At 44.2% G+C, this 144179-nt stretch overlaps 2 protein-coding genes across 9 annotated transcripts; both read right to left on the reverse strand.

Annotated features, from left to right (window-relative positions):
- Positions 1 to 13932: 13932 nt before the first annotated feature.
- TUFM (Tu translation elongation factor, mitochondrial) lies at positions 13933 to 34001 on the reverse strand. 2 transcript variants are annotated; one of them, XM_077449598.1, is made up of 11 exons: positions 33888 to 34001; positions 32751 to 32788; positions 28872 to 29034; positions 26662 to 26828; positions 26467 to 26571; positions 23546 to 23710; positions 21298 to 21430; positions 19711 to 19815; positions 16970 to 17121; positions 16742 to 16861; positions 13933 to 14730 (listed from the first exon to the last, which is right to left on the reverse strand). In XM_077449598.1, exons 1-11 carry the CDS (start codon positions 33925 to 33927, stop codon positions 14563 to 14565), a joined length of 1356 nt encoding a protein of 451 aa, XP_077305724.1. In that variant the 5' UTR covers positions 33928 to 34001; the 3' UTR covers positions 13933 to 14562. The 2 variants fall into 2 exon arrangements, with proteins under 2 accessions (XP_077305724.1, XP_077305725.1); XM_077449599.1 differs by having other exon boundaries at positions 28872 to 29031; positions 33888 to 33995.
- Positions 34002 to 51784: 17783 nt separating this feature from the next.
- ATXN2L (ataxin 2 like) lies at positions 51785 to 90804 on the reverse strand. Of its 7 annotated transcripts, none has more exons than XM_077449600.1 (25): positions 90494 to 90804; positions 75227 to 75260; positions 74642 to 74698; positions 71738 to 71809; positions 70574 to 70724; positions 70341 to 70492; positions 69242 to 69333; positions 68950 to 69150; positions 68402 to 68580; positions 67707 to 67808; positions 67466 to 67630; positions 64130 to 64216; positions 63968 to 64032; positions 63429 to 63688; positions 63123 to 63189; positions 61945 to 62079; positions 60499 to 60568; positions 60207 to 60382; positions 59569 to 59698; positions 59273 to 59382; positions 55928 to 56026; positions 55444 to 55545; positions 55154 to 55363; positions 54876 to 55065; positions 51785 to 52470 (listed from the first exon to the last, which is right to left on the reverse strand). In XM_077449600.1, the coding sequence occupies exons 1-25, from the start codon at positions 90625 to 90627 to the stop codon at positions 52421 to 52423; spliced, it is 3090 nt and encodes a 1029-aa protein (XP_077305726.1). In that variant the 5' UTR covers positions 90628 to 90804; the 3' UTR covers positions 51785 to 52420. The 7 variants fall into 7 exon arrangements, with proteins under 7 accessions (XP_077305726.1, XP_077305727.1, XP_077305728.1 ...); XM_077449601.1 differs by having other exon boundaries at positions 70368 to 70492; positions 90494 to 90801; XM_077449602.1 differs by lacking the exon at positions 55928 to 56026 and having other exon boundaries at positions 90494 to 90802.
- Positions 90805 to 144179: the final 53375 nt, after the last annotated feature.

Consider the following 144179-nt stretch of genomic DNA (forward strand, 5'->3'; position numbering starts at 1 on the left):
GGGGCTGAAGAGCCTCAGGGTTAGCGAGCATTAACTAAAAGAATCCAGCAACTTTCTTGAAATCTTTGAAAGACCCCTTTACCTTCAGTCTAGGAGTTCTGAAAAGAGACCCTACAAAGTCAACTTGCGCCAAATGGCAGGTTTTTAGCAAGTTTTGAAGCCTACTAAAACCCTGCTTAAAGGAGGAGTTCATCTTTGGGAACATGTTACACCAGTGTTTAGGGAGGGAACATGGAACATGTTTCAGCTCCAGCAACCAGTTCGCCCGAGATCCCCTTTAGCCTGTTAGCAGGAGGGAGATCTTCTCCCCACACCCACTGTCACAATTCAAAAGCAGCATGGCCGTGGCTGCAACATTCATTCAGTTTCCTGTTTAATTAATCAACTACAACTACCATCATTGACTGTGGCTGACAGCTTGTGGTTTGTTCAGACTCAGCAACTTTCAAGCTGTAAGCTGCAGGGCTGATCTGTAGTAGCCAGACAATACTTTCCGGTAGAGATGCACCGAGAAAAATAATAATATATATATATATATATATATATATTTTTTTTTTTTTTTGAAACTTTGTGCCATTTTCAATGCTGCACGTAGAAATATATTGCTGTACAAAATAAAAACAAAAAACAGTTTTAATTATTAAATTTATGAAATAAAATAAAAAAAAATCAGCAGGGAAAGAATATATAAAAATGGAGGCGAATAAGGAGTTAAAGTGTTACTAAAACCAAAAACAGTAAAATCAGTCTCTAGATGCAGTAAAGCATGCTTGTTATACTAACTGTGAAACCTAAGTGGTTAATCTTCCACATTGTGTAAAACAGGGCTCGACAAACCCCGGGCGCCAGATCGCATTGGCGACTAGAATTTGTGATCTGGCGCCTGGGGCAGCACAGCGGGGGTATCCTGTCTCCTTCCACCCCCCCCCCTGGCGTGATCGTGTCGGGCCGCGCCGCCGCCGGCCGGTAATTGAGGCCGCGGCTTTGAGGCCTTCTGTGGTCCTATGTTTAGTTCTGTAATCTGGCGCCATCTAGTGGTGGCTGTTGGTATGACAGCCAGCGATGCTAATGAAGCTTTCACTGCCCACCCATCTCACCTTTACTTAGAATAAAAAAAAAAAAAATGTGTATGTGTGTATATATATATATATATATATATATATATATATATATATATATATATATATATATATATATGTGTTTAGGAGTTCTAACAACCTAGAGAATAAAATGGTGGTCGTTGCAATACTGTCTGTCACACCGTATTTGTGCAGCGGACTTACAAGCGCATTTTCGGGGAAAAAAGTCTTATTTTTTTAATTAAATATAACAGTAAAGTTGGCCCAATTTTTTTATATTGTGAAAAATAATGTTACACCGAATAAATTGATACCCAACATGTCACGCTTCAAAATTGCGTCCGCTCATGGAATGGCGACAAACTTTTAGCCTTTAAAATCTCCATAGGCGACGTTTAAAAAATTCTACAGGTTGCACGTTTTGGGTTACAGAGGAGGTCTAGGGCTAGAATTATTGCTCTCGCTCTACCGAACGCAGCGATACCTCATGTGTGGTTTGAACACCGCTTTCCTATGCGGGCGCTACTCACGTATGCGTTCGCTTCTGCACGCAAGCTTGGCAGGACAGGGCGCATTTAAAACATTTTTTTTTTCTTATTTTAACTTTTTATTTTTTCACGGTGCTTTTAAAAAAAAAAAATTGTCACTTTTATTCCTATTACAAGGAATGTAAAAATCCCTTGTAATTGAAAAAAACAGGACAGGTCCTCTTAAATATATGAGATCTGGGGTCAGAGAGACCTCAGATCTCAAATTTACACTAAAATGCAATAAAAAAAAAAAAAAATTGTCATTTGAAAAAAAAAAAAAAAATGTCCCTCTAAGAGCTATGGTCAATGACATGGAGACAGGTGGGGGGGCCGCGCTATCCTCCCCTCACTCGTCTCCATGTCAGGCCAGGGACAGGTCTGGATTGCCGTTACCGACCTGGCTCCTAACTTTTTTAGCTGGCTCCTAGATTCCAAGCAAATTTGTCAAGCCCTGGTGTAAAAAGATAGTTTGATCCTGTCTACTCTGATCCTCCCCTCCTTCCATTGTCCCCAATCCATCTCCTGCGAGTACAGAGCATTGGGGGTACTCTGCACATGCTCAGCTTGGTGTGTGTATAGCTAGAGTGTTTTTTTTTCTTTTCTTGGGAGGGTGCATGTAATCAGCACAGGGCCAATCAGAACGGTTCAGACAGAGGAGTCAGGGGTCATGCAGCCTCATATGACAGTCAGAGCAAAATTACATAGTAGGTGAGGTTGAAAAAAGACACAAGTCCAACATATGGGTGTGATTATATGTCAGTATTACATTGTATATCCCTGTATGTGGTGGTCATTCAGGTTCTTATCTAATAGTTTCTTGAAACTATCAATGCCCCCCGCTGAGACCACTGCCTGTGGAAGGGAATTCCACATCCTTGCCGCTCTTACAGTAAAGGATCCTCGCTACGTAGTTTAAGGTTAAACAGCTTTTGTTCTAATTTTAATGAGTGGCCACTAGTCTTGTTAAACTCCCTTTTGCGAAAAAAGTTTTATCCCTATTGTGGGGTCACCAGTACGGTATTTGTATATTGAAATCTTATCCCCTCTCAAGCGTCTCTTCTCCAGAGACAATAAGTTCATTGCTCGCAACCTTTCCTCATAACTAATATCCTGCAGCCCTTTTAAATTAAAACTCATCATACAAGTTATAACCAGACACTGATAGAAGTCACAAGACTGCTATATACTGCTGATGAAAAAAGGTATTTAGCAGTTTCAATTTACTAAAATAATTGCATTTCCATGTTCTGTTTACTGTGGGGAGACCAGATATAGTGAATGCAGGCTCCTGGGTTTAGCAACACTTTAAGGCTGATTAGTGGAAGTTATGGGTTAATAAAAGGGTTAAGCAGAGGAATATGCAAAACAAAAAAATATATTTTTTTTTACTTTATAGGTTGCTTTAACCCATTCATGCCCACGCCATAAAAGACAGCTACAGCACAGGCCTAAATTGCCAGAAGGGCGGCGTCCATGGCCGTCCTCCTGTGCACGAGCTGCCCATGCACGTCGTGATCAGCAAGTTTACGAGACTCGGCTGATCATGACCCCTTACCATGTGGATCAGCTTCAGTCACTGACAGCTGATGAGATGATGTAAACAGAGCCGGTATCCAATCATCTGCTTCTGTCAGAGGGACATCGGTCCCGAACAGAGAGCCACTGCCACCTTATCTGTGCCCACCATTGCCACCTATCAGCGCTGATCAATACGGCCAATCAGTGCACATCAAGGAGAAAAATTACCCGGTTTGCAAAATTTTATAAGAAACTATGAAAACTTTTTTTATTTTAAAGTTTGGTCTTTTTAGAAAAAAAATAAAAACCCCAGTAGTGATTAAAAAACGAAATAAATAATGTTGTATTAAAAAAAAAACAAATAGGATTTTTAAAACAGATAACCTGTAAAATCCTTTTCTTTGAAGTACATCCAGGACACAGAGCCATAGTAGTTACTATGTGGGTTATAGGCCACCTTTAGGTGACACACACTGGCACGCCCTAAATTAAAAAGTGCACTCCCTATATAACCCCTCCCACTGGTGGGAGTACCTCAGTTTTGTAGCAAAGCCATACACGTGTATACCAAAGAAGGGAAGGACCTCTGTGTCCCATGATGTACATCAAAGAAAAGGATTTTACAGGTAAGCTGTTATTTAAAAAAATAAAAAATAGGATTTTTTTTTTGTACTCACCGTAAAATCCTTTTCTCTGTAATTCACCAACTGACACAGCTCCTCTCTTAGCCATTGGGTTGTTACACCACCTTTAGGAGAAGACTAGGCATAACATGTTATGAAAAACACAGAACTTTTAGTTCCGCCCAAGGGGCGGTCCCTTAGGTAACAACCCTCCAGCCTGCCATGCAGCCTCAGTACATAAACAAGCAGTATAACGTAAAGAAAAATAGTGGCGGGTTGTCAGGTCACCTTGAGGCGAGGTGACAGATGCACACCGTAGGGATCAGGAGTAGGGTCTGCAAGTGAGGATGGACTTGGCTGCAATTGGCTCCAGGTAGCGACCCCCAGGGTCCCCCAGCTCACACCCACAGTAGGCAACAGGAGGATAGGGATGGTGAGGGACAAAGCCAAGGTCGGGGGTACAAGCAGACAAGAATAGTCGGGGACACGCCAAAAGGTCAGGATCACAGGCAAACAGGGATAGTCAAAAACACGCCAAAGTCGGTAACGGAAACCAGTAGAAGAGCACACGGCAGGAAACAGGAAGCTAACACACAAAGATATACACAATGGTTGATCAGCACTGATGGCCTGCAGTGCACAGGTTAATATAGGGCTCCCTGATAGGGCCTGGGGTGGAGCCATGCTTAGAGGAGAGGTTATAAAAACCACCAGGTGGAAGTGGCTGGCCTCTAGTCTGAAGACATGAGGGGAGGTAAGCAAACACAGGAAGATCACTGCATAACCATGACAGTACCCTCCCTCTTACGAGGCCTCCCCCGCCTGGGTCCAGGCTTAAAGGGAAACTCCAGGTGGAACCTCCTTAACAGACAGGGAGCAAAGACCTCAGATGCAGTGATCCAAGACCTCTCCTGAGAACCCAACCCTTTCCAAAGTACGAGGTACTGAAGAATGCCTTTACGGAGCCGGGATTTCAAAACTTGACTAACCTCGTATTTTAGATTATCCTCAGAGACCGAAACAGAGATAGGGAGAGGACGAGAGGACTTGAGGACTAAAGGCTTTTTAGGAATGGGTAAGGGCATGAGAAGATCAGGAGTCTGAGTAGGGTCCCCCACACCCTTAAAGATGAGCTGGACATCCATAACAGGACCACCAGACTGGGCAGAGGTCAGTGGATCCCTGAGGTCAGGTTGGTTAGAAAGTGACATGTCACAAGAGTCAAGCTGGATAGCTGCAACACAAACAGAATGCAGAAGAACCCTGAGAAAAAGATTGAAAACCCCTCCTGGCCGAATGAGGTATTCTATCCAAAGGATGGATTGAGCCTCTTAAACGGGTTTGAACGGACATAGTAGCAGTAGGGTGAGGCCAGGTCACCGAAGGTGCTGAACAAGAAGCAGGAAGCTCATTGGGCATGGGCTGGACTGGCATAACTGGTGCAGAGGTCGACTGAATAGTATTGTCAGGTGTAGCGACCATCTCAATCGCATCACAGGGTATAGCAACTGTGAAACTTGCAGACAAGTTAGCCTGGCTGTGCGTCCAAGGGAGATTAGGGACAGACAGAGGTAAATGGTTATGCGAACTGGAGTGAATGATCGACTCAGGTTCATAGGTGGACCCCTCATTCAGAGTACCACATGACCTAGAGAGTGCATCAGTCCGACTATTGCAGGACGCATCCCAGAGATTGCTATATACAGCGGGAAGAGCAGAAGATACTGGGATGGTGGTAACAGGAAGTTTCTCCTTTGGGGTACCCTTGAGTAGGCAGGAAGAAGAACAGGAGGAACCCCAAGCCAGGATCTGTCCAGCAGACCAGTCAACGTGTGGAGAATGGAGCCGTAACCAAGGAAGACCTAATATGATAGGAGATGAAGCCTTAGGTAAGACAAGGAAGGATATCCACTCCTGGTGGAGTTTCCCTACTGACATCTTAACAGGAAGAGTCTGAAAGCGGATAGGGCCCCCTGGGAGAACCGTGCCATCAATCGCCAAGACCACCAATGGCATTGTAAGGGGCAAAAGGGTAAGTCTCATGGAGGATGCAGTTTCCCAATCCATGAAATTGGCAGCGGCTCCGGAATCCAGATATGCTGAGACCGAATGAGAGGAAGCATCGACATGAAGCAACACAGAAAGAAGACGAGAAGGTGAAGGTGATATTTCAGGGTCTAATACTCCACCTTCCAGATGTATTAGCCCTGAGCGTTTTTCCGGACGAAGAGAAGAAGTGTCAAGGAAATGACCTTTGGCCCCACAATAGAGGCATAGGCCCAGAGTTCTGCGCCTAGCACGTTCTTCGGGAGATAATTTAGTCCAGCCCAACTGCATAGGTTCCTCAGCAGGCAGGGGGTGCTCCTCGGATCGAAGAGAAGGGACTGGGGGCTCAGGCTGCCTAAAGAAGTGCTGGCGTCTTTCTTCCAGGGCCCTCTCCTGAAAGCGAATATCGATCTGGTTACACAAGGTGATGACACTGTCCAGATGAGCAGGAAGGGATCTTCCTGCCAATTCATCCGTCACTATCAGAGAGGCCATGTAAAAAGGTTGCAACTAGGGCCTCATTATTCCAGCTCAATTCAGCTGTGAGGATACGGAACTGAAGAGCATACTGTCCCACAGACGCAGACTCTTGACGGAGACGTAAACGAGCGCTAGCCGCTGAGGAGACACGACTCGGTTCCTCGAAGATATTTTCCGAAAAAGTTTCAAGAAATCAGACAGGCTAGAAATCACTGGATTATTCAGTTCCCACAGAGGGGCAGCCCAAGCTAACGCCTCGCCGGACAGGAGGGATATGATATATGCGACTTTTGCCCGATCGGACAGGAAGTTTTGGGGCTGAAGCTCAAAATGAATTGTGCACTGGCTAAGGAACCCCTTGCAAGCCTTGGAGTCCCCAGAGAAAAGGACCGGAGCTGGTAGTTGTAATGAATGTGTGGCTGCGACTGATGCGATAGGTGCAGCAGCAGATAGCGGTTGCGGTTGTTGAACTAGGGGTCCTAATGAGGCCTGAGCCTGTTCAAAACGGGATGCCAAATCCTGAAGGAATTGCATCATCTGGGTCTGATGCGATTCTTGGGTCTCAAGTCTGCGAACTAAGCCCTGCAACGGATCGACTGCAGGAAGCGGCACGTCAGCCGGGTCCATGGCTGATCAAACTGTCAGGTCACCTTGAGGCAAGGTGACAGATGCACACCGTAGGGATCAGGAGTGCACTGCAAAGTTGTGGACCCTACGGCTGACTGCTGCAGACGGGGGTCAGATCCCACTGGGTTTAGAGCGTAAGATTCCCTGGGGCGCGGAGTCTAAGAGCCAGCAGGTGTTCACCAGCGCCTCTAGTGGTGAAGATGGACTTGGCTGCAACTGGCTCCAGGTCGTGACCCCCAGCTCACACCCACAGTAGGCAACAGGAGGATAGGGATGGTGAGGGACAAAGCCAAGGTCGGGGCCACAAGCAGACAAGAATAGTCAGGGACACGCCAAAAGGTCAGGATCACAGGCAAACAGGGATAGTCAAAAACACGCCAAAGTCGGTAACGGAAACCAGTAGAAGAGCACACGGCAGGAAACAGGAAGCTAACACACAAAGATATACACAATGTTTGATCAGCACTGATGGCCTGCAGTGCACAGGTTAATATAGGGCTCCCTGATAGGGCCTGGGGTGGAGCCATGCTTAGAGGAGAGGTTATAAAAACCACCAGGTGGAAGTGGCTGGCCTCTAGTCTGAACACATGAGGGGAGGTAAGCAAACACAGGAAGATCACTGCATAACCATGACACGGGTGCTGTGTCAGTTGGTGAATTACAGAGAAAATGATTTTCCGGCGAGTACAAAAAAATCCTATTTTCTCTTATATTCAACGACTGACACAGCTTCTCTCTTAGCAATTGGGACGTCCCCAAGCAGTGCCAAAACAAGGGGTAGGAAAACAGCATAAAAACTAAAACCACCATGGCATGTGGGAACTAGTATAAACTTACCCACAAAAACGACAGTGTGTGGGGGGGGAAAAAACACCACAACACAACAGAGGCACTAACCTCAACTGCACCAAAACTGCGGTAACAAATGTAACAGTACATTAACTTAAAAGGTACTGCGTTTTTACCCAGAAAAAAAAAAAAAACAGGACATTTTTTTTTATGTGCAATTGCAATCATACAGCCGCCTGCAAAACTTTGCGGCCAAAACAGGCATCAGCCGATGTACTGACATCTACCTTGTAGAATTTTGTAAAGGTGTGAACAGACAACCAAGTTTCCGCTTTACACACTTGAGCGACAAACGCTTGATGTCAGAAGGCCCAAGACATTCAGATTGCTCTTGTAGAGTGGGCTGTGACCGGAAAGGGGGGCACCCGCCCCTTCAAGGCTTAGGCCTGTACTACAATCTGTCTTATCCACCTGGAAATGGTGGCCGACGAAACCGCCATGCCTTTCTTCAGACCAGCCACCGAAACAAAACAAGGAGTCTGACTCCCAGAAGGCAGCCGTGGCAGACACATACAGTCTCAGAGCCCGAACCACGTCCAGGGAATGGAGGGCCACCTCCTTAGGCTGTGTCTAGGCTGTGTCGGCTTAGGACACAGAGATGGTAACACAATGTCTTCATTGATGTGAAACGCCAAAACCACCTTTGGCAGAAAAGAAGGTTACGAACGCAACACCGCCTTATCCTTGTGGATAACCAGGTAGGGTGACTTGCAGGACAAGGTCGCCAGTTCCGAAACCCTCCTAGCCGAGTTAATGGCCACTAGAAAGACCACTTTCTGGGAAAGAGTCAACAGAGGGATCTCTCCGATATTTGCAAATTACATTCTTTGCAGCGCCGATAATGCCAGATTTAGATCCCACGGGGGTAACGGTGGACGCACCGGAGGAACTACATGTCGCACCCCTTGGACAAAAGTGCTCACTAGAGAGTGAGATGCTAGGGGTTGCTATAAAAAAGACAGCCAAAGCTGACATTTGTCCTTTCATGGAGCTCAAAGCCAACTTCTGGTCTACTCCTTGCTGAAGAAACAGAAGGACCCTGGATATAGAAAAAAGGAGCATGGATGCCATCATTTCTCCTCACACACAGCGCCTAGAGGCGATTCAGTTCGCATTGTGCGCTATATAAGTATTTCATTCATTCATTCATTCATTCATTCACACAGAGATGTAGGCCTTCCAGGTACGAGGATATATCTTCCGCGAAGAAGATTTCCATGCCCTCAGCATAGTTGGAATCACCGAGTCCAAAAGATCCCGGTTCCTCAACACCTGGCTCTCCATAGCCATGCCGTTAAAACCAGCAATGGTAAAGCAGGATGGAGAATTGGACCTTGAGACAGAAGGTCTTCTCGTAACGGCAGTCACCAGGGAGTGTCTGCCACCAGGCGCACTAGGTCTGCGTACCAGGGACACCGAGGCCAATCTGGGGCAATCAGTATTACTGGGATCCCCTCGGCCACCACTCTGCGGAGCAGACGTGGTAACTGTTTCAGTGGAGGAAAGGCATAGATCAGCTGGTACTGATCCCACGGAGCCACCAGCATACGTCTGCCCACGGATCTCTTGTCCTGGACACGAATCTCTGCACCTTCCTATTGAGATGGGAGGCCAGAAGATCCATATCTGGTGTGCCCCACCGCAGGCACAGTAGCCTGAACACCTCCGAATCGAACGCCCATTCTCCTGGGTCCAGCATCTGGCGACTTAGATAGTCCGCCTGCCTGTTCTCCACTCCCGGGATGTAAATGGCCAATAGGGCCGGTACATGTCGCTCTGCCCACCGAAGTATGTGAGCAACCTCCCTCTAGTCATGTGGTGGTCTAGTCTAGTCGTGTGGCGGCCAAGCTTCTTGTTCCTCCTTGGTGATTGACGTATGCCACAGCCGTGGCGTTGTCTGACTGGATCCTGATCAGACACCCTCACAGTCTTATCGACAATGTGGAGAGGCATAGCCCGATTGCTCTCAGCTCCAGCACATTGATCGGCAACTTGGATTCCTCCACCAACCAGAGGCCTTTGGTCGACTGAACTTCCATTACTACACCCCAGCCTGATAGGCTGGCGTCCATTGTGATCACTGTCCATTTCAGAGGTAGGAACGACTTCCCGGATCGAAGTGCCGGGGACCTCAGCCACCAAAGCAGGGAATTCCTGACTACTGCTCACCTGAATCTGGAGATCATCTAGGTATCCCACGATCGCGATCCCGCATTGCCGAAGCAATGCCAAGACAGGAGCCAATACTTTGGTAAAGACTCGGGGGGCTGAAGCCAAACCAAAAGGGAGAGCCACAAACTGGTAGTGGGCTTCCCCGACTGCAAATCGCAGAAACTTCTGATGCTGGAGGCATATGGGTATGTGCAGGTACTCATCCTTGATGTCTAAGGATGCCAGGGAGTCCCCTTGATTGAGTGCAACTACTGAGCAAACTGATTCCATTCTGAACCTCTGTACTTTCACAAAGTAATTGAGGGCTGTTAGGTCCAAGATTGTAGTCCCCATAAAGGAAGGGGTAAGTCCAAACAGGTTTGAGTAGAACCCCTGGAAACGAGTCCGGAACAGGTACCATCACCCCACGACTCAACAGGTCCCTTATCGCCCCCAAAAGCTGCTCCTTGAGACTGACCAAAAAAAGTGCTCAGGCTTCAAGAAATTGGCCGCAGAGCATCCAATATAAAGGACAAAAACCCAGGGAAAATGGCCGCCAAGCTAGAGGAGAGCATGCTGCTCCTTGCCCTCACCTAAGATGGCCACCAAACACTATACCATGAGGGACAGTGATAAGAAAATGGTGGTGAATATCGCTGCAGCAATCGACAGGCACAGCCACCAGACACCCCCCAGGGAGAGAAACACACACATCGGGACACAGCCAGCCAGCGCAGTCCCCCCCAGGTGAGAGCCCCAGCATGACACACACACACTGCTCAGCAGCCTCATGCAGCATTCCCCACAAGGGGGGGTGGGAGGGAAGATAGGGACAGAAAGAGAAAAGAGGGAGGACAGGGACCCCCGAATCTACCTCCCCCACCGAGGCAGGGAGAGCTGTGCTTACCAGTCCTGAAGAGCTGGGAGACATTCCCTCACAAACCCACTCTCCGATCAGTACGGGGTGGCTGTTGGCCCGGCCCACTGTGACGCAGTCATCAGTAGCCCGATCATGTGTGTGCCCCGGAACATTAACGCTCACCGACCACCTCTGGAATTGAGGTACGTCATGGCTGACCGAGCGCGTAGCTCTGGTCTGCACACGCTCTCTAGCCAGGCTGGGTAGACTACAAGGATAAGGGTATCCAGTCTGTTACCCAGCTGGCTGTTGATAGCAATGACAGGATCTTTAGTCTTGCGCAAAAAACAAAGCTTCTACAGGAAGGAAAAATAAATAAAAAATGGACCGATGGGCCCGTAGGGTTCCTAGGTCCTTCTCTAGGCAAAATAAAACTGAGGCTGCATGGCAGGCAGGGGGGTTGTTACCTAAGGGACCACCCCTTGGGTGGAGCTAAAAGTTCTGCGTTTTTCATAACATGTTATGCCTAGGCTTCTCCTAAAGGTGGCGTAACAACCCAATGGCTAAGAGAGGAGCTGTGTCGGTGAATATAAGAGAAATCCTATTTTCTTATCGTACATCACTGGACACAAAGCAATAGTAGTTACTATGTGGGATGTCCCATAGCAATGCCAACCAAAGGGAGGGAGAGACGACAAAAGTAGGGCGACTAGAGGACTCATACTGCCGCCTGCATTACATAGCGCCCAAAGGAGATAGCCTCATGATCGATTACATATCTGGTAAATGAAGACTGAAGAGCAAGTTGTGGCCTTGCAGATCTGAGCCATGGAGGCTTGGTGATCCGCTGCCCAAGAAGCACTAATAGCCCTGGAGAAGTGCACTTTAATATGAAGGAGGAGGAATTTTCCTTTTTAAACTGTGAGCTTGAACAATCACTTGACAGATCCATTTAGAAATAGTAGATTTCAACGCTGCCCGTCCTCTTTTTAGGACCGTCCAGCAACAAATTAAATAGAAGAAGCGTTAGAGAATAGAAGAGAAGCGTTACAGGCAAGAACTCGTTTCTTCTGATACAAGGATTGCTCCAGTGCTCAGCACATCTTTACTCGTGACCAACACCTTAGACCCTGGCAAAAAAACGGAGGTACTCCCACCAGTGGGAGGGGTTATATAGGGAGTGCACGTTTTAATTCAGGGCTTACCAGTGCCCATCACCTGAAGGTGGCCTGTAAACCACATAGTAACTACTATGGCCCTGTGTCCCGTGATGTAGGATAAAAAAAAATAAAAAAAACTGCAGCTGGGCAATGTTGACAGCTCCAATTGCTGAAACTTTGTTTACACTTCAGCCATCAACAGAGGAACCCCACTAACAGCTGAATGAGTCAGTCATTGGTTGTTAAGAACACGGTGGCCCTGCTCCTTAAAGTGGTAACAAACCTAGTACTACAGGCAAGCCTATAAGGCTAACCCGTAGGTACTGTGAATATCTCCTAAACATACAAAGTTTAGGAGATATTCAGAGGGCATTCAGCTGACATCACCGTCTCATGCACTCTGAAGGTCCGGCTTACAGTGCCACACCTTCAGAGCCCGTACTAAAAAGATCGCTCCTGCACACATGTCCCCAGCCACTCATGTTGCTGGAGGCCTTGAACCTGGAAGGAAGATCGGGGAAGATGTCAACCATCTCAGCTGTGACATTGCGACACTGGAGGGTGGTGGGGGCCCCTGGGCTTGAGTCACTTTCGGGCCCTACCTTCTATACATTACCGTATAACACGCACCCCAAATTTAGGAAGGAATTAAGGGAAAAAAAAAATTACATTTAAACGCCCATCAATGCAGCCTTATCAGTGTCCATCTGCAGCCTTGTCCAGTGTCATTGCAGACTTGCCCCAGTGTCATTTGCAGCCTTGTCATTGCAGTCTTGAAGTTTAAAAATTGCGCCGCCGAGATACAGAGTCCCGTGTATCGCAGACCTGAGCAGAGCCGAGAGTAGCCAAGTGTGCTCGGCTCACAGTCACACCCAGCCCCTGTGTTATGTCCATCATAGGGCAGGACTGGGCGTGACTGGGAGTGGAGCCGAGCAGAGTATACTCGGCTATGCATCTCGGCACATTATGACATTGCCTTGCAGGGATTCTTTTGGTAATCACATGCAGTTTACTAATACTTTAAAAAACAATAATTGCTTTTCACATTTCAGCTGTCAGTGGAGGAATCCCGCTGACAGCTGAAAGAACGGAGCCTGAAGGTATTGGTTTCAGAATAAAAATGAATAGATGGCTGCACACCAAGGTAGTGATGAATCTTTTTATTGTAAAATCTGTAACATGAATAACACCATAGGAAAGCAAGTACAGGTAGACCTAGACCAAGGTAGTTCTGAATCTCTTTATTTTAAGGTAGGGTCTAGCTGTACCTGCTTTCTTGTCCTGTGGTGTTATTCATTTTACAATAAAGAGTTTCATCACTGCCTTGGTGTGCAGCCATCTATTCCTTTTGATCCCAGTTGCACAGCCGGAGAGCCGAGGCTAGCACCCCTTGGGGGGGGGGGGGGTCCATTCTCAAGCTTACCTGCTTCCATCACTCACCTGGAACGGCATTTTCTTCTCCCAAATTCAGGTTTCGGAACATTTGCACGAGTACCGATACTCGTGCATATGCTTAGTATTGGCACCAATACAGATATCAGTGCAACTCTACTTTTCCAAGCTCCCGCAGGAAAAAGTAATTAATGTACTTTTTTTCCCTGCAAATATGTGCATTTATAAAAAAAATTCTAAAAAAAGTGAACTTGGCCATTAAAGCTTCTTTAGCGTTACAACCAACGCCCCCTTTAGGATCTGTACTCAGTCCTCCTAGGTGAAGGCTGTTTTTAAATTTGAAGCTTTTCAACTGTTGAGTGGACTGGTCCCCTAACATCTGGGATACAAAGCCAATGACTAAGAGTAGCAAGAGAATGTTTTGATTCCGGGTATTTACCCGATTCCCCTTGTGAGATCAGGAAGAATCTTCTTTTCACTTGAGGCAAAACCAACCACAGCTACCCACTTGAGTCCAAATGCTCTTATCTGCAATTGTCTCATTGCTTTTTACAACTTATGAGTGTGATCAGTCCTTATTTAATATAATTACCAGCTTAATGACTGCAAAATTAATCATTACAACTCAAATAACAGTTTAATATAATTATAAAAGAAAAAGATGAAAAACAGACCATGGATTGCCTATATGGGACTTTTTTTCTTTTCTCTGAAAGCCAAGACATCAGTGTCTTCACTCCCTCTGTGCTGGGATCACCACTAACAGAACATAATTTATGACACAATGAATATGGCTGGGGTCACACAAGATATATACGGGGGGGGGGGGTTACGCTCCCAAAAAACAATGTACATGTGACACGAACAAAGCAATCAGTCAGAAATTCACGTTGCAGTATTCAGGTAATAATTATATGCACAGACAAACGCTCTCCTGTGACCCCAGCCTTAATCCTGATGTGTCTACATGACAAAATTCTTAATGACAAAACTGTTAAAGGGTAAAGCCATGTTTGTAAGAGCCTCCAATCAGATCAGACGTGTGATCCTGTAACTAGACAACCAGCAGGGGGCAGCACTTGCTTTATTGAGGATAGGGAGAATATTACACAGGATGGAAGGGAGATCAGGACTACAGAAGAGATAGAAGTGCTACAACAAGCCGATGTTTGTCTTACAGTCATTCGTAATCTCTTGTCTCCCCCCCAGCTCCCTCTGGGATAAGTTCATGTTTGGGGGAAGGGGTTATTACCACCCCTCCTCGTCTTCTTTTTTCATCTCTAGGATGTCTGTTACAATTCCAGTGCCGATAGTCTTGTTTCCGTCTCTCAAGGTAAACCGCTGACCCTTTTCCAAGACCATAGGCTGCCGGAGGGTCATTATTAGACCGGTGTCTTCACCTGGCATAACCAATTCCTGCAAGAGAGGAGAGAGTCATTACTCCAAGATCTGAAAACCAATAGGAGGAGTTGAGCGGGTGCAGACTTCACTGCACACACATAACTTGGGGTTAAATCTTTACAGCCTAATCACATCCAATGTCGTCTACCAACCTGGAACGTGTGTTGCATTAAAGTATTACTAAACCCAGGAGCCTGCATTCACTATATCTGGTCTCCCACAGTACACAGAACATGGAAATGCAATTATTTTAGCAAATATAAACTGCTAAATACCTTTTCTCATCAGCAGTATATAGCAGTTTTGTGACTTCTATCAGTCTGGTTAAAGCTTTTAGGAGGAGCTTCCATTCTCCCGATTGTCCTCCAAGGCTGCATGACCCCTGACCCTCTGTCTGGACAGTGCAGACTGGCCCTGTGCTAATCGCATGCACCCTCCCCAAAAATATAAATTAAAAAAAAACTCTTTAACACCACACACCAAACTGAGCATGTGCAGTTCTATTCTATAAGCAGATGGATTGGGGACAATGGAAGGAGAGGAAGTTTTGAGAAGACAGGATCAAACAGCCTTTTTACACACTACAGAGGATTAATCCCTTAGGTTCCACAGTGAGTATAACATGCATGCTTTCCTACATATACAGACTGATTTAAGGTTGCGGGTTTAGTAACACTTTAAGACTGTCCATTCAATTGTATAGGCTGCCAATGCACCAATATTTCCAAAGTGGTGAACAAAGCAGGTGCATTTCTTTAGTGCATTAGGGTGCCACGTTAATACACGTACAACTGCAAAGCATAGGTGTGACAGGGCCTTTCAAGTGTATCATATTTATTATGTTTTAGATTGAGTGGGAAGTTATGAAGCCATTGGGGTCTATTTACTAAAACTAGCAAGTGAAAAATGTGGTGCAGCTCTGCATAGAACCCAATCAGCTTCCAGGTTTTTTTTTGGCTAAAGCTTAAAGTGGTTGTAAAGTCAGAAGGCTAAAGTAAGAGTGTGTGCGTGTGTGCCCTAATACTCACCTGAGCCCATCTCGATCCAGCGATGTTGCATAAGAGCCTCCACTGTCCGGGGACTCTCACTCCTCCTTTTTACATAAGGACTTTAACCACTTGCCTACCGGGCACTTAAACCCCCTTCCTGCCCAGGCCAATTTTCAGGGCGGTCACTCTTTGAATGACAATTGCACAGTCATTCTGCACTGTACCTGAATTAAATTTTCACACAAATAAAGCTAAAAAAAAAAAAAAAAAAAAAAAAAAAAAAAAAGCACTGACAAGGCAGCACTGGTGGGCACCGACGAGGCAAAAGTGGCTGACACCAATACAGTGATCAGTGCTAAAAATGTGCACTGTCAATGTACTAATGACACTGGCTGGGAAGGGGTTAACATTAGGGGCCATTAAAGGATTAAGTGCGCCTAACCAGTGTTTTTGTATTTACTTCCAGGTGCTTTCACTAAGGGACGTGCTGGATTTTATTCCCTGCTTCGCAGAGAAACAAAATCCAGCACATCCCTGTTGACAGGACGAAGGTCTGCCTTGTTTCTATATGCAGAGCTCCGTCCTGTCTCTCTCCTCGCGAATTAGTGGGTGCCGGCGGACATCCATTGGCTGGCAACTGCTGATCACGGGCACCCCCTACCTGGAAGGGATGGATCATGTACTAGGTACATGATCCGACACAGAAGAGCCACTTTGCCGCTGTATATAATGGTGTTATGCAGTCGGCAAGTGGTTAATTGTGGACGCAGGCAAAAAACAAACATTGACTTCCAAACATATAAAAACATCCTGGAAGTCTAGGTTTTGTAAATCAGCAAAAGTACCAATTAGCTTTAGGGAGCACAAATGTGGGATCACAAACTTGTAAGGAGATCGTAGTAGACGTGATCTCCAGCAGTCTCATGTAATGCGTCTCGAAGTCTATGGATCCTGAACTGGGCTGTGCAGATCCTAGTGGTAGCAGAGCATAGGTGCCTCCAGCACTATATAAAAAAATAATGAAGCATCTCACACACCTTTCCTTGGGGTAGAGTGATTCTGACGGACATGTCCCAGGTCAGCGAGAACATGACGGGTAAGAAATTGCTGACGAAAGGCTTGTGACGTCCTCCTTCCTCTTTGCTGAGGATGTAAACCTAAAACAGAGACATTACTGTTGAAGCAACAGAGGACAGCACGATGCAGGCATTCAGATGCTGAAAATACAATGAGGGGTGAATATATTATGGAATTATGAAGTGTACCTGGGCCTGGACCTTCTGGTGAGGTTTGATTGATCCGGGCTTGCACATGATCATTCCACGTCTCACGTCATCTCTTTTTAGCCCTCTGACCAGAGCCCCAAGGTTGTCGCCGGCCTCTGCTCGGTCCAGGTTCTTGTGGAACATCTCAATACCTGCAAAAAATATTTTATTAACAAGGAACGACATTGGTCACATCATAAGCTATACCCTTACTAAAAAAACAAACAATGAACTGGTGATGCAGAATTTAGAGTAGAAGTAAAAATCTGGAGGTTATTTAACCACATCCTGTCCGGCCTATAGCAAAAAATGACAGCCAGGCCGTGGTTTGTCATGTGATGTCCTTCACAACATGCCGCTTGTGCACGCAGCGATCGGTGGCGAGATGCGTCGCTGGGACACACATCTCCAATCACGGTAAAAGAGCCTATAACGTAGTTTTATTTTAAATTCTGTTTATTAAGTTTTGCAATAACAAAAAAAAAAGAAAAAATGACAGCCTGATAACAGGCCACACACTACAAACATAACACAAAAGACCTCAGCACTGGGCTCCCTGTATAACCCCGAGACTGAAGACGTAGGCTCTTTACCATGTGATCAGCCATATCCAATCACAGCTGATCACAGTGTAAATAGGTGCCGGTGTTTAATCAGATTAGGCAACCCGTTGGAATTTGTAACGGAAGTGACGTTCCCTCACTGCCATCTTGCTACACCCCTCACTCCGCCACAGTAAGGATACACTGAGAAGGGGGCAAGCGGACACCTTGTTACACCCACCGGAGTTTTGCATTTCACACTTATTTTTAACAGTAAACAAAGTTTTTATGGTAAAATGCACAAGTTACAAATCCGTCAGACTGTTGACTTGTTGAATGTTGAATTATAAAAGCAGTGGCCTTCTGTCAGATTTGCACACCCCTGAGATCAGAAGGTTTGCCGTTGCTTTTAAAAAATCGAATCAGTCGGATTTGTAAATACTGCATTTCACTATATAAAAACTTTGTTTACTGTTAAAAAAAATAAAAAGTTAAATGCAAGACTCTGGTGGGTGTAACAAGATGTCCACTTCTCCGTGCATCTGTGGAGGAGTGCGCGGCGTAGCAACATAACGGCGACGTAAGGTCACTTCCGTTATTACAGGTCGCCTAATCTGATGAAACACCAGTTATATGCATTCCTCTAATCACACCGACAGTGCGTGATTAGAGAGCTGATAAGCGGCTTTCCTGAGGGGGGAGGTCTGTGCTGATAATCAGTGCAATAACATCATCGATACCCACCATTGCTGCCTATCAGTGCACATCAACATTTTCTGTCTTTTTTTCCCCATTTGTTTAGCAAAACAAACTCAGTGGTGATTAAATACAATCAAAAGAAAGCTCTGTCTTAAAAAAAAAAAAAAAAAAAAAGTAATAATATATAAATTATTATATATATATATATATATATATATATATATATATATATATATATATATATATATATATATATATATATATATATATATATATATATATATATATATATATATATATATATATATATATAATTATACTATTCTCTATATCTCAAAGTATAGAGGAGAGCCGCACCCAGCTATCAATCCAGTCCCAGCAAACAGGTCCTCCCACAGACCTTGTATATTTAATAAAAAAGTTAAATGAGGCTGCTGCACTTAAAAAAAATGTTGCTTTATTCCATCAAATCTTTGAAAGATTTGTGTGTGTATATAATATATTAGTGTAAAAAGTCCATAATCAATGAATCCGTGCTAATCCAGGTGTAAAAAAAAAAAATGAAAAAAGTGCTCCGGTGCAAACAAGGTGCTCCTCCCAATAGAAATGCATGGGCCTCTTACTAGATAAGAGATCTCGGGTAATAGAGATCAAACTGCATTTATGGTGTCTATCGGATAACTGACGCTCTCACCATCCAGATATCTTGTGATTCCATCAGAAAGGGAGTGGCTGCAGTGTCCCCAATGCTGCAATTGGATCTAGCAAGTACTCCACACAGAAATCCCTTTGCTGGCTCTCATGCATGTGATCATGAGTGGCCGACAGCAATCGCCAGGCGCACGTGCCCTCTGGCGGCTCTTAAAGGGAGATTTTATATAAGATCCTTTCCTTCCCAACGCCAAGCGCAAGGTTCACCTTTTTAAATATGTTTGCAAATAATCCCTGGTATCTTTCTGAGGTCCCACCAATTCATCTCTCCTCGTATGTATAGTATCCCATCTCCTTATGGAAATCTGCAGCTCTGCGTGCACATGTATTATAAAAAAGTGTACAATTCTTTAAAACTGTTCACTACTGGCTGGAAGCGATCACATTTCACATGTTCGGCACAGGGTTGTCTAGAGGGAAAGATTTAGGTCTATAGAATCTGTTGCAAGCAGCTATAAAAATCCTAGAATATTTTTTATTTTTTTTACCGCCGTCTAAAAAGCAGCCCAAAAAGCAACTCTATTCAGTTGAGCAGGAATAAGCAGAAGTAAAACAAACCTCTATCACAAAAAACATACGTGTCCTTTAAATGAGTCCTGGAATGAGAATGGCCTGGTGCAGGATGACCTCTATGGAGTCAGCACTCAAAAGTTGGTTGGGCAGATGGATGGTGCCTGAGAATGGCTCTGGCCAGCATCCCCTTAACCCCATCTCAGACAAACTGACCATTAATATCTGCCAGTGACACACACGCCTCACCCTAAACAAAGATAAAACTATGAGGATCACCTGTAACCACGGATTTAATGTGTCTGCTGCGGCCGACAAATTCACACTCATCTCCCTTCTTAATTGTACCCCGTTCCAGAGTTCCGGTCACCACGGTGCCTCGGCCTGCAATCCAAACACAAATTATGGACTAGGAGTTGAGAGGTATGAACATTACACCAAGCAGTATTTTTATTTTATTTATTTTTTTAAATCGAGGAGTCTCATTAAGTCAGCTACTTACTGTGCAAAATATATAAAAATGAACAACAACTGTGTTCAATGCACACCTTCCATGACCTCATAAATGGCTTTTGCAAAATAATCTAAAACTATTCCATGTGTAATTATTTTAAATGACCTGGCCTTAAAATTGCCTAAAGCTAAGAACTGATATTAAAGGATAAGTTCGACTTTGGTTCCATCAGTTTTTAAGGAGGAACATACAACATGTTGCAAATGCTGCAGCTGTTGGCTGACCTCCCCCTCTCTCTACCCCTTACCTGCGACGGCAGTACAGGAATTTGTTCTCCGTACTAGCTGTCACTTTTTTTTTTAAATCAGCACGGTCGTACAGGGCCCGCCCACATCATTAATTTACACAGCTCTATGAATATATGGAACTACAAGCCCCGACATACACTGTGGAGTGCAGTGTTAGTTTATCAATTTTCCTGTCAGATTTTATCTGGTGATCGCTGGTGCAATGCTTTACAGGCTAAATAAAATGCAAATTTTTGTACCTGCAAAAAAAATAAAATGTGCATTTAATATTTTTTTTTCTAAAAAGCGAACTTTAAATTCAGGACCAGGGACCTGTATCCTTATGAATCCCTCTGGACCATAGCCCAAGGCTGTGCGTGGGGCATCAGCTTCTCTTCACAATAAAAACTGAATTCCAACTATGGATATTTTCACATAGTTACATTGGTCCAGCTTGGATCAATGCAAATATGCATGTTCCATTCGTGGCCGATCCCTGTGAAAGCTGGAAATCATTGAAGTAGGCATTGCTACTACACTGAATGCCACTAGCTTCTGGGTCCTGTGCTGAGCACCTGTCCTGCTGAATAGTGAACACAGAAACCATCCCACTTTTTCAATCAATGCAAAGCATTCCTTGATTGGTGAAGGCGATTGGCAACATCACAAACCCCACCTTGTCTAATCAGAACGCTTTGCATTCGTTGAGAAAATGCAAAGTGTTCTCTGAATGGCAAGGGAAGCTATGGACAAATCGATGGAGTGACACAGTGATAGGTACTCATCAGAAGTGATAGAAGGCTTATCTTTTCCGGTTTCTCAGACCACAGAAATGAACGGGGCTGTTCCCAATGGGACCACGGGGGTGGGGTTGAGTCCCCCGCTCCCACAGCTTGTAAAATCAATCCATTAGCAAATTAGCCACTAGGATTGCTTTTACAAGAAAGCCAACCACCAAATACTCAAAAGTCCAGTAACATACCAACACGTCACTGGTCGGCAAGTGGTTACAAGGTCAGAGACTGATGTGGTTCTGTAAAGCCTGTAAACATGAGGAATGACTAATAGGAGCGCATTTGAAATTCTATCTGCAGAACAGATCCTGGCAGAGAAGAAGCCTTATACCTGGAATGGAATAGACAGACTCCACCGGCAGCAGGAAGGGTTTATCCAATTGTCGTGAAGGGATAGGAATGTAACTGTCCACGGCATCCAGGAGCTTCATAATAGAGTTCAGCCCAAGCTCTGGATTCTTGTTCTGTGGAATAAACACAAACCCGCTTTTTTATATGGAAAAAAAAATAAAAAATTTAAGATCAGTCTGTGCTTGGGCCCACTACATTATACTGGGGTAGGAGAAACAGACCCTCCATTAAGTTTTTATTGATACCCATTGGAAAGATTCATTCCTCAATCCTACCCGGTGACAGTTGTTAATGGGAGAGAAAGAAAGGGGGATGTTCTAAGTGTCAGTTATTCCCAGAGTAAGCGATAAGGGGAAATTCTCCAATTGAGGCACCTGTAGTCCTACAACTTCCTGTTGCATTCCTGGGATAGAAGGCGATGTCAAGAAAAATAACATGCTGGGTTTTAATCCTTAAAGGGGTTGTAAACCCTTCTGTTTTTTCACCTTAATGCATAGGCTGCAAAAACTGATACTGACTGGCCCCCCAGTCCCCCCCTTTTTACACACCTGAGCCCGTTCGTTCCCACGGCGGAGACACGCTCTTCCCCTCTGCCCATTGTCACGACTCTTGCTTGGACAGATTGATAGCAGTGCAGCCATTGGCTCCCACTTCTGTCAATCAAATCCAATGACACGAGTGACAGAGGACCAGGATGAGTCCGGCATCCTGTATCTATGCACACAAATGCTGGACTCGGGAGAGCGCCCGCAAGGTAACCCCCAGGGAGAGCGCTTCCCCCGGGGTTTTCCGATGCAGGGGAGGAGCCGATAGTGCCGCCAGGGGACCCCAGAAGAGGTGGATTAGGCTCACTTTGTGCAAAAGGAACTGCACAGTGTAAAAAATTCTTCTTTGTAAAGAGGGTTTACGACCCCTTTAACATCTCTTTCCAAAACCAAAAAAATATCTTTTGGTTATGCCCACACTTACCAAGAGGGTCTCCGATGGTGGCCCCCAGACTTTACTCAAGAGTCAGTGCAACAAGGCAGCAACTGTTATACGTTAAGAACTACTGACCCCTGGCAAGTCCTGATGGGGGGGGGGGGGGTGGGGGGCAAATATAAACCTGTTATGAGAGCAGCGGTCGGCAAACGCTGGGAGCTGCTTGGTTTTTCAAGCCTGCTGGTAACAGGGCAGAGGAAGGGTTCTACTGGTGTATACCAGGCTGTGTCTCTGGCCAACCTATAGCCATACATTAGTGAGTCTATGAAAATACCATAACCTACTAAAGAACAACCCAATATAAATTCTCCTGATGTTTGCAGGGATGCCACGTGTGTGTGTGTGTTAGTTTTTTTATGTACCCGTAGTACAGCCCAGAAAGAATGGCGGGCATTTTGCATTTTTTTTGTCCTACCCAAAAAACAGACACCAATTTAAACTTTTTTGAAATTGTACCCAAAATATGCTAACCGTGACCTTTGACCCCGACTAACAACAACAACAACCCTGGTAACCTTGATCATTTTTAATATTTTTTTTTATTCTTTGTTACTTACATTTATAATTTATTTATTTATTTTTTTACACACTTTGGTTTGTTTACAATGCCTCTCCTGCAAGAAGAGGAAGATGCAATGTATCTTTCTTTTCATTCAGAAAGGAAAGAAAAATACACAGGGCGGGTCCACAGCGACTTATCACTGTGATAGCCAATCAGAGTCTATCACAGCCATCAAGTGGCCCAGAACTGACAGACCCGGGTCCCAATCATTGGTGAGAGCCCAGTCTCTGCAGTGCAGCGTGCTCCAAGCACACAGGGGAGGTACGCATATATGCAGACCCACGTAAAAAAAAAGAAAAAAGCCCACTTCCGTGAAGCCGCATATATGTGTGCGGCTGGAGCAAAAAAGGTGTTATTCTGAAGAAAACCCAATCGCAGGAGAAACACGTCATCCGCTAATTTCTGACAAGAATTTTATTCAGAAATAGCTAGCTGCCTGGCTATCATGATGAGCCCCCGGCTTTAATACCTTCAGTCACTAACCCAGAATAAGTATCCAAGGGAAAAACTCCCAAATACTCCTACTTTCCTCATCTGCATAAGAGTCAGGCAGCAACTTTTTTCCAGAAGATCAGTGGTGCAGCCTCTATAGTTCTCATGCTAGATGTACTTTGGGACTAAATAATTAGATTCCCTCTAAGCCAAAAAATAAATAGCAAGCACACAGCATTTCTTAGATCTGTACCTCCAGAGCACACAGCGCAGAGCCAGTGATCACAGGCGTGTTCTCTCCATCATATCCGAATTCTGTCAGCAGCTCTCTGATCTCCAGCTCCACCAGATCCAGCATCTCCTTGTCATCGACAGCGTCTGCTTTGTTAATGTAAACCACGATGTGCTGCACCCCGATCTGCAAAGGGAGGGGAAAAAAAAAAAAAGCAACAGTCCACATTATGGATAGAATACTGACAATGATACAAAGGACTACAGATAGAACTTTGACTGATATACGATACAGATATCCTGATAGGCAACCCGACCGAGGCTCAACATACTCTTCTGCCTAAAGCAGCAGGATATTTTGTTTCCCTGGAAAGAGGTTGGCTTCTATTCAAGCAAAATATTGGAGGGCTGATCTTTACTCTGGACAGGCCACACACATGAAAAACCACACCTGAATGTAACTCTGCTGAGCTCCCATTCAGATGTTTTTGTTTTTTTTTTAATTTTATTCAGCCCTTAATTTCCACCATCCAGCATATACACCTAGCAACACATCAGTGATCTTTATCACACTTTGTGACTTGGTGGACATATTGACCTCATATCTAGCAGCTGTCTATCTGATCCATTACATCTCCACAGCCCCAACATCTAATCTTCGGCTCCATCTGGGGTAGCCTTTGCAGGATTGGTTGGAGTATTGTATGCCTTTGCGACATGCGACTTCCAATTTGGCAGACTATTCATATTGTTAATTCAGGACACACGTGCGCCCCCTAAATGGAAATGTGGTATCATGCACAGGAGAGCCACTTTGCTGCCATATAACGTCATTATGCAGTCAGCATCAGGATTTAACGTGCAGGGTGATCGTCAGCCCTAAAATGGAAAATCAGTAATCTTTAAGGCCATCATTCACACGGGTGCTGTATGAATAATAAGCCATTGAGTTGCGTCTTTACAGCTTTCCCAACAGCATGTCAATGCAACTCCCAGAGAGGATGGAGATTGGCGGTATTCTGCCTCTTCACAGACCTGGAAGGAGCAGGCAGCCGGTGAAATTAAAATTCCTGATCTGCATGCTTGTTCCAGGTCAATTATTTCTAGCACTGAGTCTAGAGGTCAAGCATGACATCCAGGAAACTGGCATTTTTCACAAGGAGGGGGGAGAGTCAATTGCATAACCAGTTTACTTGGTAATCCCCTAGCTAGTTTTACATTTTCCAAGATTACTATGGAAGCACTCCTCCTTTTGTAATCCCAGTTCAACTATGGAAATGCTCCTTCCTCTAAGGTTACAATAGAAGTGCTTTGCCCTCCGCGATCCCGAGGTTACCATGGTAGCGCCCCGAGGTCCCGTCGTTACCATGGTAGCGCCCCGAGGTCCCGTCGTTACCATGGTAGCGCCCCGAGGTCCCGTCGTTACCATGGTAGCGCCCCGAGGTCCCGTCGTTACCATGGTAGCGCCCCGAGGTCCCGTCGTTACCATGGTAGCGCCCCGAGGTCCCGTCGTTACCATGGTAGCGCCCCGAGGTCCCGTCGTTACCATGGTAGCGCCCCGAGGTCCCGTCGTTACCATGGTAGCGCCCCGAGGTCCCGTCGTTACCATGGTAGCGCCCCGAGGTCCCGTCGTTACCATGGTAGCGCTCCCCCCCCCCAGTTCCCGTTGTTACCATGATAGCGCTCCGCCCCCCCGGTCCCGCTGTTAGCATGGTAGCGCTCCGCCCCCCCCAGGTCCCGTTGTTACCATGGTAGCGCTCCCCCCCGAGGTCCCGTTGTTACCATGGTAGCGCTCCGCCCCGGGAGCCTATTACCATGGTAGTGTTACTCCCCCTGAGATTCCATGTTACTATGGAAGTATTCCTCCCGCTGGGATACCAGTGTTACCATGGAGGTGCTCCTCCCCCAAAAATCCTGCGTTAATCACTCTTCCCCTTGAGAAGCCTGTGTTACCATGGAAGTGTTCTCCGTCCCCCCACCACCACCCCCTTCTAAAGATAGTTTTCTAAGATACGTTAATAGTTTAGTTTATTCAGCAAGATATGGAGCTTAGTTATGTAGCATGAGGCTGTATATTCTGCAATATTTACATTTTTGGTAAACTCGTGCAATGAATCCAAGTTCTGCGAGCTGAGATAACATGCACTGCATTGATGTATTCACACAATTTCACAGTAACCATGAGATAAAACAAAGTTCAGGAATATTCCTTTATCCCATTGTTTTGCAAATCTATGTACACAAACTATACGATTTAATCAATTCTGATATTGCCGTTTTACTAACCTGACAGCTTATTATTCTAAACAGGAAGCTTTCATTTTGTTTGCAAATATTAAAGATTGTAACTACCAGCAAGAATAAGTCCTTACATTTAAAGAGCACCTCTCATTTCAGATCCATCATGGCAGCGCCTGTTAGCGGGCATCCACTCACCTGCTGCCGCCATGTCCCACACCTTGTAGTGTCACTGCCACATCACCAACCGTCCCATTAAAGTGAAGTCCACAGCGGGTCAGAGGAGGAGCCGCTGCGGGACAGAGATGACTCTTTAAAAATTATGATTTAAACCAAGCCTTTTTACTAGTGATTTAAATCGACTTGATTTAAGTCAAATCCAACCTATGGAGGCTCCACGATGCAGTGAGACCACCTCAGAAGTGCATAGTGGGACTAATATGTTTTCAGAAGTGCGATTTCTACTCTTGCGAGTTGATTACTTTTAACTAAAAAAGTGTTTTTAAAGTACTACACTTAGAAGGGATGTTCCCCTTCCTCCCCATCGTTGAAAGAGTAATCTTCTAGCGTGTATTGGAAAAGGCTGCTCTCAAGTCTTGAAAGCCTATTCAGATTGTTTTTTTTTTTATAGGTTTCCATACATGTTTTCTAGACTTTTTATAGGCATTTTAGGCACGTGCGCCTAAAGAGACAACCTGGTCTTACCTGTTTAGACAGCAACAAGTGTTCCCGTGTCTGTGGCATCTGTCCGTCTGTGGCTGCCACCACCAGGATACAGCCGTCCATCTGGGATGTCCCGGTAATCATATTCTGCACAAAAGGGAGGCCAACCTTTAGTGTATTAAACCACAGAAAATACTCAGGTCAAAGCTTAAAGTGAGATGAACACGAGAAACCCACCTTGACATAATCGGCGTGCCCTGGACAGTCCGTGTGCCCGTAGTGGCGGTTGGCTGTGGTGTACTCTACGTGCGAAGCGTTAATGGTGATACCGCGAGCCTTCTCTTCAGGTGCGTTGTCAATTTCTTCATACTTCTTAAACTTCGCCCCGCCTGCCTCGGCCAGGACTGAAATTAGACAACAAAATGAACATTAACTGGGTAAAGAAATGCCAGAAATATTGATGAATGCAAGCAAATTTATGCTGCATCTCTCAATTACCATAACACACTGCAACCAATAAGCATTTATCTCGGTCTGACCAAAGTGAGACCACAGGCTGCTGGGAGTTTCAGGGCTACGAGCACATCGAGTGTACTTTGTACAGTCTTACTAAAGGGAACCTGTGTTGACACAAATATGGGGGTAGGGGCTACCACAGCCAAACTCTAGTTGGAAATGCTAGGTGTCTGGCTGGCACACTGACTTCAGTGCTTTATGAGTCACTGACCCTGAACAAGCAAGGATAATTCAATTTAGGTCTGCATGGCTGTTTCAGGTCAGTAGCTCAGGAAATCAACAGATTGACATGAAAGCTCACCATACATGTACAATCTCCTTTAGAGATGCCAACAATTATGTAGCGGTCTATGTGATTGGATATATTAGGTTAAGTCTTAATATTACATAGTCTTGGTAAATCTAAAGTTGACTGTATGGCCTGACTTGGGGGTAACCATACACGAATCGAATCTCGGCCAGTTCAGCAGGTACCGGTTGAGACTCGAACCATGTATGGGCAGGCTGAATGTACCAAGTTGATCGATCAACTAGGGTACAATCAGCATGCCGAGTTTTACCTGGGATTATCACTAGTGGCTGCTAGCAATAATCACTGTCTTCTCCCCCCCACCAGGAGAAGACAATGGCCTGGCAGAAGGGATTCCCGCATCAACACTATGTTGATTTGGGGGGGGGGGGGGGGGGGGGATTTAGAGCCCGTGGTTGCAGGAAATAAATTTACTCCGTTTATGGCCTAAAGCCCCATACACACTGAGATTTTCTGCTGATTTTTGTTTTCAGATTTACCAAAACCATGTAGTGCAAGGGCCTGCCTGATTGCATACAAATTGAAAATTCTAAGGTTTGACCTCATATTATATGGTTGTGGTAAATCTGAAATGAAAAAATTCAGCAGAAACTCTGATTGCGTGTATGGGGCTTAAGACTAACTTTAGGCTGGCCATACATTATACAATTTTCTTCTATAAAACTTTCCTTTAGATTTACCAAAACCTTATAATATGAGGTCACACCTAAACACTTTCAATTTTGTATGCAATCAGGCAGGTCCTTGTACTAGTTGAAGGTAAATCTTAAGGAAATTGAACAAGAAAATTGTATAATGTATGGCCAGCTTTACACTACACAATCTGACTGTACAATCTCCCAAAAGATGACTGGATACAGATTGATTGGGTAGTCTATTAGGTCCTTATTTTACATCTGATTGGTCAGACTGTAACATGCATGATGAGCCTTAGACCTACCATCAACTATGTAGTGCAAGAACTTACCTGATTTAATACTTATGGTATGGATTGTTTAGGTTTGCCCACTTATTGCATAGTCTTGGTAAAGCAGATTGTAAATAATTTGTACAGATTGTATAGTCAGTTTTAGCAAAACTGTCACCAAACACCCCACCTGCTTACCAACATGACGAGCCCCTGCTATAATGAAGAAGGAACATATGCAAAGGCTGTGTGATCACGTAAACCGCCAAACAAAACAAAAAAAATGGGTACTGGATTTTTTTTTTTTTTTTTTTTTATTAAAAACCAATTATGGCACACAAGTTATATTTCCTTACAATGTCCTTTATGTACCGTGTGTTCACATATAAAATCAATGCATTGATTTTATAAGTTGTAGTACCACTTTTCAGCCTTTAGGTGGTGATAGATTACCATTTCAGGTTTTCACGTGTTCAAAACAACCTTCACTGAAGGACAATGGTTGCTCAGGGAAGCTTCTATGTATTTTATAAGTTGTAGTACCACTTTTCAGCCACCCGAGGTGGTGATAGATGACCGTTTCAAGCTTTCATGTATATATATGTTCAATGCAACCTCCAACGAAGGACAACGGTTGCTCAGGGAAGCGGACAGTTACACTTTCATACACAAAGCCCAGTGTTAGTGCAAATCAGGCAGATCCTCAGCACTTACTTTTGGTAATAGCTGCAGTGAGGGTGGTCTTGCCGTGGTCTACGTGCCCGATGGTGCCGATATTGACATGTGGTTTATCCCGGGTGTAGGTCTTTTTGGCCTCTGTGGCGTAATTCCTGTACAGCAGAGGGCAGAAGCGGGCTGCGGGGCTGGGCCATGTCTGCTAAGGGTGGGGGAAGAGAAATGACACTCACTAATGCTTAGAAGGTATAAAAAGGATAAACACAGGGAGCTTGAGGATAGAAATGTGATCTTACACCCACCCCACAATCCTTTCCATTACTTTAACCACGTTGTCTCCTAAAGATTTACCCCCCTCTTCCTGGCCAGGCCATTTATTGTGATGCGGCACGGCATTATTTTAACTGACAATTGTGCGGTCGTGCGACATTGTACCCAAACAAAATTGATGTCCTTTTTTTCCCCCTCACAAATAGATTTTTTCTAATTCTGTCTTTTGGTGGTATTTGATCACCTCTGCGGGTTTTTATTTTTGGCACTATAAACAAAAGACAAATTTTGAAAAAAAAAAAAAAGACATAAAACATCCAATGAAAAGATAGAAGAAAAAAAATATATAATTTCTTCATCAATTTTAGGTCAATATGTATTCTGCTACATATTTATGGTAAATAAAATTCCCAATAAGTGTATATTGATTGGTTTGCTCAAAAGTCACACCGTCTACAAACTATGGAATATTTTTATTTCTTTTTTTACTAGTAAATAGCTGTGATGATCAACAGGCACCGGAGGACATCGATCCCACCCCCACCGTATAAGTTATATGGTTGCCAAGTGGTTAATGCCGACGTTTAACATGCTTAAAATGTGCCTTCTCTGTTTGCTCCCTCCTCATCAACATTCTAAAGCCCCATACACACCATCAGATTTTCTGCTGATTTTTTTCCTTCAGATTTACCAAAACCATATAATATGAAATCAAACCTTAGGAGTTTCAATGTGTATATCAGGCAGGCCCTTCTACTACGTGGTTTTGGTAAATCTGAAGACAAAAATCAGCAGAAAATCTGATAGTGTGTATGGGGGCTTAAAGCGGAAGTTCACACAAAAATTGAACCTCTGCTTTTCAGAACCCCCCCCCCCCTCCGGTGTCACATTTGGCACCTTTCAGGGGGCAGGGGGGGTACAGATACCATTATTTGCACCCACTCCTGGGAATAGACTCCCACGGGAGTCACGCCCCATTCCCCCCCCCCGGTGTCCTGGGCAACACAGAGGTCCTAGGAGATAGCGGGGACCAGTTAGGACGTGCAGCGCGACTCGCAGCAGTAGGGAACCGGAGAGTGAAGCTCCAACGTTTCACTTCCCGATTCCCTCACCGAGGATGGCGGCGGCAGCAGCTGCCGAGAGACTGATCGGCTTCCGACATCGCTGGACCCTGGGACAGGTAAGTGTCCATTAATTAAAAGTCAGCAGCTGCAGTATTTGTAGCTGCTGACTTTTAATTTTTTTTTTTTATTGCAGACCTTATTTTAGATCCAGCGATACCATCACTGGGTCTCTCTGCTTCTTTATGCAATGCAGGCAAATCACGGCTGGTGGGAGGGACCAGCAGGATGCTGTACATAGCTTCCTGAATACATCACAGCACTCTACCTCAGTACTCCTCGGGTCATGATGCAAGCAATGAGCACTGGGGAGTAAAGAGCTATCTCAGTGATGGTGAACCTTGGCACTCCAGGTGTTTTGACACAACATTTCTCATGGTACTCAACTACGCTTGCAGTGTAGTTGAGCATCATGGTAAATGTAGTTCCAAAACACCTGGAGTGCCAAAGTTCACCATCACTGAGCTAGATGATGCTCGACATCCTCTAGCCAGGAAATTAGGACAGTTCTGACTTGCTGCAGTTGCTGTGCAAGACTGAAGGGGGGGGTATTTATGTGTTTCCCGCAACTCCATATTTTACCCAAAAAAATTACGTACAGTGGAACCTTGGTTAACCACTTAAGGACCAGGCCTCTTTTTCAGACTTGGTGTTTACATGTTTAAAACTGTTTTTTTTGCTAGAAAATGACTTAGAACCCCCAAACATTTTATATTGTTTTTTTTTCTAACACCCTAGAGAATAAAATGGCGGTCATTGAAATACTTTTTTTCATACCGTATTTGCGCAGCGGTCTTACAAGCGCACTTTTTTTGGAAAAAATTAACTTTTTTGAATAAAAAAAATAAAACAGTAAAATTAGCTCCATTTTTTTTATATTGTGAAAGATAATGGTACGCCGAGTAAATTGATACCCAACATGTCACGCTTCAAAATTGCGCCCGCTCGTGGATTGGCGTCAAACTTTTAGCCTCAAAAATCTCCATAAGCGACATTTAAAAAATTCTACAGGTTGCATTTTTTGCGTTACAGAGGAGGTCTAGGACTAGAATTATTGCTCTTGCTCTACCGATCGCGGCGATACCTCACATGTGTGTTTTGACCACCGTTTTCATAGGCGGGCGCTACTCACGTATGCGCTCGCTTCTGTGCGCAAGCTCGTCGTGACGGGGTGTTTTTAAAAAACTTTTTTTTTTTCTTATTTATTTTTACACTGTTTTAAAAAAATAAAAATAAAATGGATCACTTTTATTCCTATTACAAGGAATGTAAACATCCCTTGTAATAGAAAAAAAGCATGATAAGTCCTCTTAAATATGAGATCTGGGGTCAAAAAGTCCTCAGATCTCATATTTGCATAAATGCAAAAAAAAAAAAAAAAAATATAACATTTAAAAAAATATATACCTTTAAGAGGTATGGGCGGAAGTGACGTTTTGACGTCGCTTCCGCCCTCCTATGGTATAGAGACGAGTGGGGGCCCTCTTAGCCTCACTTGTCTCTATACCCAGCTAGAGGACCCGATCGCCTCCGCCGCTACCGACGGCTCCGGTAAGCGGCGGAAGGTGCGGGAGGGGGGGGGGGTGGCATCTCTCCCGCCGCCGATAGCGGTGATCTCACGGCGAATCCGCCGCGGAGACCACCGTTATCGTACAGCCGACCGCTGCCTGAAGAGATGGATATCTCGGTTGTGGCAGCAGCTGCTGCCGTTACCGAGATATCCCTCTTCAAAAATAGGACGTACATCTGCGTGCGGCGGTCGGCAAGTGGTTAACGAGCGTTTTGAAAGACTAAATTTTTTTTTTTTTTTTTATTCTGACTCGGTTTTCAAGTGTTGTATCGCAAAACAAGCAGAATTCAAGCTAATCTGGTGTGCAGTGCCACATTTGACCAGAGGTGAGGGGGGCACCGGTGACACTAGGAACGGTTCGGAAATACTCAGAATCACTCAGAAATACTCAGTTCGAGTCTTTCTGAGCCTCTCAGAGTTCAGCTGAGCTGTCTGAGTATTTCCGAGGCTCTCTGGCCACATGCAGTATTGCATGAAATAGAAGTCAATGCAGAAAGAATTATCTTTGTTTCCACTGAATTCTATGGGGAAACTCGCTTTGATATGCAAGTGCTTTGAACGGATTATGCTCGAAATCCAAAAATTCCACTGTATAATATTGCTTGTTTGTACAAAAAAAATTATTTTAGTGTACTTTTATGTTAGATAATATACATTTGATAAATTGCTGCGCCATAAAAAATATGCAACTACCGCTATTTTCTTCTCCAGGGACTTTGCTTTCAGAAAATATATAACTATTGGGGGGGGGGGTTACAGTAATTTCAAGCAAAAAAATACATGTGCAAAAACTGCCCCAGTAGACAAGTGGTTGAATGAAAACACTGGGGACCCTTCCCCCCTCCAGTAGACAAGACAATCCCTCGGTCAGACATGCCAAGCAAACAGTCACACCGGTCCTGGTGACATATTACTACTCCCATCTTTCAGAAATAAGAGGATCCATGAAGTACTTACCGCAATGCGCAGGCTGTGAGCCGGGACCCTGCTGAGCACTGCAATACACAAAGAACAGATTGATCAGTCCGGGGATGTCTGGGACTCGCTCACTTCCAATTCTTCTACCTGCACTGCTGCCAGGTTGCGGTTCCCCTGCTCTGTCCTGATATATCAGCCGGTGGGTAAAAGAGCAGGAGAATTGCTACCCAGCACCATGGAAGTGTCTACTGGCAGCAGTGCTGATACCTCTACAGGAGAGCAAGAATGGAAATATTCAACTTCATCATTTACAAGAGGCTACTACAGGGATGAGGGCCGGAGGATATAGGTGCAGGGAGGGTACAGGGGAGAGGAAGGTATAGGTGGTACAGGACCAAGAAGGAGGGGTATAGGGGAGGTACAGGGTGGAGAAAGGTATGGAGGGGGGTATAGGATGGGGAAGGGGGTGCAGGACAAAGGACAGGGAGGTTATGGGAGAAGGTATCTGGAGGGGTACAGGGTGGAGGAGGAGGGGGATATACACTGGAAAGGGGGTGGGGGAGGTATTTGGTGTGCTCCGGGTACAAACATGACAGCGTGGTGCGAGGTCACTGTATGGAGGGTGGTGAGAGTATATGGGAGGGGGGGGGGGTTACACAGGGTGGAGGTGGTATTGGGGGGGCGCTACACAGGGTGGCGGTGGTATTTGGGGGGGGATACGCGGGTTGGAGGAGGTATTTGGGGGGGGATACGCAGGGTGGAGGTATTTGGGGGGGATACACAAGGTGGAGAGGGGTACACACACACACGACAGGAGGTGAGGTCACTGTAGGGTTGTCACCTCCTTGTATCCCCGAACACAGATGAATTATACAGATTTTGGGGGTACTTTAGTGCAGATAAGGCACTGGATTTAATTGGCACCTTCCTCAGCCCCAGGAGCTGTATAATGAATCTGTGGTGGGGTATGGAGGGATGAGGTGACAACATGACGTCACAGGGTCAGTAGGGGTGACAGTGTCTCGCTATGAGGTTCTTGAAGTGACCTTCCCCATAGATGACCTTCCCTGTATACAGGGAGCCCCCCGGAGGTGACACCCCTCCGCCATCCCAACTCCCTAGTCTGGGGCCACTCGAGGACCACCCTCCCCCCGGCCCTCTCCCGCCTCCCCTCACCGGCAGAACGGCATGCAGAGAACACCACGCGTCCCACCATCTTGCAGGAGTACGGAAGTGACAACCCGGAACAGGAAATAAATAGCGACCTCTACAGGCTGCCACCTCCAAGATGGCGGGCGTGATGGGCGTGTCACGGGAAGCGGACTGACCGGAGAGCTGAATGTCCCGCCGTCTTCCTGTGGCTCCGCCCACCGATAGACCCCATTCAGGGGTGTGTGTGGGGTAGGGGACCCCTCCTGTCCTCTAAGAAAAGAAGCCTGGAGCCTGTCAGTGCTGAACATGCTGGGTTTCTGGCTGCCATGCTGATCCTCTGGCTTCAGATCTGAATGTCTGACCTCCTCCACAAGAGTTTTCTCACACTTCCATGAGACTTGTTCCATTTACTGGAAATGCTGAAGCCAGACGTGTCAGTGTGACAGCCAGAAAGCTAGCATCTTCAGAAGGGTCCCAATGTTCACATTTCTGGATCTGGTGGTTCTCCATCTCAGACTTTGAAACACTGAAGAGATTTTCTGCCCGGAGCTGTGCGGTGAGGTGTCTGGGGCCCATTCTTCCAGCTCAGCCACTGCAAACAACTCTTTGTTTTTATATATATTTATATATATATATATATATGTATATATATATATATATATATATATATATATATGCACAGTGGGGACGGAAAGTATTCAGACCCCCTACATTTTTCACTCTTTGTTATATTGCAGCCATTTGCTAAAATCATTTAAAGCGGTTCTTCACCCTAAAGGGGAAGTTCCGCTAGTATTATCCCTCCCCCCCTCCGGTGCCACAATCGGCACCTTTCGGGGGGGAGGGGGGTGCAGTTACCTGGATAATCCAGGTAACTGCACCCACTTCCGGCCAGACCGCCACATGGCTCCGCCCCCCCCCCCCCCCGTTGTGTTCTGGGAAACACACAGTTCCCAGAGACACAGCGGGGAACCAGCGCAGCGCGACTCGCGCATGCGCAGTAGGGAACCGGGCAGTGAAGCCCTCTTGCTTCACTTCCCGATTCCCTGACAGAGGATGGCGGCGGTGGCTGCAGCGAGACGAGCGATCGCTCGTCATCTGCCGCCGACATCGCTGGACCCTGGGACAGGTAAGTGTGATATTATTAAAAGTCAGCAGCTGCAATATTAGTAGCTGCTGGCTTTTAAATTTTTTTTTTTTTGTGCAGCTCCTCTTTAAGTTCAGTTTTTTCCTCGTGAATGTACATACAGCACCGCATACTGACAGAAAAACACAGAATTGTTGACATTTTTGCAGATTTATTAACCACTTTGCGCCCGCTCTATAGCCAAAAGGCGGCTACAGAGCGGATGCTAACTGTCGGGAGACTGTCCCTGGACGTCCTCCTGTTTACTTCCCCAATGCATACCGCCACGGGCGCGCATCGGGGAAGTTCTGTGTTGGCTGTGTCACAGATCGTGCTAAATGGCCAATCACAGTGGCCATTTAGCACTCGATCGGCGTGTCCAATGAGCGGTGATCTCATATGTAAACATATGAGATCATCTCTCATCGCCGGCTCCCCTCCTCACACAGAGACAGCGTGTGAGGAGGGAGAGCTTCTGTGCTGCAGCGTCAGTGACAGTGAGTGTACACACACAGTAAAACACACACACACACACACATGCCCACCTGTCCCCAGTGCCACCTGTCCGTGCCATGTGTCCCCAGTGCCACCCATCAATGCCACCTGTCTCCAGTGTCATCTGTCCCCAGTACCACCTGTCCCCAATGCCACCTATCTGTGCCACCTGTCCCCAGTGCCACCTGTCAGTGTCACGTGTCATCAGTGCCACATATTGGTGCCATCTGTCATCAGTGCCACATATTAGTTCCATCTGTCATCGGTGTCAAGTGTCATCAGTGCCACGTATTAGTGCCATCTGTCATCAGTGTGACATCAGTGTCACGTGCCATCTGTCATCAGTGCCACATCGGTGTCACGTGTCATTGTCCTGGTGCTCCAGGGCCTTCAAAAGTGTAATAGTTAGTCAACAAGTTAGATGTGTAATGCTATGTTATGCTCCTAGAACATGTGATGGCGCTCCCTGCATGTTGGGTCTCTCTAAGTGGCCAGGCTGTGAAAAAGTCCCACACATGTGGTATTGTAATTCTCAGGAGGTGTAGCATAATGTATTTTGGGGAATTATTTGTGGTATACACATGCCATGTGAGAGAAATAACCTATTACAATGACAATTTTGTGGGGAAAAAAATAAAAAACAAAAAAAATCTTCATTTTGCAAAAAATTGTGGGAAAAAATGACAACATCAAAAACCTCACTATGCATCTTACTAAATACCTTGGAATGTCTACTTTCCAAAAAGGGGTCATTTGGGGGGTATTTGTACTTTACTGGCTTGTTCGGGTCACAAGAAATGAGATAGGCCACCAGTACATCAGATGTGATCAATTTTGTGCGATTCGCACCACAGATTGTAGACTCTCTAACTTTCACAAAGACCAAATAATATCCACTAATTTGTGTTATTTTTACTAAAGATATGTAGCAGTATAAATTATGGACAAACTTTATGAAGAAAAATTCATAATTTGCATAATTTTATCTTTTTATATTTTTTTTCAAAATTTTCGGTCTTTTTTCATTTATAGCGCAAAAAATAAAAAACCTAGAGGTGATCAAATACCACCAAAAGAAAGCTCTATTTGTGGGGAAAAAAAGGACAAAAAAATCATTTGGGTACAGTGTTGCATGACTGAGTAATTGTTATTCAAACTGTGAGAGCACCAAAAGCTGAAAATTGGTCTGGGCAGGAGGGGTGTTTAAGTGCCCAGTGGTCAAGTGGTTAAAAAAGAAAAACTGAAATATCACATGGTCCTAAGTATTCAGACCCTTTGCTGTGACACTCATATATGTCCTCTTGTCTCCCTCCCACGTGGAAGTCCTGTGTCTTCATCCAACCCAATCCAATTCTGTCTCTGTCCCACCCAGGAGGATAACCAGTTTCTCTATCCCACCTAAGAGAACATCCTCTATCTCCCTCCCACCCAGGAGGACATATTCTGACTTCATCTGACGACTTCTGACTTCATCCGACCCAGGAGGACCTTCAGTGTCTCTCTTCCACCCAGGACTATGTCCCTCTGTCTCTGTGCCACCCAGAAGGGACTCCTGTGTTTCCATTCTACACAGGACTGCCTTACCTCCATCCCACCAGCCTGGAGAAAGTCCTCTGTCTACATCCCTCCCATGCTTGTGATTTTTATAAAATTCAGCTTATTCAAATTAAATTACCACATTGATTTAAAGTAAAAAAAAAAAAAAGAACCACCCCCCTCCCCCCGCTAGCGGCCGAGAAAGGGTTAAAACCACCCGCAATATGCCGCAATAGCAGCGTTTTGCCACTGAAAATGCTGTGCTGCCCAATTGATTTCAATGGGGAGCAGCGGTGGAGGAGCGGTAAACACACCGCTCCAAAGAAGCTGCTGGCAGGAGCTTTCCTGACGTCCTGCCAGCGCAATGCTCCAGTGTGAAAGCCCTCTGGCTTTTACACTGGAATGAATGGAGCAGCAGTTTGAGGGCGGATTGTAGGTGGTATTTCTAACGCTATAGCACCTGCAAAATGCCCTCAGTGTGAAAGGGGTCTTAAAATAATCACATTTTGTTGCTTAGCAGCCTGAAAGGAAGACAGACGCAGTTTTTGTTTTATCCAGCTGTATTTACTCAGTGCAACTTATAACATCCATGTGAAAGATAGAACACCAACATGTCAGGGGAAAAAAAAATGAATATAATTCAAAAACAGAATTACTGAGTTGAAAAGGATCACTCCCCCTTCCTCCTCCTAAAAATGACTTGTAAACTCATTCAGGTGTAGCTAATCACCTTCTCAATAGCACATAAAGCCATTTGACTGTCAACTGTGATCATTTTGATTAGCTCAGCATAAAAAAGAGCTTTCCTGGAGCATTTCAGTCCCTGAGTGCAACTGAAGCAAACAATCAACTATAGGTGGCAAGGCCCTGTCAAACCATCTCTGGGATAAAGTTGTGGAGGCATGTTTCTTTTCTTACTTGTCTACCAATAAATTGATTTTAAATATGCATTCTCCAATATTGCCTTTAAAATCCAACCAATTCTTCTCCGTACAAATTCTACAATTTATATGAATGTTGCACTGGAGTGACCTTATTGCTATTTGACACTAATAAGTAGTTGGGATTACTGCCTAATCTGTGCCTCAACTCCGCTCTTCATGCCTGAATCGCACTGAATACCTCCTGCATCGTGCCGCTATTTGATCCATGGCTCGGCTTACCTCCCGCTGTCATCTGTGCTGAGCGGCCCCGCTCTGCCGCTTCTTCTTTTGAGTTACCTGCCTGCCCCTGTCTCCGAGTGGAGGGCGGACCGTGAGTGGCGCACGCGGAGTCTTTGTGCAGTGTCCAGGAGGAGAGGACACCTGGAGGATCTTGAATCTGGATGTCCCGGACTGGAGCGGTGAGTGTGCTGGAGGTAACTTGCTGAGGCACCGCTGCTGTGTATGGGACACTCTGGCTGAGTAGCGTTGATGGCTCCAGATGTGATTCTGAGAAGGAGGAGGAGGATTTGTGGAAAGACCTAAGTGTTTAAGAGGACTTCTTATGAAGTGACACCCCCCCCCCCCCCCCCTTCACATTGTCTACTAGGTTTTACATGCAAAGAATCTATTTATTTATTTATTTTTCTCTCCCTTTCTCCCCCCTGCGCTTCCAGTTGGGAGGTTATATTGTTGTTTCCCTAGTTGTAATAAGCGCAGTGTAGTATACACCAGATTCGTTGGGGCTGCGTATAAAGGAGGTTAAGCCTTTTGCTTGGCGTTTTATTGAGACTGTTCTGTGGGTACGCGTGAGGGTCCCTTTCTTGATAGTTTTAGACACCTGCATTGCAAAGAAAGGAAAAAGAGAAAACTTTTTTTTGTTCTTTATTATTATTTTTTTTTGTGGTTTGAGTTTTTTTTTTTTCCTTTTTTCTCTTTATTTATTTTTTTTTTCCTCCCCTTTCCTCTCTCCCCCTACTGATACTGTGTAAACAGCTAAAGGGAGGGAAGGGGAAGAGGGGGAAAGAGGGAAGGGAAGGGGTGGTCCATTGGCGACTTAAAGGGAGAGATTTAACCTGTTATCTAAGCTGGCTATGTCCAGGAAAAGACCTCCCGAAGAGCAACCACCACTAGAAGGGTCTCAAGTCACCCGCTCTGCTAAGGATAAATCCAATCAAATGGCTCTAGCTGCGGCCACAAAACTGGAGCGATACGCTCACCCGGGGTCTGTGTCACCTGTTAAATTGGGTGTCCAGCAATCAACTTTACAGAATAAAGACTCTAAAAATTCTTCTGCAGATAGAAAGAGCCAAGGGCATTCCTCTTCTAACCCCCCTACCCCATTGGTTGCTAAACTTGGTGGTAGTAAGGGATCGGGGGGAGGTAAAACTGCAATGGCCATAATAAATTTGGAAGCAACTACTACGTCAGCAAGTACCTATACATCTACACCTGCTATGTTGGAGGGAGAGCCTACATTAAGAGATATATTGAATGCGATTAAGGAATGTAAAGACTCGATATCTAGCTTTAATAGCCAGTTAAGATCTATTAAGGAAGAACTATTATCTATGAGACAAGAATTGAACAGGACTTTATTAAGGACCTCCGATCTTGAGGAACGCGTAGGTGTGATTGAGGATGAGTTGAGTCCTGGGAAACACGAAATTGAATCGCTTAAAAATATAATCAACACGCAAGTTGCTAAACTGGACGAGGTGGAGAATAGGAACTGTAGAAATAACATTAGGGTGATAGGCCTCCCTCAGCATAGTGAGGGTACCAATTTGTCAGGTTTTCTGGAGGGATGGTTTCGAGAGCTTTTTGAAGATACTGTACTTAGCCCCTTATTTGCAATAGAACGTGCACATCGAACCCCTGCAAAAGTTTGCCACGTGGGGGACCATCCCAGGCCTATACTGATTAGAATTATTAATTATTGCGATAAAGTGGCTTTATTGCGAGAGACTAAGGAGATAGGCGATATTAGGTTTAAGGCATTTAAGGCGTTTAACGCAGAGCTGAATTTATTTCAGTTAAGCGTAGCTTGATAAAGTATAAGATAGGGTATGCCCTCCTCTATCCAGCTCGCCTGAGGGTGATAGCACTTGGTAGGACTTTTTTTTTTTAATACACCAAAGGGAGGCAGCCCAATGGCTAGAAGAAAACCAAAAAGAGTTATAAATCTATATAATCGGGTTGTTTTGCTGATTTAAATATGTGAGTGTGTATAAATTGCTGTGTGTAGGGTGGGGTTGGGGTAGGATATATAATATATTTACACGATTATTTCACGTATAAAAGGAGTGGGGGGGTGGAACAGCAAAGGATGGAGTGTAAAAGAATGCACGAGAGTGTGTGTGTGTTGGGGTGCAGTTGCGCTCCTCGTTTTGGGTTTGGTTTGTGCTTGGAGCACTAAGAATGAAAAGGATAAGTAAGTGGTGGGAGGGTTGCAAGAAGGTCACGAGTGTACCCCTAGGGGGAAGCCCTGTTGGGCAAATTGGGAGGAATAGGGGGGGGATTGTAGCTTTAGGAGTTAAGAAGGTTAGGGTGGGAAGGGATGAAAACGATGAAGTAACACAAGTATACACAAGAATAAGGATTCACTTTTTAGGAGGAGACAGGAGGAGATACCATATATGTGGTGGTAAGAATTTAAGTCACGGATGTGGGAATTGCACGTTTGTAAATTTAAGGAAAAGGGAGATTTTTTTTTTGCCTTTCTTTTTTCCTTTTTATTTTTCTCTTCTTAATTTGCCCGACTTATAGGTTGCTAAGAGGAGATGCAGGCCAAAAAAATGAGTGTAATATCATGGAATGTGCGGGGTTTGGGAGATCCGACCAAGAGAGCTGTGGTATTATCAGCATTAGACGGCAAAGGGCCCGGATTGCTATGTCTGCAAGAGACAGATCTGACCGGCGAGATGGTCCCACTCCTCCATGGCCAGAAATTCCAAACTCAATTTCATTCTGTATTCTCATCATATTCAAGAGGGGTGAGCATTTTGATTGATAGGGAGGTCTTATTTTCCTGTTATAATAGCTGCATAGACACAAAGGGTCGTTATATCTTTCTACATTGCTTAATCAAAAATAATCCATATGCGATAGCAAATATATATGTTCCACCTCCATTTAAGCTGGAGATCCTACATAAGTTAATATAATTTATAATAGATAAACATGATATCCCAGTCATAGCAGTAGGGGATTTTAATGAATTTTGAAACAAATCCTTAGACAGATTCCCAACAGCAAACACCTCAGCAGCTGGGGACAAGACGAGGCTATCTCGCTTCCTACATGAAGTGGGCCTATGCGACTCGTGGCGTACTCAGTACCCGCTGGAAAGACAGTACTCCTGCCTCTCAACTTCTTTTTCTACTCTACCTAGACTGGATATGGCCCTGGTTAATAGTCAAGCCTTGGCTTTGGTTGATATTGTAGAATATGGACCGAGGGGGGTATCAGACCACTCCCCTCTAATGCTGACTCTTATCGTAAGGAAAAAGCAGCAGCTTGGGAAATGAAAAATTGATCCCTCATGGCTAGAGATGTTAAATGATCCTGAGCGATTAATATTTGAACTGAAAGAGTTTATTCACATCAATGCTGGCACGGCATCGGTGGGAGTGGTCTGGGACTCTTTAAAAGCTTTTTTAAGAGGGCTCTTTATTCAGCAAATCACTAGAAATATAGCTGGGACGAAGAATTGGGAGGAGGAAGCTAGGAGGACAGTGTTGGCTGCAGAACAGCAGTACATTATTAATCCAATTCCATCCACACAGAAGGTATGGTTAGAAAAGCAGCAAGAGTATAAGATGACTATAAGGAGAAAGCCAAGGCATTTGATAGCCTTGAGTGGGAGTACTTGTTTGCGGTTCTCGCAAGATTTGGGTTTGGACCAAAGTTTATCAACTGGATAAAATAGCTTTATACTAACCCAAGAGTGAAAATAAAAATCAATGAGTACTCCAACGTGTTCCATTTGGAACGAGGTACAAGACAGGGATGCCCCCTCTCCCCCCTGCTCTTTGTCCTAGCGATAGAACCATTGGCCATCTCTATTAGGGCTAACCCCGATATACAGGGATTTAGGAGGGGTCAGGAGGAGGAAAAGATTGCATTGTTTACTGATGACATTTTGCTTTTCTTAGGAGATGTCCAAACCTCGCTAAAAGCGGTGATGGGAATGATTCGAGAAATTGGCCAGATGTCTGGATTGACTATCAATTGGGATCAATCTGCAATACTTCCGTTAGATACCAGGACTACCCATATATCGCAGGATATCTCTAATTTAAAGGTGGTGGAGAAATTTAAGTACTTGGGGGTTTGGATTGCAAGAGACGTAAATCTATACTTGGAAGATAACTTAGCTCCTATCCTGCTGAAGCTAAAACATAAGGTGGATATTTGGAGCCGCCTCCCCCTGTCGATGGCGGGATGCTGCAACTTGGTTAAGATGGTATGGCTGCCCCAAATTTTATATTTTCTCCACAACTCATCGATATGGATAGGTTTGAGGTGCTTTAGTAGAATAGAATCTCTGTTTAGAGTTTTAATATGGAGAAAGGGGCCGCTTAGGATTAGCTTGCGGATGCTGCAGTTGCCGCTGGAGGAAGGGGGGATGGCGGGTCCATATCCCAGACTTTACTACTTGGCGGCTCAACTGCAGCATTTAGCAGGGGGAGGAGTATTAAACGAGGGTATGCCTCGTCACAGTTTGATGATGTTAGGATGCCCACACAATACACTTATTGAGCCCCTTGAAGCAAACTTGTTCGCCATACGCTGTCCAACGATAAATCAGATTGTTAAACTTTGGAAAACAGCTAAGGCCATATTAGGATACCAGGGGTTATCTGTATTGGCCCCCTTATGGGACAATAGAAATCTAGTTGAGTTAGCCAAAGTTTAAAGATGTAGGGAATGGGTGAACCAAGGGATAAACCAACTAACTCAAATATTTCAAGGTACAGACATTAAATCATTCGTTAATTTAAAACTGGAATTTTCATTGTCGAATCGTTCGTTCTACAAATATCTCCAGGTTAAACATGCAATCCAGACACAATTTGGGTCTCAAAAGCTGCAGTGGACCCAGATCCCTGTTCTCTCACAAATTATGTCCCTTGGCTCGCTCAAGGGATTGATCTCTCATTTGTATGCCAGATTCGGGGATAAAATGCTAGATCGAGAAGGCCTGTCTAAAAATGGAAAAAAATGGGAGAGCGACGTGGGCCCACTGTCTAACTCCGACTGGGATCGGATAATTGAACAGGGAACTAGTGTTTCAATTTCCCCTTCGCAGAAAGCTTCCCATCTTTTCTTTTTCTATCGGGTATATCATACCCCTAAGAAAATGTTTAAACTGGGCTGGAGAGATAATGACCAGTGTCCTAGATGTGGTTTAGCTGGAAACTTTATCCATATGCTTTGGAAGTGTCCAAAACTATTTAGATACTGGACGCAGGTTATAGATCAGATTAACAGAATCTTTAACTTAACATTCGAAGCAACGGTTAAGACTTGCCTCTTGACTGTACCCGAGGGATGCATAATTCCTAAACACACTATTGAACCAGTTATAAGATGTCTCTTTCAAGCAAGAAAGCTAATTGCCCAACAATGGCAGTCACACTCAGGCCCACTAGTGGAAACTTGGCTAGCAAGTATAAAAACAACAATTTGCAATGAGAGGGTCTTTTTTATGAAACAGGGCAACAACAAGAAGTTTATGAGGATATGGGGATCTTGCTTGTGGATGTTGGGGATTCCCCCATAAGCAGGAGGGCTGGACTAGTTTCTTTTACAGATAATAGATTCTCCCCCTTTGTGTCTTTTTTCTTTCTTGTTTTTGTTCTGTGATGGTCTGGTTTTCCTTTCTCCTATGATTCTTTTTCCCGGGTCCTCCCCACGATCCTCCTGATAACCAGCGAATAAGATTGGTAGAGAGCTGGGGAGGGGCGAGAGGAAAAGTAGGTTTGAACTAGCTGTATGATACGATGCTATAGGGATGGTGGGGGGGTTAGGTAAGGAGAAAGGGGAGGAAAATAATAATATAGGTATTAGGTGTCAGGGCACTAGGAATAGCTAATGCGATTATCTTGGGAACGCTAAAGGGTGTTGAGGTTTCCATCTGTTATTTACTTCCCTTTGTAAATTGTACAAATCTTTTATGTGACCATAAGACATTTTTGTATAAATTAATAAAAATTACGGAATCAAAAATGCCACGATGATGTGGAATCGAGAAGAGACACAAATGAGCTGCAAGGTGAATTAAGTCCCTTGTACAAGGTCGCTGATGTGGCAAAAGAAAAAAAAAAAGTTTTTTTAAATAAATAAAAACTAAGGGAAGCCAGCTGGATTCCCCCTTGCACATTGTGAATGGTCCCGTAGCCTTCTGGGATTTATGCCATGTCTCAGAAGGCTGCAGGGCAAAGGGAGAGTGGTGAACTTCCGCTTGGATCTCCTAAGCCAAGTGTCAAACATAAGGCCAGCGAACCAAATCCAGCCTGCCAGGCCATTTCATGTAGCCCTCACACCCAGAGCTTTTTTCAGCCAGAACTACGTTCCGCCACTTCTGGCTCTCGCAATCCACTCGCCACCATCACTCGTAAGCACAGACATCTTGTGTCTTTACAAGGACAGCTCAGCGATTCCGGTAGAATCCTGTCTGTCTGCCTGCCGTACACCAGGGACAAGGGAAATAGATGCAACGTGGGATGGGGCATCAGATGGTAAGCTGAACTGTGATGCCCATCTGTGCCCGGGTGCACTGATGGCGATCAAAGATCTCCCTGCAAGTGAGAGAGGCAGAGCTGCCTACACTGGCAGGAAGTACTAAAGCTGGGCAGATGAGATGCAAGGAAGGTTTTTTATTTGGGGGGGGGGGGTTTGGGAGAAGATGTGCAGAGGTGGGGAATGGGGGACAGTGGTGCTTAAAGCGGAGGTCCACCCTAAAGTGGACCTTCCGCTCATCGGAACCCTCCCCCCCTCCGGCGCCACAATTGGCACCTTTCAGGGGGGAGGGGGGTGCAGATACCTGTACAGTACAGGTATCTGCACCCCACTTCCGGGATAGCTCTCTGCGGAAAGGGACGTAGATTACGCCCCTTTCCGCAAGTGCCCCGCTGCCTGCTGGGAAACACACAAATCCCAGAGGCAGCGGGGACCGTCCTTATTGCACAGCGCGACTCGCGCATGCGCAGTAGGGAACCGGGAAATGAAGCCGAAAGGCTCCATTTCCTGATTCCCATACCCAAGATGGCGGCGGCAGCACTCGAGAGACGATCTAGAGATCGGCTTCGGGTGCTGACATCGCGGGCGCGCTGGACAGGTAAGTGTCACTATTTTAAAAGTCAGCAGCTGCAGTATTTGTAGCTGCTGGCTTTAAAAAAAAAAAAAAAAAAACGCGGAGTCCCGGTGGACTCCCGCTTTAGGTCAGAACAGTCAGAGGGTGGAAGTGAGGTGTGAACTCTAAACCCTGTACTCTGTATGTAGCATACTCCTCAACCCTACACTCTCTACACAGGACATCCCCGCACTCTGAACATAAAACACCGCTGGTATTTGACATTTCAAGAGTTAGTGCAACTTGACCACACCCACCGTTCGATGCAGTTCGGCGGCAGGGGGCAGGGGGGGTGTTTGGGCTGCTGCCCATATTCTTTAAAGGAAAGTCGTGGTTAAATTTATCATTACAAGAGATACAACTAACTGGCCCTTTGAGAACAACCATCCTGCTGATGCGGTCTGCAGTAAAATCAACTGACACGTCTGGCCTAGGCAAAGCAAGTGGAAATGGGAGCAGGTACCTATCAAAACCAGGTACCCACTCCCCCACAAAACAAACAAAAATAAATGTTTTTCAATTTTTTTTTTTTTACAAATATGTGAAATGTGTGGCGTGCATTTATATTCAGTCAGTACTTTGTAGAACCGCCTTTCGCTGTAATTACAGCTGTAAGTCTTTTTGGGGATGTCTCTACCAGCTTTGCACATCTAGAGAGGGACGCTTTTGCCCGTTTTTCTTTGCAAAAAAAAAAAAGCTTAAGCTCTGTCAGATTGGATGGAGTGTCTGAACAGCAATTTTCAAGTCTTGCCACAGATTCTCAATTGGATTTAGGTCTGGACTTTGACTAACACATGAATATGCTTTGATGTAAACCATTCCATTGCAGCTCTGGCTGTATATTTAAGGCCGTTGAAATTGAGGGCAGAGGTTCACCTTCCAGCAGCACAAGTCTTTTGCAGACTCTTAACAGGTTTTCTTCTAAGATTGCCCTCTATTTGGCTCCATTCATCTTCCCATCAACTCTGACCAGCTTCCTTGTCTCTGCTAAAGAAAAGCATCCCCACAACATAATGCTGACACCACCATGTTTCACAGTGGGAATGGTAGGTTCAGGGTAAAATGATGTAAAGTGTTAGCTTTCCGCCACACATAGCGTTTTGCTTTTAAGCCAACAAAGTTCAATTTTGCTCCCATCTGACCAAAACACGTTCTTCCACATTTGCTGTGTCCCCCCACATGGCTTCTCATAAACTGCAAATTGAACTTCTCATGGCTTTCTTCTTGCCACTCTTCCATAAAGGCCAGATGATAGAGCTAGAGAAATGGTAGAGCTGGATAGAATAAAGCTAGAGATAGATAATAATAGAGATACAGAGAGCGATGATAGAGCCAGAGAGCATAAAGCTAGAGAGATAACCATTAGAAATGATAGAGCCAGAGAGATAATCAATAATAGAAATGATAAAGCCAGAGGGGATAAAGCTAGAGGAAGACATAATAGATCATGATGATAGAGCTACAGAGAGATGATAGAGCCGAGGATAAAGCTAGAGAGAGATAAAAATAATAATAAAAATGATAGAGCCAGAGAGATGATAATAGATAACCCAGAGAGATGATAATAGATAACCCAGAGAGATGATAAATAATAGATGAGCCAGAGAGAAATAGCGAGAGAGATGATACAGCTAGAGATGATAGAGCCATAGAGATGATAAAGATAGAAGTAGAGATAGAATATTATATTGATATATATAAAATCTATACATCTAATGTGAAATGAAATTATCTTGAGGAAATAACATGGTGTGGGTGGATTTCTGCCAGTCACAGTCTTCCAGTCTGTGTCTTATAACAGGGAAGTGAAGCCACCATTAATCTACATGCAATATCCCACCCCCATTGTGTTTAGCAGGTGAGTGGGCCCTCATTTAGCACTGTGTATACACCCAAATGTAGTCACATGGGCTGCTCAGATTCGAGAGGAAATGCTCAGCATAGAAACTCAAAGAAAACTGAAAATGTGCAGAGCTGCCACCACAGCTGCTAAATCCCTAGCTGAATTGGGAACTTGGACAGAAGGTGGAGGTAGAGAGCAGTAGGAAAAGAATCTCATAGTGACCGAGTATAAACAGCATGTGATATACCATTTGATTTGATTTTTTTTATGATGTGGGGTTTTAGTGACACTTTGGGGCTCCGTTTACACCGACATGGGATCCGACTTGAGACCCCAAGTTACATGACATGTCAAACTGTGCTGCCATATGAGAGCCATCTTAATGCTACACAAGCTTATATCACTATAGGAAAGGTTCCTGGACTACTTGGTCTGACTCGGGTGCAATTTCAGCCTTTGTACAAGCTCCTAAAGAGCACCCGAGTCAGATGGAAATTGCAGGGTAAAGTCATACAAGTTTGTTGTCACAGAAGTGTAAACCAAGCCTTACTCCCACACAGGCACAGAAGTTCCATCACCCCGACACAGTGCCAGAATGTATACGGAGCTGCATATGCACAGCTCAGTGTACATCCTTCATAAAGACTGCAAACAAGCAGGTAGGTTATTTTATTGCCAATTATCAATGTCTCTTCTGCAATAAACAGTAGGGCTGAAACAACTAAACGATTAAAATCTAAAACTAATAGGAGTATAAAATTAATCGATTAACGACCAGTAAAAACCTATTCCATAATGGGGTAAAAAAAAAAGTAAAAAAAAAAAAAAGCCCTTTATAGTACAAGAGCAAGTCTCTACTGTAAATATATTATTTGTTTGTATACTTGATGTTTTTTTGCTATACATTGCTCCGTATGAATATTTTATATATTACATTCCCCCCCCCCCCTCCTTTCTAGGAGGAATTACCTTCAATGCCATTAACACTCCAGCAGTCTATTTTGAGTCACCCTCCATCCAATTTTAAGTGAGTATTATCAAACTTGATATAAAATGAATTTGTTTGTTTTTTCTCCTGGCTGTTTGTAACTGCAGCAGGATCTCTATAATATAGTGGCTTTGATTTATTTTTATTTTATATACTTAAAATTCTAGTCTGATTTTTTTCTAGCCTCTGCTCGTACCTAGGCGTTTCTTCCCTCCGGGACCCGTGTTGATCTGAGGGTTGGTGGTTGGGCGCCATTGGGTGATTTTGCTTACGGGGTAAGCGCCCTTTGTGCGATGTCCCACTTCTGCTGCATTTACCTATTAAAGTGTAATTTAGTAATGTTCATTATTGTCTCACTATGTGTATTTTTTTTTTCTTCCACTTTATGCATATGCAGTTTATCCTGTTATACAGTTGATGGCTCGCACATGCCCCTGAGGAAGCATTTCAGCGAAACATGTCAGGCTAATGTGCAGCAATATGTGTTCCATAATTGTATGAGCTTTTTCAGACCACCATACCTGTGAACCACTGCAACTATTTAGTGTACAACTGCTTTTTTACCTTGAAATTTAATAAAACAATTTATTGTTTATCTTCAATTCACATCATTGGTATGCCCGCCACAAAAAAAACCCCCGCTGATCGCCGCCATTACTAGTTAAAAATAAAAATAAAATAAATATGAAATAAAACGATCACTCATCTTGTAGCGGCTATAGCTTTTGCGCAAACCAATCGATAAACGCTTATTGCAATTTTTTTTTTTTTTTTTTAACCAAAAACATGTAGAATATGTATCGGCCTAAATTGAGGAACTTTTTTTATATATATTTTTGGGGGATATAGCAAAAAAATTGTTATTTCAAAATGATCACTTTGTTTATAACGCAAAAAACAGTAGAGATGATCAAATACCAACAAAAATAACGCTCTATTTGTGTGTGTGTGTGTGTGGGGGGGTCAATTTTGTTTGGGAGCCACATCACACAACTACGCAATTGTCAGTTAAAGTGACGCAGTGCCAAATCGCAAAAAGCGATCTGGTCAGGAAGGGGCTAAATCCCAAAATTTGATCAGAGTCTGATATTTACCAAATTAACCCTTTAATAGTATATATCCTCTAATATATACAGTAGCTGTCTGTTCTCAGAATGGATTAGAAATTTTGCTCCCTAACCATATAGTTGGTTATATTTACCACTGCATAGAGAGACTTTAGTTAAAATGTAAAAAGAAACAATTTATTCTAAACTATACACCACACTTTAAGGCTATTAACCAATTAATCAAGAGGGGGGCGTTTGAGACTTTAAATGAGGAAGAAAAAAAAAAAAAAAAAAAAAAAAAAGTGTACCTCCAGCCAGGTTCAAGTACATAAGGGAATGAGGGACTTTACCTCCACAAGTCAATTGCCTCATTTAGATTTTTTTTTTTAATTTTTTTATTTGTAACACTAGTAAAAAAAAATATTTTCATATATACATACATGCACACATGGTATAAACATCATGGATACATATATGTCAGCTTGGCAGCGCATAAGAGATAGTAAACATTGATGAAAGTAATACAAGGTATTTCATATTGGCAGGCATTGGTACACCATATGCAAAAGAGCTGCTATAAGTACACATTATTAGTTACATAGTACTCAAATTTTGAATGAATGAATGATGTATATATGGGCCAATGAATGAGTAATGAGCCAGACTTGACTGATCACCCCATGGAAACGCAATGGGTTTCATGGCTATATGCCATTCATCAGGAGATGGGTACAGAAGTAAACTGTAAATGCAAATAGATGTAAATATGTACTACCCTTTTTAAAAAGGGAGGGAATAAAAAAGATCTATACTCCGGTCAGCTAGAGCACTATGCTTGGCTAGCATCAAGGAAGATGGAACCCCAAATGGTTGTCTGTTCTGGAGCTGAGGCAAGGAACCCCACCCAAGAAAATCTCCAAATAGCATGCCTGATTGCCACAACACATTCCACATGTGTGAGGATGATTACAAGTGTGATGTTCTGGCAAAAAATTCCCTGGACGCACACGCAAGTTTTGCACATTTTTTTTTCAGCCCTCTCCCTTTTGACTCATGCAACATAGCCACTTACTATTGTATATTTTTATACATACACGACACTCATTAAAATATATACATCTTTTTTCTCTCTTCTCAAACACTTGTGTTTTTCACCTTTCATACAAGTTTTTCCGGAACACCACACTTGTAATTATCCCCACATATGTGGAACGTGTTGTGGCAATCAGGCATGCTATGTGGAGCTCCTTGCCTCAGCTCCAGAACAGACAACCATTTGGGGTTCCATTCTCCTTGATGCTAGCCAAGCATAGTGCTCTAGCAGACCTGCGTATAGATTTCCTCTCTCTCCCCCCCCCCCCCATATGAGGCATTTTCTCCCTTTAAAAGGGGTAGAACATATTTACTAATACTGTACCTCCATTTACAGTTAACTTCTGTACCCAACTCCTGATGAATGGCATATAGCCATGAAACGCGTCGCATTTCCATGGGGTGCTCAGTCAAGTCTGGCTCATTACCCATTCATTGGCCCATATATACATCTTTTGTTCATTCAAAATTTGAGTACTATGTAACTATTAATGTGTACTTATCTTATAGCAGCTCTTTTGCATATGGTGCACCAATGCTTGCCAATATGAATTACCTTGTATTACATTCATCAATGTTTACTATCTCTTATGCACTGCCAAGCTGACATATGTATCCTTTATATGAAAATACTTTTTTTTTTTTACTTGTGTTACAAATAAAAAAGTTTACTAAATACTCTACCTCCACAATTGCATCATGTAAAGTCCCACATTCCCTTCTTATGTACATTAACCAATTAATCAAAAAACAATAAAAATCGGCCAACTAATAGATTATGAAAATAGTCGTTCGTTGAAGCCCAAAATTATATATTTATTTATATATATATATATATATATATATATATATATATATATATATATATTTATTAAGGACGCTCCACTTTAAATGCAAATACCTAAATTTGAACTGGCATCTGCCTCTTTGAATTTGCTATATTTAAAGCTCAGGGCTGGAGAGACAGAAGCAGCACAAAGCCAATCATTTGTGTGAACACAGAACATGCCGATAATCGGTGTCAGAGATAAGTGCATCAGTCTCCTGCTGCTCCCTTAACCATCCAGTCACAGGCTGGGGGAGCAGCAAGACCTCCAATTATAACTCAACATCCGCAGGGAATAATCAGGTCTTCATCCCTGCCAGACAAGGTGGTGCTGCGTGGCAGGGTTGTGTTAATCGCAGGACTGGAGGGGCAAAAAACATTTTTGGACACACTAGTAGAAAGCAGTATAGTACATGAGTACAATCTTCCACCTGCTAATCAGAATACAATTCCTCAATGATACTCCAGGAAGCTCTGCAGGTCATGCAACACAAACCGTGCCAAGCACCAGCTTCTTTCAGTGATGCCATGCAGCAGCCTGCTCAGTGCACCAAATTACAAAGGCCGTCACCTCAAGAATGTGGGATAGCTACAATTACACAACTCAAGTCATATTGGATATTAAAGCCAATCCCTTTACAGTTTTCACCAAAGAAAAAAAAAAAAAAATATTCCACGATTTCGGCTTTAGTTTAAAACTTTATTTTTTGTTTTTGGCTTTTTTAGTTTTTTTTGAAGTTTTTTTTGTTTTTTTTTTTTTTAAATAGTTTATTCAATAAAAAGTAAAAGTAGTCCATCACTCTGTTCAAGTTAAAGATGGAAAAGGTTTATGGAGGGAGAAGGGATGGGAGATGAAAGTGGACTCTGCCTTGAAAACTGCCCAAATCTATTTATAAATAAAAATAAAATCTCGGTTTTTGTTCCAGTCTGAGAGGGGGGGCTGGCTCCTCCCCTGCAGAGCAGACCGAAAAAAAATAATATATATAATAAAAGCACACATTCTCCTTTTATGGTGTCGGTAAGGGGACACCCTGCCTCCAGCTGTTAGCTCCACCCCCAAGAGAGTCTTCCACATGGCTGCACGGCTCCCTTGTGTCTCGGATAACCCTGGCAGGGCGTGAGTGAAAGGTCCCATGATGCTGCGCCCGTGGAAGCCCTCAGATCCATTGGCTCAGGAAGTCTGCGCGGGGGCCCAGCGGAGGTCCCCGGATTCTGCCTCAGCCAGTTTTTCCTGGACGGTGTGGACAGGGGAAAGGCCAGAGGCAGGACTGGCTGCGGGTTATGACTGTGTGGAGGTTGGAATCACAGCTCTGGAATAAAGCTCAATTGCCGGGTGGGTGGAATGGGAGCTGCTGGGACGGATGGGACTGAACTGAAAAGAAGAAAGAAAAGTAGTGTTAGAAATAAAAAAATAAAACCACACATTAACAACGTAACCAGTTGCCACCCAAGCCAATTCTGGCATTTCACTCCTACATTTAAAAATCAGCATTTGCTAGAATAGAACCACCCCAGAAACCCTAGGGAATAAAATAGTGGTAGTTACAATTTTTTTGTGTTACAGTATTTGCACAGCAAATTTTTCAAATGTGATTTGAAAATTTTCAAAGCTTTTACAGGTTGCCAGTTTAGTGCTAGAATTATTGCTCACTCCAACGTTCACAGCCATACCTCACGTGTGGTTTGAACGCCATTTACATATGCAGGCTAAACCTACACGATTCCCATTACAAGGAATGTAAACATCCCTTCGAATAGGGCAGGATCAAAAAAAGAAATAATGATTATATACATACACACACACACACACACACACTTTCCAACTAAGAAAAGCCAGTGTTAGCATCTGTCAGGACTGAGAAGGCCAGGGATCATCCGATACACACCCAGTTCTACGGTAATGGCCTGCCAGATTCATTTACCTGATCGAACAGGCAAGCCCAGAAAAGCACTTGAAGGCAGCAGGAGGGGACCATCCCCTCCCACCACCTGGAAAAGCCATCAAGTGGCTAATACAGCTGCTATAATGGCTTTTACATTGTAGGGAATCACCGGCTGGAGAAAAAGAAAAATCTGGATGCCTGTAGCTGCAGGCTTTATCCAGGTATCTCCACTTCAAGTCCCTGATGTCAACCCAGGGGAAGGGGGTTAAAGGATTCACATCTGGAACATGTTGCACATTCCAGCATCAGCAGCCTCTCCCCTCCAATCCTTTCTCTCGGACAGCAGGCAGGGATCCTGTTCACTGGGGGGGTCACAATTTGAAAAAAGTACTGAGCATACAATTCCTGTAAATGAATGCTTACATCAGCCATTGTGGCTGAGGGTATGTCGTTTTCAATGAACTGCAAGGGCACTGGTGGGCAGTCTACTGATCTTCCAGCTCTCAGGTAACTGCCTGCATTTAAGGTACAAGCAGACAGCTATACTGAGCCTAAGAACTGCAGGTCTTTGGAAGGTAATATATTATATATATATATATATATATATATATATATATATATATATATATATATATATATATATATATATATATATATATATATATATATATAGTGCTGGTTCAGCAGAGACCGTCTGAAATTCAAACTAGGTATGGGCAGGCCGATTATACCAAAGTTGATCCAGCAATAGACTTGGGTACAAACAGCCTGTCAGATTTTTCATGCAATTGACAGCAACTATAGCCTCCATTAAAAATTACTGTGTTCTCCCAAACTACATAGCTCCAATCGAGAAAGGGATTACCTGACAAACACTGTGCTGATTGGGGGGGGGGGGGGGGAATCCATCCAGGGGAGCCATTGTTGACTCGGCATGGGGAGCCGTCCCGGTTGGGAGAATATAGTAATTTATTGCTAGAGGGTATAGCTGCTGTCAATTGCATTAAAAATCCCATATGCTGGTTGTACACAAATCGATCATTGGTGTCCATGGTTACAAGGGGGAAAAAAAAAAAAAATTATATAAACAGATTACCCCATCTTTATACTGGGAGTCCTCAGCTTGGAATCTTTAAAATAATGTCACTTCACCCAATCAAGGAAAAGTGACAACCTCTTGAAAGAGCCACCAAATCCCACTTTCACTCACACCCCCCACCCCACATAGCAGCAGGAGCCCAAAATACATGGCATCATTCAGACCCGGCAATTAACTGCTCAGGCCTCAGCACTGCTCCGGGTCGGGGGGGGGGGGGGGCGTGAAGGCAAATAGAAGAGTGAAAGGTAGTCCTTAAAGTGGATAAACCCATGGGTTTAAAAAGTAAAAAAAAAAAAAAAAATTAAAAAAAAAGCAAGCCCGGAATGCTAACTGCACATTGGCTGTGCTCTCAGCCAAACCATCCAATGGCTGGTGTCATAACGAATCACATGTGCAGCACCATAGCAGTTGAAGATTAAACCGAGGCAAAGATGGCAGCTTCCTTGGCTGAAAACGATAGGGGGAGTTTACTGCCACTTTAAAACACTGGTCCCCATTAAAAAAAAAAAAAAAAAAAAAAAAAAAGTGTCAGGGAGTTCTAGATCCAAGTTTGGGGGCTCACTGCATCCACACAAGCAGCTTTGGGCACATTTATTGCTAAACCCTATATAGGCTAATTGATTTACCTGCCACAGGATGTATTCTGTATAGAGTAATATTTTAATTTGACTTAATATTTTACATTGTGAGTTTCCTTCTAAGCTAAAGTGAAGAACAGTTTATTTAGAAGAAAAAATAAAATTAAGCACTGCTTGACGAGACCCTAAAGGAATGCGTCTCATAAATGGAACTCACCTTGATGATGTGATATATAGGTGTATGGGGAAGGTGTGGACACACCCGTCTGTGGGACGCCGCCCTGTGGGGGAGCAGCGTGCGTCTGTGAGGGGTGTAGGAGCATGACCTGATGAGGGCCTCCAGGGTGTTGTGGGTGAGGGGCACCAGGGTGAGGAGGGGCTCCAGTTATTCCAGACTGTACGTGAGCCTTGGAGAAGACAAAATAAATATATATAAATCAAGTTTAAAGCCAATACGGAAAAAATTAATTAGTCTTATAACAGGAAGAAGCTTACCTGTGCCACATGAGACATGTTTGTGAAGCTATGCTGAAGCTGTTGATGGGCGTGGATGGCATACACGGCCTGCTGGGTGTAGCTGCTCTGTGGGGACTGGGCAGTGGGTCCAGGCGTCAGAGAGGGTGGGGTCGCTGTTAAGGTTGCAGTGTGATAGAGATTTTGCTGGGGCTGGCCACTGCCTAGATGAGGGGGCTGGCCACCCTGGTGCTGGAGAGAAGAGGACACCAATTAAACTACTGTACAGCATTCGATCCATAAAATCATTTCATTCTGCTGTTCATATTTACATGTACACACTCCTCCTCACTCTCCAAGTAAGGCATTTCTTCTCTTCTATCGTCCATACTATTGGGGCTGTACTGCTGTATATATATTGTACTATACAGGCTCTACAAGGCAGAATTCACACATTAGCTGGGTCGTTAAAAACTTAGACTATGGTCAATAGTATAAATATAATACTCGAAAGAGCTCTATCATTTTCTAAACATAGCAGTATTTGAGAATTGTTGCAAGCAAGGCTTTAAACTTATCTTACATCCTAGAAACTAGAGGGCAAAAAAAAAAATAAAAAAATAATAATAATAATTCACTACTAAGTGGGTGATGGTGCAGCTTGCCCTCTAGACAACATGTCTGGGTTGTCACCCTTTGCATTGCCCTTTTACAGCCAGAACTATATCAGGGTGTTTGGAAAACATTAAAGTGTTACTAAACCCACAACAGTAAAATCAGTCTGCATATGCAGTAAAGCATGCTCGTTATACTCACTGTGGAACCTAAGGGGTTAATCCTGTACATTGTGTAAAAAGGCTGTTTGATCCTGTCTTCTCTGATCCTCCCCTTCTTCCACTGTCCCCAATCCATCTCCTGATAAGACACAGCCTTTGGAGTCACTCTGCACATGTTCAGTTTGGTGTGTATTGCTAGAGAATTTAGTTTTTTTTTCTTGGGAGGGTGCATGTGATCAGCATAGGGCCAATCAGCACTGTCCAGAGGGTCAGGGGTCATGCAGCCTCATAGGACAGTCAGGGCAGAATGAAAACTCCTCAAAGGTTTAACCAGACACTGACAGAAGTCACAAGACTGCTATATACTGCTGATGAGAAAAGGTATTTAGCAGTTTACATTTACTAAAATAATTGCATTTCCATGTTGTGTGTAGTGTGGGAGACCAGATATAGTGAATGCAGGGTCCTGGGTTTAGTAACACTTTAATGGTATGGCGTAATAAGTCCTAGCTTATCAATGGATTGCCACATCTATGGCACTGCGGTTGTAAAAAAACTGAATCATGGGGAGATATGGTTCATTATGGGAGATTCAGCAGCTAGCACAGCTCTTCAAAATAATGGGCTAGTACAGCATAACGCCTTCCATGATCACTGTAGGGATTCTGCAGCAGAAGTGTGCCAGGATAACAAACTACAATTATCTATATAGGAAGTAAGAAGCATTTTTTAGGCCTTGTTCACACAGGTTTACCACTATAGCATACGCCTGTGTGAGGGCAGCGTCTGCCAACATGGGGATATACAGGCGTTTGTTCATACCCATGCAGACAGTCCCATTCATTTCAACTGGGGTTCAGCAGCTGCATGGACAACTGCACACTGCTTCCAATCGACAACCTACAGGAGCGCGCCATGTCCATGTTTCAGTTCATACTGAAGCAGTGGATGTGTCTGCAGCTGCTGTCTCCTAACTGAAATGAATGGGACTGCCTGCATGGGGATGCATGGAACAGCTGTGGGCAAATGCTATAGTAGGCTAGTATGAACAAGACCCTGTGCTGAAAATGCATTACATATGGAACATTTATTGGGTTTCCCGCCATGTAAATGGACACTGTCTTTAGTTGCACTTTAAGGGCTCATGTACACCATGTCCATGGAGCTATGTTTTTTTTTTTTTATACACGCTACATATGTATGAGTGAACAGGGCACAAAGATTTACAGATCCATAGTACATAAAACTGATGTACAACTACTGTACAGCTCACAGGATTAACTTTCCCTTTAGGCCTTTTACATAGGGGGGCAGTTTGTAAAAGATCAGTGTGTACAGCAAGCTTTTATAAAAGCATTTTCAAACCCTGCAGCCAGCTTTAAAACTTATTTTAATAAAGTTTAAGGATAGAGATAGAGAAGATGGAGAAGATGGAGATATATATATTTTTTTTTTAAGTATTTAAAACTTCCAAGATCAGAGTTTCTGAATACATAAGTGCAAAGGACTGGCTTGGGGTCTTTTAGACCCCTGATATTCCCTGAAGAGCAAAATAGGTTTCTTATTGCACGTTAATTGAGGAATATATCCCCTTGACATAGAAGGGATAAATGACACAATGTACAAGTATATATCCATCGATCTCCTTGTACCAATGTCCTTTATATAGAGAAAATTAATATACATTATAAATATATTTTTTTAAACTGGCGCCTTTAGTATGCGAGTAATCCGGAAGTAAAGTCCGGGTTAGTAGATCCGAGACAAAAAAAAAAAAAAAAAAAAATTCAGCTTTGTTCAGGTCTCCGATCAGTCTGCAAAAGTGTCAGCTGGTCGCTTGGCCCGTCCCGTTGGGACATTAGACCTCGGCTTAGCGGCAGAGGAGGCAGAAGGGGGGGGGGGGGGCAGTAAATAGACCGCCGTTAATCAGTCAACCCCTAGTTGAATGTGTGATGGTATGATGATCTGCTCAAAACGGTTTCAAAGCTTTAAAGATGCTTATTTAAAAAAAAAAAACACTTGCTGTACACACTGCTTTTATACAAGCCATGTACAAGGCTTTAAAGTTCCCTGATACACCCATATGCAGCGGCAATCCTAGACAAAGGGGGTTATTTACGAAAGGCGAATCCACTTTGCAAAGCAAGTGCACTTGGAAGTGCAGTCACTCTAATTCTAAGGGGTAGATCTGAAATGAGTGGAAGCTCTGCTGATTTTGTCAATCATGTGCAAGCTAAAATGCTGTTCATTATCCTTGCATATCCCCCTCGGAACTACAGTGACTTTACTTCCAAGTGCACTTGCAGTGCAAAGTGGATTTGCCTTCAGTAAATAACCTCCAAAGACTGCACAGAAAAGGAACTGCATACAAATCTCTAGCTCACATTTCAAGCAAGTTTGTGAAAGGTCAGGTAGAGAGAATAGGGAGAACAGAAAGCAACCCAAGATCATTGTGAAGGGAGATGTAATTCAATAAAAAAAAAAAAAAAAGTGTACATAAATGTGCCCATTACACAGCCATATAAGCCAGCTGCATACATCTGTAAGCCGTGCAGTCAGTCGAGGTGCCTCTGAAGTGTGTAGTCCCAATCTAATGGGGTCACCTACACAAGTGATGAAACAAAAGTGAAAGCTCCAAATAGTTCCTTGAAAGGAAACCTTGCAAGAGGTGAACAAAATATGTAAGCAGCCACTGCAGCCCACCTTTTGAAAATGCTAGCTGTCTGGCCATCATGCTTGTTCTTTAGTATCAAAGCTTTTTTTTTTTTTTTTTTTAAACAGCAAGCAAGCAGCAAACTGAACTCCTGATGTGTGTGCTTGATCCAGGTCACCGACACAAAAGTATTGCTCACTTGACAGCTAGACAACTAGCATCTCTCAGCTGAGTGTTAGGGAGCCATGTACTTGTTTTAGGTCAATCTACATACACAGGAAAGCTTTTCATCTATAGTAAATTGCAGCTCTGTAAACTATTTTCTCTTTATTCTAAACCAGAACTAGAGATTTAGACAGCAGTTTATGGAGTCTTAAGGGGAGATTTACTAAAACTGGAGGGGGCAAAAATAAAGTACAGCTCTGCATAGAATTCAATAAGCGTCCAGGTTTTTTTTATGTTCAAAGCTCAATTGAATAAACTGAAGTTAGTCGATTGACCACTATGCACAGCTGCACCAGATTTCGGAGTGATCCAGTTTTAATAACTCCCATAGTGTTTCCCTACCACGTCAATAACAGTGAGGTAACCTTCAACTTGCCATACATTACTAACATGGCTATATAAGCATTATAACATCTCAATGTGCATATTTAAGTTATTAAGAAACTACATACTACACATGGAATGAGTCAGTAACAAAAGACATCCAGAAAACCCATAGAGACTCACCTGTACAGGGCTGGGATTGGCGTGCTGAGACTGCTGCTGGCTCTGGGTAGGGGTGCTGGATGGCTGTGGGTGCAGCTGAGCTGCATGATGGGAGTAGGACTGGACTGCAGCTGTAAAACAAGCAGCAAAAAACATTGATGTGGACGAGTAGAGACCTCATTCAAAAGGTAAGTGCAATAACCCCTAGGTTCCAACAGGAATTCACACAAATTCAGGATGGGTTTTGATTGGTAGTTAGTGCACGTTGCTTTTTATGCAATAAGCCTGCATGCCTCGCACAAGTAGACAAGACTTACCATAGAGGGTTTGGGGGGTAGGCTGATCTGTAGGTTGGTATTGAGGGTTGGAAGAAGAGACTAAGGCCTGGGGATGGTTTCCTGATGTCAGCATGCGCGGGTTACCCTGCAGCATTTGTGCAAACATAGGCTGAAAGCAAAATAAAACAGTCACAAGGTTACAATAAAGTACTGGAAACAACTCAAAATTAATAAACATGCAAAACAAGAGCGATGTGGAGAAGATGTGGAGAAGATGTGGAGAAGATGTGGAGAAGATGTGGAGAAGATGTGGAGAAGATGTGGAGAAGATGTGGAGAAGATGTGGAGAAGATGTGGAGAAGATGTGGAGAAGATGTGGAGAAGATGTGGAGAAGATGTGGAGAAGATGTGGAGAAGATGTGGAGAAGATGTGGAGAAGATGTGGAGAAGATGTGGAGAAGATGTGGAGAAGATGTGGAGAAGATGTGGAGAAGATGTGGAGAAGATGTCCTCATGGGGCACTGGGGTGGTTGTAACTGCTTTGTGGGGGGGCTAAAGTTATTTAAAAAATAAAATCTACAAAATCCTTAACCATTCTTGCCATAGTGGATTTTAAAGATTTCTACTGCCCAAGAAAGAATGCAAAAAGCTTAGCCACTATTGCTTCCTATACCCACCTGTGATGTATAATGAGCCATGGGCTGCATCATTGTTGGCTGCCCTGGGAACTGTTGAGGGCTGTACGAGATGTAGGAGGAGTATGGTGTTGCTGCTACCAAAGGGGGCCCAGCAGCCGCTGCGGCCTGCATGATGGGGGGTGCTGCATTTTGCTGCTCAGCTCGTTGAGTAGGGCCTACGAGGCAGGGAACGGTTCGTTTAGATAATGTCATACAATTAACACTCTAGCATTTCCCTGTCTATTCACAGAACAAAAAGGTGAAGAAACATCTGCAGGGATTGACATCTTACCTTTTGCTCTGTATTTGCCCTGCTGACCTGGCACAGAGTTGGACACAGGGTACTGGTACATCTGAGGAGCCTGGAGAAAACATCCATATGAAAAAAAATGATTAGACACCACCTCTGCTAAGTGCAATAATCCAATATAGTACAGATCTACTGAAGAGTAATCTCCCTACAAGCAACTGCAATTTCTGGGGAATCGGCTGTTTAGGGCTGCGTAGTGCTTGGCACCGAAATGCACAAATTGCCCACAAAGTTTTATATTTAGCGTAAAGAAAAAAAAAAGAAAAAAAATGTTGCTCTTGAACTCACATTGCATGCCAGTGTCCAAGGAGAGTAGGTGCAGTTAGGATGGAGCTTGTCACACAAAAGACAAAGACTGGCCATGCGCTGATCAGGTCAGCATTTTTTAAATGTGATGGTTTCAAATGTGTACACTGGAAGCCTTGCCTGAAACCTCCCCCTCTACGATTCATTTCACCCTAGAGGGGCTAAGACTCATCAGGTACCATGCACATCCAATCGCTTGCATGGCTACTTTCTCCAAATGAACATTCCCATTCAGGCCTGTTCCTGGTCAGCCTGGCAATCAAGAAAAGAAAGCAGATACATCCTTCATATGCCTTTAAAAAAGGATGACCGTCTTGAAAGCGAGGGCTCATCTGTATACCGGTCAGTGGCTCAAAAACACCAAAGCAAAAAAAGGCCTTACAGCCAGCCCATGAAAAGTATAGTCACCAATGGGAGCCTTCACAGGTGTACTTTAGAGCAGTAGTAAACCACAGGCTTAAAAAGAAAGCCAAAAAAAAACAACACTGCAAGACAATGTTATGTGCTTGTATGAATCAAATATACTAGCACATTATGCGATACTTCTCTTAAAAATAAGACCTCCAACAGCGCACTGTCACTGCAGATGGGGCTTTTAATCTTCACCTTGTCTTCCTTCTGGGTTGGCGAGCTCCGGTCCTTTGATTGGACAAGCCACAAGGTAGTCACTCCCGTGCAGGAACCGCTGTTCACTGCCCAGGGCCCTGAAGGAACAGCACTGGTATTATGAGGTCATGGGCAACTTCGCAAGTAAATATCTCCTAAACAGTGCACATTTAGGAGATCTTTACTTTACCTATAGGTAAGCTTTGCCTACAAGAATCAACCAAGGGCGTTCACTCCCACTTTAAGTGTTAGGATCAGGATTCTTAGCGATAGGATAGGTCAGGGGGAAGGTTTTTGCACACAGCCATCTTCATTTCTTAGTACAAAAAAGTCACACCTGCACCAAACCTACTGTACACAACTCAGGGGGACAAATTCAGCACAACCTACCACAGTGTTTCAGGAGCTGTGAAAATAAGTACTTGTAAATTCAACTCGCTCAGTTCCTCAGCCATGGGTTATCAAGATTGGGCTTACAGAATCCGTAGCTGTAGTAAAGAGAAAAAATAAAAATACCTGCACAGCGGGGCTCATATGAATCTGATGAATATATGGAAGATATGGGCTGTACACCCCACTCTGCATTGGGATAGTGGTGGTGGTGGAATGATTCCTTGGTCCAGGAGAGGTGGGTGTGCTCGTTGCTTTGTTCTATTACGGGAAAAAAAAAAAATACAGTTTAGCTTTTCTGAATTGAGGGGCTCAGCTGGTCAGTGCACAGAAGTTGACAGATAAAAAGCTCATCCCAAACCTTGATTGAATTTTTATTTTATACGCTATTGTCTTTAAACTGGCCCTTGGGGCACTAGTCCTCCCACTGACACGAATAATGGGGCACTAATCCCGACTAAGAAGCCTGTGGCCATGTTTATTAGCAATGATGCTGGGCCCAGGAAATGTTCCATCCCCACCGGCCACAATCTGACCACCCTTTAAGTTGAGTAAAGTAGCCTCTTATTTGAAAACCTAGAGACTTCTCCCTGTTCCATAGGATTAAGTTTAGGACAAGAAAACAGAAAACACAGCAAACACAGCAAACTGATTTCGCAGCATCCCCCCCCCCCCCCTCCTCAATACATAGGTAAACAGCGTATGACTATATGTCCTAAAAGTGGGCCATTAAATTTGCATGAAAATCAAAGTGGTTGTAAACCTCAGTCTCGGAATCTGAACAAAGCACGTAGCGGTAGTGTTTACTTCTCTCTCTCTCCAAAGCTCAAAGTGTTTCTCTATGGTGCTTTGTTCTTTACCAGCACAAGTCTCTGAGAGGTTTACCCAACAGGAGATAAATGTATGTGTGGTTAGTGGAATGCCCAATACCCATGTATAATTAAAACCTGAACATGGCACTTTACAAGTCACAAGACTTTCTTCCCAAGCGGTTCACACACATCCATGGCATTTCAGTCAGTCATATAGAGTGTCTCTACTCAGTTTGGGTTAAGTTGGCAAACTTCTGAAAAAGCTAGTCCAGTAAAGACACTGCCCTCCCCACTGTGGCCCATAGAAGTTAAAATATCCAGTCTACTAGTAATATTGGCATTTTACACAAGTACCTGCTAATACTAAAGTATACACTCCGACATATCAACCAACCAGATCCTAAGAGCTAAATTGCCTCCATGCCAGTGGGGAATGACTGAGACCAATATAGCAGAAAGTCTACCCAACGTCTGTCACAATAAAGTACTCACCACTGCCAGAAGGGACTTGGGATTAAACTCCTTTGCATTGGGATTCAAGGTAGATTTCTTTACTTGGCTATAAAAAAAAAAAAAAAAAAAAAAAAAATTAAAATGAAACCATAAATCTAAGAAAATAGTGATAAGCCATTAATATACCAATAATAAACCATCTAATGTGTCTCAATTTAGATTATATACAGCATATCACAATTCCAGCATACACCAATATTGAATAAATAAAACACACGCGCTTAAATCATAAATCAGTGCAAAAACATATTGCAGCAACCGAGAACAGCGACAAATATCACATACTCATACACGACTGGCTCCTCTTTCTCCTCTACTTCAGTTTTGCCCACCGGACTGCCTGCCTCCTCCATGGGCTCGATAATCTCGCACACTCTATCCTCTTTGACCTCTTCAACCGGCTCCGGAACCTTCTGCCCCAAATCTTGTGGTTCCATACTATCGCTGGCTGTCCCCTCCTGTTTCAGGATTTTTGTTTCCAAGGGCTCTTTTTGTCTTGATGGGAAAGATTCTACATTGGGTTCAGGACAGGCGCTTGGCTGAAGCTAAAAAGGAGAAAATAAAAATAAATTTAAGGCACCGTGTTATGGTAAGTAAAAATGTCTGCGTTGACTCAGCAAGTCATTGATCCCTTGTAACAGGCATAAATTGGGAACAAATTGTTTTAGCATCTGCTCTACCAAAAAGGTAGGGCCTATATCCCAGAAAACGTGTCCTCAAACCTAAGTAATGACTTTGCATGACAAAGCAAATTGTCAACAATTTTAGTTATACAAAAGCTTCACAAAAAAATAATAAAAAATAAAAAATTTAATATCGCTCACCCGAAACTCAGCACCAAACTTGCGAAGTTCATCCAGCTGATTCCTTTTCTGCTCCGTTTGCAGCACTAAAGAAAATAAAAAAAAATAATAAAAGCTTTATAGAAAAACAAAAAGCATAATCCTGCTAACATGTCTTGATGACTAGGAACCAAAAACACAAACCTTTAGGAGGAGGCTTGACATCAGAAGGTGCAGTCTGCTCCAATGTCCGGCTTGGCTCTTTCACAACAGAAACCTGAATCTCTTTACCTAAAATAGGAATATAAAAATACAGGATTAAAAAAGCTGACAAAAAAAATATTAACTTAGGAGGGGAGAAAAATAACCCCAAAAAAATTCTATCATTAAAGCTGTCCTACAACAAAAAAATAAAAACCCTACAAGTGTCCCTACCCATGCAGGAACTTCTAAACTGACAGACAATGCTCATTCTAAGGTGTCCATCACCAAAGGCTCCTGTCATAGGAGCATGTAGTGCGGCGAAACGTGGAAACTCACATGGCTAAACCTCCTTACATGGTGCTCATGCAGACCCTCAGGCTACTTTGAGTCAAAAGGATTTTTACCTACATGCATTTCCTGCATCCAAGTATAAAACCCTTTCCCTACTAGTAATGTATAGAGTATCTTATCTGACTTGTGTAAAAAAAAAAAAAAAAAAAAAAAAAAAAAAATAAAAAAAACACACACCACAAACAGCCCCACACACCACCCCCCCTTTCACCATCTGTTCTAGCCTTGAACCATTGGCTCCAGATGCTGTCCATCAAATCCTGTGGAACAGTAGGAAAGTCAAAACTGCACCATGAACGCACACAGCGTGGTCTGTTGCTGATCATTTCCATACTAGGCCATTTCCCTTCATTTTGTGTTTTAAAGGGAGTTATGAAAAAATAATTGCCTCTCAATTTAATCAGTCATTCAAGAATATATTGCAACATATAGTTCTTATAAGTAGCAGTTATATGGGTTTTCCCAACTGATGATCCTGCCAAAAATAGTGTCGTGGTTACCTCCTGTGGGCTGCTCTGAAGAAAATCTGCCTGCCCATCTTTTGGAAACTACCAGTTGCTTCAACCCACAATGTCATGTCAAGGATTGAAGACATTTGTGGTCCACATCAGGAGGGCAGCAAAAGTCAGCCATAGACTGTCTCAATTTCAGCAGGGATCCAAAATGCAAGCCATGCATGGGCAGGCTGATCAGATACATCAATATTAGGTACAAACAGCATGTTTTATTTTTCAAGCAATTTTTGCTAGTGGCCATAGCCCCCAGCACCACTGTTCTCCCAGCAGGAATGCGTGCGCACCCCACCTGCCCCATCGGGGAAAATTAGAACTTTTTTTGTAAGCCAAAAAACTGCACCAGGAACGCACCGACATTACAGCTCAGTTTCAAATCAAGCAACAACACTCTTGCTCCCATGGCAGCATTCGTCACCTGCCAGGGATGCTTTAATGACCATTAGGTTGGGCACTACAAAAATATTGCTGAGAAGCTGTGCAGATAGATAAATATCTATAGCCATCTTTTACACACCCCAATCCACACACGTTAAATAGGTGGTCATCAAAAACTGTTCTGGGATGGTTAATTGGTCTTCTATAAAACCCCATTCACACTTTATACAGCGGAACTTGGGTTCCCGCTCACAATTTTGAATGTGAGATTTTCATGCATCATTCACATCAATAGACTGCCCTATGCACATTTGTCGGCCAAAGGAATCTCCTGCTCCTTTATGGAGCAACAGTATCAGCTGACTTAAATTGACATCTTGAAGTGATTGCAGCTCGTTTGTCACACAGAGGGGAAGGGGGTGTTTGGATGCACCACATTTGGGGCGCCATTTAGAATGGATGACGTCAAAACACACGCCAATCGATCTGTAACTGCGGGCAGAATCACAGCAATTCCAAATCATGAAGTGTGAATGGGACCTAGAGTGCTAAAAAATGCATCAGCACCATCAGAGCAACAAATATAAAATATTTAAGAGCTAGAAGCTTACCCAGCCACAATACAGCATGCATATAAAAAGATTTATTCAAAAACTGATCATTAAGACAAGGGCTCTTTAAGAAGGGGGGGGGGGGGGGAGAGAGAAGAGAAGGGAAGGGCAAAAGTTACAAAAACAGACAAGTGAAAAAATTTCCACACCAAACCTGAGTAATGGCAAAAAACGACATAAATGCCTGCTCTCATCACTTTGAAGAAAACCAGTCATGGGTTGGGCAAAACACCCCAAATAAAAAAAATTATGTTTTTGGTGAAAAAAAAAAAAAAAAAAAGAAGATACAAAAAATAAAGCCCCCACACTGTGCAAGCTTACTTTGCCAGTCCAAGTCTCAAACATAATGGTCAGAAATAAATCATGCAAGGACCTGCATGACCAAATGCTAACTACCATGGTGTCTGCCGCCACCCCGAGTGTGCCAAATAAAGTAGTTGGCTTTGCCATTTTAATGCCAAGTCAATAGTTACAAGGCCATGTAATGCATACTTGGTTGGATCATCAGTATACATTGCTGACAGCAACATCTTTTAGAGCAAAGCAACCAGCACCAGTGTAAGGGTTCAGCAGGGCAGCTACCAGAGCAAGGAGAATATATCAAAAGGCCATTTTAGTGTTAGGATATAGTTTAGGGATTAGAGTTTGTCAGCATAAGGGTCAGATTAGTTGGGAAGCACTTTAAGTTTCAGGGGCTGGGATTAGGGCAACTTTAAAGCAGTGCCTGGATTTATAAAGGTGTGTGTGTGTGTGTGTGTGTAAGCGCATGTGTGGGGGGGGGGGGGTTTAAAGGTATTTAATCTGAAAGTGAAGGGTTAAAGCAGGGAGTATTTTAGTGTTCAGCTTGCAACATAGGGAGACTGCAAGGTGTCCAGTTATTCATTGTATAATCAACTGTCATTTCTCAAACTACAGTCAAAATTTGAAAACCTTCCTACTGAAGAAAGTTTGAAAAATCATAAAGATATCACATTTTGATGATAGGCACGTATCATGACTGGTGGAACACTGAAATCAACATGCTGCAAATAAGGTGCCTGCATGTGGTTGTATCATTTAGGAAGACAATTAACCCTAAAAAGTTAAAACATTCTGTGAGAAAATACTACCACACTATTATAAACCTTAAATCCTAAATGGTGCTCAGTGTTAAAATATAAATTCAGGGAATTTAGTCTCAGCAAAAAAAAAAAAAAAAAAAAAAAAAAGGAGGAGGACACGCAGTTTAATTATCAATGCATTTGTTAAGGGCCTGGGGTGGCTTTCGGAAACAATAGAGAATATCCACATATTTGCAGTCCTATTACATACGAGCTATGCACAGAAAAGTACGATTACGCTGTAGTTATAAAAACAAAAAATTAAAAAGTCCCTCGCTTTATGTGCATTCCGATGCCAATAACTTCTAATGCCAACATTTTTTTTTAAGTTGTGCAGTGATAGCCAGACTGATGGTCAGAGAGGCCTATGGGATGTCTTCTCACCTTCCCCAATTGTGGCGGGAGTGGCAGCCTTTGGAGAACTGGGTTTGATGACATTGGTTTCTGCTGCAGGTCGGGAGTCTGGGGTAGAAGCTTGAGAAGAGGAGTCCATAGAACTGGCAGATGAGACTGATTTAGGAGACAGAGGTGTGTAAACACGGGAGGCAGCTGAGCGAGAGAGAAAACAGTTCAGTCACCAATCTTATGAAAGATTTCGAAAAATCAGCTGTTAAGCAAAACCTACCTGAAGGGGAAGTGGATACTTCTATAGGACGGCTGGATGGTGAGGACATGGTCTTGCTACCCCTCATTGGGCGCTGCGCTTTGGGAGACATCCTTGAAGGCCCTGAAGAAAAAAAACAAAACAATGCACACTGAGGCCAAATACTGGTAGAAGACACATTGGGATTTGGTTTACTAAAAAAACTGGAGAATGCAAAAACCAGATTGCAGTTTTTTTGGTCAAAGCTTAATTGAACAAGCTGACGTTAGCAGTCAATTAGCTACAAAACACAGCTGCACCCAATTTTGCAATTTCCAGTTGAGTAAATTAGCATAACAAAAGGATTACATCTTTAAAAAAAGCCAGTTATGAGAATAAAATTTAAATGTCTTAACAAAAGCTAGTGGCATGATTCCATGCCAACTTTGTACAGATAAAGACCTCAGTCTTTCGAAAATCAAGAAATTGCTCAAAAGACCAAGTGCATGGAGCACTCTATCCTGTTCCGATCTAGGTTGTGGTTGCTTCGCTAGCAAGCTCAACAATTGCACTGTTCCACCACATTGCTCAGCAGGAGACAAAATATTTCATGAAGAGTGAAAGCGCTTGCCTCTGGCAGCTAGTGTGCGCTGTAGATAAACGCCATCATTACCCACAGTGGGGGAGCACCTTTCAGAGCAATGCTATGTGTGAATTAGTATGTCAGATTCAAATACCTCCATTGATGCCTCTTTGCTCAGACACAGGACTGGAACTGGTTTCGGGATAATGCTGCGGAGTACTACGAGAAGGTAGGGGGCCCATCCCTGATCTTCCACCCCTAGAAGAGTTTGTTCGGAGTCCTCCACGTGATCCGTCCCTCACCCGCTGAGGCAGAGGAACGTACTTTGCATCCCTGAGATAGCAAAAAGAAAGCGAAACATTCAATCTCTTTATATAAAGCCAAACATCTGTCTTTAATGCTATGCAAAACCAGTATTAAAAATAACACCCCCCCCCCCCCCCTTCAACAAAGGAAATTCAACACGCACACACAATGCAGTGCGCAAAAAGCAGCTTCCAGGTTTTGTGAAAGCTTAATTGAACAAGAGCAAAAGTTAGAATTTGATTGGCTACCATACACAGCTGCCCCAGTTTCGTTAAATCTCACAACCCCCCCCCCCCCCCCCCCCCACTGCTTCCATCACTTCATTTCACATCCTTCATCTACAGCCATGTTATAGCCAAATTATTCTTTTTAACACCAGGACAAAATCTCCCTTACCTGGATCCAAAGCTTGGGCTGTCCCGGTCAGAGGAAGGACGCTGGACACCGCTGTGCTTCTCCTCCTCAGTCCTGCCATCATCGTTTTCTATGGCGATCCGCGCTCTGTACTGTGGGCTTGATTCAATCTCGCGGGCAAGCTGGGTAGCCCTGGCCTCCCGCTGCCTGAACTCATCTGAGTTATCTTTTTCTAGAGGCACCCTGAAACAAAAAGCAGGATGTAACCACAAACAATAAATTAGGGGGAAACACCCGCCCCTCCCCCCCCCCCACACACACACGGGACACTCACGTGTAAGAGGACAGGCTGCTGTCATAAGTTGTCTTCACTCCATAGTTGTCTTCATTAAATTTAAACATATCGTTAGCATCCCATCCATTGGACTGCAAATAAAAAAAAAAAAATTGGTCAAACACAGAAGAGGACTAAAAATTAATGCAGCGATAGGAGACTTCACACTGGGGCGATAAAGGATTTACTTTCCCTGACAATAGTCTAATCTAATCTTCAAAGTTTAGTTAACCACTTAAGCCCCGGACCAATTTGCAGCCAAAGGACCAGGCCCTTTTTGCGATTCGGCACTGCGTCGCTTTAACTGACAATTGTGTGGTCGTGCGACGTGGCTCCCAAACAAAATTGGCGTCCTTTTTTTTCCCCCTTTCTTTTGGTGGTATTTGATCCTCTGCGGTTTTTATTTTTTGCGCTATAAACAAAAATAGAGCGGCAATTTTGAAAAAATAAAATAAAAGTATAAAATGTTTTCTTTTTCAGTTTAGGCCAATACGTATTCTACATATTTTTGTTAGCGATTGATTTGCACAAAAGTTATAGCGTTTAGAAAATAGAGGATAGTTTTATAGCATTTTGTTAATTTTTTTTTTTACTAGTAATGGCGGCGATCAGCGATTTTTATTGTGACTGCGACATTATGGCAGACACGGTGGACATTTTTGGGACCATTGTCAGATATACAGAAATCAATGCCATTTAAATGCATTGATTCCTGTGTAAATGACACTGGCAGTTAAGTTAACGTCATACATAACACTACACTGCCTCCTAGTGGTTATGGTTTTTTTAATCGTAGGGGGTGTGGCCTGGCATGTGACGTCACAGCTCTGTGACCCGATCGTGGGACACCTGCGGTGATGGGGTCTGCTGGTCTCGCAGCCACGGAGCACAGGACTGGGTCTGGAGGGAGCCGGCGGCGCGTTCCTGACCCACAGCTGGGCACTTAAAGAATCACGTACATCTACGCGATTGTGCCCAGCCGTGCCATTCTGCCGACGTACATCGCCATGAGGCGGTCCTTAAGTGGTTAAGCAAGCTTGAAAAAGACAGAGCTACTTCCGTCAATGGAACATTTACAACAGATTTTTGCAGAACTGACCTTGCCGTCCATACAGTCCACACTCACCATGTCCGACTCCAAGTCATAATCATCAGGGTTAGTCTCTCCTCCATCCCAGCGCATTAGAACCTTATCCTTGTGTTCTCCGTTCACTTTAGAATTCGTGGCAATGGCGGAATCCGTAAACTTATCTGCAAACAACAGTGCGTCAAAGAGGGAAATACCAATGAAGGAAAAGTATATGCTAGTAGAATTGCCAGTACACTGCCTACCTTTCGTGGCATAATTGAAATCTACATTGTGGAAGTGCACAAGTACAACATCGGAGTGTTTGAATATCATGGTGTCCACAATGTCCTCACGCTTTGGCCCCACGGCTTGATCGGTCGTCTTCTTGTGCACAGCATCAACAGCCAGCTCAAACTGCAGGAAAAAGGAACACTTAAAGGCTTAGTTCAACCTTTGCAAAAGTAGTACATGCAGCAACACCGATCTCACGACCAATGTGCATTCACTACTTTTTTGCAATGAGTCTGCAGAACATAGTGCGTTGCAAGTGCAATGCATAGTTCCTGCAAGGTTTTTCCTTCAACCTCAGGTCTGTATGGAGGTAGTCAGCCCTCTTATGGGGCTGAAGATAGTACAGTTGAAATACAGCTTTTAGAGGAATCCTCAGCATGCCCTGCAAAGTCTCTCTGGCACAATATCAAAAAAACTGGACTTTTAGTACTTTTCAGTGACTGATCCAGGACTTTTATGATGCAGGAGTGCTACCGTAAAAACTTAATTACACGCAGGTCCAGGATTGCAGTTTGCCTCTGCAAGCAGCAACCAGGAGGCACCGTTTGAGTTTTGGGGATTATGAATAGGCTTCAAAATACATTCTGAGGTCTAAAATGTGGACCTCACCCATATGCCTCATGCACACAGCTTTTTCTTTTCCTCTCCTAGCATCCAACAGCGTTTTGCAGAAACAAACATGCGATGCTGGTAAAAGGGTCCAATGCCCTCACAAGCACCAAGTGCTTTGGGTGTTGAAGCATTTAACGCACACGCACGCTTCCAGGGGAGCAGCGGCGTTTGGGCAGGGAAAAAAGTTTGAGAATTGTCAAAAAGCACATTTAGCGCTTGAGTTTTGGGTTTTTTTTAACGCTTAATCGCTAAATGCGCTTTTGACAAGTCTCAAACATTTTTCCCTGCCCAAACACTGCTGCTCCTGGAAGCACTGGCAGTTTGTGTTTTTTTTTTTATCTCCTGCCTCTACAAACTGCTAAACATGTATATGCATGGGCACATAGGCCAACATACAGGGGGAACACAAACAGCCCCAGCCCCTAGGAGCAGCTGCAAAGACATCCAGTGTGCACAAGGCCTTAAATGTGTGAGGTCAGCCAACTAAACTAGTACATGGATGCCCTTCGCCTGGCATTGCTTACCTTAGAACTCAAGGTTTTGAAGACTCCTTGGTACGTGGTCCCATTTTTCACCTTAACATCACACGTGGAGCCCTTTAAAAATTACAAAGTTTTATCATATTAACAGATAAACTGGTAGTAAAATGCACCATAAACTGTCCAGTCTAGGCAGTAGACTTTAAAATGTATTCTAAACTACTCCAGATAAAAAGCATCCAATGGGGGGGCCACACACACTTACTTTGATAAATGATCATTTTCTTTTAGGATTGATCTCTCCCCATTGGAATAAATGATCTATAGTAGACAACCCATTTTGACCAATATGCCAAACATGGAGAAGTGGATATAGTTATGATACAAATGCAAGTTATCAAATCACATCTGTTTCCACCATGTAATCTCATAATAGGATTGTGTGAAGTACAAATTTATGAAGCCATCTCACTGCTACAGACCAACACAAATGAGTCTGAAGGACAGTTAAAAAGGCTAAATTTGATTGTTTGCAAATTCAACTGCTTTGAATTGCACATCAGATTAAAAAAATAAAAAATAAATAACTCAAGATGTATAAAGCATGTCGCCACTATCAAGGTAATGCCCTATACACACCCAGTCGGTTTTTCTGATGGGAGCTTTTTGTTGGAAATTCCGACCATGTGTAGGCGCCATGAGAATTTCCATCAACACAAAATTTGAGATCTGGATTGTCGGAAATTCCGATCGTGTGTACACAAGCCTGAGGCACAAAGTTCCACGCATGCTCGGAATCAAGCAGAAGAGCCGCACTGGCTATTGAACTTAAGTTTTTTCGGCTCGTCGTACATCAGTGTTCTTGATGTTTGCAATTTCCAACCAACTATGTGTGACCGTGTGTATGCAAGACAAGTTTGAGCCAACATTCTTCAGAAAAAAATAAATAAATACATGGATTTTGTTGTCCGAATGTCTGATGGTGTGTTCGGGGCATTAGAGTCCTGATGTTTTATTTCAGTTACACATTCTATGGCTGAATAGGTTTTCACATGTGCCCATCTCCAATGGCAGAGTTTCTCAACTTCAGTCCTCAAGGCGCACCAACAGGTCATGTTTTCAGGATTTCCCTCAGATGAAACGGCTGTAGTAATTACCAAGGCAGTGAAACTGCAAAATAATGGAAATCATGACCGGTTGGTGCACCTTGAGGACTGGAGTTGAGAGACTGTCCTATGTTCTAGCAAGCTTTACAAGCTACAATGACAGCAGCATCTGCAGCTTAGCAAACACGGCTTCTTCTCTGCACACGTGAGAAATACTTCTGTGTCTAAGCGATAAGTGGAACTGCAAAACGAACAAAGGTCACAAGCACCTTTACTTAAAGTGACAACCATTTTAGACATGGATCCTTTTTAAAGACACAAGATGCCTGCCAATGCCTGTTGGAGGCGCTTTGGTATCATTAGCCAAAATCACTTCATTTCATAAGCCATGACTTTAGGACCAAGCCCCAACCTCTATGAACAGTGCTCCTATTGACTGCTAAATATTTATCAAAAAGGTCAAAACTTTAGTTGCGGAGTGGTGAGGGATTAGAACCCAACAGACAGTAATAAAAGCTGGCTCCAGCGCCCCACTAGTAGAATGTGGTCATGCAGTTTCAACCATCTTTTAGGCTAGTACCACTGGTTGTACATTACTTGTGGTAACAAATTTATGTGTCACCCACTCACTACTCCTACACCCAGCATGTGGGGACAAATCAGCTACCAGGAGTCGGCACCAAACCTCAACTTCAGGAAAAGTCCACCCCCCCCCCCCCCCAATAGAGTGAAGTGCTTGCTAGGAGTGCCGCCGCACACCACAAACACTTATCCAAGCTCGATCCAGAGCTGTGCATGAGAACAGAGGCTCTTTGTCCCTCATTGGCCAAGACACAGCAATAAGTCATTGGCCACTGCCACCAACAAGCACAGCCAGTGAGAGAGCGGGGCCGGGCCAAGCTGCATTGACGGGCACTCAGCAGCATTGGGGGGGTTGTAGCCTAACCAAGAGCACCAGCAGGGATCCCAGCTGCTCTATGCAAAACATTTTAATCATTTAAAAAAATAAAAATTTTTTTTGATCCAATCAACTCACTTTAAAATCTCCCCTTTAATTACTCCTCCATGAAAGTGAGATTTTCTTAAAACGCCAACATACATTGGCTACTAGAGCTGCAGGATTCTGGCCAAAATGAGAGAATGATTTTTTTCTCTTACAATAAAGATCACAATTCTCACGGCGCAACATCTTTCACATACAAAAAAAAAAGATTGCATTTTGAAAGAACACTGCGCAAATATTGCAACAACTGCAATTTAATGATATATATATTTTTAACATGTTTTGAACAGAGCAGCTGGGGTCTCCTGCTGGTGCTACTGGCTAGGCTACCCTCCCCCCCCCCCCCCCCCAAATGCTGTGGAGTTCCCATCAAAACAAGCAGCTTGGCTCGGCCCCGCACTCACTGGCTGTGCTTGACGGCAGCAGTGGCCAGTGACTTACTGCTGTGTCTTGGCCAATCTGATTCTTTAAGGATTAATCATGCACCTCTTTTGGCTACCAGCATTTTATTATTATAAGTTTCACCCCTTAACCAACTCCACACTTTTGCTGCTCCTTTCCCTTCTACATCTAAAGTAGTCTGTGACAAGTTAACCAGATTATGGTAGTACAAGGAAGTTCTATAGGAGGGAAACAAGCCATGTCTAGGACCTATTAATATGAAGCTTTTTTTTTGGATTCCCACTGTGCACTATTTCCCAATACAAGAGAAAAACGTGTTAATTGAAAAGGTTGCTCGGTAGTCAGAAGTGAGCAGGTGTAGTCAGCAGGTGTGATCAAACATTATTCCAAATTAGTGTTGCAGCAACGTCACCTGTAATAAAAACGAGGAATACTCACCACAACAGCAGTTAAAAAATGCAGCATTCGCGAATTATTATACACGCCTTCAAATACCTAAAATGACAAGAAGGTGAAAAATTAGGTCACTTAACGCTGGGGGGGGGGCTATAACGTACGTGTAAATCAAACTATAGGGCAGTGATGGCGAACCTTGGCACCCGATGTTTTGGAACTACATTTCCCATGATGCTCTGGCACTCTGCAGTCTAGTGGAGCATCATAGGATATGTAGTTCCAAAACATCTGGGGTGCCAAGGTTCGCCATCACTGCTATAGGATATACTTTGAAAAATTTTTATACTAGTAATGTCAGTGATCATTGACTACTGCGATATTGCGGCAGACAATCTGACACTTTGTGGGAACCAGTGATCAGTGCCAAAAATATGCAGTCACTGTACTAACACTGACTGGAAGGAGTTAAATATCCAGGGTGATCAAAAGGAGTAACCGTGCCTAGCCAGTGTTTAGTAAAAACCTGTACTTGTCACCAAGAGGAAGAGATGGATTTTATGCCCTGCTTTGCATAATCCTTTATGGTTGAATAGTCAGTCTAAAGAGTGGTCAGAAGTCAGCACTTACCGGTGGCTGAAGTCCTTTCACAATGCTCCTGCCCCTGTAAAAAAGAAAGAACATTGTATAAATAATAAATACAGACACCCGGGGGACAAGCACGGCATAAATCACACCTTCTGAAATCAAGGACCTCACATTACAGCATAAGACTTGCCAAGCTGTCATAACAAAATCTTAGCTCTGGAAACAAAAACAAAAAACCTAAATAAAAAATATTCAAAAATATAGACTGAAACAAAGACCATCATATGAACCAGTAATAGCACAATATTGGGTATTTTCATGATGTAAAAACAAGAGCACATTTATTATTTCAGTCAGATGTGGCGGCCGTAATGTGTTTTTCCCACACTTTATTTTCTCCTGGTGATCCCGCCAGTAAGATTTCTTGTCCTATGGTCAGCCTGCTCACTAATGCCGGTATACACTAAGATTATTGGACAAGATCATCCTTTTGTTTTTGCATGATAATTGCAGATGGAATCTGATGAGTTTATAACGTCATGAAAATTCTCGTACGACAGAATAATTCTGAAGTGATGTCATGTGTTGTAATGAGTTTGTATTGCATTTTCTGACAGCTGTACTGATTAAAAACGAAAATTGTGCAATCTGGTATCATATGGAAAAATTTTCGTTAATGTCAGACCAAATGATATTGGATGAACTGCCATGGTCGGGTCTTGAAAGCTCTGTGCCAACGATCTGATTATCGTACGATCGATTTGAATGCGGGACTTTTCGTCCGATTTTCTGATAGTGTGTACAGGGCTTAAAGGCCCCTTCACACATGTAGACAGTTTGCTTTCATCTGTCAATGGATGAAAAAACAGACAGAATCAATGCCTCTATGGAAAAACTGATGACCTCTAGCTAACATTTTAGATAAGATGTCTGCCACCCAGGGAGGGCATGGTTTTCAGGAAGTTTGCCTACACAGTCCCACACTGAGCAGCAGTAAAGCACAACCATTGTGACCACTGAAAAGCAGAAAAGGGCTGCACACGAGTGAATTTGAAATAGAATAAGACATCATATAGGATATCTACATGTGCAGCAAAACACTGAAAATATTGTGCATTTCATTTCACTGGGCAATGCATGAAGAAACCAAACCCTCGGCTCCAGGCATCTACCCAGCAAAGGCAGATATAATATTCAACTGGCAAATCTGACAGCAGAACTCTGGAAGAACGACAACCAACTATAACTGTCTGGGGTATTTGTCCGTCTTTATTTTTAAACGTAGACAACATGGCTCCTGAGGTTTGTCAGAAGCAAAAATTACAGGCAATATGACCCAAGACAAGGAGGTTACAGCGGAGGAACCCGAGTCCTGTTTCAGTTCTATCAATTATCTGACCCAAACGTTGCTACATTAGGGATGATAATGCATAGCATGTCAATAGGCCATGATAATGAGCACTACATGCATTACTGAGAAGCCAACATGCCCTTCAATCGGATGTCCCTCATGGACAGCAATGTACCTCTCTGATCTCAAGTTAAATCTTGCAACTTTATTCTAAGAACACATACGTGTTATGGAACAGGGTCCCCAAACTCTAATGTGGATGTAACCCCCCCCTCCCCCATACCTAGTGAAGTGAACACAGATGAAACAAATCTCCCCACACAAGTGTTACTTGTAGACCTGCTCCCTCTAACTTTATATACCATTTATAAAGTGCTTGATCTGTTAGCATTTTCACTTCCCGATTCCCCTGTAGGAGGAGATCATTGCTAGACAGACTGAGAAAGCTGATTGCATGGGTGGGCCTTTCCTCCAGAGGTTGTCTGTAGTTTAGCAGTGTGCCAATTGATGGCAACCTCCTACAACACACACACACACACACACACACACACCTATCTCAGGACCTTAGCGAGCTTGTCAAAAGTTCTCAGGCAGATAACAGACGAAAGGAGCAGGACAAAGCCACAAGACACAGGGCTTTGAAGAGAGATAAAACACTTTGTCCAGCTCAGACTTCATGAATTGGGTTTACATCCACTTTAAGCCAAGGGCCATTTTAATGGTCCCTCAGACCTTATGGTGGCCACTGGGAGTATGAACAAGGTCTTGGGCCCGGTGGCAAGTTTTGGGGGGGGGGGGGGGGGGGGGAATAGCCCCATGCATCAGTGGGAACAATCAGCCAACACTAGTGTATGCGGAACACCTAATACGATTCACAGAGCATAAATGCACATGACATGCGATGTCTGTGCGGTGCAATATGAACAATTTTGTTGTTACGCTCGCACTGCATGAAAAAGGTACACACACACACACACACACACACACACTTCTGCTGCACTGGAATCTGATCACATGGGTGTTCACACCTATGCACTCCGATTCTGCCAATAGCACAGTTTTGAGAATTTTTTTTTTTTTTTTTAGAGGGTCAAGACATCCTGCAGTGGTTCACATGAACGGAGAGCAACTGAGGGGGGAAAAAATAAATAAATAAAATAAAAGCACAGAAATTGCTGCAAATCCCACAGCATCAGTGCGAAGCAGGGCTCAAGCCTTATATCAATGGAAGGAATAGCACCCCGAGAGCTAGATAAGACAAGCAAAGGGCTGCATTCAGTCCTTTCTAGGATCTATACAATTTGTACCTCCTCCAGAAATTTTTGGCAAAAAAAGTAGATCAGATTTGCACTGCAATTGACTGAAGCCAAATGGAAAGCCAGAAGGCACAATACAACTGGAGCATCACCACTAATCAAAGACTGCCCAAGCATAGAAATGAGTCATACTCGTCTCCTACTAAAGAAGAGCGGAAGAGACTCAGACACCAACTCAATGGATGAATCAGGAAGAGGAGACCCTGCAGGAAGTAGTACGCTCTTTGCTCTACAAAAACGTCAGCTAGAAAGTGGTGCAGATCATACACAGCAATCACAAGGACAAGAGTGACACTACATTTTACTCACATTCTATTCAAGTCCTCAGAAAGACATTAGAATGCTGAACAAGTCTTTTCATAGACGTTCACAATACAGGACTAAATCATTCGGTATCTCATGCATTCCTTTCCCCCCCATTATCCACACTCCCAGCATGCCTTAATCAGCACTGCCAAGCCCTTCTACCGCATTCATGCTTTTTTCATACCGAGCACACCACCATCGCACGTCCCAGGAAATGTACAGAGAACCAGGTTGGTTGAACTGGATGGACTTGTGTCTTTTTTCAAAGAGATTTAACAAGAACTATACTGGCACGTGCAAGAACACTGAAAAGTAGGTGTGCTTTGTGTGCGTGAAAAATGGCACCAGTTCTGAACTCACGTGATTTCAAAGGCACATTTCAGTCAGACTTTCAGGGCACGACTCTAAAGACACCAGTGTGGGTTCATGCACAGATATCTATTGAAATCAACCCGTGAAGGTCACCAAATGTAATGCAGGAACTACTTTTGGAAATCACTGTGGCGCCAAAGTAGGCATTTCACCGATTGGGACACTTCTATTGCCGGAATCGATGTGAACAGGGGCTGAAGGTAAATTTATTTTTTAACAAATATGTCTATACTTAGCTACTCTGTGCAACTGAACTGCAAAGAGCAGCCACAAACCTCTTCTCGGGTTCCCCGCCAGCACTCCTGACCCCTCCCCCTCTGTCCACGGGAGGCCACTTTCCATGGAGGCACTCATGCATGCTTGTACCAGAGCCCTGCTGCAATGTCCATTGACAGACAGTGGGACTTGGCCATACTCCCTTGTCACTGGCTTTGATTGCCAGCAGTGGGAAACAATGGCTTCCGGTGCCCCAGCAAAGCCAGCGAGACCCAGAAGTTAAAGTGAGAAAATCTGCAGACGTGCACAGCACTGGATCGAATGAGCTCTCGCTAAGTAAAAGGAGCGGGGGAAGTTTAATTTTGTATATAGTAAGGGAGGGATTTTTTTTTGACATCCATGTCCCACTGGAGACATTTCCCTTCACTTCCTGTCTCATAGCCACAACAGGAAATCCCTCCAAAGTGAGGCAATCCCTCATTGTCCCCATTGGTATTCTACTTTTAGTAATGACCATAAACTGGACAGAAGATGAAGCTCCTTAAAATGGTGGTATAGACAGAAGGAAAAAAAATAAAATATAAAAGCGCTTTTAGTTATACTTTAAAGCGGTGTTCCAGTTAAAAAACAAAAACAAAAAACTGTAAGTCAACAGCTACAAACACTGTAGCTGCTGACTTTTAATAAAGACACTTCACTGTCCAGCAAGCCCATGATTTCAGCCGTCAGAGGCTGATCTGTCCATTGGATTGGGTGCTGGCGCCACCATCTTAAACTAAGGAAAACAGGCAGTGGAGCCTTTGCGGCTTCACTGCCCGTTTCTTACTGAGCATGCGCGAGTCACGTGGCATTGTGAATGGCCCTGTTTTTTTCTGGGACACCCACGTGTCCCAGAAGACAACGGGGCACCTCGCCGAAGAGAAGAAGCGCCGCGGAATAGGAAGACGGCCTAGCAACAGGGGTTTCTGGCAAGTAAAAAGTCTATTTTTTTTGTATATTTTGTGAATGTTAAATGTAATTTTTTTTTTTTTTTGAGTGGCCCTCCACTTTAACTACAGGGCCCAGTTAATGCGACTTATGGGTTGATTTGCTAAAACTGGAGAGTGCAAAATCTGGTGCAGCTCTGCATAGGAACCAATCAACTTCTAACTTCAGCTTGTTCATTATTAAGCTTTGACAATAAAACCTGCCGATTGGTTTCTTTGCACAGCAGCACCAGATTTTGCAAATCCATCTCGTTATTCCCGGGGTTGACAGGCTTTAGGTATCAGTTTGAGAAGCTTCTGAGATCCTTCAGCATTCATTGGCAGTTACATTAGACCTGTAGATGACCTGCCAACATTTAAACTCCTAAGCTTCATTCCCATAGGTATGAATAGGAGAGAAGCAGTGGCGAGTCAAACAAAAGCCCAGTGACAGAATCCTCAACACCCTTTAGGAGACGGCACGTGTTAAAATAATGCCAGGCAATGGACAGCCCAGCAGCTGTCAGACCTCAGATGACCCCTGACCTCTACCTCTGAAGGTCAAAAGTAATCCTCAAATAGTAAGTAAAGCTAAACAGGAGTGTAAATATAATCCTTGCACAAGCAAGCCTGCATACAATAGTTTAATATAGTTCTAAAGACTACCTGGTTGTAAACCACCTATAACCAGTGCAGTGACTGGCCTCAGGTGATGCACAGATGAAATGAAATCCTCCTACATAACTTCTGTTTATTTGTAGCTATTAGTCCTCTACATCCTTGTAAAACTGAGATGAAAAGGATTTTTCAGACTCACAAAAGCTGGGGGTGGAGAGCTGCAGTAACTGTACAGGGGCTCTGAGAGATGATTGGAGGGAAAGAACACTCCCCCTTCATGCAGGAACAGAGCTGAGGCTGTCACTGAGCTGGATGTCCCTCCCGTGTAACCTTTTTAGCTCTTGGTGTCAGGTTAGGTGGGACTCATACCAATACAGGAGGAACTAGATGGCAGAAATATATATTCAGATTTCATGTCTGAGGTTTACAACCACTTTCGTGCATTTCCTGCATTAAAAGTAAAATAATAAAAAAAATAAAGTCTCCAGTGGCACTGTTCTGTTCCTTTCCTCAATGGCCACAGTGGCAACAGTGGGATCCATTGGCTCCTACCGCTGTCCATCTAATCTTGTGAGAAGGGAGTGGGGGGCAGGGCAAGCCACAATATGCATCTATAGATGCATACAGCCCGGCTTGGGAGCAAGCCCATGCATCTGCCCCCTTAACAAGAGGCTTGCTCTTGGTTTAAATTAACCATTTCCTACACTAAGACGTGCATGCTGTATAACCTGCATGTAGCCTCGGCAATTCCCAGTATATAGCACCGTTTTAGATAAGACCTTCCAATCTCACTTACAGAACTAAATAAATCTGCGCTGAGCAGCACTCATTCATAGGTAGCTTTGTAGTATAATCTACAAAACTACCTATGAGTGGCTGAGAGGGGCGAGCCAATGAGGTCACAATCTGTCTCAGTAAGTGGAGGCTTTGCTTTCTGGTAGAATACAAAGCTGCCTATAAATGGCTGAGCACCATGCTCAGCCCAACTCTATTTTTGTTCCAGGTGTGGGATGGGATGGGAAGGTTGTCTCACCTAGAACAGCGCTGTAATCTGGTGCTAGCTGAGGTTATACAGAACACCCAGCGGGGGCACATCTTAGTGTGGGAAAATGGGCAGCTTGGACAAAACCAGCCATTTAAAGTGGAGCTTCCGCTCATTGGGAGGGGGGGCGGGTACCTGTACAGTACAGGTATCTGCACCCACTTCCGGCATAGATATCTGCAGAATCTACGCCCCTTTCCGAAGGTCCCCCGCTGTCTGCTGGGAAACACACGGATCCCAGAGACAACGGGGACCATCCTTATTGCGCAGCGCGACTCGCGTATGCGCAATAGGGAGCCGGGAAATGAAGCCGCAACTCTCCTCTTCCTGATTCCCATACCGAAGATGGCGGCGGGAGCACCCTAGAGACGATCGAGAGATAGGTTTCGGGTGCCGACATTGCGGGCGCGCTGGGCGGGTAAGTGTCATTTTAAAAGTCAGCAGCTGCAGTATTTGTAGCTGCTGGCAAAAAAAAAAAAAAAAAAGCGGACTCCCGCTTTAACGTGCCAGTAAAGCTAGACACCAGCTTTAAGCAAACTAGGAAGCAATGCTACAAAAAAAAAATTACTTTAGGTAAAAGTCCTCATTCTCCACCTCCTAACACACCACTGACCAACACCCCGGAGAGCAAGTGATAGGATGGTGACAAGAGCTGCGTTTTAAGACATGCAAGATGGAGGCACCCAACTAGGAAATGAGGTGTCAGTACAAAGTGAAACCATTTATGGTGTTTACAGAGAACACAACCGTAACTGAAGTAGGTAGCCTATAAACAATGGCAGAGAAAAGACTTGTTTTACGACATCAGCAGGAATGCGGCAGTGTCTTCTTTCAGGTAAAACCTTTAAGAGTGTCACGATATAGTACACTTCATGACAAACCAGAATATATTCACCCACATTAACCACTGGGCACTTCTATCCCCTTCCTAACACCAAATTTTCAGCGCTCACACTTTGAATGACAATTAGTCATGCAACATTGCAACCATATGAAATTTGTCATTTCCCCACACAAAGCTTTCTTTTGGTGGTATTCCACCACCACTGTTTTTTTGGGGTTTTTTTGCGCTATGAGAAGACTGAACATTTTGTAAAAATTAGGGATGCACCGAATGGGTTTTTTGGTGCCGAAACCGATACCGAAAATGAAAAATACACTAGGCTGAAAACCGAAAATGACTGTTTTAAAAAAATATTTTTATACAGGAGAGGGTCAGACACGGTACAGGAGAGGGTCAGAGACTGGGGACGTGGAACAGGAGGCATCCCCCATTGCAGCCAGTGTGCCCCATTGCAGCCAGCCTGTGCACTGTGTGCAGGGAAGAGAGCCGCCTCCGGCGCCTGTTTGATAACAGCGCTGGGAACATCACAGCTTTCATTTCAATTGCTGTGTGTTCCCGGCCGTGCGCCGTCACACGCAGCCCCTCCCCCTTGTCCGGGCACTTAGATAGACAGATCATCTGTCCAATCCTGCGGATGATCTGTCTAAGTGCCCGGACAAGGGGGAGGGGCTGCGTGTGACAGCGCACGGCCGGGAACACACAGCAATTGAAATGAAAGCTGTGATGTTCCCGGCGCTGTTATCAAAAAGGCGGCTGAGGTGGCTCTCCTGCGCTATGATGGGCGTCACCAGGGGCGGGGGACGGAGCCCTGCCCCCACCCAGGCCACGCCCCATTTTCGGCCGTTTTTCTCTTTCGGCAAATTGCCGAAAAGGGCATTTTCGGCCGATATGTTTCGGCGGTCGAAATTTCGGTGCATCACTAGTAAAAATTTATTAAAAACGTTTATCATAAAATTTTGCAAACTAGTAATTTTTAACACATTTTAGCCAAATTTTATACTGGTACATACCTTTGGTAAAAAACCAAATCAGTGAAAGTTTACAAGCTACGGTGCCAATTAGGGCTGTCCCGATGCCACTTTAAGACTGAGTACAAAGTACTTAACTATATGGGCTGGGTGTAACAAGATGTCTGCTGCTGGCTTACTGTGGCTGAGTGCAGGGTGCAACAAGATGGGAGTCGGGATGTCCAAATGTTGACGTTGAAACTAGCATCACTTCCCTTGTTACGGTTGCGCCGGGTCGACTAATCTGATGAAATACTGACTCTCCCAGATATTGGATCAGGCATCAGCGCGAGTACTTGCTCAGTATCGGAATAACCCTAGTGCCAATCACTGAAACGTGATCACATCTGATGTACTGACGGACTCTAATTTCTTAAGGCCCCAACAAGCCAGGAAAACGCAAAATGCCCCCCAAAAAGGACTTTTTACACAGCCTGGCCACATACAGAGGCCCAACATGCAGGGAGCGCCTTCGGGTGTTCTAAGAGCATAAAATTACACTTTAAGACCCTGGGGAGGTGCCAGGACAATAGAAAAATTACCCCCAAAAAAAAAAAAAATTAACCCATTTTGGAAAGCAATAACCCCAACAGTCTTTTGAACATGACACACACACACACGTTTTTGGAAAATGTGTTAAGAAAATGAACACTTTTAAGCAAAGTTGTTCATGTATACGAAATTTCTATATCATATCGATATATTGATTTGATAGGAAAAAAATATATAAAAATGACACCCCAAAATACATTGCTTCCCCCGAGCACAGCGATATAACAAGTGTGAGACTTTCACACAGCCTGGCCACATAGAGGCCCAACAAGCAGGGAGCCCCATCAGATGTTCTAGGGACACATTTCAAATACAATTTCCCAACTACCCATTACACTTGAGGCACAGATTAGCATAGATGGGCATATATCAGTATTCTGGGCACTTCAGACCCAGCCCACAAGTGCTGCTGTACCAGCTGCCTCCTCATACTGTACCGATTGCCTGTGAGGAGAGCACTGAACCAGACATGTGCCAGTTTGTTGACAAGTGGTCGCGCCGTAATTGGACGGACCACATGGTAAAGAGCCGCTGTCATTGGACCTTTCCCCCCGATGCGTGAAGCACCAGGTCCCGAGAACCCAGCCACCATGGACACTTCCGAGCGCGTGCCTCAGGGGGCACGAGTACAGGAGAATGTCCTCCCTCAGCTAGCCAGCCATGGCCTGGTTGGCAAGTGGTTAAAATATGCACCCAGTAAAATGTTTGCGTTTACTATTTTCTGCAAGATTGAATGCAATCAATTGATTGCACATGCAACCTTCAGAAAGTTTTAGGGCTGGAGGAAGTAAATAGTGGACTATGAGCGCAGTGATCTCCATTACACCTGGACCAGCTATCCACAAGTCAGTCTGCAGCGGTAGCAGGTGGGATGTGAAGTCATCCCATATTCCCATTCACCTTCTAAAATCTAAGCAAGGAGAACCAGCCCACAAGTCAGAAACTTAAACCCATTTACGTTTGTTGGTGAAAAGAAAAAAAAAAAAAAGAAAAAAAATCCCGAAACTAAAAACTCAGGAAGCACTGCACTTGGTCAAAACTGAAATTGACGATAATTATATTCTACTTTTTAATTAATATAGTGAATTTACTGTCCACAATTTAGCAACACCTTTTGAAGTGTAGTGGTGTTAAAAATCTTGCTTACTGCATTTTTGCCCCCCCCCCCCCCCCCCCCCAATCCACTAAAGGACTTCTATATGAATTGCTGCTGGGAGAGTTCAATTTACTTACTGTCTGATGAATCTGTTGTAAAGACAGGAAGTGAGGGGAAATCTCACCAATGTCCATGTAGCAGTAAAAAAAACTGACAGGGTTTCTTCCCTGCCAGTCTATACAAAATTTACGTTTGGTTAGACAATTTAAAGCCCAACCCTTTCAGTGGAGTATCACATACTATAGGGGGTAAATGTTAGGGATGCCCCGATAGCAGTTTGAGGGGCAAGTAAGAGTACCAATAACTTTTGCAGTGCGATTTGAGCAAATACAAAATTAAAATCGCTCAAATAGCACTAAAAAAATAAAATAAAAACCACAACGCATGTTTTGAACAAAAATGCGGTGCAATTCCTGTCTGAATCGCATGCAGCTTCTCCCACCTCTCCTGTGTGAATCCAGGCTTGTCAGTGATTTTAGCCTGGGCTGCCAGGAGCTGTGGGGTAAACCACATGCGATTCAGACAGGAATGCTCAGTATCCACAGCAATACCATCATTGGTGCAACCCTAATAAATGCTGGTTAGGTACAGGAGGATTAGGAAAATCTAAATATATATTATATACACACACACTGACAATCCACTGTTTTAGGCACCGCACTGATCTCCACAGCTTTGATCTTGTGCAGCTTTAAAGCTGATGTAAACTGTCAAAAAAAAAAAAAAAACCCCTGCAAGGCAAATGGCATAATGTGCTAGTATGCATTATATACTAACACATTATGAAATACTTGCCTTGGAACAAAGCCCTCCAGTGCTGTATAGGCACCTCTAAGAGGGTTGACATGTTCCCTCCGTCTTCCAGGTCCATGAATTCCGGCTATGCGATTGGCCAGAGCCACAATCGGGTTACTCCCGTACATGCGCACGGAATCTGTTGTTTCCAGATAAGGCTCTGAGGGTCTGGTGTTCTGGCAGATAGTGTCCTGCCATCATATAGTGTCTGCCCCGAACTGCGCATGCGCAGTACAGGGCAGAAGAAGCTTCAGAAAATCTCTGAAGACGAACGGCGCCTGCGCCGTGAGTGGAGGTGGTAGCCCCACCATCCAAGCGGGCATAGGGTTGTGAAAATTAGAGGGCGCCTCGCGGGTGTAGGCCTCGGCCTTGCTGCGCCCGGCTCTTTTATATTCCTACTCTATGTCCACTTGGGTGGTGGGGATAGAAACTGGACTCACGGCGCAGGCGCCGTTCATCCTCGACTATTTTCGGAATCTGTGCGTGCTGTGTACTGCACATGCGCAGTACACAGCGGATACTATCCGATGGGGGACCATATATGATAGGACACCGGCACTTCGAGCTGGAGTTCTATTAGATTATCACTACCCGTTAAGATTTATTTATTTTTTGTTAAATTTTTTTTTTAGTTTGACACCAAAAAAAAAAATTTTTTGTTCACTTTTATTCCTATTACCAGGAATGTAAACATCCCTTGTAATAGGAATATGGCATGATCTGTCCTCTTTACAGTGAGATATGGGGTCAGTAAGACCCCACATCTCACCTCTAGTCTGGGAAGCCAGAAATAATAAAAAAAAAAAAAAAATTTAAACAACCTCAGCTTCCCAGCCAAGGCGTCGCCATTCGTTTGAATGTAGCAGCCAGGCGTGACATCATAACATTGTGCCCAGCCTCCGAACAATCATAGAGACTCCGGCAACCATCTGGTCTACCAGAAATCTCTATGATCACCATCTGGGGCCAGCAGATCCGTTATCCGACAACGATGGAAGCGGTGAGTCGGTAGAAGCACCAGAAGGCGGCGGGGGTCCCCTCTTGCTGCCTGCAAGAACGATCAAGTGCCAGAACAACCACTATGGTCGGCCTTATGGTGTAGGGCAGGGATATGCAATTAGCAGACCTCCAGCTGTTGCAGAACTACAAGTCCCATGAGGCATAGCAAGACTGAAAGCCACAAGCATGACACCCAGAGGCCGAGGCATGATGGGACTTGTAGTTTTTCAACAGCTGGAGGTCCGCTAATTGCATATCCCTGGTGTAGGGAATCACCGGCACTAAAAGATGAGGATACCTGAATGATGTCTGTAGCTGCAGGCATCAGATAAACCCCCGCAAAGTCAAGGACGTCCCTGGACGTACCTTGGGTGTGAAGTGGTTAAAACCTGCAAGACAAAAGCCATAATGAACTAGTATGCATCATGAAATACTCAACTTTGATCGAAGCCCCCGCAGCAGTACCTATACACAGCTCCAGCCACCGACATCACTCCCGGAGTTGCTTCCGGGTATCAAGGGCCGGAGCCGGATTGGCCGAAGCAGCGATCATGTCACAGCTAGTGTGACGTTAACGGCACGATCGTGCCATTGCTTCGGTGTGCGTGTGCCGATAATGTCAGCAGATACAGGAGAGATCTCCTAAACTGCGCAGCTTTAGGATATATCCGGGGTAGCTGCAGGCAAGCCTTATTATAGGCTTACCTGTAGGTAGAAGTGCTCTGTAAGGGTTAACAACCACTTTAAAAGATATTTACGTACCTACATGTAAGACTTATTATAGGCTTACCTGTAGGCACAAGTAGTGTAACTGAGTTTACCACCACCAAGTCCTGCAAGGTTTGCAGTTGCACCCCCCTCTGAGTGCTTACCATCAGGTCTGTTTGGGGAGTTGCCTTAATTCAATCACAGGTAACCAATAATCTAAATGTCAATAGCCAGGAAAATGGAATGCGACTCCAGGAACCATCAGGATTCCAAGAGAACACAATAGTGATAATCAAATCAAGTGCAGCATTAACATTTCTATGTGAAGTCCATTTACAAGTCCAGCAGGATCCGCCGCACACCTACAAAGCTAATTATTTCTGCTGATAAATGAATGGAGGAGCGAAACAAGTCTGCAACTCAGATCCACACCTCACCCACCCTGAGAGCATTGTGAATAGAACCAGACCCAGTGTAAATAGAGAGACCTGAAAACTGAAGAGCGGGGGTGGGGGGAGACCTCTGTACAGATGATTGGAATACCAAGCGGATGATGAGGGTAAAATTAAAAAAACCTAAACCAAAATTTCAAAGTTTTATATACACATTACTTTTTATTCTAAAAAATATATTTTACACACATTTTATATAGGACGTGCACTGAATGGAAATCTTGGTGCCGAAACCAAAAACGCAGGATACACTTGGCCAAAATTTTGTTTAAAGACACTTATTTTATTCAAAAAAATAAAATTATAGTTGACTTTTTAATATCAATTTAAATAAATATGAATTTATTGTCAGACATCATTAGCACAAGAAAAATGTATCCCTTTAAAAAATACATTTCAACAAATTAAATTCTATGTGCATCTTTACACTGGACTGTTGCGCTTCCATTGTGGTGTAAAAAATCTTGCTTGCAGCATTTTTGGGGGAATATATCCATCTATCTATCTCTATCTCTATATCTCTCTATCTCCCAGCTGAAAACACATTAATGCACCTGTGTTCCATTTTTGATGCAGTTTGAGTGACATATGAAAAATACCATAAGCACTGTAAAATTGTGGTAAAAATAGCGTGCGTTTTCGTACCATTATCAGCACCTCCCTCTCTTATCGGCCAAATGCTGATAACACCACTTCCGGCTGACATTGTGGTGCATCTCTAAACATATCTACATCTCTACTTTATTATAATGAATGTTTTTATACAAGTTTTCTCCCACGCTTTCTGATGAAGGAATTCTGGCCCGAAGGGAGTTGGCTGTCATGTCATTTCTACATTTATTTAAATAATTTTGGACTGCGGGAAGGTCTGGTAGGTGGTGCTGCTTCCAGGTCAGATACGTCGCTAAGCTGTGCGGTTATTGGGGCACTAGTAGGCTGTATTGCTCACCAAGTATTCAGGATACAGACATCAGTAAACAGATACGACCTTCTATCACTTTGGGCAATATATAAACGCACCCCTCATACAGCAATCACACTGGACACTATGGTTGTCCTGATACCAGTACTGAGTATTTGCAGGAGTACTTGTATACGCGCAAATGCTCCTGATGCTTAGGCCGTTACCTGGACACTCGGGAACAATCGGTGCGGCGGCAGGGAAATTATAGTCACCGATCTCCCTGTGCGGCTTTCAATAAAGCAGCTGAAAGCCACAGAGAGGAGGAGAACCACACAGGGAAATTGGTGATAACGTCCCCCACCACCCCAATTGTTCCCAAGTGTCCCCTGTATCCTCCTCCAGATCCCGTGTCCTCTGTGGGCTCCTCCCCTCCTCCGGTCCCCACCCCCTCCTCCCAAATCTCAGGATGGAGCTCAGATGAAGGAGCCGGTAAATCTACACCTGTATAATCCAGGTATTTGCTCCCATTTCCGGCCATAGATAGCTGCAGTATCCACAGATACCTACGCCATATCCAGCCCCTACTCTATCGCCCCCCCCCCTGTCTTCTGGGAAACACAGATCCTAGGAGTCAGCAAGGACCAGTGGTATTGCCCAACTCACAGCAGGGAACTCAGGAAGTGACGCCACAAGGCTTTACTTCCTGATTCCCTTACTGATGATGCCGGCGCCTCCACCCGCGAGCGGAGGGACTGGTCAGCTTCTGACATTACTGGCACCCTGGACAGGTGAGCGTCCTTATTTTAAAAGTCAAAAAGTCAGCAGCGGCAGTATTTGTAGCTGCTGCCTTCTCATAAAAAACAAATAATGCTAAACTTTTGTTACTTGCACAAGGTCTTAAAAAGTACCAGTATCAGGACAATCCTACTGGACCCAGACCATCTGCATGAGATTATGAGTGGCCATGATTAGATGTTGGAACCTGACATTGCTTCTATTGAGGATCCCCCCCCACCCCCGTGTAAATATGCCCTGAGTGGTCAGTACAAGAATCACCCTGCACAGTACAGGTGTCACCCTATAGTGTTCATCGGCAAATAATAAGCTCTGTATTCAATATTACAAACGCATTGATCAGCAGTCAGCACAGATATCAACCTGCATTGCTCAGTGATCAGAAAATATTGTTCAGACACATTAGTCTGCATTGCCCAGTGATAAGCACAGATATCAGCCCGCGTTGCTTAGTGATCAGCACAGATATCAGCCCGCGTTGCTCAGTGATCAGCCCGCATTGCTAAATGATCAGCACAGATATCAGCCTGCATTGCTCAGTACAGATATCAGCCCACAATAATCAGCACAGATAATGGCACGCAAGGCACGGTGGGTAGGCCGAGCGCTGACAATGGTGCCCCGGGTACAGGTTGCTGGGTAGGCAGCCCCGCTATTGGTCGAGGGCCGCGGCCGGTATACGGAGCATGCGCAGTGTTGGTAACGGTGCAGCCAAGATGGGAGGAGGGAAGCGCGAGCAGAGCCTGGACCATGTGACCTGTCAGGACACGCCCCTCTCCCTCCGCATCGCCCGCTCTATTGGCCGCTCGGCCCGTCAATCAGCTGAAAGGGTTTTTTTTTTCCCGTTGCCGGTAAACAGGTTACCGTACGCCGCCCGCCCTCCGATCCCGCCATCCCCCGAACTGTCTTACCTGCCGGTGCCTGCCCGCTCCTGGCTCCGCGCCGGGGGGAGGGGGTTTCCGTTGGGGCTCCCGGGGGAGGAGACAGCCATGGCCGACGAGGCGGGTTTGCGGTTCGCTGGGGCCGGCTGCTGCTGCTTGATCATCTTCCAAAGGAGGACAGCGATGCTCCGGTGATAGCGGCTAGAGAGCAAATGAATCCAACAGCGGCGCGCCTCACCTCGACCGCCGCCACACTGCGCGTGGACAGGCAGAGAGCCGCTCGGGGCACGGGACTACCCGGTCGTCCAATAGCAGGACTCGCCGGGGGGAGGCGGGGCGTCGATGGACCAATCCGCCGCCAGGAAGAAGCTCGCGAGTGGGTGCTGACCCTTCGCTTTGCTATTAGTGCACCTTCGGCGCGCGCGGCAATCTGGCGGGGAGGGGCCTGGCCTGAGTGAGCGAGCCAATACGAGAGCGCTGGGAGGGAGGGTCGCATATAAGGCCGACCAATTGCGCTGGGAAGGCGGAGCCAAGGCTTGCCTACCTGGCTGTTCTGATAGAAAAAAAAGGGGGGTTGGGTAGGCGGGAGGGATCCGGGCTCGTGCACGATGGGAAGGGGCGGGCGCAAAAATGGCGGCCGCTTCATTTCCCTTCGTGACGTCACGTAGCCAGTGGCCTAAGTTTTAAAAAAATGACCTTTTTACGTGACTGGGGGCACGTTACTGCCTCCTGCCCCCTCTGATTACAGTCCCTGGACCCTGTCCGAGGGCTCAGACAGGCATTTCTCTCTCAGACTCGGAGACGCCATGTTTATTTTCATTACGTCACCACAGCCTCTTTTTACGTCATGTAGGAATGAGTCTAGTTGCTATAGGGAAAGTAATAAACATTCTCATAGAAAACTGTCAGCTTTCCAGTCAAATGGTTGCTATGGGTAACACATTCATTTTCGAGTCATACGGTTGCCATGGGTGACACCAGTTCACTTTCCAGTCACAGCTGTTGCTATGGGTGACACGAGTTGACTTTCCAGTCATTATGGTTGCTATGGGTAACACGAGTTGACTTTCCAGTCATAGCGGTTGCTATGGGTGACATGAGTTGACTTTCCAGTCATAGCAGTTGCTATGGGTAACACCAGTTCATTTTCCAGTCATAGTGGTTGCTATGGGTAACACTTCATATTGTAGCACAATGGGCAGTCATGGGCCTTCTGTGGACAACATGGTGTGATGGCCCCATAACATGTCCTATTGTGACAGGAGTGCCGAGGCGGGTCGGCTCACGCTTGGGCAGCTCCTGCCACACAAAGGCCACAGCGCCTGTGTGAATAAGGCCTTTGTGGTAATGCAGTGCACTCCAATGCATGGTAATATGTTGCTGCCTGCTGTGGTGGGCAGCAGTGTCTGTGTGTTTGGTTTTCCGTTGTCTTACACTAGGTTCACACCTCTGTGTCTCAGACATCCCAACCTACAAAAACAAATTTCAGGGAGGTGACGTTTCACAAATGCTCCACCCCCCAATGAAATTCAGCCTTACCAGTGCCAATTAAATGCAGCCTATCTGTGCCTACCAGCGCAGCCCATCAATGTCCATCAGTGCAGCCTATCAGTCTCCATCCATGGAAGCTCATCAGTGTCCTTCAGTGCCCACCAGTGCAGCCTATCAGTGTCCTTCAGTGCCCACCTGTGCAGCCTATCAGTGTCCTTTAGTGCCCACCAGTGCAGCCTATCAGTGCAGTCATAGGTGTGCGCAGCCTTATGCATTAAGGTTTGCACCCCAAAGCTCAACACACAAATGCGTGTATATATATATATTTACACTATATTACTAAAAGTATTGAGACGCCTGCCTTTACACGCACATGAACTTTAATGGTATGCTGTCAGGGAGTAATGGCTTACCCTTATGAGTAAGCCAAAACACAGACAGTGTACATGAGACCTGCATGTGATCTGCTGATCGCTGGTGCAATGCTTTCCAGGCTTCTGCAACAAAAAATAATAAATGCACATTTTTTTTTATTGATGGGCACAGTGTCAGCAATTGATGGGCAGAGTGTCAGCAATTGATGGGCACAGTGGCAGCAATTGATGGGCACACTGGCAGCAATTGATGGTACATCGGTAAATGTGGCTGGGTTACTCCACGGCTGTGGTCCTAGTTCCCTGCTCAATTACCTCCCACTCGCAGCACAGCTGTTTTTGCCAGCCGGACCCAACCCCAGTGGTGGTGACTGAGTTACAGGGACAGGACAGACATTTTGCAGGCAGTCAGCACTAACAAAAGGTGTTACACACCGACAGAGCACAGGGATGATTAGGGTGTTCAGCTCATCAGTGTCCACCAGTGCAGCCTATTAGTGTCATTCAGTGTCACCTCATCAGTGCCCACTAGTGCAGCCTATCAGTGTTCTTCAGTGCTACCTTATTAGTACCCACCAGTGCAGCCTATCAGTGTCCATCAGTGGCCACCGGGGCAGCCTATCAGTGTTCTTCAGTGCCACCTCATTGGTGCCCACCAGTGAAGCCCATCAGTGCCCACCAGTGCAGCCTATCAGTACCCACCAGTGCAGCCCATAAGTTCCACCTCATCAGTACCCACCAGTGCAGCCTATGTGTCCTTCAGTGCCACCTCATCAGTGCCCACCAGTGTAGCCTATCAGTGCCATCTCCCCAGTGCCCACCAGTGCATCCCATCAGTGCCACCTCATCAGGGTACAGCGGTGGCTGTGGACAAGGGGGCTACACTGGTGGCTGTGGATGGTGGGGAGATACAGAGGTGGCTGGGTGGGGGGGGGGGGGGGGGTAAATGCGGTGGCTGTGGACAGAGGATACAAGAAAATGCTTGCCCAACATTTTAAATGTCATCTGAAAAAGTGTCTGTGTTGTATAATTAAAATGCAGCTATATACCTCATTAAAAGCAGCACTCTGCGCTCACGTGACTCGCCACCTCTTTCTCCTCCTTGTCTGACAATTGCAGTAGGCAGGGCCGAGAATGACGTCAGTCAGGAGGGGAGGAGAGGAGAGAGGCAGCAAGTCACCTGAGCGCCGAACAGCGCTGGTATATAGCTGCATATTTATAATATAACGCAGACACTTTTGCAGATGACATTATTAAACAGAGACCCACTTGTCTGCGGGCCGGGTGCCCGTGACTGCCGGGCCAGAGATTAATCGGCGGCGGGCTGGGGGTTGCAGACCCCTGCACTATAAAATCAGGTTGTACAATATCTGGACATCTTTTTGGAGATTTGGAGGTAGCTGACAGTAATAGAAGAGTCTTGAATATTTTTTTTAGTAGTATTTATAAAACAGAGTTTAGTGTCACTTTAAGATGAATGAATACATTTATGTTTTTTTAGGGCAAACACAACTTCCATTTGGTGATATTGTGCTTCATCCACAAAACGGTATCTACCACTTTAAGAAATGCAGTAAAATACTGCACCCCCCTTTTAAAAAAAAAATGTTGCCATTCACAAAAAAATGGTTCTAAAATACTGCAGTATTTCTCCAAAAGATGTGGTATTTATCTCATGACTTGATATCCAATGGGATGAGTAGAGTGGAGAAGAATTAGAACCCCTGTCAGTTTTTAGTGCTAATAAAGAGGTAAAATGCTTTAAACCATAGAAATATGCAGTCCCTATAGAGCATATGTATTAAGCCCTGGTTCACACTGCCATGACCTGTCATGCGACTTGAGAGTTCAAAGTTGCAAGTCAAGTAACGCCCCATTAACCACTTTCAGACCGGACCAATTTGCTGGTCAAAGACCAGACCACTTTTTGCGATTCGGCACTGCGTCGCTTTAACTGACAATTGCGCGGTCGTGCGACGTGGCTCCCAAACAAAATTGACGTCCTTTTTTTCCCACAAATAGAGCTTTCTTTTGGTGGTATTTGATCACCCCTGCGGTTTTTATTTTTTGCGCTATAAACAAAAATAGAGCGTCAATTTTGAAAAAAATGCATTATTTTTTACTTTTTGTTATAATAAATATCCCCCAAAAATATATAAAAAAACATTTTTTTCCCTCAGTTTAGGCCGATACGTATTCTTCTACATATTTTTGGTAAAAAAAATCGCAATAAGCGATTATTGATTGGTTTGCGCAAAAGTTATAGCGTTTACAAAATAGGGATAGTTTTATAGCATTTTTATTAATAATTTTTTATTATTTATTTTTTTTACTAGTAATGGCGGCGATCAGCGATTTTTATTGTGACTGCGACATTGTGGGGGACCCATCGGACATTTTTGACACATTTTTGGGACCATTGTCATTTATACAGTAATCACTGCTATATAAATGCAGTGATTCCTGTGTAAATTACACTGGCAGTGAAGGGGTTAACCAGTGGGTGGCAGTGTAGGGGTTAAGTGTTCCTAGGGGTGTGTTACTAACTGTGGGGGGGTTGGGCTTTCATTTAGTGAACACTGATCTCTGCTCCAATCACATGGAGCAGAGATCAGCGTCACTAGTTGCTAGGCAGAATGAAGAAATTCTGTTTACAATGGCATTTCTTCATTTGGCCACTCCGTGAGACGATCGCGGGGATGCCCGCGGCGATCGAGTCCGCGGCGATCGAGTCCGCGGGTCCCGCGACCGGACTCACGGGGGTCCCGACCAGCGCGGGAGCGCGCCGCCGGTGGCGCGCTCCCGATGGCAGGGCGGCAAATTTAAAGGGACGTACATGTACACCCATTTGCCTGCCCGTGCCATTCTGTCGACGTACATCATCGTGCGCTGGTCGGCAAGTGGTTAAAGAGGAAGTAAACCCTAATGAGTTTACTTCCTCTTTCATTCCCTGCAAAGGCAAAGCATAATGGACTACTATGCATCGCATAGTAGTCCATTATGTGTCACTTATCTGACACAGGAGCCAGCGATGTCACCGCTGTCCCCTGTAGTCCGGCGCATCCATCTTCTCAGTAGGGTCTCGCTGCTCCGCCGCTGTCATTCGGCGAAGCCGCAATGACGTCACTCCCATGCATGGGAGCCGACACGCGAGGCATTTTCGTCGTTGATGGTGCCGTGCTCAGTGCGCCTGCGCACCGCTGTCTACGGCGCATGCACCATAGACAGCGGTGCCTGTCTTTCGGCAAATATCTCCTAAACCGTGTAGGTTTAGGAGATATTTCTTGGACCTACAGGTAAGCCTTAATCTAGGCTTACCTATAGGTCAAAGTGTGTTGTTAGGGTTTACAACCACTTTAACTGCAATAGGACCATTCTAAACAGTGCAACTCAAGTCACTCTGACTTAGAAAAAGCTTCCTGCGCTACTTTTGGTGTGACTTCAATAAGGCTTGCATTGATTTCTGTTAACCACTTACAGACCGGAAGATTTCCACCCTTAATGACCAGGTCATTTTTTTGCGATACGGCACTGCTTCGCTTTAACTGACAATTGCATGGTTGTGGCGCCCAAACAAAATTGACGTCTTTTTTTCCCCACAAATAGAGCTTTCTTTTGGTGGTATTTTATCACCTCTGCATTTTTTATTTTTTGCGCTATAAACAAAAAAAGAGCGCCAATTTTTTTTGTTTAAGTATATTTTACTTTTTGCTATAATAAATATCCCCAAACATGTTTTTAAAAAACACATTTCTTCATCAGTTCTTCATCAGCCGATATGTATTCTTCTACATTTTTTTTGGTAAAAAAAAATTTGCAATAAGTGTATACTGATTGGTTAGCGCAAAAGTTATAGCTTCCACAAACTATGGCAAAGATTTATGCCATTTTATTTTTTTATTTTTTTTATAGTAATGACAGTGATCTGTGATTTTTAGCTTTACTGCGACATTGCAGTGGACATATTGGATACTTTTGACACATTTTTGGGACCATTGACATTTATACAGCGATCAGTACTATAAAAATGCACTAATTACTGTATAAATGTCACTGGCAGGGAAGGGGTTAACACTAGGCAGCGATCGAGGGGTTAAATGTGTTTCCTCGTGAGTGTTTCTAACTGTGGGAGGGGGGGTGACTGACTGGAGGAGGAGACATACCGCTGTTTTTAATTACTACAAACTGCAGATATGTCTCTTCTCCCGTCAGAGCAGGGATTTGTGTGTTTACGCACACAAATCACTGTTCTGGCTCTCATGCCCACTATCTTGTGTGGCCACGCACATCGGCACCCCCGCAGTGCAGCGGACGCACTTACCTACTATCCTGCTTAAAGGGGCCAACATACAGCTACGACTGTTCGTGGAATCGTGCCTGCTATGACACCTGAAGGGGCAGTACCAGTATGTTGTTTTGTCATAAAAAAACACTTTGCCGGCATAAATATGCATGAGCCGGTTGCCAGTGGTTAACCACTTCCTGTCCACCGTACGTCATATGACGTCCTTTTTGCGGGTATATCTGAATGATGCCTGCAGCTACAGGCATCATTCAGATATCGGCTTTTTCCCTGTTCTACACCATAAGAACGATCATAGCGGCTGTTCCACCACTTGATCGTTCTTATGGGTGGCAAGAGAGGACGTTCCCCCCCCCCCACCACCACCCTCCGATGCTTCTACCGACTCACCTCTTCCATCAGTGAGTCAGAGAATGTATCCGCCGGCCCCGGATGTTTATTGGCGGACCAGATGGTCTCTGTAGTCTCTATGATCTTTCAGAGGCCGGGAGCGATCTTATGACGTCATGCCCGCCCTCTGCATTCAAACAGCACCACCTCGGCTGGGAGGCCGAGATCATTATTTTTTTTTTATTCAGACTTCCCAGCCTAGAGGTGAGATGTCTTATTGACCCCATATCGCACTGTAAAGAGTACCGATCATGCCATATTCCTATTACAAGCAATGTTTACATTCCTTGTAATAGGAATAAAAGTGATCAAAACATTTAACATTTAAAACATTTAAAAAGTGTCAAACTAAAAAAAAAGTAAAATTACCAATAAGGCTGCTTTCACACTGGGGCGGTATTCAGGCGTTACAGCGCTAAAAATAGCGCCTGTGTAGCGCCTGAAAAAAACCGGCCCCTTTCACTCCAGTGTGAAAGCCGGAGGGCTTTCACACTGGAGCGGTGCGCTGGCAGGACAGTGAAAAAAGTCCTGCTAGCCGCATCTTTGGAGCGGTGAAGGAGCGGTGTATTCACCGCTCCTAAACCGCTCCTACCCATTGAAATCAATGGGACAGCGCGGCAATACCGCCGGAAAAGCGCCGCTACAGCGGCGCTTTGCGGGCGGTTTTAACCCTTTTTCGGCCGCTAGCGGGGGTTAAAACCACCCCGCTAGCGCCCGCAGACCGCCGCTAAAACTACGGTAAAGCGCCGCTAAAAATAGCGGCGCTTTACCGCCGACGCCCGCAACGCCCCAGTGTGAAAGGGGCCTAAAAATAAAAATTTAAAGCTCCCCTGTCTCCATGTGCTTTCACACAGAAGCAAACGCATTCGCAAGTCCGCCCACATATGAAAACGGTGTTCAAACCACACATGTGAGGTATCGCTGTGAACGTTAGAGCGAGAGCAATAATTCTAGCCCTAGACCCCCTCTGTACCTCAAAACATGTAACCAATAACAAATTGTAAAGCGTCACCTATAAGAATTTTTAAGTACCAAAGTTTGGTGCCATTCCACGAGCATGTGCAATTTTGAAGCATGACATGTTAGGTATCTATTTACTCGGTGTAACTTAATCTTTCACATTATGCAAAAAAATTGGGCTAACTTTAGTGTTCTGTTTTTTTTTTCTAAAGCACAAAACAGTTTCCTGACAGGCTCCATGGCAGCATACGTGTGGGTTAGCCCCGCCTCCATAATTACCCAATAGGACCTCTACTCCCATAAATCTTTGCTCCAGGCTGCTATCCGTGTTCCTTTTTTGTCCTCCTCCATAGGACAGGTGTTTCCTATCTGAAGAGATCTTCACTACGATCAAGTTGGCCGACTATCAAGCTTTTGTTCCTCCGATAGGCCCTGTCTGTTAAGCATGGGTATGGAGTGTATGGCAGAGTAGCGCTGAAGACTTTGTTTATCCGAAGATAAGTGCGCACGGCTTATTACCTGCTATGTAAGGTGGCCATTATCTGCCCAGTGGATCGGTGGTGTGTGCTTGAACCTGTTCGGCCAGACGATCGTTGGTGGAGTGGTGAGCTGTAAAAATTCTGTTTTTCATGGCAGCAGTGTTTATGTGTTTTCTTTTCTACCTGTGTCTTTTCATATGCCAGCTGGTTCTTGTGTATAGGCGCTGACGCTTCCGCGTTCCAGCAGCCTTTCTCCCCCTGTTTCCGGGTCCAGCGCTGCGTTCTGCGCATGCGCGGACCCAAATCCAAAGCGAGGCTTGGTTCCCGCGCATGCGCGCGGGCATCTCGCGTCTGACGCCGCTGATGACGTCATGGGCGCCATATTTAAAACACAGTGAGAGATGTCAGAATTTGGGAATGATTGCAGGAGATTCAGCGACTTCCCGGGGCTATTCTCTGGTTGGTGTAAGGTAGGGTTATGATCTGCTCTGATGTATTGTTGCTCCTGTGTTTTGTATGGCTGCTTATGAGGGTCTATTGTTGTTACAGTCAGCGTTCTTAGTCATGGATGCCTCACTGCCTACTAGTGACCTGCCCGCTTGTAACAGGTATGTGCATGGCTGGATTGCTGTGTATTTGTGGAGTATTCCTTAGCATTTGATACCAGCTTGGTCTGTATCTCTCTCTTTTCTTGTGTATTTCCTTATAGCCCTTCTAGGTCTGAACCGCATTACAGTGCGCATAGTCGCAGTGGATCGTCAAAATCGCACCACCGTAAATCATCGTCAAAGTCTGGTTACCGCAGGTCTTCCAGATCTGAACAACGCAGTGGTCACTCGCATTCAAGCAGAGGACCAGATAATTCATGTTGGGGCTGTAAGATGCCCATTTCATCAGACAAATCGCTCTGTGATCATTGCTTCTCTAAAGTCGCAGATGAAAGAGATGGTGCGGATCAACGCTTGGAATCTATGGTGAGAAGGGTGGTGAAGGAATCCCTGCAGCAGAGGGAAGCTCATCACGCTATGGAATCCCCCTCAGACCCGTTATGTCCTTCAGGAGGTGAAGGGCTCTTACAAGAGACTGGGGAATCTTCTCAACCAAGCCACCACTCTGTGCTCTTGTCTGACAGCGAATCGGATCCAGAGGATCCAGGAGTAGGATTTGATTATGCTTTAGTACCTGCTCTTGTCAAGGCAGTGAAAGAAGCTTTAAAATGGGAAGAACCCACTACTTCTCCCCAAACAAAGAAAGTTTTTCAAACAACTCAAAAAGGAACGGCAACATTTTCCTTTCCTATCTGAATTGGGAGAAATCATTACTGAAGAGTGGAGCAAGATTGATAGGAAGAGCTCCATGCAATCAAAGGTGTCTAAATTGTACCCCTTTAAGGAGGATGATGTGAAGTACCTTGAATCAGCTCCTCTGGTAGACGCAGCACTTATGCGTTTAGTCAAATACGTGACTCTCCCTTTGGAAGACACAGTATCTTTCAAAGATCCGTTAGAGAGAAGAATTGACTCAGATCTGAAAAGAATTTATCTAACTTCAGGGATGGCTTGTAAACCAACTTTGGCTTTAGCCGCAGTCTCAAAGGCTATTGAAACATGGGCCGACAATGTTGAAGAGTTCTTGAGAGGTATCTCAGTGAATACGGCTAAAGACTCTCCCATTCAGGAGATCAGAATGGCATCAGCCTTTTTGGGGGAGGCATCTATTGACATTACCCGCCTTCTGTCTCGGGCTATGTTGGCAGCAGTCTCGGCACGCCGTGCTTTGTGGCTCCGTCCCTGGTTGGCGGATCCAACATCTAAGCAGGCATGGTGTCGTATACCATTTGAGGGAACCTCCTTGTTTGGTAATAAACTAGATAGCGCCATATCCCGGGCCACAGGTGGGAGGTCTGGGTTCCTCCCTCAAGACAGACGCCTTCAAAACCAAAAACGTATTTTTCCAAGAAGGCAGACCTCGGATCGTGCTAGAGAAGCGCGCAGTTATAGACCCGGCAGGGAGTTCTCTAGATCTTGGAGGTCCAGACAATCCTCCCTTAAGAAAACCTCAAAGGGGGCTTCCGCAGGTAATCAAGATTCTACCAAATCTTTTGAATTTGGGCGGCCTCAATTCAAGATTATTGGACCGTCATGACGGTTTCCTCGGGTCACAAGTGGACTTTCATCAACACTCCGAGATTAAGGTTCATTCCCACAACAATTCCAGGCTCAGAGGAAAAAGAAACAGGTCCTATTGACCTACGTAAGTTGTTTGCTGGATCAAGGCGCAGCCGTGCCCGTGCCAGAAGACGAACGTGGCGAAGGCATGTATTCCCCTCTGTTTATGGTTCAGAAAAGAAATGGCGCATGGAGGCCGGTGATAGATTTGACCTTCCTCAATTTCCTCATTCGCAAGGAAAAGTTCAAATGGAGTCTCTTCTTACAATCCAACAGTCGGTGCAGCTAGGGGATTGGTTAATCTCAATCGACTTGAAGGACGCATACTTTCACGTGCCAGTAGCAAGGGATTTCCAGCAATTTCTCCATTTCGCAGTTGGCAATCAACACCTCCAGTTTACCTGTCTCCCATTCGGGTTGACAACATCTCCTCGGGTCTTCTCCAAGGTACTCCTAGCGATAGTAGCTCTTTTACGAGTCAAAGGAGTTCGTCTCCATCATTATCTGGACGATTTGCTCTTATTATCTCAGGACAGAGATCAAATTCTGGTTCACAAGAATTTAGTCATCTCCACTCTACAGACGTTTGGTTGGCTCCTGAACCTAGAGAAGAGCCATCTGGTTCCAACTCAAGTGATCGTGTTTCTAGGGGCTCAGTTTGACACATTAAAAGGCACTATCTCTCTGCCAGAGGAAAAAATCTATGTTATCCGGGACAGGATTCACAAGGCTTGGGAATCATCTCATCTTTCGGCTCTTCAATGCTTGAAAGTGATCGGCCCAATGACGGCCACCATCCCTATGGTGAAGTGGGCCCAGTGGCACACTCGTCCCTTCCAGAAAGGGTTTCTGCAACAGTGGGACTCGTCCAATCAATCACAGCGCATACTCCTTACACCAGCGATGAGGATGTCTCTCCTCTAGTGGCTTCAAGGGAAGAATCTACGCAACCATCATTCGATAATCCCCATTTCCTGGGTGATAATAACCTCAGATGCCAGCAACAAAGGTTGGGGCGCTCATTGCCTTACGGAAGTAGCTCAAGGAAGGTGGTCGTTCCCGGCGCTGTGTGTAGTCTCCAACATCCTGGAGTTGAGAGCAGCCTTTCAAGCACTAATAGCATTTCGCCATCTGGTGGCAGGGTCTTCAGTAATGCTGAGACTGGACAACACAACTGCGGTGGCCTATATAAAGAAACAAGGAGGGACTCGCAGTTGGTCTCTACTACGAGAAGTAGAACCGATAATGAACTGGGCTCAGAAGAATGTGGTCAACATTTCTGCTGTATACATCCCGGGGGTCCAGAATGTTCAAGCAGATTTTCTGTCAAGGGTCAAAATAGACAACAACGAGTGGTCCCTTCACAGGGATGTCTTCGAGTGGCTTCTGACTCTGGGAGTATCTCCAGAGGTCGATCTGTTCGCTTCGCCGTACAATCGCAAGATGCACAGATACTACTCGAGGTTCAGGGATCCTCAGGCGTTCAGGATAGATGCTCTCACGGATTGTTGGAAGTTCCAGAGAGCCTACGCCTTCCCTCCAGTTCCTGTAATCCTACAGTTCCTTCGGAGGCTCAGAGGGGAGAAGGTGGAAATCATTGCGATAATACCATTCTGGCCCAACAGGCCTTGGTTTCCTCTGCTGTTGCTCCTCAGCTATCAGGACCCAGTTCCCCTGCCTCTCAGGCCAGATCTACTGTCTCAAGGCACACTGTTACACCCATACCCATCCTGTCTACACCTCAGGGCATGGTTCTTGAGAGGGGAAGGCTAGAAGCTCTAGGTTTCCCAGAAGAAGCGATTCCAACCCTTCTTAGTGCTAGACGGAAGAGTACCAATAAAGTGTACGAACGTATATGGGCCAGGTTTATGGGCCACATGTCTTCTAGATCAAATTCATATAATTCTCCGGCAGTTCAAGATATCTTGTCTTTCCTTCAGTCAGGGTTAGACTTGTCTCTGGCAATAGTTCTCTTAGAGTACAAGTTTCAGCCATTTCAGCCTTTACAGGAGTCTCGTGGGCGAATCATACATTAATACAACAATTCTTTAAAGGAGCCATCAGGCTTAGGCCTCAAAAGAGGCCCAGGTTTCCCAAATGGGACCTTCCGTTAGTATTGGACTTTCTTTCTGATCTTGGGAAAGGTTTGGATGCTCCCCTGTCTTTAGGAGATCTCACTATCAAGACGGTTTTTCTGGTAGCAATAACTTCAGCCAAAAGAGTGTCGGAAATTAGGAATCTTGGGTCAGTTGAACCATTTCTATCTTTCTTTCCGGACAGAGTGGTCCTGATCCCTATGCTTGGATCAAATCCAAAAGTCACATCAGTATTTCTCGAAAATCAGGAGATCGTGCTACCTACGTTTAGAATGTCAGACAACCAAGAGATTCATCCCCTGGATGTTGGTCGCACCTTGAAACAATATCTGGACGCTACAGCCTCGTTCAGACGAACAGACTTTCTTTTTGTCCTTCTTCATGGCAAAAATAAAGGGATGCGAGCATCAGTAAGATCAATCTCATCTTGGGTGGTCCAAACGATTCAAAGGGCATACAAGGCAAAGGGCATGGTTCCTCCTGAGGCAGTGACAGCTCATTCAACTCGGGGCATCTCGATCCCTTGGGCAGCAGTTCGACATGTTGCACCAGAAGTTATCTGTAGAGCAGCTTCCTGGTCTTCAATTAATACCTTTGTTTCCCATTATTGTATAGAGCCAGCTGCGCTTTCTTCTGTTAATTTTGGTTTACAAGTATTGTCAGTGGACAATGAAAAATAAAATTCTAGTTTCTTTGCTCAACATTTTTAGCCCACCCGGGTGTGTTTGGCGAGTTATTTCCCACACGTATGCTGCCATGGAGCCTGTCAGGAAAAAGGAAAATTTATATCAAATACTTACCGTAATTTTCCTTTCCTGATGGGCTCCATGGCAGCAGGAGTTCCCTCCCAAATGTTGGAGTAGGCTAGTTACGGAACACGGATAGCAGCCTGGAGCAAAGATTTATGGGAGTAGAGGTCCTATTGGGTAATTATGGAGGCGGGGCTAACCCACACGTATGCTGCCATGGAGCCCATCAGGAAAGGAAAATTACGGTAAGTATTTGATATAAATTTTCCTTTTTTTTTTCCAAAAAAAAAAAAAACACGTCTGAAGAGTTACTGCGCAAATTCCATGCCAGATAAAAAGTTGTAATGACATTGTATTCTCTAAGGTCTTTGCTAAAAAAAACATATATAATGATTGTTTGTTTATAAATGTGATTTTCTAGCAAAAAAACAAAAAAACAAATATGATTTTTACATGTAGGAGAGAAATGTCAGAAATGTCCTGGGTGAGTTTTAAAGAAGTCGTGTGCAAGCCGCGATGAAGTTGCACAGGGATGTCAGATTCATAATCGCACAACTTTGATAGTTGTGAACCCAGGCTAATACAATAGAAAAAGGTGATTGGAATACCAGTCAAAGGGAAGCTGCTTTGACAGGACACAGGTGGTGCATCATATACAACTAAGATACATTACAAGTAAATACAAAATATCAAATACTGAATGAAAATAGTATAAAAAATCCCAAATAAATATGAATACCCTTCTTCTACAATGTTGTCTTTTTTATTGGTGGAAGAAGAGTATTTTTATATGTGTGATTTCTTATTGTTGGTATTTTCTTTCAGTATAAGACATTTTGTATTTATTTAAAGTAATTGTAAAGTCTATTTTTTTTCTATTAAAATAACAAACATGATATAGTTAGACTCATGATACATTAGTGTGATGGTCGGTGGGAAGAATTACCCTGTTACAGATAGCTAAAATGATCAATGGTTTCAGTGGGAAGATATCTCTAAAAATAATTGTGATAAATGAGAGTATCCCCACAACATATGACATATGTACTAACAAGGGATTAGGCCATTGTGATATGCATGGATATTGTATTATGTTTGGAGTGAATGGAAGTTTTTTTTTTTAAGTATATTCCCCCCCCCCCAAAAAAAAAGTCTTGCAAACCACTTGCAAATTGCACACAGTCTATTTGCCTTAAAATAGAACTATAGACACAATTTTTTATTTTTTATTTTGGGTAGAGTAATGCCGCGAACACACGGTCAGAATTTCGGCCAGCAAAAGAACGATGAGAGCTTTTAGTCGGAAAATGCGACCGTGTGTATGCTTCATCGGAATTTTGCTGGCTGAATTTCCACTAGCAAAAGATTGAGAGCATGTTCTCAATTTTTCCAACTTAAAAAGTTTCGGAAATTACGATCGCGTGTATGCAATTCCAACGTGCAAAAACTCACACATGCACAGATTCAACTACGAGACGGAAGCTATTGGCTACTGGCTATTGAACTTCCTTTTTCTAGCCCCGTCATACGCGTTGTACGTCACTGTGTTCTTGACGGTCGGAATTTGGTGTGACTGTGTGTATGCAAGACAGCTTGAGCGAAATCCCATCGGAATTCCACCGGGAAAACCATCAGAGCTTTTTATGAACAAAATTCCGATCGTGTGTACGCGGCATTAGGGAGGGTTATAACCAGTGGTGGCCCGTCTATAGAGTGCGCCGCCTTCCCTATCCATGCTTCCGGCCACCCGATCTATATATCAGTGGTGCCGGTGTTCCATTACACATTCTGACGGGACGCCTAATCTGACGGAAGTGATGTTTCGTCACCGCCATCTTGCTACACCCCACACCCCTCCACAGTAAGGATATAGTCAGAAGGCGGCAAGTGGACACCTTGTTACACCCACCGATGTCTTGCATTTCATACTTATTTTTAACAATAAACTCAGCTTAGTTAGTGAAATACAGTACTTAGTACTCCGTGTAAATGTTTAGATATTGAATTATAAAAGCAGCAAACTTCTGTCTGCTTAGCAAACCTATGAGATGGGCAGGCTCGCTGCTGCTTTTGAAATTCAACATCTAAACAGTCAGACGGAGTTCTAAGTACTGTATTTCACTATATAAACTCAGTTTACTGTTAAAAATAAGTGTAAAATGCAAAACTCCAGTGGGTGTAACAAGATGTCCGCTTACCCCCTTATCACTATATCCTTTCTGTGGAGGAGTGCGGGTTGTAGCAAGATGGCGGTGACAAAATGTCACTTCCGTTACACATTCTGATGGATGGCCTAATCTGACGGAACACCAGACAATGGATTCTAATATGGTGTGGGTGTTTTTTTTGAAGCACCTGATTAGAGCCACAGGCTCTAATAGGCTTCAAAAAAGGGTGGGCTCGAAGCACAGAGCATTGTGCTCTGAGCCCACCCAGTTGTGTGACTATAGCAAATCAATTTTCACTATTTTCACAGTAAAGTTCCTTCCTGACAATCAGGAGGCAGGTTGTGAGACCTGTTTCCCGATTGGCCAAAGTGTCAGGTGATTCTATTGGATGCCTAGCGCTTAGGCGGAACAGAGAGGAGACGCATGGTGGAGGAAGCCACTGGAGAAGCAGACACCGGAGCCGCTGCCTACACCCCGCTGCCCACAAGGGCCGCACTGCCACAGCCACCACAGCCCACCGCGATCGGGTAAGTGCTGGACCGCCTGCCACCCATTTGCTGCCCCCCAAAAAAGAAAAACCCACCAGCCGCCACTGTTTTTTAATCCCTGTCATTTTTTTTTTGCCATCTGTGTCCCCATTCGAAGATTTCCCCTCTATTACTTTTCTGGGGACAACCCAAAATTTGGATTTTCTTTTAATTTTATTTCTCCTTAATTGGGCAGAGAAAGCAAAAAACAAAAACAAAAAAAACCTGACAGGTGTTCTAATTCACCTCCACTCTATCCAAAACTAAAAAAAAAGCTTTCCCTTTAACCCTCGTTCACACCACCGCAATTTATCATGCGACTACACAGTTCCAACTATGACGAGTCACACCCCTTTGCCAGAAATGGAACAGTGCAAATTGCTGCGACTTCGAAAAAGGTTCATGCGCTACTTTATGCAGATTTTATTGCGGCTTGCATAGACTTCTGTTAAAGTCACAAGCCGCAATGAAATTGGAGGTGCAAATCACACTGATCTGCGGCTTTGAAATCACGCTGAAGTAGCGCGATTTCAAAGCTGCACCAGTGTGAACCAGGGCTTAGTTATACTTAAAGTATATAAACCCCAATGAGTTCCATATTTAGGTTTCTATGTATTGCTGTTGGGAGAACTTATCCAAAAAGGTAGAGACTACTCAAAGTTGGCTACTATATCTTTACATTTGTTAACCGCTTCCGGACTGCCTACCGCATATATACTGCGGCAGGGCGGCCTGGCTGTGCAAAATCACGTACCTGAATGTGATTTCATACATGCGGTGTAGGGGGCACGCACGCACTGCCAGGGTGCCGATCCTGCTGTGATTGGATACAGTGTGAACCAATCAGTGTGTCCAGCGGCCGCGATGGCCACCCTGGACCACCAATCGTTCAGTGGAAAGACAGAGAAGCGGCGTGTAAACAAGGCAAACCGCTGATTTGTCAGGGAGCAAAAGAGAGATCTTGTGTTTCAGATTCTTGTGTTTCACTGGTCCCCAAAATGTCTCACTAAGTGTGCAATTTGTTTGCTGAAATGTCGCAGTTCCGCAAAAAATTGCTGATAGCCGTCATTACTAGTAAAAACAATAAAAAGTCCCTAAATCTATCCCATAGTTGTAGACACTATACCATTTGCGCAAACCAATCAATATATGCTTATTGGGATTTTTTACCAAAAATATGTAGCAGAATATATATTGGCTTAAATTGATAAAGAAATTAGATTTTTTACATTTTTTTTTTATTGGGAATGTTTCATAGCAGAAAGTAAAAAATATTGTTTTTTTAGTCAAAGTTTCGGTTGTTTTTTGTTTATAGAACAAAAAAAAAATGCAGAGGTGATCAAATACCATCCAAAAGAAATCCGTATGTGTGGTTAAAAAAAAAAAAAAACATACATTTTATTTGGGTACAGCGTCGTATGATTGGGCAATTGTCAGCTAAAGCGACACAGTGCCGTAATGCAAAAAATGGCCTGGTCAGGAAGGGGGTGAAACCTCCTGGAGCTGAAGTGGTTAAATACCTCATGCCTGGACCACTACTTAATTACCACATGAATTGAGTTTAACGCCTTCATGCCATATTTACTGAGCGCTTTCAGCATTTTGTACCACAAGACAGTATAGCTATTTGACAGTTTCAGAATCGCATGCGTTATTTAGGGAAAATGTGTCTGGACACCAAAATACTGCATACAAACTGCTTTAGTGAATGAAGCCCATTATCTTGCAAAAATTATATTTTTTCATTGTTTATACATTCCATAAACAGAAACATAACGTGAGAAAAACAAAAAAAGAACACTTTTTTATACTTCAGCTACTGTAGATACAGGTATACATTTTGTCATTTATCCTGTTTAAAATGACACAAATATTATTCTGGTACAAAGCATTGTACAGATTTTTTAACAAACAAAATAAAGTTTTTTCTTTTGTCTGTTTTGTGTGCTTTTTCTATGCAACATCAAACAAACAAAAATTACTTAACAAAACTAATAAAAACAAAAAAGTATTAATGGCTAAAAAAGAAACAAAAAGGAGGAAAAGGGTCTCAGAGGGAAAAGAAGTGAATTAGGGTGGATGAGGGCAAACAAAGGGTTAATAAGCGGTTAAATGGAAACAAATTTCATTAACTTTTTTTTGTATGCCAGTTTGCCTTGAAACAAAACTTAAAGTCTTGTTTACACCAAATGCAATGCAGGATTGTGCATTTTCATAAAAAACACACCGATATTGTAATATTGCTAAAATCATTATATAGGTGCCCCCGATGACGTCAGATGTGACAAAACATGACAGTCGGAGCTACGTATGCATACCACCACGCATGCGCTGGCATGAGTTGGCCATCCTTGTTTTGGGAAAGTCCGGTTTGTCGGTCTTTGTCACACTGTAGTTTTTGCTTTATTTGCCTGTGAGTGTATCTTCTTTCGTTTAAATAAAAATATACCAATTTAGCAATATTACACCATCAGAGAGCTTCTATTTTTATGTATGACTCTTATCCACTATTGGTGCAGTTTCTGTGAAGGGAATCCTCTGATCTGCTGGGATTGCTGGATTGTGTTTCACACAAAAGCTCATGATGATCAATCTAATCAGGGGGTCGCATTGTATCTAGTAAGTAGAGCATGAGAGTGTGAGGTGTCACCAAGCTTACCCAAAGATTCTTAATTCTATCACAGCTGTGGGACTATCAAACTGTTATTTTCCCCTTTGGAATGTTTGTTGGAATCACATATATTTAATTTTTTTCACTTTTGTATTCACATTTTGGAATATTGTGGTACAATTATAGGTACTATAGTAACACTGGAGCGCTGCACTATTAGTTTATTGTATGTTATAGTGTTTTGTATCAGAACACAGTGCCCAGCAGCTGCTTATATATATTTTATCTACGCTAGCACACATTTATCTCCAAATTTTGTCTCTATAGAAATTAAAGTGATTGTAAATGCAGAGTTTTTATTTAAATGCATTTTATTCATTAAGATAAAAAGCCTTCTGTGTGTAGCAGCCTCCCTTGGCTCCCTAATACATACCTGAGCCCCATCTCTATCCAGCGATGTCCATGAATGCCTCGGTTGTCCGAGACTCTCCCTCCTGATTGGCTAAGGGACAGCAGCTGCACCATAGGCTCCTTCTGCTGTCAATCACACTTAGTTAACCAATCAGGAGAGAGAGGGGGGTTGGGGCTGAGCCATAGCTCCATGTCTGAATGGATACACATAGCTGCGGCTTGGCTCGGGTGCCCCCATAGCAAACTGCTTGCTGTGGGGACACTCAACAGAAGGGAGGGGCCAGGAGCTCAAGCCAGGGACCTGAGAATAAGAGGATCCTTGCTGCTCTGTGCAAAACCACTGCACAGAGCAGGTAAGTATAACATGTTTGTTATTTTAATAAAAAAAAATTGACTTTACAATCAATTTAATGAGCTGCCCTAAAATGTGAACACCCAAAACAGTGCGAGCGCTCGGACGCAATTCCTGGTGTGAACCAGTTTTAAGTTCTTCCGTAAAAAAAAAATTTGTAAAAATTTTCGTAAAAATTTTCGTAAAAAATTTCATCAACGCCATATTTGCAGTGATGAAAACGAAACAGAAAGTACATGAAAATCAATTCAGTTTTTGTTAATGAACAAAAACAAAGTGAAAATGTGAGGTAGAGACGTTACCTTCATGAATTAACTTGTGATTTCCACAGAGCTCCCCCTGCTTCCACTCCCAGCAAGCAAGCGACTATGCAGTCACCAATATTCGCAGGCCTCCAAGTCCTCAGATGACCATCCAGAGCAGCACTATGCATTACAGGCTTCCGGTGTCCCAAAGAGATTCCCACTCACGGGTCACAATGCAACCGTTCAGAGCAGAGAGCACCTACTGTGAGTGTGTACATTACAATTACATGCCTCAGGCCACTGTCTGTCCAGAGCACTGTGCATTACAGGCCGTCCCTCAGACCTGATACCACCATACAGGCCTCCTCTGACCACCAGCATCCAGAGCACTATGAGAGCACTACAGAGCACTACATTACAGGCCCTGGGACCACCATCCAGCACTGTCCCCTGGCAACATTACAGGCCTCCTCTGACCAGTGACAACCAGCATCCAGAGCACTGTGCATTACATGTCATCCCTCAGACCTGAGACCACCAGCACTGTGCAGCTTTACAGGCCTCCTCTGACCCCCAGCATCCAGGGCACTGTGCATTACAGGCCATCCCTCAGACCTGATACCACCATCCAGCAGTGTGCCCTGGCAACATTGCAGGCCTCCTCTGACCAGTGACAACCAGTATCCAGAGCACTGTGCATTACATGTCATCACTCTGAGACCACCATTCAGCACTGTGAAGCATTACAGGCCTCCTCTAACCACAGTCTAGAGCACTGTGCAGAATTACAGGCCATAACTCAGAGTGTCCAGAGTGGCTAAATCTGTATTTGTGAGATTATTCAAACCTTAATACCATAAATAATAACATGGTATTCATTTTTTTTACTCCAGGAGTATATAATGAGTTCGGAAATTCGACAGAAATTTTTAAATAACGCATTACAATTTAACTAAACACATTATATGCCTTGAAAAAGTATTCACACCCCTTGAAATTTTCTAAATTTTGTCATGTTACAACCAAAAAAACTTACATTTTATTGGGATTTTATGTGATAGACCAACACAAAGTGACACATTATTTTTAAGTGGAAGGAAAATGATAAATGTTTTTCAAAAATGTTTACAAATAAATATCTGAAAAGTGTGGCGTGCATTTGTAATCAGTCCCCTTTACTCTGATACCCCTAATTTAAAACTAGTGGAACAAATTGCCTTCAGAATTCACCTAATTAGTAAATAGAATCCACCTGTGTGTAATTTAAGACTCAGTATAAATACAGCTGTTCTGTGATGCGCTCAGAGGTTTGTTAGAGAACCTTAGTGAATAAACAGCATCATGAAGGCCAAGGAACACACCAGACAGGTCAGGGATAAAGTTGTGGGGAAGTTTAAAGCAGGGTTAGGTTAGAAAAAAATATCCCAAGCTTTGAACATCTCACTGAGCTCTGTTCAATGCTTCATCGGAAAATGGAAAGAGTATGGCACAACTGCAAACCCACCAAGACATGGCCGTCCACCTAAACTGATAGGCCAGGCATGGAGAGCGTTAATCAGAGAAGCAGCCAAGAGGCCCATGGTAACTCTGGAGGAGCTGCAGAGATCCACAGCTCAGGTGGGAGAATCTGTCCAAAGGACAACTATTAGTTGTGCTCGCCACAAATCTGCCCTTTATGGAAGAGTGACAAGAAGAAAGCCATAGTTGAAAGAAAGCCATAAGAAGTCTCGATTGCAGTTTGTGGGAAGCCATGTGGGGGACACAGCAAACATATAGAAGAAGGTGCTCTGGTCAGATGAGAACAAAATTGAACTTTTGGCCTAAACGCAAAACGCTATTTGTGGTAGAAAACTAACACTGCACATCACCCTGAACACATCATCACTACTGTGAAACATGGTGGTGGCAGAATTATGTTGTGGGGATGGTTGTCTTCGGCAGGGACAGAGAAGCTAGGCAGAGTTGATGGGAAGATGGATGGAGCCAAATAGAGGGCAATCTCAGAAGAAAACCTGTTGGAGTCTGCAAAAGATGAGAGAATGGGGTTGAGGTTCACCTTCCAACAGGACAACGACCCTAAACATACAGCCAGAGCTACAATAGAATGGTTTAGATCAATGATGGCGAACCTTGGCGCCCAAGATGTTTTGGAACTACATTTCACACTCTGCAGTGTAGTTGAGCATTATGGGAAATGCAGTTCCAAAACATCTGGGGTGCCAAGGTTCACCATCACTGGTTTAGATTAAAGCATATCCATGTGGCCCCATCAAAGAATCTGAGGCAAGACGTGAAAATTGCTGTTCACAGATGTTCTCCATCCAATCTGACAGAGCTTGAGCTGCTTTGCTTGGAAGAATGGGCAAAAAGTTCTCTCTATAGATGTGCAAAGCTGGTAGAGACATACCCCAAATTACACTGAAAAATAGTGCTACGCTACTAATTATACTGCAATGTGTATCACAAGAAATGTGATTGTAACAAAGCGCTTAAACTAATCACAATCCTCATCACCATGCTCCTTAAAATGAGCATTGAAATAAAAGGTTCATAAATCTATTAAAGTCCATGAATTGTAATGAATCCAAAAAAAAAAACGATTCACCAAAAAGTGCAAAAATAATTCCAAAAGTGCTTGTGCTCGCCTCCCGCCGTATCATAGGCTGCTCACCTCACATGTTGACTCCTGTTTCACCAGCTGGTCCAAATCGGCAATTTCATCTCTGGGGATGACAATTATATCTGGCGTGGTGATGGAGCTTTAAATCCACCATCTCTCACACGTCCTTCAATAGGCTCATGAGAACCCAGATGCTTGTCATCCAATGGAAGACATATGAGGAAAGACCATGGCAGAATCCAGTGCCCTCTGTATTTAAAAAAATTTATTTCCCATATCCAATAGGTAAAACACTACAAGTGCTAGCTGATCAAACATAAAAACATTGGTTTCATGAGATGGCCGCAATGTGATGCCAGTACGTATGCTCCGCCCCCTATACGCGTTATGTCAAGGCATAGACTACTGAAGAAGTCTACTCTTTGACGTAATGTGTATAGGGGCGGAGCCTATGTAGTGATATCACAATGCAATCATCTCGTGAAACTTTTTTTTTATCTTTGTGTATATATAAATAAAGAAAGTATTCGGCCCCCTTGAACTTTTCAACCTTTTACCACATTTCAGGCTTCAAACATAAAGATATAAAATTTAAATTTTTTGTGAAGAATCACCAACAAGTGGGACACAATTGTGAAGTGGAACGAAATCTATTGGATAATTTAAACTTTTTTAGCAAATAAAAAACTGAAAAGTGGTGCGTGCAAAATTATTCGGCCCCTTTACTTTCAGTGCAGCAAACTCACTCCAGAAGTTCAGCGAGGATCTCTAAATGATCCAATGTTGTCCTAAATGACTGATGGTGATAAATAGAATCCACCTGTGTGTAATGAAGTCTCTGTATAAATGCACCTGCTCTGTGATAGTCTCAGGGTTCTGTTGAAAGCGCAGAGAGCATCATGAAGACCAAGGAACACACCAGGCAGGTCCGTAATACTGTTGTGGAGAAGTTTAAAGCCGGATTTGGATACAAAAAGATTTCCCAAGCTTTAAACATCCCAAGGAGCACTGTGCAAGCGATCATTTTGAAATGGAAGGAGTATCAGACCACTGCAAATCTACCAAGACCTGGCCGTCCCTCTAAACTTTCAGTCAGACAAGGAGAAGACTGATCAGAGATGCAGCCAAGAGGCCCATGATCACTCTGGATGAACTGCAGAGAACTACACCTGAGGTGGGAGAGTCTGTCCATAGGACAACAATCAGTCGTACACTGCACAAATCTGGCCTTTATGGAAGAGTGGCAAGAAGAAAGCCATTTCTCAAAGATATCCATAAAAAGTCTTGTCTAAAGTTTGCCACAAGCCACCTGGGAGACACACCAAACATGTGGAAGAAGGTGCTCTGGTCAGATGAAACCAAAATCGAACTTTTTGCCCACAATGCAAAACGATATGTTTGGCGTAAAAGCAACACAGCTCATCACCCTCAACACACCATCCCCACTGTCAAACATGGTGGTGGCAGCATCATGGTTTGGGCCTGCTTTTCTTCAGCAGGGACAGGGAAGATGGTTAAAATTGAGGGGAAGATGGATGCAGCCAAATACAGGACCATTCTGGATGAAAACCTGTTGGAGTCTGCAAAAGACCTGAAACTGGGACAGAGATTTATCTTCCAACAAGACAATGATCCCAAACATACAGCAAAATCTACAAAGGAATGGTTCACAAATAAACGTATCCAGGTGTTAGAATGGCTAAGTCAAAGTCCAGACCTGAATCCAAACGAGAATCTGTGGAAAGAGCTGAAAACTGCTGTTCACAAACGCTCTCCATCCAACCTCACTGAGCTTGAGCTGCATTGCAAGGAAGAATGGGCAAGAATTTCAGTCTCTCGATGTGCAAAACTGATAGAGACATACCCCAAGCGACTTGCAGCTGTAATCGCAGCAAAAGGTGGCTCTACAAAGTATTAACGCAAGGGGGCCGAATAATTTTGCACGCCCCACTATTCATTTTTTTATTAGTTAAAAAAGTTTCAAAAATCCAATAGATTTCGTTCCACTTCACAATTGTGTCACACTTGTTGGTGATTCTTCACAAAAAAATTTAATTTTATATCTTTATGTTTGAAGCCTGAAATGTGGCAAAAGGTTGAAAAGTTCAAGGGGGCCGAATACTTTCAAAAGGCACTGTATATATATATATATATATATATATATATATATATATATATATATATACATATATATATATAGCACTGACCCCTGAAGGAGCGGCTGGTTTTATTGGGCTTACCGTTACCTTCTTGACCTTGTGTGCGTCTAGGGGTTTCCCGAGGTACACACACATATATATATATATATATATATATATATATATATATATATATAAAATCCATACATTTCGTCAATGACAATTTCTCAAAACATATAGGTATATCCCTTCCTTAAGTCTAATGCTGCGTGCACACGGTCGGAATTTTGGTCGGAAAAAGCTCTAAGCCCTTGTACACCAGGTTGGACATTCCGATGAACAATGTCCGATAGGACCGTGTTGTCGGATAATCCGACTGTGTGTGGGCTCCATCGGACTGTTTCCGTCTGAATATCCGACGGACCAAGTTTTACAGCCTGGCTATAAAATTTTCTGACAACATGATCCGATCACGTCAGTTCTGATCGTGTGTAGCCTAGTCCGATGGACAAGGTTCCACGACATGCTCACAATAAAATTCTGAGACGGAAGCGCTCGCTCAGGTAGAACTACCGCTCGGAATCGATATAGCACATTCGTCACGCTGCAATGTTAAAAATTCTTTCATGCAGCGCATTTTCTTTTTCTTTACAATGCTACAAGAATGAAGTTGTTTTGCTGCTCATATTCACACACACTTCTCCCAAACTTATTTTTTTTTATTCTTTTTACTCATTTCAGCAATACAATATTTTAATTCGTCACATCTACCCAATCTTTTTTTTTTTTTCCTTTTGTGGTTGGTTTTTTTAATCAGCATCTCCTTTTTTGACAGTTTGCTCATCTTTGCATTTTTTTGGTGTGTTTTGTGTGTCAACTTACCACAACACCTTTATTATCTTTTTAACTTATTGTTTTATTTTTTAATCTACAGGAGGTTGTTTGGTGTTGGTGCCCCTTGTTATTCATTTGACTTTGTATTTTTGAAATGTACCTGCCTACTCACAAATAAACTGTCCTTTTTGAAGTAAAACACATACGCAAGTATTTCTTCAACCAAAAAAACCCTTTAATTAGGTGTCAAACAAATAAACAGGAAGGCAACACTGGAGAAACTGCTCAATATGGAGAAGCCTTTGGACCCCGGGCAGACATGAACAAATTTGAAAATGCAAAATTGGTGGCCTGAGGAGTACATATCTCAGGGAGAGCAGTCTGGTCCAGAAGTCCAAGAGATCAGAAAGAGCAGATGCCATCTATGTCCCCAGGCTGTGGTTCTACAAGAGGCTGCATCTTCTGTCAGACCAGACTGAACCCAGGCCATCGCTCTCTGGTCTTCCTTGGGCACTTCCCTCCATGCTTCCTTCCAGGCTGTGGCTCAGCTCCTGTAGTTGTGGCAGGAGGAGGAGGAGGGCGATGGTCGACCTCCTGGCTGCCACTTGCCACAGCCTCCCCCCGGCTAAGGTCTTCCTGTGTATGAAAATGGGATATAGTTTTAGTTTTTTGGTCATCAATCACACAATTTTGTGCTCATGACTGTTGCAAATTGAATGTTACCAAATAGAACAGACTATCATTCTGAGCCCAGCATTTTTCATTCTTGTCCCAATCATTTTTGGTCACTTCTGTCTATTGATATGTAAACCACTTTGTTAAATCACAACTTACTGATCAATAATAACATCTAGTTAACATCATTAAATGTACAAGAAATATGTTCAACAATGCTATATGTGTCTCAAGCTGGGCCCCTCCACATGTTGCTGCCTGGAAGGCCCAGGTTGTACATCAGAAGCCTCAGCTGGGGGTGAAGGAAGCCTTGAAGGAAGACTGGAGAGTGGTGACGTGGGTTCCCTGGTCTGCCAGAAAATGCAGCCTCTCGTAGTACACCATCCTGGGGAAATAAATGGCATCTGGATCTCCTGATCTCAGGGAATCCTGGTGCTTCTTTCGCTCCCTGAGATATGTACTCCTCAGGGCACCAATTTTAAACATCACATAGGTCATGTCTGCCGTGGGGACCATGATCCTCACCAAAGCAAGAAGTTTCTCCAGTGCTGCCTTTCTCTTTCTTCGCTCATTATAAAAGGGGTTGTTCTTCTGCCACAGGCAGGGCACCTCCCTGAGCAGATAAATGAATAGCCCCATATCATTTGTATTCTTGAAGGGATCCATCTTGTCTGCAAGACACAACACAAGACAAACCCTAATAATAATGTCAGGCTAAACTCTCCTTGTCCCAACATAGGCCTATATAGAAGCAGTATAGGCTAGTGATGTGCCAAGTTAAAATTGTACCTTTGTGTGAACGATCGGCATGTCAGCTCCTGACTCTGCTCACAGATCGAACGTACGACACACGCGTGTTGCGTTTTATATACAATGTGCATGCGTGAAACTCCACCCGCCCCTAACGTACTTTCTAGACTATTCCCTATGTGGCTATGGCCACTTTCAAGTTCATGGGTTCAATCGTTCGTAATAAACATTGTTCGTTAGCCCACTCCCAAAACAATGTTTTTCCAAATTACACTGCACTACATTTGTTCACACTGCAGGCAAGTATTCCAGCTTTAGAAAGTGTCAAAAATAATGTTCTCACCTTTGAACTCAGCCAAAAAACACAATTGTACGACACTTCCAAGCAATGTTTCATATTCCTATTTCTGCCCTCTGTGTGCTAAGTATTCATTTTTTACATTCTCATAGGGGAGAGAAGACTCGGGACGTCTGAGGACACCAGGGACTCCACACCTCCCAAAGAAGGGGAAATTCCAACACCAGAAGCAGAGGAGGAGGAGGAAGGAGAGATTGTTGAAGTTGGACAACAGGTGAGTGTCGGAGACCACAGCTTCCGGTAAGCTAATCAATGTATGTCTGCATATTTATAATACATGGTGTGTTTATTTTTTTTTAAGTGATGTGGAAGAAGAATCACATTTTACCAGTGAAAGTGCCCAGATCCTCATTGGGGAGATAATGGGGTGCAATCGCAATTTAGAAAATATACAGAAAAACATCAATGATGTTCAACAGAAAATGAAGAACATCATTGATGTTTTGGGGAGAGTCTGAAACACCCCAAACTAGCTAGCATAGTTTTTTTTTTTTTTTTATATTTTTCAAACAGCCAAATTTGGAAGATGCACACAGTGTGTCAACATGTACTATCTCCCATCATGGGGGATCAATGTACGTGTTTTGTGGAAAGTGGCTGAGATGAAGGGGGTGCACCCCCAAAACATGTACATTGATACCCCATGATGGGAGATAGCACATGTTGACATTAGGCATGGGATCAAGAGGAAAATGGCCACTTTTGTATTCTCAGTGTGTGCATCTTCCAAATTTGGCTTTTCCAGGGGTGACACCCCATGTGATGAAGGCAATATCAGCACAGTTTGTACATACTCATGTCTGATATTGTCTTTACTTTTCAAAGTTGAACTTTATAAGTTCCTGTATACAGTATGTTATCTTTGATACATGCCTGTTTACACAAAAATGCCAAGTTATAAAAATGTTACCAAAATAATGTTTTCTATACACCAAATATGTTGGTTTGTTGTAAAACCATTTTCTAAACGCACATGTGAATGTGCTTTGAGTAAAAATTGAAATTATCAACAATGTGTGGCTTCCTTTTTCAATGCGCAAAAGCAGGATTTGGAGTAAAGTTGTTGGTTTCTGTGGCAATGGGTGTTATTTACTAAAGGCATCCACTTTGCACTCCAAGTGCAGTTTCGGGTGCACTTTTGCAGTGCACTTGTAGTGCATAGTGGATGTGCCTTTAGTAAATAACACCCACAGTGATGTTTACATTTCCCCAATCACGCCATTTTCATGACCCCACATATTTCTGCCATGGTGCTGAAAATGAGCAATATTTTTGTCAGTAATGCACTACATACATTATCAACAAAAACAAGGTGTGTGTGTAGCAGACCCACAACATAATAAGATTATCTGAAGAAGAGACTGGCACCTCATCTTGCTCAGAACTTGGGTTTGCACTGTTGTAGAAAAAGGCCCAAAAAAAACAGCAAAAATACCTATGAGACACCTAAAACAAAGCCAAGCAGTAAATGAAAACAAAGATTATTGGAGTTTCAAAGAAAAATGCATTAAAAAAATGCCTCTCAGACATTGTCTGGCATATCAATGGCCCCCCTACCCACAAAGTACTCCATGTATTGGTTTCTGACTTTGCGGGTGCTTTGGGGGGGGGGGGGGAAGCCAGGACGAGCAGCTTCAAGGGCAGTGAGGTTGTCATTTTCCGGCAAGTCTGCATCTGGGCCAACTGAGACCTCATAGTTAGTTGAATGTCTTTTCAAAAAATTGTGCAGAACGCAGCAGGCAAGCACAATGTGATTGAGTTTATATTCCGCCATGTGGATTGGCGTCAAAAATAGGCAGAACCTGCTGGCCAGTATTCCAAAAGTGTTCTCCCCTACTCTTCTGGCTCTGGCCAGCTGGAAATTAAAGATCCTCTGATCCGGGGTGAGGGTCCTCATCGGGAAAGTCCGCGTCAGATGGTTTGACAGGGCAAACGCCTCATCCACGACGAAAATGAACGGAAGTGCTTCCAGATTCTCCTCTGGAGGTGGCAAGCCCAGACTGCCACTCTGGAGATGCCAGTAGAATTGCGTCCGTGCGAACACTCCACCATCCGACATCTGTCCATTTTGCCCCACTTCCACATAAAGGAAGTCATAGGTCTCTGACACCACCGCCAACATCACAATACTATTAAACCCCTTGTAATTATAATAGTACGACCCTGAGTTGGGGTGTGGGACGATGCGGACGTGTTTCCCATCAATTACACCTCCACAATTGGGAAACAACGGCTGGCAAAGTGGGAGGCCACAGTCTGCCATTCCTGTGGTGTTGAAGGAAACTGTGGAGTAAAACAAGAAAAAAATTTGTAATTTTGCACATCAACATTGCAAGCAGATTAGACACAAACATTTTTGGACAATATCAGTATAACATTTTGGGAAATTAGTATTTAAAGCCTAAAGTATAAGGTGTTTTGTACAGGTAACCCTCTCCACTTCATTGAGAGCTGAATGCAGAAATAATGTGTGATACTTTGGCCAGCCCCTCCTTACTTACAAAGTCAGCAGATAGAGGATTGCTATCAGCTGACCTAGCAGTTGGGGGGAGGGGGGTTCCTAATGAGTTTAGCCCAACCCAAAAAAAAATATGGCACTCTGCATGAATTTAAGCACACACATAACATTTGTACACATTTTAGGGGGTGTTTAGGGGAAAGAAATACTATGGAGCTGACAAAATACATTGCTAAGTGACTAGACTATAGGTTTATGGGCCCAGAAGAGCATGCTGGGGAAGTTAGTGAAGGCAAATATGCATGAAGGACAAAAAAGGAACTTGAAAAGCTTCCAGCATGCATGAGGACAAAGGGGCACAGCATATCAATTAGAGTATATTGCAATCATGGTAATTAGGGAATGAGGAAAGAAATCCAATACATTAGCAATCATTAAATACATAGAATGTGATGTTAAAGGAGAAAACTTACCTTCATATAGTCCTTCTGCCGGACCTGAATGATGGCAGAACAAGTCTCTGGAATAATGATCCCCAGAGCCTGGGGGGAGATGCCTGTGGAGAACTTGAGGTCCTGAAGGCTTCTCCCTGTCGCCAAGTAGCGCAACGTGGCGATGAGCCTCTGCTCCGGAGTGATGGCTTGCCTGCTGATATAAGGGGACAGCAAAGCCAGCAGACGGTGAAAAACGGGGTCCGTCATCCGGAGATAATTCCTGAAATCATCAGGATTATTCTCCCGGATCTCACGAAGCAAAGGCATGTGCGAGAACTGGTCACACTGGCGCAACCAATTCTTGGTCCACAAACTCCTCCTCACCCTATTCATGGACTGGGCTTGTGTCAAAGCCAAAAGCCCAACACCAAGCCCCTGCACAGCATGAACTCTACGACGAGTACGTACACGAAACATGGCTTAAAACGGTCGGCTGGTCAGAACGGACAACAGAAAGCACCGATAAACAGCAATGCCTGAAAGAAGGACCTGAAAAGCAGAAATAAGCAGACAATAAGCAATGCAAATCAAAGCGTACTATACCAAGATATAGTCCACAATGAGCAACAAATGCTTACTGACTACACGCACTGATAATCAGATACGCACCCACAAGCACAAACTGAAGAGCAGTAACGAACTAAAGCACAAATCTGAAATCGCGAATTGTCTCTCACCAAAATTCTATTAACACGCGATAAACACAAGATCAGCAGAAGGAGCCCAAAGGGTGCCGGACGTGGTGCTGAACTTCCCTTTTCTAGTGCCGTCGTATGCGTCTTACGTCACCGCGTTCTTGACAACCGGAAATTCCGACAACTTAGTCCGACCGTGTGTATGCAACACCACTTCTGGACCACTTCCGGACTAATTTGGTTGCCGGAATGTCCGACCGTGTGTATGGGGCTAATGGTTTTCCTGACGGAATTCCGACGGGATTTCGCTCAAGCTGTCTGCCATACACATGGTCACATCAAATTCCGACTGTCAAGAATGCGGTGACGTACAACATGTACAACGGGACTAGAAAAAGGAAGTTCAATAGCCAGTAGCCAATAGCTTCCATCTCCTAGTTGAATCTGAGTTTTTGCGCGTCGGAATTGCATACACACGATCGGAATTTCCGATAGAGACTTTTTCCATCTGAAAAATTGAGAACCTGCTCTCACTCTTTTGCTGGCGGAAATTCGGCCAGCAAAATCCCGATGGAGCATACACACGGTAAAATTTTCCGACTAAAAGGTCTCACCGGTCTTTTGCTGGCCGAAATTCCGACCATGTGGCATTAGGGGTAGATCTGAAATAAGGGGAAGCTCTGCTGATTTTATCATCCAATCATGTGCAAGCTAAAATGCTGTTTTTTATTTTCCTTGCATGTCCCCCTCGGATCTACAGTGACTTTACTTCCAAGTGCACTTTCAAGTGCACTTTCAAGTGCACTTGCAGTGCAAAGTGGATTTTCCTTTAGTAAATATCTCCAATAGAGTCTATCTGATTGCAACCTCTCCAACATAGTGGAGATTTGTCTTCTTGATATTTTTGGGCTTTCTCTAGCGTTATATACCATCTCATTAAATGCTGAGGCCCCTTTCACACTTGTTCCCCATGATTATCAATGACTACCAATCATATAAGTATGACTTCAAGTCACGCTGACTTCAAAGTAGTCCCTGCACTACTCTGGTCTGACTTTGATTTGAGTCACACAGGCATTCCCTGAAATCACATCAAAATCGCGTCCGCAAAATCACGGCAAAATCGCGCGACTTTGAAGTCACGGTAGTGGAAAATGGGCCTTAATAAGAACACTTAATAGAAATAATTCATTTCTATCATATTTATATCTGTTGCATAATCATAGACCACTCTAATCATTCTTACTATTTGTTGCTTTTCCAATGCAACAATTCCTGTTCCCATTTTCCAATGAATGGGAGTATCTTTGGTCCCTCTAGATCCGTAAGAATGCTATGGATCCGAGATACCCCATGTTTCACTGGTATCTGTACACTACATAGTTGTTCTTTTGGGTTCAACTTCCCCCCATCTCTAATTGGCTGGGTATTTTGGTTACAAGGTGCTTTAGCTGTAGATATCCCCATTCATTGATCTTCATCCACCCACAGCTGTGTTTTAATTCCTGAAATGATCTTATTTTCCTCTTGTCTAATACGTCTTTTAACTGTGCTTTTCTTATCCAACTTCCAAAATGTGTCCCTTTTACAGGCAACAAATATATTGTTCCTGAAAGTGAAATTAGTGGTGAGTTACATTCCCATTTTTCTTGTTTGTATATTAAGTCCCAAACTCTAAAAACATTCTTTGTCACCTCATGCACATCCTTATCAAGTGTTCTGTATTTTCTGGGTATCCAAATATTCTGGTGCAACTGTGTCTTACTAAGTGTATTTTCCATCTTAACCCATCTTTTTTCACTTTTTATATTGACCCATTCTATCATACGTGTTAATATTACTGCTTTATAATATGTTTTTATATGTGATGTTGCAAAACCCCCGTGTTTTTTCCTACTTATTAACGTAAACTGTACTCTATTGTAAACTATTGTTTTAAAAAAAACTCTGGGGAAGTGCTATTGGTATCATTTGAAACTTATATAATATTTTCGGGAGGATAACCATTTTTAACATATTTATCCTTCCCATCCAGGATATGTTGAAGTTTTTCTGATCTCAGTTTTTATCTCATTAAGTAGCAGTATGTAATTAGCTTGATATAATTTCCCCAGTGAGGTTGTTAACATAATTCCAAGATAATATACTCTCCTCCCCCCATGGAAATGTAGTGCTAGTTCTTTAGTTCTTCTTTCTTATCTAGATTTATGTTTAGTATTCTGATTTTACTGGGTTGATCTTAAAATGTGATAGTTCCCCATATCTTTTTAATTATTTTATTAGATTTGGGAGTGTCATTCTCGGCTTCGTTATAAATAATAAAATATCAACCACACTTCCGCAACCTTGTTCTCTTCTTCTCTTCTTATATCCACACTATTCTGCAAGGTTGCTAAAAAAGGTTCCAGCAACAGTAAGTAAAGGAGGGGCGAAAGCGGGCAACCATGTCTTGTAAAACACCTCAAAGGGAGCCAAAATATTTCTGTTGACTTTTACTAATGCTGTAGGGTGGTTATATCAATTTTTAATCCAGCGAATCATCTTTTGGCCCTTAATGTATACATCATAAATCCCCATTCTACCCTGTCAAATGCCTTTTGTGCATCTATTAACAGGAGTAGCGCAGGAGAATCCATATTTCTTTCTTTTCGCAGCATTACTAATGTTCATACACTGTTATCTTTTCCTTCTCTACCTGGTATAAGCCCTGTTTGATCTGCATGTATCAATTCCGACATCAATTCCTTCATTCTTGTTGCTAGGACTTTTGCAAACAGCTTTGTATCTGCATTCGACAGTGCTATTGGTCTATAATTTGAACTGATTGTTACGTGTTTTCCTTCTTTAGGAATTACTGTGATATATGCTAACAATGATTCTCTTCTCATCTCCTCTTTCTCTCCTAATTTTATATAAATATTCACATATTTTTGGTATTAGTTTTTTATTTTAAAATCCAAGCCAGTCAGCAGGGGTGAAGCTTGAAGGTATCCAAAGTGCCAAGCCAGGGACCCAGCAGGGAAGCGTGGCTGATGCTTGAGGGAGATGCCACCGCAAAAGCCTTGAGGAGCTCACGTGATTTAGAGTAGAAAATCTGAGGGTCTAGCGAGAGACCAGGAGCTCAAGAAGGCTGAAGAACTACAAGGAGAAGTTGTAGTACAGCTGAGAGAACTGTTGCTTTGAGTTAGGAACTGTTTAAGTACTGTTACCATAGGAGACAGCAATCCTGCACGTGCAGAAATGGCACCTTGCTTGGGCCTTTCCCTGTACGGCTGTCCTCCTGTTGAAGTCTCAGAGTCTACCAATTTAAATTGCAACTACTTAAGGGTGTCCTTGCCCTAACCCTTTTTCCCTTGCAAAATGTAAAAAGGATTGTCAAATAAATAAAACCTCCTTTACATCCAAGAAGTGTCTGGCGCCAAATGACGTTTATCACCTTAGCACCCACTATACCTCATAATCCACCACATATTGAAAGATGTCAGTTATCTTTGGACTTGAAGGTTCTCATTAGACTGGAAGAGGTAAGAGATTCTGCTACATTTGGTGCCCCACATGGGGCTAAGGTGTTTTCCTTGCTGCAGTCGCCCATAGCATCCGGCTTCAGCTCTTTAGAGACCCCGCCTGACTCTGTGGGAAGGTGGCAAGTAACTTTTATCTTTCTTATAGACTGTGTTGTCATGTTTACTATCAGCGTGGGGAAGAACCACAAAGTCACATTGCTCATGGGAAAGAATCAGCCTGGTCTTTTGACACGGATCCTACAAGTAAATTGGGACAAGAGTGTTACTGTCCCTTTGGAGAGTGAAATGCAAAGCTCACCAGTTAGCCAAAAGATTAAAAGTTGCTGGGGGTGTTTCACCCTGAAGAGCGATCTGTGGACTTCAGCAGGTTGTTGATAACTGGAAAAAGAAAACTGGTGAAGAAAATTGTCTTTGGCTGCCAAGTGGACAGACTGAAGATATCGTTGTAAGGGGGCCTGTGTCCCAAAGTGTGGTCCTTTGCAAACTGGCCTCACTGCTTGTTGCTTGAAATGCCGTCATGCCCTGTGCCCGCAGTTTCCTTTTATGGAAGAAAAGAAACTCCTGGTAAATGTAGTCCATTGGAGGCAAAAGTTAATGGACAGTAGCCAGTCATCGACACTGAACATGTAGTTAGTTAGAATAGGCTATGATAGGGAAATGATTGCCTATTCCGTCAAATGATGGACTCATGCATATATATATATATATATATATATATATATATATATATATATGTATATATCAGGACTGTCACTGATCAAAGTATTGCTAAACGTTTATAGTTCTATGCTGATCATGAAAGGGGGTGGCATTCTTACAGAGAATGGGGCCTGCTTTCAAAAATGTGAACACATATATAGGGTATAAAAATAGGAGAGAGTAGCTAGCGGGACTTTTCCATGAAGCACACGGGAGCAATGAAATAAATTAAATCAAAATTAGTTTTTAATTCATTAGAATTGTTTACAAAGTATTCATACCAATTGAATTCCATACATTTTACTATATATAAATATTTACGTATTAGTCCACATATACAATTCATAGAAAATAGAGCTACTCTCTCCTATTTTTATATATTGAACCGGGATGGAGGAGGGGGCTCTAATGGCCCCTGTTTTTCCTCATTTAAAGTCCCAACTATTTTTATTTTTTATTTTTTATAAACTAATGAGGGATGGAGGCACACGGATGCACTAACAATAAATATCAAACGTTCTTCTTTTAGCTGTCTCTATGAAATTCCTTTATCTTTTATATTTTTTACGAATATAAATTGGATTTCCTGACAGACTCCATGGCAGCAACGTGTGGGTTAAGTCCCGCCTCCACTACCCATAGGACACTACTCCCATAAATCTTTGCTCCCTGCCCCTGGCCGTGTTCTTTTTTTGTCCTCCTCCGAAGGACCCAGAAGTGGTCTTCCTACCTGAAGATTTATCATCCCCACGATCGAGGTCGGCCGGTCTGCGACTCTGGGTCTGGAAAGTCGCATTACTCCGCTAAGCCCTAGCTATTAGCAGGGTATGGAGTGGGCAGTGGAAGAGGCGCTGTGAAGAAGCCCATGTCCTGGCCACTGGCAGGCAGGCTGCGCATTGGTCGGATAGCCAGCTATTAGCAGGTGACCTGTTTTGCCCCCTGGAAAGTCCGGTGTCATCTTACCTTATCTTCGGCCGAGTGATCGATCGTGGTGGGAGTGGTGAGAGGTTCTAAAAGTTCTTTATGGCAGCAGTTTTTGTATCTTATTATCTGTCTTCGTTTGTTTCTGTTTGTTTGTGTGTGCAGGCATGGCGGCTGGTTCTTCCGCGTTCCAGCCGCCGTTCTACTTCCGGGTTTGCGTTTTCGGCCGTACTGCGCATGCGCGAACGCGGTTGAGATCGAGGCTTGGTTTCGCGCATGCGCGATAGCGGCAAATTGCCGCTATTTCGCGCATGCGCACAGGCACGGCGGTGACATCACAGGGGCGGGCTATTTAAATGTGGAATTTGTCTGCAAGCTTTGGGAATGCTTGCGGGCTGTTGCGGTGACTTCCCTCTGCCTCTGTGTTGCATCCACTGGTAAGTGGCATTCTGGGATAGGGAGGCTATCCCTTCCCTGTCCCTTGCACTGATCCCTTGTCATCTTTTCAGCGCGTATGGATATCGCTGAGGACATGGATTCCTTACCGCCTGCTTGTGGCCAGCCCTCTCATAAAAGGTATTTCTAATGATCACCTGAAGGTCTGGTGGGGGAGGGGTATTTATCTGTTAGCTCTGTCCTGATGTCTTGTCTCTTGTGGTTTCTTGTCTTGTTCCTTTTTCAGCCCTTCCAGGTCAGAACAGCATCGCAGCTCTCATAGAGGGAGCGACTCCTCCAAGTCGCATCACCGGCACTCCTCTTCCAAATCTAAACATTATGGTTCCTCCTCAAGATCAGGACACCGTAGTGAAGAAAGATCGCACTCCTCGAGGACTCAATCTAGTCACTCAGCTAGTGCCTGTTGGGGGTGTAGAGCTCTTGTACCGGCAGGAAAATCTTTATGCGACCCTTGCTACGCCAAGGCTTTCAATGAAAGGGGTGACGCGGATCAACAACTTAAAACCCTGGTGGAAAAAGTTGTTAAGGAGTCCCTCAGAAATATTGAGGGCCAGTCCTATGTTCCCCCGGCAGAGCCGCCACTTTCTCCAGGAAGGGAGACTCAGTTGCAGGATACTTGGGAATCCTCTGCGCATAGCCACCCCTCAGCTGCCATATCTGACAGTGACTCTGATGAAAGTGATCCCTGTGTGGGCTTTGATTTCGCTCTACTGCCTCCTCTGGTCAGAGCTGTTAGAGAGACACTGAACTGGGAAGATTCTGTGGCTGCTCCTTCCAAACAAAGAAAATTCTTTAAGCAATTAAAGAAGGAACGGATTAATTTTCCTTTTATCTCTGAGCTAGGTGAGATTATCACAGATGAATGGGGCAAGGTGGAGAAGAAAAATTCCATGCTATCAAAGGTTTCGAAACTCTATCCTTTCAATGAAGAAGCGGTGAAGCATTTGGAGTCAGCGCCATTAGTAGACGCAGCAGTCATGAGGTTGGTGAAACATGTCACTCTTCCCTTAGAGGATACCGTGTCTTTTAAGGACGTTCTGGACAGACGAATTGATGCTGATTTGAAGAGAGTGTATCTCACAGCAGGAATGGCCTGTAAGCCAGCGCTAGCTCTGGCCGCTATGTCCAAAGCAATGGAGATATGGACAGATAGTGTAGATGAGACACTTAGAAATATCTCTGAAGATACAGCTAAGAGCTCCCTTATCCAAGAGCTTAGGCTGGCCTCCGCCTTTCTTGGGGAGGCCTCTATCGACATTATACGCCTGGTGGCTCGGGTGATGCTTTCTTCTGTTACGGCTAAACGGGCTCTTTGGCTCCGCCCCTGGCTGGCAGACCCAGCCTCTAAACAAGTATGGTGCCGCATCCCCTTTGAAGGGCCCTCCCTTTTCGGCAATAAGTTGGATGAGGCTATTACCCGAGCCACTGGTGGGAAGTCGGGGTTCCTCCCCCAGGACCGGCGTTTGCAAGCCCAGAGAAGGTCTTTTCCAAAGAGACAGTACCAGGAACGAGCCAGGGAAGCTCGCAGTTACAGACCAGGCCGTGAATTTTCCAGGTCCTGGAAATCAAGACAATCCTCTTTCAAAAAATCTACAAAAAGTGATTTGAAGGGAGAGAGGGAACCAACTAAATCCTTTTGAGGTTGGGCCCGCTCAGACAGGGCAGGTGGGGGCTCGTCTTTTCCACTTTCGCCATGTCTGGGCGGCCTCGATCCAAGACTTCTGGACCGTCAAGACCGTCTCCTCAGGTCATGTTTGGACCTTCAAGGAATCTCCCAGACTCAGATGGGTCCCCACCTCTCTCCCGGCCTCAGACGAAAAAAGGCTAATTCTTCTAGCCTACGTGGAATCTTTGTTGGCTCAAGGCGCCATTATCCATGTTCCAGTCATTCAGCGAGGCATGGGAATCTACTCTCCTTTGTTTATGGTCCGGAAAAAGAGCGGGCCTGGAGGCCGGTCATAGATCTAACCCACTTGAACAGTTTTATCAAAAAAGAAAAATTCAAGATGGAGTCTTTATCCACAATTCAACAATCTGTCCAAGCAGGGGATTGGATGGTCTCCATAGACCTCAAGGACGCCTATTTTCATGTCCCAGTTGCAGTAAATTATCAGCAGTATCTCCGCTTCTCCGTGGGCGAAAGCCATTTTCAATTTACTTGCCTTCCCTTCGGGCTATCAACTTCTCCTCGTGTATTTTCAAAAGTATTGTTGGCAGTGGTAGCTCTTCTGAGAACCAAAGGGATTCGTCTACATCACTACCTAGACGACCTTCTGTTGTTGGCTCAAGACAAGGATCAACTTCTGGTACACAGAGAGCAGGTCATCTCCACCCTACAGGAATTCGGGTGGATCTTGAACTTGGAGAAGAGCCAGCTGGTCCCATCTCAGCGGCTGGTGTTCTTAGGGGCCCTATTCAACACTGTCAGAGGCACCATCTCATTACCAGAAGAGAAGTTGTCAGTGGTCAGGGACAGAATCCGTCCAGCCCTCTCTGCCTCTCATCTCCAGGCTCTCCAGTGCCTGAAAATTATAGGCACTATGGTAGCGACAATCCCGATGGTGAGGTGGTCACAGTGGAGGATAAGGCCCTTTCAGAAGGGTTTCCTTCATCAATGGTCAGGCAGCAAAACCCAGCTGATTCGGATTACCTTATCCATGAGGAATTCCCTTCTGTGGTGGCTCCAATGGGAAAATCTCTGCAACTGCCATTCCATTCTCCCCATCTCATGGGTCACCATAACAACAGATGCCAGCAACAGGGGTTGGGGCGCACACTGTCTGGCGGAAGTGGCTCAGGGCACCTGGATTCTCCCCTCCAGAGGGACGGTGTCGAACATCCTGGAGTTAAGGGCAGCTTTTCAAGCTCTGCTAGCCTTTCGGCATCTGATTTCAGGAGCCTCGGTCTCACTCAGGCTAGACAATACCACAGCAGTGGCGTACATAAGAAGGCAAGGGGGTACCCGAAGTCTATCCCTTCTCCAGGAGGTGGAACCGATCATGACCTGGGCTCAGAGGAACCTGAAGGATCTGACAGCATCTTATGTCCCAGGGATTCAGAACGTTCAGGCAGACTTTCTTTCCCGGATACTTCTGGACAACAACGAGTGGTCTCTCCACAAGGAAGTGTTCAACTGGATCCTGACGATGGGGCTCTCCCCAGAAGTCGACCTGTTTGCCTCCCCTTGCAACAAAAAACTAGAGAAGTATTATTCAAGGTACAGGGATCCTCAAGCCTACGGGGTGGATGCCTTGACAGAGAAATGGTGGTTCCACAAGGCCTATGCCTTTCCCCCAACTCCTATTATTCATCAGTTCCTGAGGAGACTCAGGTCAGAGACAGCAGAAGTGATAGCCATAATTCCCTATTGGCCCAACAGACCCTGGTTTCCGCTTCTGATGCTCCTCAGTGTCAGGGATCCAATTCCTTTACCATCCAGGCCAGACCTTCTGTCTCAAGGGTCGAGATTTCATCCTTGCCCGGATCACCTGCGCCTAAAGGCTTGGTTTTTGAAAGGGGACGGTTGAAGGCTTTAGGCTGTCCTGAAGAAGTCATTCCCACTCTTCTTAGTGCTCGAAGAAGCAGTACTAACCGGGTATATGAGAGAATTTGGGCGAAGTTTGCAGATCACTTGTCTTCAAGGTCCAGTTCCTGTAATACCCTGACAGTCCGGGACGTCTTAAGCTTCTTGCAATCAGGATTGGATATCTCCCTTTCGGTTAGTTCTCTCCGGGTCCAGGTTTCAGCAATTTCAGCTTTTTCTGGAGTCGCATGGGCCAATCATCCCTTGGTCCAACAATTCTTCAAAGGAGCAGTCAGGCTTAGGCCACAAAGGAAGCCTAGATTCCCCAAATGGGACCTTCCATTGGTTCTAGATTTCTTCTCTCAACTTGACAGAACGCTCTCAATCAGAGAATTAACCCTTAAAACCTCTTTTCTGGTGGCCATAACTTCGGCGAAGAGAATCTCCGAAATTCAGTCTCTAGGTACAAAGGAACCTTTTCTCACCTTCTTTCCAGATAGGGTGGTCCTAATTCCGATGTTGGGGACAAATCCCAAGGTGACCTCTGTTTTCCATGAAAACCAGGAAATCACTCTTCCTACCTTCAATTCTGCTGGAAGTCAAGATCCACATCCACTCGATTTGGGAGTTACTCTAAAACAATATCTGGATATTACAGCTTCTTTTCGTCAATCTGACTTCCTCTTCGTACTATTCAACGGGAAAAGTAGAGGCGCCAAGGCCTCCGTTAGATCCATCGCTGCTTGGGTGGTTCAGGCAATTCAATGGGCTTATAGAGAGAAGGGCTTGGCTCCTCCTGAGGCGGTTACAGCTCACTCTACCAGAAGTCTCTCAACCTCATGGGCAGCTTCGCGCCACGTTGCACCTGATGTAATCTGCAGAGCGGCCTCCTGGTCTTCTATTCATACTTTCATGTCTCACTATTGTGTTGAGCCAGCTTCCTTATCCTCTGTTGATTTTGGTTTGAAAGTCCTGTCGGCCGACAGTGTTAAATAAATCTTTTGTTCAGCATTTTTGCCCACCCGGGTGTGTTTGGCGAGTTATTTCCCACACGTTGCTGCCATGGAGTCTGTCAGGAAAATGGAAAATTCCTATCAAAATACTTGTGCAGTAATGGCTCTGGCTGTGTTTTTCGCTGGCCCTTGCCCTCGTTGTCCCGTTCGGGAGCTGCGACGCGCACTGTGGATCCTCCCTCCGCCCTGTTCTGACGCTGGGTGGGCGGGGGGTTTCCTCACTGCGTGTCAACGTCATGCATTCCACACCGCTTGTTCGGCGTTGTTACGTTGCACAACCGGTTGTGAGGTCACTATTCTTACCCACTGAGGAATGGTTTTCTCCATTTCCTTAGTGGTTCTACGCATGACGTTGGGGGCATGGTTGCGGCGGCGGCGGCGACGCTTATATGGGCTCCTTCCTCATATGAACCATACACTCCCCACTGATCACATCGGTCCCATCAGTCATAATAGATGCACATTGGCACTCCAGCCCTCAATTCGCTCACTCTGGTAATTGTTTTCTACTTTCTTACCTTCTACCTTTTATATTGATCACTTTCCCCCCTTTTTATGCTTTCTTCCTAGCCATGCTATATTATTCACTATTTTTGCACTCCAAGCATTCATTTTCTCTTAGTTTTTTTCACCTAGCTCTTCAACATAAGGCGTTTTCCACCCATCACAATGTTTGTATACACCTTGATTCACGTGGGGCGTTGTTCATTTTGGGTTGCTGCTTGCCGCACCTACGTCCCCATAGCTCCCCGACGGGGCCATGTTCGGTTGGTCCGGGGATCTCGCTGTCTATGCCACCACTGCGAGGAACATCATGTGAGTAACAGGGCTAATTAAGTTCAGGGGTACTTTCCCCTGTCCGAGGTTGGCCCCTTTTTTGAATTTTTCATAATAAAATATTATTCATTCCCTTTTTATTATATTTTTTCTATAGATCCCAACCACGGTTTTGCTCCTGATGATAGGCTATAAGGCATTGAAACGCGTAGAGCTAACAACAACCGCGTGTATATATACATGAATTCTTTGGATCATCGTTCCTTTCTTATTTTTTGTCTCTTTTTTCTTTTTACTTTTATTTTAATTTTATTTTTGTGGCCCTTTTGTGATATTTGTACAGTCATTAACTCCATTATACTAAATCATGTTTCAATTATTGCCTGTATCTCATAATATATGTACCAACTTTTTGTTGGAATGTGTAATCAATGTGCTATATTTTCTATGAATTGTATATGTGGAATAATACGTAAATATTTATATATAGTAAAATGTATGGAATCAATTGGTATGAATACTTTATAAACAATTCTAATGAATTAAAAACGAATTTTGATTACATTTATTTCATTGCTCCCGTGTGCTTCATGGAAAAGTCCCGCTAGCTACTCTCTCCTATTTTTATATATTGAACCGGGATGGAGGAGGGGACTCTAATGGCCCCTGTTTTTCCTCATTTAAAGTCCCAACTATTTTTCTTTTTTATAAACATATTGTGAGGGGTTAGCTCGGCAGCGGGTGTGTGTGACCCCCTGGATGGGTTCACAACACAAAATCAGGCACAGCAGACAGCGTTGTAGGTGCAAAAAAACAAAAGATGTGGTTTATTCATGCTACATGCAGTGATACATATAACAGCCAAACAAAAATAAAACATGAAAATAAATCCTGGTCAGCTTGACCTCTAACTACACACTTAGATTCCCTGTCTAACAACTGAGAGCAGCCTTGTGTTGCCCCAGTCCCTGTCCCTGTTGTAGAGGTTTGCCACACAGGCGTTAACTCACCGCACAGAACAGGTGTCACACTCCCCAGTCTATACAACACAAAAACTGGTTCCAGGATGGAGCATCTCCCTAAGCATGCTGGGGTTTTTTGTAGAGGTCTTAATGAGCCCACTTACTTCAGCTGGGCTCATTAACTCTTCCCCTCTAATTGTAAAGGTCTGCATAAAGCCTGAATCTAGGGCACACATATTTCCCATCCTGGATACAACCAGGTGACTTTACCTGCGTGCTGCCACATACCCCCCCCTCTTGTTTCAACCTTGGGGTTGTAACACAAGCAGTCAGACACGCATGTATCCGAGACAAAGCATCCACATTCCCCATTTTAACACCAGGGCGATGCTTAACTGTAAAGTTGAATTCTTGTAGGGCCAGGAACCACCTATTTACCCTTCTATTGGTCTCCTTGTTTTGAGCCATCCACTTTAAAGGAGCGTGATCAGTCACCAGGTCAAAGTGCCTGCCTAGCAGATAGTACCGAAGGGAATCTAGAGCCCACTTCACTGCTAAACATTCCTTCTCAATCGTGGCGTAATTTACCTCATGGGACTTCAACTTCCTGCTGAGGTAAATGACTGGGTGCTCTTCCCCGTTCCAGACCTGGGATAACACTGCTCCTAACCCAACGTCTGATGCATCAGTTTGTACCACGAAGTCCTTAGAGAAGTCTGGTGAGTACAACACTGGCTGGCTACATAAGGCTGTTTTTAAGGACTGAAATGCTTCTTCAGCCTCTGGGGACCATTTAACCATGACCGACTCTTTCCCTTTTGTCAGGTTGGTGAGGGGCACAGCCTGAGAAGCAAAATGGGGAATGAATCGTCGATAATAGCCAGCGATTCCCAGAAAGGCTCGTACCTGTTTCTTGCTGTTGGGACGTGGCCAACTCTGTATGGCCTCGACTTTATTGACTTGGGGTTTTATCACCCCCCTCCCAATAGTGTACCCAAGATATTCTGCCTCCTCCTGTCCAATGGTACACTTTTTTGTATTGGCCGTAAACCCAGCTTCCCGGATAGAGTCTAGGACTGCTTGTACTTTCGGCAAATGTGAGACCCAGTCTGTGCTATGGATAATCACATCATCCAGGTAAGCTGCAGCATATTTCTGATGGGGCCTCAGAATCGTATCCATTTTCCACTGGAATGTTGCCGGTGCATTCTGTAACCCAAACGGCATTCTCTTATATTGGAATGCCCCATCTGGGGTTACAAACGCAGTTTTCTCCTTGGCCGACTCGGCCAGGGGAATTTGCCAATAGCCTTTGGTGAGATCAAGAGTTGTCATATATCGGGCTGTTCCCAGCCGGTCAATCAACTCATCTGTACGCGGCATGGGGTAGGTGTCAAATTTTTTAACTTTATTTAATTGTCGAAAATCGTTACAAAACCGCCAGCTCCCATCAGGTTTGGGCACTAGTACGATAGGACTGGACCAGTCACTCTGGGACTTCTCTATCACACCCAATTCCAACATCCTTTGAACCTCCCCACGTATTGCCTCCCGTCGGGCCTCTGGTATTCTATAAGGTTTTAGTTTTACCCTTTCTCCTGGCGGGGTGATAATGTCATGCTCTACGCCAGATGTTTGTCCCGGAAGCTCAGAGAAAATCTCTTTGTTACGAAGTACAAACTCTTTAACCTCCTGTTGTTGGGGTTTCGATAAGGTGTCTGCTATTCCAACCTCAGGAACTAAGCAATCAGGCTGTACTTGTGACAAAGTCTCTGCGACTAGGGATTCCCTATCCCTCCAGGCTTTCAGCAGATTGACGTGATAGATCTGCTCCGGCTTTCGCCTTCCTGGCTGTCTAACCCTGTAGTTAACCTCACTAATTTTTTCAATTACTTCATATGGACCTTGCCATTTGGCCAGAAATTTGCTTTCAACCGTAGGGACTAGCACCAAGACCCTATCCCCCGGGGAAAAAGTACGGGTCTTGGCCCCACGGTTGTACACTCTCTGCTGTGCTAACTGCGCTTGGGTTAAATGTTCCTTTACAATTGGCATTACCTGTGCAATTCTATCTTGCATCAGGGCGACATGCTCAATCACACTCCTGTGAGGAGAACTCTCATTTTCCCAAGTTTCCTTGGCGATATCCAGCAGCCCTCTTGGGTGTCTCCCATAGAGCAACTCGAAGGGTGAGAAACCCGTAGAGGATTGGGGTACCTCCCTAATGGCAAACATTAGATAGGGTATTAGACAGTCCCAATTCTTTCCATCTCTATCCACCACCTTCTTTAACATTTGTTTAAGGGTTTTGTTGAATCTTTCAACCAACCCGTCTGTTTGGGGGTGATACACAGATGTACGCAATTGTGTCACTTTGTACAACTTGCATAATTCTTTCATAACCCGGGACATAAAGGGTGTACCTTGGTCCGTAAGCAGTTCCTTACAAATACCCACGCGGCTAAAAACAAGAGATAGCTCTTTGGCTATGGTTTTGGCCGAGGTATTTCGGAGAGGAATTGCTTCCGGATAACGGGTGGCATAGTCCAATATAACCAAAATGTACTGGTGGCCCCTGGCGGACTTCATTATCGGACCTACCAAATCCATTGCGATCCTTTCAAAGGGGACCTCAATGATAGGAAGAGGTACCAGCGGGTTACGGAAATGTGGCATAGGTGCCGACTTCTGACACACAGGGCAGGAGGAACAATAATTTTCTATTTCCTTCATGACCCCAGGCCAATAGAATCTCTGCAATACCCTCTCTCTGGTTTTCTCTGTCCCCAGATGACCTCCCAGAATGTGCCCATGAGCCAATTCTAACACCAACTTCCTGTAAGGTTTGGGCACTACAAGTTGCTCAATGGTTTCTTCTGCCCTTTGAGCCACTCGATACAGCAGGTCCCTTTCCATAGTGAAGTAAGGATAAGGGCAAGTCTTATCTGGGTTCACTAACTCGCCATCTATTTTCACCACATTTTCCCGTGCCTTTATTAGGGTGGGGTCTTTTAACTGTTCTGTGGCAAAATTTTCCCTGTGAACCTCAAGATCCGAAAACTCCACAGACGGCATGTTTTCATCTGAGGATGTTGGCTCCTCCCCAGTTTCTCGAGTTTCCCCCGCCAATACCGACAAGGGAAATTCAGGAGAGTCCTCACCACTCCCAGAGGAATTCTGGTCATCTTCCTGGTTTATAGGGGCACCAGTGGGGGGCTCAGGACAATCCCAGAGTTCCCAGAATTTTGGAAAATCCCTTCCCACAATAGCATCATGTGGTAAGTGAGACACTAACCCCACCTGATGAGAGAGGTTACCTTTGGGGGTCTCAAAAAACACTGAAGTTACAGGATACTCTCGGGTGTCCCCATGCACACAAATAACAGCCACCCTGTTCCTCCCAGAGACCTCTGTAGTAACTAATTCAGCTTTTATCAATGTTACCAGGCTACCTGAATCCAGCAACACATCAACCATTTCTACCATTAATACACATTTTACATAAATGTTTCTCAGGTCCCCGAATGGCAGTGCATGCAACTGTCGCAAACAGCGACTGACGTCTCTCCCTTATAAAGTCACATTGCATAGGCTCATCCACAACGGGGCAATTGGCTGCAATATGTCCCTCTTGCCGGCAGCGGTAGCAAATAATCTTTTTCGCTGTCTCTTGCAGCATGGGCTTCCTGGGCGGCTCCCGCCAGACCTTAGGTAGAACTCCCACCCTCTCACTCTCTCCACCCTCACCCCTTGGAGTCATCTTACCCGCCACTGGGAATGATCTGGTCTTAGGGTGGAAAGTCCGTGAGTCCCTGGAAGAGGTGGTCAGGTTCTCTGTAGCCAAGTACCTCTCAATCAGATCCACAAGTTTATCTGCATTTTCTGGGTCTCCATGGCTTACCCATTTTTGGATGGCAGTAGGAAGAGCTCTCAGGAAACGATCCATAACAACACGTTCCACAATGTTTGGTGCGGTCAAAGTCTCTGGCTGCAGCCACTTCCTGCTCAGGTGAATGAGATCATACATTTGAGACCTGGGGGGGTTTTCCAACCTGAAAAGTCCAATTATGCACACGCTGAGCCCGGACGGCCAGGGTGACACCCAGCCGTGCCAGTATTTCTGTTTTTAGCACCACATAGTCTTTTGCTTGGTCAGGCTCTAGGTCATAATAAGCTTTCTGCGATTCCCCAGTTAACAGAGGGGCCACCAGTCCAGCCCATTGCTCCTTAGGCCACTTTTCCCTTTCAGCAGTCCTTTCAAATGTGGTCAAAAACACCTTCGGATCATCCTCTCCAGTCATTTTTGTCAATAAACGGCTCACACCAAAGGATGCGGTATTATTGTAACCACTTGCTTCATTGGTCTGCGGACGTTGCTGTATTAATGTCTCTATTTTCTGTTGAAAATTCTGCTCTTGTTTCTGCAATAGGTCTATAAAGCGGGCTTCAGATTGCTGCTGTGCTTGTTGCTGAGCTTCCAGGCTCTGCTGGTGAGCTTTCTGCTGGGCTGCAAGGCTCTGTTGTTGAGCTGCAAGGCTCTTTTGTAAAGCTGCATTTGTTTGCTGCTGGTTTGCATTTGCTAGAGCCAGCTGTCTCAGTATCTCCTCCATGCTGGCCTTTAAAAAAAATTGAAAAAAAAAACTGCCAAAATTCTCCACCAACTGTGAGGGGTTAGCTCGGCAGCGGGTGTGTGTGACCCCCTGGATGGGTTCACAACACAAAATCAGGCACAGCAGACAGCGTTGTAGGTGCAAAAAAACAAAAGATGTGGTTTATTCATGCTACATGCAGTGATACATATAACAGCCAAACAAAAATAAAACATGAAAATAAATCCTGGTCAGCTTGACCTCTAACTACACACTTAGATTCCCTGTCTAACAACTGAGAGCAGCCTTGTGCTGCCCCAGTCCCTGTCCCTGTTGTAGAGGTTTGCCACACAGGCGTTAACTCACCGCACAGAACAGGTGTCACACTCCCCAGTCTATACAACACAAAAACTGGTTCCAGGATGGAGCATCTCCCTAAGCATGCTGGGGTTTTTTGTAGAGGTCTTAATGAGCCCACTTACTTCAGCTGGGCTCATTAACTCTTCCCCTCTAATTGTAAAGGTCTGCATAAAGCCTGAATCTAGGGCACACATATTTCCCATCCTGGATACAACCAGGTGACTTTACCTGCGTGCTGCCACAATATATAGGGTGTTCTTACATTTCATGCTGCCTTGAGGACCAGTGTAAATCACTGTACATATATCACATAATGCTCTTATAGGATAGGATGCTTTTGGATTGCTTGTTTCTCTCTTTCAGTTGTTGCTGAGTCGGTGCATCTTTCTTGGCTAAGGAGAGATAGGGATCTAGCCGGATCACAACACTAATCATGTGTACATTGTTACCAGTGTAAATATTAGATAGATAGTCAAAGAGCAATGCTATTGCCTTACTGTCTTGAAATGTAAATAATTATTTTAATATCTAAATGTCATACGTGACTATTTCCTGTTGATAAGAATGCCTATTCATGTGGTATGCCACATACATTTGTTATACTGTTATACTGTTAACCCTTTCCTGTTTCCCTACCCATCCCAGTTTTTGCCAGGACATCCCCTCTCTGGTTTGCAAGCTCAAATTATTTTTTATGCAAACTCAGAGACTGTCAGAAACCATGAATCACCTAGAGACAGAAGTACAGTTAAATCACACTTGTTTAATAATAGTAATAAAAAAGTAAACAGAGTAAAAGTAGTCAAAACATAGGCAGAGTTCAGGAACCAGAACGGATAGTCAGACAAGCCAAAACATCATGGAGCCAAAAGGAATGTCAGCCGAGCAAGTCTTAAACAGGAACACCGGAGAGCATCTCTAGAGATGTGACCAAGGCGAAGGCAGAGATCATCTGAGCTGGATGGCTTAAGTAGGCAGGACTGATGAAGTAGAATAATAACGTATCGAACCAGGCAGGACTTCAGTGATGCAGGTTTATTAACAGCTGGGAACATACAGGTTTATGTTCAAAGTATTACAAGATGCAGGTCTAATTTATACAGTTTCTTACAATGCAAGCATATTAGCTACAACATGATTGATTGCTAAGATCTACATCAATGTATCTAACCATAAATCTGATACCTGTCATACAACCAGACAAACGTATTCATTCCCAGAATTCCTATATGTTTATTAAAATTATTTATAACTAGTTTTGTCTATGGTTTTACCCATTACAATACTTGTGTAGAGACAGTATGGCACCCAGTCGTGTTAAATCAAACCCTCCTTGTCCTGATAAGACTTTACCAACTCAAGGATAACAGATTTATGACTTTGGGAAAATTAACTTGCAATAACCCCACCTTATGTGTTATATGTCTTATTGTTTTTCATTATACAAACCTATGTGTATGTATTCATATATTGGTTTCACAAAAAAGTACTGTATTATTTACAATATATATATATATATATATATATATACATACACAAAGCTAACTACTTTATTCAATATTGTCTAATTATCAATACATACCTACATACATACAAACATACCATACACATCAGTGTTCTTTTTATTCAATGTTTTTTAACAGTTTTAACTACTTAAGGACCAAGCCTCTTACTGAGATTTGTTGTTTACAAGTTAAAAACAGTTTTTTTGCTAGAAAATTACTTAGAACCCCCAAACATTATACATTTTTCTAACACCCTAGAGAATAAAATGGCGGTCATTGCAATACTTTCTGTCACACCGTATTTGCTCATCGGTCTTACAAGCGCTTTATTTTGGAAAAAATACACTTTTTTTAACTTAAAAATAAGACAACAGTAAAGTTAGCCCAATTTTTTTTTATATTGTGAAAGATAATGTTATACCGAGTAAATTGATACCCAACGTGTCACACTTCAAAATTGCTCAAGGAATAGTGACAAATTTTTACCCTTAAAAATCCCCATAGATGACATTTAAAACATTCTACAGGTTGCATGTTTTAAGCTATTCATGTATGCGCTCACTTCTGCACACAAGCTCATCGAGCCAGGGAGTGTTTAAAAAATAATTATGTTTTCCTTATTTATTTTACCTTTAAAAAAAAGTCACTTTTATTCCAATTACAAGGAATGTAAACATCCTTTGTAATAGAAAAAAGCATGACAGGACCTCTTAACTATGAGATTTGGGGTCAAAAAGACCTCAGATCTCATATTTACACTAAAATGCATCATGGTTATGCAATAGAGTTTGTCTGCTTACCTGTCTCCATGTGTTCATCTCTAGAGACCAGCCGGCTCTCACCTGACTGCTTTTATAATCCCTCCTCTGCCATGGCTCCACCCTAGCTCCTATCAGAGAATTCTATATTAACCTGTGCACTGCATGCCAACCCTTCTGATCAACCTTTGTGTGTTTGGCTTCCTGTTACCTGCCATGTGCTCTTCATTTGTTTCTGTTACCGACTTTGGCGTGTCCCTGACTATCTCTGTTTGCCTGTGACCCTGACCTTTTGGCGTGTCCCTCATTATCCCTGTTTGCCTATAACCCTGTACCTTTGGCGTGAACTCTGCACCCCTTGTCTGCTTGTGGCCTCGACCTTGGCTTATTCCCTTACTATCCCTATCCTCCTGTTGCCTACTGTGGGTGTGAGCTGGGGGACCCTGGGGGTCGCGACCTGGAGCCAGTTGCAGCCCAGTCCATCCTCACCACTAGAGGCTCTGGTGAACACCTGCTGGCTCTTAGACTCCGCGCCCCAGGGAATCTTACGCTCTAACCCCGATGGGATCCATCTTGGTGTTTCGTCGGCCCTGCCTTCCTTATCACCTTGACTCCCATCCACAGCAGTCAGCCATAGGGTCCACTACTTTGCGGTGCACTCCTGATCCCAGCGGTGTGCATCTGTCACCTGGCCTCAAGGTGACCTGACAGTGACGTTTTTGACGTCAGTTCTGTCCAGCAATTGTATGGAGACAGGTGCCATCTTCCCCTCACTCATCTCCATACCCAGCTAGTGAAAGGACGCAATTGCCTCTGCCGGCACTGGATCGTGGCGGGAGGGGGGCCACTTTTATCTTGAACTTCGGCGGGCAGCCCGTAAATGGTTAATGAGGGCACAAGCAGACCTTTTTGACCCTGTCAAACTAATTTAATGTACATAACTTTCCCATATTCCACATAATTATTTTAAAACCATTAGTATAAGAAGTTTTTATAACTTATTCTTGACAATGATTATTTTTTTACCTTTAAGGAATATTATCTTATCAGGCTGTAGTTCAACTGCTGTCAAAGTGTTTCTCTTCTAATTAGTGAACTTAAAAACTATGAAGTATTCTTATAAACTTTCACCCAGTAAATTTTGTGACTATCTTATAAAAAATATCAGAAAAAAGCAGAGAGGTCATCTAAAGTTTAACATTTTGTCAGAAACCATGAAACAGACTGAGACAGAAGTACAATCAAATCACACTAGTTTATTAAGAAAAATAAAAAGGTAAATAGAAAAAAGCATAGCCAGAGTCCAGTAGCCAGATTGGGTAGTCAGTCAGTCCAAAGTTCATCAACCAAATCGGGTAATCAGCCAGGCCAGAAGTCAGGTATCCAAGGAGAGCAACTGCAAGCAGGATAAGAAGCCAGGAGGGATGTCAGCAAGCCAGTCTTGAAACAAACAGCAGGAGATGGTTCCTTGTGATGTGACCAACGCGAAGGCAAAAGAAAAAGTGAGCTAGAAGGCTTTAAATAGGCAGGTCAGACGAGCATCATCGGGAACAACTGGTAACTGTGGAAAGAGAAGAGAGCTGGCAATTAGCCGACAGCTGAGCGGCCACCTCAGAGGAGGAAGGGCTAAGCCAGCCCTGACAGTACCCCCCTCAATGACCCCTCTCCCTCGGAGGGCCACCGGGCTTGAGGGGAAACCGTCTATGGAACTCGTGGAGGAGGACAGGGGCATGTACGTCAAAGGATGAAACCCAGGAGCGTTCCTGCGGACCGTACCCCTTCCAATGCAACAGGTTTTGTATGCGCCCACGTAACCTACGGGAGTCAACAATGGATTGTACCTCATACTCCTCATGGTTCTCAACCTGAATAGGGTGAGGACGTGGCACCGAGGTGGTAAATCGGTTACAGACCAACGGTTTCAATAAGGAGACATGAAACACATTTGAGATGCGCATACTATGAGGAAGGTCCAATGCGTAAGCTACTGGGTTAATCTTGCGAAGGATACGGAAAGGCCCAATAAACCGAGGTGCAAACTTCAGTGAGGGAACACGAAGCCGGAGGTTGCGAGATTACAGCCAGACCCTGTCCCCAACCTGGTAGGAAGGCGCAGGCAGGCGTCTGCGGTCAGCATGGAGTCTGTACCTATCATTAGCATGACGCAAAGCCTCCTGGACTTGTACCCAAGTGGAACGAAGACCACGGAGAGGCTCCTCTAACGCAGGAATACTCTGCCGAACAAACGAGTCAGGCAACATGGAAGGCTGAAAACCATAATTCACCATAAATGGAGACAATCGGGAGGCAGATTCAAGGTACTGTTGTGAGCAAACTCTGCCCAAGGTAATAGGTAATAGATCAGACCAGATGTTATGATGGTCAGAAATATAGCAACGTAGGAATTGCTCCAAGGACTGATTGGCTCGCTCTGCGGCCCCATTAGACTGCGGGTGATACGCAGATGAGAATGCATGCTGGATTCCCAACTGTGCACAAAAGGCTTGCCAGAACCGGGAGGTAAACTGACTGCCCCTATCCGAGACAATCACCCTGGGTAGCCCATTTAAGCGAAAGATCTCCCGAGCAAAAATGGAAGCCAGTTCCTTAGAGGTGGGCAACTTCTTAAGTGGAATACAATGACACATCTTTGAGAACCGGTCAACCACCATAAGGATAACAGTGTTGCCTTGGGAGTTGGGCAATTCCACAATGAAATCCATAGACAGGTGATTCCAGGGCCTCTCTCCATTGGGTATGGGTTGTAGGAGGCCCACTGGAAGGTGTCGTTGAGTCTTATTCTGAACACACATGGGAGAGGCAGCTACGAAGGCAGTAACATCAGCCCGTAGACTAGGCCACCAGAATTGTTGGGAGATGGCCCAAATGAGTTGATTCTTCCCAGGATGGCCAGCTGCCTTGGGAGAATGATAAGTCTGGAGTACTGCAGTACGGAGACTCTCTGGGACAAAGCAGCGGTCACAAGGTTTATCAGGAGGAGCATGGACCTGAGCAGCAAGAATTTTGTCACCCAAAGGAGAAGTAAGACTGGTGCGAACCGTAGCCAAGAAACGATCAGGAGGAATCATAGGAACCGGAACTGACTCCGACTTGGAAGTGGAGGAAAATTTACGTGACAAGGCATCAGCCCTTACATTCTTAGTACCGGGTAAGAATGAGACAATGTAATTAAAGCTCGACAAGAAAAGAGCCCATCGCGCCCTTCTGGGAGAGAGTCGCTTAGCTTCAGACAAGAATGTAAGATTCTTATGGTCAGTAAGAATAAGAACGGGCACAGTGGTACCTTCAAGGAGATGTCTCCATTCTTTCAGTGCTAAAATGATCGCCAACAGCTCTCTGTCACCAATCTCATAATTGCACTCAGCAGGTGACAATTTCTTGGAAAAGTAGCCACACGGATGCATAGCACTCTCAGAGTTAGGACGTTGAGACAGAAGGGCGCCAACTCCAGTCTTAGAAGCATCAACTTCTAGGATAAAGGGCAACATAGGATCAGGATGTGCCAACACTGGAGCAGAAACGAAGGCAGCCTTGAGAGTCTCAAAGGCCTTAATGGACTCCGGAGACCAACTCTGTGGGTTACCGTCCTTTCTGGTCATATCAGTCAGAGGCTTGACCAGAGACGAGAAGTTACGAATAAACTTCAATAGAAATTGGCAAAGCCCAGGAAACGCTGCAGAGCACGTAAACCCATGGGTCGAGGCCACTGTAGGACTGCAGACATTTTCTCTGGGTCCATCGAAAAACCAGCAGTGGAAATGACATAGCCTAGGAATGTAACCTGTTCACGACGGAACTCGCACTTCTCCAGTTTACAATAGAGATTGTTCTCTCTTAGTTTCTGAAGTACACGACAGACATCTGTGTGGTGGCTCTCCAGGGACTTGGAAAATATGAGGATATCATCGAGATAAACCACCACACACAATTGCAACAAATCTCGGAGGACATCGTTAATAATTTCCTGGAAAACTGCCGGGGCGTTACAAAGGCCAAAAGGCATTACCAGGTATTCATAATGGCCTGTTCTGGTATTAAACGCAGTTTTCCACTCACCCTCCTTAATGCGCATGAGTTTGTATGCCCCTCTCAGCTCAAGCTTTGTGAAAACCGTTGCTCCCTTGAGGCGGTCAAATAACTCTGTAATCAATGGAATCGGGTAGGCATTCTTAATTGTGACACGACTGAGACCCCTATAATCTATACAAGGTCTCAGTTCACCGCTCTTCTTTTTCACAAAGAAGAAACCAGCACCAGCAGGAGACGAGGACTTGCGGATGAAACCTCGAGAAAGTGCGTCAGCAACATACTACTCCATGGCC

The sequence above is a fragment of the Lithobates pipiens genome, unplaced genomic scaffold (genome assembly GCF_037356315.1).
Source record: "Lithobates pipiens isolate NorthernLeopardFrog02 unplaced genomic scaffold, aLitPip1_a1.2 Scaffold_22, whole genome shotgun sequence".
Classification (NCBI taxonomy): Eukaryota; Metazoa; Chordata; class Amphibia; order Anura; family Ranidae; genus Lithobates; species Lithobates pipiens.

Bases quoted from the DNA above. Each gene is read 5' to 3' on its own strand.
- TUFM (XM_077449598.1), bottom strand. From the start codon at position 33,927: ATGGTGGGACGCGTGGTGTTCTCTGCATGCCGTTCTGCCG. The intron at 29,035-32,750 runs GTAAGTACTTCA...CCCCACCCTTAG, and splicing joins CTCACAGCCTGCGCATTGCG to CAGACATGGCCCAGCCCCGC. The intron at 17,122-19,710 runs GTGATCCTCATA...TATTTTTTGCAG, and splicing joins CATTAAATCCGTGGTTACAG to GTATTGAGATGTTCCACAAG.
- ATXN2L (XM_077449600.1), bottom strand. From the start codon at position 90,627: ATGATCAAGCAGCAGCAGCCGGCCCCAGCGAACCGCAAACCCGCCTCG. The intron at 75,261-90,493 runs GTAAGACAGTTC...TCTTTTTTACAG, and splicing joins GAGCGGGCAGGCACCGGCAG to GGGCAGGAGCATTGTGAAAG. The intron at 70,493-70,573 runs GTAGGCAGTGTA...TGTTGTTTGCAG, and splicing joins TTTCAATTATGCCACGAAAG to ATAAGTTTACGGATTCCGCC.